The sequence below is a fragment of the Coloeus monedula genome, assembly GCF_965178545.1.
Source record: "Coloeus monedula genome assembly, chromosome: 33".
In the NCBI taxonomy this organism is placed as follows: domain Eukaryota; kingdom Metazoa; phylum Chordata; class Aves; order Passeriformes; family Corvidae; genus Coloeus; species Coloeus monedula.
Genome location: NC_138813.1, coordinates 1838637 through 1977142, shown reverse-complemented (window position 1 = coordinate 1977142; position 138506 = coordinate 1838637). Strand labels below are relative to the sequence as shown.

At 58.4% G+C, this 138506-nt stretch overlaps 6 protein-coding genes across 10 annotated transcripts; 1 reads left to right on the top strand and 5 right to left on the bottom strand.

Moving 5' to 3' along the window:
* Nucleotides 1-870: 870 nt before the first annotated feature.
* On the bottom strand, nt 871-22839 carry TGFB1 (transforming growth factor beta 1). Its single transcript, XM_082299611.1, has 9 exons — nt 21917-22839; nt 20641-20913; nt 19662-20008; nt 17587-17768; nt 16912-17029; nt 13714-13803; nt 10287-10437; nt 6849-7002; nt 871-1040 (listed from the first exon to the last, which is right to left on the bottom strand). Exons 3-9 carry the CDS (start codon nt 19975-19977, stop codon nt 882-884), a joined length of 1170 nt encoding a protein of 389 aa, XP_082155737.1. The 5' UTR covers nt 19978-20008; nt 20641-20913; nt 21917-22839; the 3' UTR covers nt 871-881.
* Nucleotides 22840-24880: 2041 nt separating this feature from the next.
* B9D2 (B9 domain containing 2) lies at nt 24881-29178 on the bottom strand (the record flags this gene model as incomplete). The annotated part of the gene is made up of 3 exons (XM_082299693.1): nt 24881-25208; nt 27881-28006; nt 29091-29178. 3 exons carry the CDS (start codon nt 29176-29178, stop codon nt 24901-24903), a joined length of 522 nt encoding a protein of 173 aa, XP_082155819.1. The 3' UTR covers nt 24881-24900.
* A 4367-nt stretch (nt 29179-33545) lies between these two features.
* DPF1 (double PHD fingers 1) lies at nt 33546-60312 on the bottom strand (the record flags this gene model as incomplete). The annotated part of the gene is made up of 12 exons (XM_082299658.1): nt 33546-33701; nt 35636-35717; nt 37955-38067; nt 40837-40953; nt 45134-45184; nt 46904-47029; nt 49484-49556; nt 51887-51976; nt 54117-54247; nt 54351-54473; nt 56267-56427; nt 60281-60312. 12 exons carry the CDS (start codon nt 60310-60312, stop codon nt 33631-33633), a joined length of 1170 nt encoding a protein of 389 aa, XP_082155784.1. The 3' UTR covers nt 33546-33630.
* A 4979-nt stretch (nt 60313-65291) lies between these two features.
* COQ8B (coenzyme Q8B) lies at nt 65292-95431 on the bottom strand. Of its 3 annotated transcripts, none has more exons than XM_082299696.1 (13): nt 95056-95431; nt 94247-94313; nt 93583-93660; nt 92933-93043; nt 89535-89620; nt 85444-85584; nt 82082-82163; nt 75771-75864; nt 74459-74600; nt 70974-71081; nt 69355-69420; nt 67556-67642; nt 65292-65633 (listed from the first exon to the last, which is right to left on the bottom strand). In XM_082299696.1, exons 1-13 carry the CDS (start codon nt 95275-95277, stop codon nt 65301-65303), a joined length of 1617 nt encoding a protein of 538 aa, XP_082155822.1. In that variant the 5' UTR covers nt 95278-95431; the 3' UTR covers nt 65292-65300. The 3 variants fall into 3 exon arrangements, with proteins under 3 accessions (XP_082155822.1, XP_082155823.1, XP_082155824.1); XM_082299697.1 differs by having other exon boundaries at nt 75777-75864; XM_082299698.1 differs by lacking the exon at nt 85444-85584.
* A 1868-nt stretch (nt 95432-97299) lies between these two features.
* On the bottom strand, nt 97300-113923 carry ACTMAP (actin maturation protease; the record flags this gene model as incomplete). Its single annotated transcript, XM_082299657.1, has 7 exons — nt 113713-113923; nt 112159-112227; nt 106393-106520; nt 104793-104922; nt 102692-102762; nt 98005-98153; nt 97300-97506 (listed from the first exon to the last, which is right to left on the bottom strand). Exons 1-7 carry the CDS (start codon nt 113895-113897, stop codon nt 97300-97302), a joined length of 939 nt encoding a protein of 312 aa, XP_082155783.1. The 5' UTR covers nt 113898-113923.
* Nucleotides 113924-114098: 175 nt separating this feature from the next.
* Nucleotides 114099-136755, top strand: SNRPA (small nuclear ribonucleoprotein polypeptide A). Of its 3 annotated transcripts, none has more exons than XM_082299579.1 (7): nt 114099-114150; nt 115703-115787; nt 117758-117930; nt 121003-121188; nt 126068-126241; nt 128129-128217; nt 134601-136755. In XM_082299579.1, exons 2-7 carry the CDS (start codon nt 115715-115717, stop codon nt 134758-134760), a joined length of 855 nt encoding a protein of 284 aa, XP_082155705.1. In that variant the 5' UTR covers nt 114099-114150; nt 115703-115714; the 3' UTR covers nt 134761-136755. The 3 variants fall into 3 exon arrangements, with proteins under 3 accessions (XP_082155705.1, XP_082155707.1, XP_082155706.1); XM_082299581.1 differs by having other exon boundaries at nt 114129-114150; nt 115706-115787; XM_082299580.1 differs by lacking the exon at nt 114099-114150 and adding an exon at nt 114804-114809.
* The last annotated feature ends 1751 nt before the right edge of the window (nt 136756-138506 follow it).

The window sequence follows — 138506 nt, the reverse complement described above, 5'->3', positions numbered from 1 at the left end:
AATTTGGGTTTTTGGGGGGGGATTTTTGGGTGGATTTGGGGATTTTTCTGGAGGAGTTTTTGGGGGGGGGAGTTTTGGAATTTTTTGGGCAGGGTTTTGGGGGGATTTTGGCTTTTTTGGGTGGATTTTGGGCTTTTTTTTTTTTGAGGGGGATTTTGGGGTGGAACTTGGGGGTTTTGGGGCTGGAATTTGGGGGTGTTTTCGGTGTTTTTTGGTGCTGAGGCCCCAAAAAAATGGAAAAAACCCTAAAATTTAAAGATTTTCATTGCCTGGGTGGGTCTGGGGGGGGATTTGGGGGATTTTTGGGGAGGATTTGGGGGATTTTTGGGGAGGGGGGAGATTTTGAGCTTTGGAGGGGGAGGATTTTGGGGGGGATTTGGGGGGATTTAGGGTGGATTTAGGGTTAATTTTGAGGGGGGTTTGGGGGGATTGTGGTGTTTTGGAGGGGATTTGGGGGGAGGGTTTGGGGGTTTTGGGGGGATTTTGGTTTTTTTGGGGAGGATTTTGGGGTTTGAAATGAAATAACTTCTGTTGGGTGGAGGATTTGGGGTTTTGGGGATTTTGGGGGGGAATTTGGGGGTTTTGGGGTGGAATTTGGGGTTTTTTGGGGGGGACTTTGGAGGTGGATTTGGGGGGATTTTGGAGGTGGATTTTGGGATGATTTGGGGATTTTTTCGGGGTGGACTCTGGGGTTTTTGGGAGACTTTGGGGAGGCTTGGGGGGGGGGGATTCGCCGGCGCTGAGCTCCACAAAAATGGGACGAAAAATAGAAATTAAATAAACTTTTATTGCCGGTTGTGGGCGGAGGGGGGAGCTTGGGTTCGGGGTGGGGTCGGGGTGGGTTGGGCGGATTTTTGGGGTAGATTGGGGGGGGTTTGGGGTCAGCTGCACTTGCAGGCGCTGACCACCATCCCCGAGAGCTGCTCCACGCGCGCCTTGCGCCCCACGTAGTAAATGATGGGGAGGGGCTCCAGGCTCTGGGGGACGCAGCACGGCGCCGCCGAGCCCCCCGGGTTGTGCAGGTTGTACAGGGCCAGCACCTGGGCGGGAAAAAAGGGCAATTCCTGGCCTTAGGGGTGCCCCAAAAGTACCTAAAATCAGGCAAAAACCAGAGCCGGAGTAACGTTGGAAGGATCCCGAAAATGCCAAAGTAGGGCCCGGAAGAAACCCGAAATGAGCTCGAAATGCACTCGGGTCACAGCACAAAGGAACGGGAAGAACGGCCTCCAAATGGAGTCCCCCCGAAATACAGCTCGAGGTGCACCCCAAAATACACCCCAGAACACAGCCAGGACATGCTGCAAAATGGCCCAAAATGGCTGCGAAGTACCCCAAAAATACACCCCAAAATACAGCCAGGACACGCTGAAAAATACCCCAAAATGGCTGCAAAGTACCCCAAAAATACACCCCAAAATACAGCCAGGACATGCTGCAAAATACCCCAAAATGGCTGCAAAGTACCCCAAAAATACACCCCAAAATACAGCCAGGACATGCTGCAAAATGGCCCAAAATGGCTGCGAAGTACCCCAAAAATACACCCCAAAATACAGCCAGGACACGCTGAAAAATACCCCAAAATGGCTGCAAAGTACCCCAAAAATACACCCCAAAATACAGCCAGGACATGCTGAAAAATACCCCAAAATGGCTGCAAAGTACCCCAAAAATACACCCCAAAATACAGCCAGGACATGCTGAAAAATACCCCAAAATGCCTGAAAAATACCCCAAAAATACACCCAGGACACACTTCAAAATAACCCCAAAATGCCTGAAAAATACCCCCAAAATACACCCCAAAATACACCCAGGACACACCGAAAAATAACCCCAAAATGCCTGCAAAATGCCCCAAAATTACACCGCAAAATGCACCCAGGACACACCGAAAAATGGCCCAAAATGCCTGAAAAATACCCCAAAATACACCGCAAAATACACCCAGGACACACTGAAAAATAACCCCAAAATGGCTGCAAAATGCCCCAAAATACACCGCAAAATACACCCAGGACACACCGAAAAATGGCCCAAAATGCCTGAAAAATACCCCAAAATACACCCAGGACACACCGGAAAATAACCCCAAAATGCCTGAAAAATACCCCAAAATACACCCAAAATACACCCAGGACACACCGAAAAATAACCCCAAAATGCCTGAAAAATGCCCCAAAAATGCACCCCAAAATACACCCAGGACACACCGAAAAATGGCCCAAAATGGCTGAAAAATACCCCAAAATACACCCAGGACACGCTGAAAAATAGCCCAAAATGGCTGCGAAGTACCCCAAAAATACACCCCAAAATACAGCCAGGACACGCTGCAAAATGGCCCAAAATGCCTGAAAAATACCCCAAAATACACCCCAAAATACACCCAGGACACACCGAAAAATGGCCCAAAATGCCTGAAAAATGCCCCAAAATACACCCCAAAATACAGCCAGGACACACCGAAAAATGGCCCAAAATGGCTGAAAAATACCCCAAAAATACACCCCAAAATACACCCAGGACACACTGAAAAATACCCCAAAATGCCTGAAAAATACCCCAAAAATACACCCCAAAATACACCCAGGACACACCGAAAAATAACCCCAAAATGCCTCAAAATACACCCCAAAATGCACCCAGGACACACCGAAAAATGGCCCAAAATGCCTGAAAAATACACCCCAAAATACAGCCCAAAATACACCCCAAAATACACCCAGGACACACCGAAAAATGGCCCAAAATGCCTGCAAAATGCCCCAAAATTACACCCCAAAATACAGCCAGGACACACCGAAAAATGGCCCAAAATGGCTGAAAAATACCCCAAAATACACCCCAAAATACACCCAGGACACACCAAAAAATAACCTCAAAATGCCTGCAAAATGCCCCAAAATACACCCCAAAATGCACCCAGGACACACCGAAAAATGGCCCAAAATGGCTGAAAAATACCCCAAAATACACCCAGGACACGCTGAAAAATAGCCCAAAATGGCTGCGAAGTACCCCAAAATACAGCCAGGACACACCGAAAAATAACCTCAAAATGCCTGCAAAATGCCCCAAAATTACACCCCAAAATGCACCCAGGACACACCGAAAAATGGCCCCAAATGGCTGAAAAATACCCCAAAATACACCCCAAAATACACCCAGGACACACCGAAAAATAACCTCAAAATGCCTGCAAAATGCCCCAAAAATGCACCCCAAAATACACCCCAAAATACACCGCAAAATACACCCAGGACACACCGAAAAATGGCCCAAAATGCCTGCAAAATGCCCCAAAATTACACCGCAAAATGCACCCAGGACACACCGAAAAATGGCCCAAAATGGCTGCGAAGTACCCCAAAAATACACCCCAAAATACAGCCAGGACACACCGAAAAATAACCTCAAAATGCCTGCAAAATGCCCCAAAAATGCACCCCAAAATACACCGCAAAATACACCCAGGACACACCGAAAAATGGCCCAAAATGGCTGAAAAATACCCCAAAATACACCCAGGACACGCTGAAAAATAGCCCAAAATGGCTGCGAAGTACCCCAAAAATACACCCCAAAATACAGCCAGGACATGCTGCAAAATGGCCCAAAATGCCTGAAAAATACCCCAAAATACACCCCAAAATACACCCAGGACACACTGAAAAATAACCCCAAAATGCCTGCAAAATGCCCCAAAATTACACCCCAAAATACACCCCAAAATACACCCCAAAATACACCCAGGACACACCGAAAAATGGCCCAAAATGGCTGAAAAATACGCCCAAAATACAGCCAGGACACGCTGAAAAATAGCCCAAAATGGCTGCGAAGTACCCCAAAAATACACCCCAAAATACAGCCAGGACACACCGAAAAATAACCTCAAAATGCCTGCAAAATGCCCCAAAATTACACCCCAAAATGCACCCAGGACACACTGAAAAATGGCCCAAAATGGCTGAAAAATACACCCCAAAATACAGCCAGGACACACCGAAAAATGGCCCAAAATGGCTGAAAAATACCCCAAAATACACCCCAAAATACACCCAGGACACACCGAAAAATAACCCCAAAATGCCTGCAAAATGCCCCAAAAATGCACCCCAAAATACACCCAAAGGGACCCCGAAACGCTACAAACCAGACCCAAAATAACCCCAAATACACCCAAAATACAGAGCTCACGGGGTGGGTGGGAGCCCCCAAAATAATCCCAAATGCCCTTGGAATAGCCCAAAATGCACCTCAAAATACACCCAAAAAGAACCCAAAATATCTCAAAATACACCCCAAAATAACCCCCAAAAAGCACCCAAAATACAACCAAAATAACCCAAAATACCTCAAAGTACACCCAAAATAGCCCAAAATGCGCCCAAAATAACTCAAAATATTTCAAAATACACCCAAAATAGCTCCAAAATAGCCCAAAAAGCACCCAAAATGCAACCAAAATAACCCCAAAAATCTCAGAATACACCCCAAAATAGCCCAAAATAATCCCAAATACACCCCAAAATATCTCAAAGTACTCCACAAAATACACCCAAAATACCCCCGAAATAACCTGAAATATCTCAAAATAGCCCCAAAATAGCCCCAAATGCACCCAAAATACACCCAAAATAACCACAAAATACACCCAAAATAACCACAAAATACACCCAAAATACACCCGAAATACACCCCAGAATAACCCAAAATATCTCAAAATACACCCGAAATACACCCCAGAATAACCCAAAATATCTCAAAATACACCCAAAATAGCCCCAAGTGAACCCAAAATACACCCGAAATACCCCCCAAATAACTGCAAAATACAACCAAAATACACCCGAAATATATCCTAAAATAACCTGAATGATCTCAAAACACACCCCAAAATACTCCAAAATCCACCCAAAATAACCCAAAATACACCCCAAAATATAGCCCAAAGTACACCCAAAATATCCCAAAATATCTCAAAATACACCCCAAAATAACCCAAAATACTCCAAAATACCCCCCAAATACCTGCAAAGTAACCACAAAATACACCCCAAATAGCCCCAAAATACACCCAAAATAGCCCCAAATGCGTCCAATACACCCAAAAATAACCTGAACGATCTCAAAATACACCCAAAATAACCCAAAATACACCCCAAAATAACCCAAAATAACCCAAAATACAACCAAAATAACCCAAAATACACCCCGAAGTACACCCCAAAATACACCCCAAAATAACCCAAAATAACCCAAAATACAACCAAAATAACCCAAAATACACCCCAAAGTACACCCCAAAATATCTCAAAATACACCCCAAAATAACCCAAAATACTCCAAAATAGCCCAAAATGCACCCAAAATACACCCAAAAATAACCTGAATGATCTCAAAATACGCCCCAAAATTCTCCAAAATAACCACAAAATACTCCAAAATACACCCGAAATACACCCAAAATACAGCCCAAAATATCTCAAAATACACCCCAAATAGCCCAAAATGCACCAAAAACTCAGCCTGAGACCCCTCCCCAAATTCCAGAGACCCCCCTGAGACCCCTCCCCAAATCCCGAACTCACCTGAGACCCCTCCCCAAATCCAGGACCCCCCAGGACCCCCCAAATCCCTGAGACCCCTGAGACCCCTCCCCAAATCCCGAACCCCCCTGAGACCCCTCCCCAAATCCCTGAGACCCCTGAGACCCCTCCCCAAATCCCGAACCCCCCTGAGACCCCTCCCCAAATCCCTGAGACCCCTCCCCACATCCCGAACCCCTCCCGGACCCCTCCCCAAATCCCCCCGGCTGTGCTGGGTGCCCCCTGCCCTGCCCCCCCCGAGGGTCGCAACCCCCCCAGGACCCCCCAAGCCCCCCCAAGCCCCCCCAGGACCCCCCAAATCCCCCCCGGCTGTGCTGGGTGCCCCCTGCCCTGCCCCCCCCGAGGGTCCCAACGCCCCCTGAGACCCCTCCCCAAATCCCAGCTCCCCCTGAGACACCCCTGAGACCCCTCCCCACATCCCAACCCCTCCCCGAGACCCCTCCCCAAATCCAGGACCCCCCAGAACCCCCCCAAATCCCCCCCGGCTGTGCTGGGTGCCCCCTGCCCTGCCCCCCTCGAGGGTCCCAACCCCCCCAGGACCCCCCAAGCCCCCCCAAGCCCCCCCAGGACCCCCCAAATCCCCCCGGCTGTGCTGGGTGCCCCCTGCCCTGAGCCCCCCGAGGGTCGCAGCCCCCCCAGGACCCCCCAAGCCCCCCCAAATCCCCCCGGCTGTGCTGGGTGCCCCCTGCCCTGCCCCCCCCGAGGGTCCCAACGCCCCCAGGACCCCCCAAGCCCCCCCAGGACCCCCCAAATCCCCCCCCGGCTGTGCTGGGTGCCCCCTGCCCTGAGCCCCCCGAGGGTCCCAACGCCCCCAAGGGTCCCTGCCCCCCCCGAGGGTCGCAGCCCCCCCAAGCCCCCCCAAGCCCCCCCAAATCCCCCCGGCTGTGGTGGCTGCCCCCTGCCCTGAGCCCCCAGAGGGTCCCAACCCCCCCAGGACCCCCCAAGCCCCCCCAGGACCCCCCAAATCCCCCCGGCTGTGCTGGGTGCCCCCTGCCCTGAGCCCCCCGAGGGTCCCAACGCCCCCCTGAGACCCCTCCCCAAATCCAGGACCCCCCAGAACCCCCCCAAATCCCCCCGGCTGTGCTGGCTGCCCCCTGCCCTGAGCCCCCCGAGGGTCCCAACGCCCCCAGGACCCCCCAAGCCCCCCCAGGACCCCCCAAATCCCCCCCGGCTGTGCTGGCTGCCCCCTGCCCTGCCCCCCCCGAGGGTCGCAGCCCCCCAAGCCCCCCACACCTTGGTGTAGTGGGTGTCGGCGCTCCAGATGTAGGGGCAGGGCCCCCCGCAGAAGTTGGCCATGTAGCCCCGGGGCTCGTGGATCCACTTCCACTGCAGGTCCCGGCGGAAGTCGATGTACAGGGGCCGCACGCAGCAGCTCTGCTCCTCCGACCTGCGGGGTGCGCGCCGTTTGGGGGGGTCCCTGGGGGTCCTGGGGGTCCCTAACCCTGCCTAGAGGGGGAATGGGGGTCCCCAGCGCTCCTCAGGGGGATTTGGGGGGGTCCTGGGGGTCTCTAACCCTGTCTAGAGGGGGAATGGGGGGTCCCCAGCGCTCCTCAGAGGGATTTGGGGGGGTCCTGGGGGTGCTGGGGGTCTCTAACCCTGTCTAGAGGGGGAATTGGGGTCCCCAGCCCCCCTCAGGGGGATTTGGGGGGGTCTCTGGGGGTCCTGGGGGTCCCTAACCCTGTCTAGAGGGGGAATCGGGGTCCCCAGCGCTCCTCAGGGGGATTTGGGGGGGTCCTGGGGGTCTCTAACCCTGTCTAGAGGGGGAATGGGGGGTCCCCAGCGCTCCTCAGGGGGATTTGGGGGGGTCTCTGGGGGTCCCTAACCCTGTCTAGAGGGGGAATTGGGGTTCCCAGCGCTCCTCAGGGGGATTTGGGGGGGTCCTGGGGGTCCCTAACCCTGTCTAGAGGGGGAATTGGGGTCCCCAGCGCTCCTCAGGGGGATTTGGGGGGGTCCTGGGGGTCCCTAACCCTGTCTAGAGGGGGAATTGGGGTCCCCAGCGCTCCTCAGAGGGATTTGGGGGGGTCCTGGGGGTTCTGGGGGTCCCTAACCCTGTCTAGAGGGGGAATTGGGGGTCCCCAGCGCTCCTCAGAGGGATTTGGGGGGGTCCTGGGGGTGCTGGGGGTCTCTAACCCTGTCTAGAGGGGGAATTGGGGTCCCCAGCCCCCCTCAGGGGGATTTGGGGGGGTCCTGGGGGTGCTGGGGGTCCCTAACCCTGTCTAGAGGGGGAATTGGGGTCCCCAGCGCTCCTCAGGGGGATTTGGGGGGGTCCTGGGGGTCTCTAACCCTGCCTAGAGGGGGAATTGGGGGTCCCCAGCCCCCCTCAGGGGGATTTGGGGGGGTCCTGGGGGTCTCTAACCCTGCCTAGAGGGGGAATTGGGGGTCCCCAGCCCCCCTCAGGGGGATTTGGGGGGCTCCTGGGGGTCCCTAAGGCTGTCTAGAGGGGGAATTGGGGTCCCAGCGCTCCTCAGGGGGATTTGGGGGGGTCTCTAACCCTGTCTAGAGGGGGAATGGGGGGTCCCCAGCGCTCCTCAGGGGGATTTGGGGGGGTCCTGGGGGTCTCTAACCCTGTCTAGAGGGGGAATGGGGGGTCCCCAGCGCTCCTCAGGGGGATTTGGGGGGGTCCTGGGGGTCCCTAACCCTGTCTAGAGGGGGAATTGGGGTCCCCAGCCCCCCCTCAGGGGGATTTGGGGGGGTCTCTGGGGGTCTCTAACCCTGTCTAGAGGGGGAATTGGGGTCCCCAGCCCCCCTCAGGGGGATTTGGGGGGGTCCCTGGGGGTCCTGGGGGTCCCTAACCCTGTCTAGAGGGGGAATGGGGGGTCCCCAGCGCTCCTCAGGGGGATTTGGGGGGGTCCTGGGGGTCTCTAACCCTGTCTAGAGGGGGAATCGGGGTCCCAGCCCCCCTCAGGGGGATCTGGGGGGGTCTCTGGGGGTCCTGGGGGTCCCTAACGCTGCCTACAGGATGAGTCGGGGTCCCCAGCCCTCCCTGGGGGATTTGGGGGGGTCCTGGGGGTCCCCAGCCCTCCCTGGGGGATTTGGGGGGGTCCTGGGGGTCCCCAGCCCTCCTTAGGTGGGGTTTGGGGGTCCCTGGGGGTGCCCAGCCCTCCCTGGGGGAGAAATGAGGGTCCCTGGGGGTCCCCAGCCCCCAGTGTCACCCCAGTGTCCCCAGTGTCACCCCAGTGTCCCCCAGTATCCCCAGTATGCCCAGTGTCCCCAGTGTCCCCAGCCCCCAGTGTCACCCCAGTGTCACCCCAGTGTCCCCCAGTATCCCCAGTGTTCCCAGTGTCCCCAGTGGCACGCACCCCCCGCAGTACTGTCCCCAGTGTCCCCAGTGTTCCCAGTGTTCCCAGTGTTCCCAGTGTTCCCAGTACCACGCACCCCCCGCAGTACTGGCCCCAGTGTTCCCAGTGTTCCCAGTGTTCCCAGTGTTCCCAGTACCACGCACCCCCCGCAGTACTGGCCCCAGTGTTCCCAGTGTTCCCAGTACCACGCACCCCCCGCAGTACTGTCCCCAGTGTTCCCAGTGTTCCCAGTGTTCCCAGTACCACGCACCCCCCGCAGTACTGTCCCCAGTGTTCCCAGTGTTCCCAGTAGCACGCACCCCCCGCAGTACTGTCCCCAGTGTTCCCAGTGTTCCCAGTGTTCCCAGTAGCACGCACCCCCCGCAGTACTGTCCCCAGTGTTCCCAGTGTTCCCAGTACCACGCACCCCCCGCAGTACTGTCCCCAGTGTTCCCAGTGTTCCCAGTGTTCCCAGTACCACGCACCCCCCGCAGTACTGTCCCCAGTGTTCCCAGTGTTCCCAGTAGCACGCACCCCCCGCAGTACTGTCCCAGTGTTCCCAGTGTTCCCAGTACCACGCACCCCCCGCAGTACTGGCCCCAGTGTTCCCAGTGTTCCCAGTAGCACGCACCCCCCGCAGTACTGTCCCCAGTGTTCCCAGTGTTCCCAGTAGCACGCACCCCCCGCAGTACTGGCCCCAGTGTTCCCAGTGTTCCCAGTACCACGCACCCCCCGCAGTACTGTCCCCAGTGTTCCCAGTGTTCCCAGTAGCACGCACCCCCCGCAGTACTGTCCCCAGTGTCCCCAGTGTTCCCAGTGTTCCCAGTAGCACGCACCCCCCGCAGTACTGTCCCCAGTGTCCCCAGTGTTCCCAGTGTTCCCAGTAGCACGCACCCCCCGCAGTACTGTCCCCAGTGTCCCCAGTGTTCCCAGTGTTCCCAGTAGCACGCACCCCCCGCAGTACTGTCCCCAGTGTTCCCAGTGTTCCCAGTAGCACGCACCCCCCGCAGTACTGTCCCCAGTGTTCCCAGTGTTCCCAGTAGCACGCACCCCCCGCAGTACTGTCCCCAGTGTTCCCAGTGTTCCCAGTAGCACGCACCCCCCGCAGTACTGTCCCCAGTGTTCCCAGTGTTCCCAGTAGCACGCACCCCCCGCAGTACTGTCCCCAGTGTTCCCAGTGTTCCCAGTAGCACGCACCCCCCGCAGTACTGTCCCCAGTGTTCCCAGTGTTCCCAGTAGCACGCACCCCCCGCAGTACTGTCCCCAGTGTTCCCAGTGTTCCCAGTAGCACGCACCCCCCGCAGTACTGTCCCCAGTGTTCCCAGTGTTCCCAGTAGCACGCACCCCCCGCAGTACTGTCCCCAGTGTTCCCAGTGTTCCCAGTAGCACGCACCCCCCGCAGTACTGGCCGCCCAGGGCGCGGCGCTGCCGGGGGCTGTGCAGGGCCCGGGCTCGCTCGGGCGGCAGAGCCATGGCCAGCACGTGCGGGACGCGGCGGTGCCGGCGCGCGATGCTCTGCATGTCCCCCCGCTGCTGCTCGAAGCCTGCCGGGGTCAGCACCGGGGTCAGCGCCGGGGTCAGCACCGGGGTCACCCGTGGGGTCACCGCCGGGGTCAGCACCGGGGTCACCCGTGGGGTCAGCACCGGGGTCACCCGTGGGGTCACCCGTGGGGTCAGCACCGGGGTCAGCACCGGGGTCACCCGTGGGGTCACCGCCGGGGTCACCCGTGGGGTCATCATCGGGGACACCGCCGGGGTCAGCACCGGGGTCACCCGTGGGGTCAGCACCGGGGTCACCCGTGGGGTCACCGCCGGGGTCACCACCGGGGTCACCCGTGGGGTCAGCACCGGGGTCACCCGTGGGGTCACCGCCGGGGTCAGCACCGGGGTCACCCGTGGGGTCACCGCCGGGGTCAGCACCGGGGTCACCCGTGGGGTCAGCACCGGGGTCACCCGTGGGGTCACCCGTGGGGTCAGCACCGGGGTCACCCGTGGGGTCAGCACCGGGGTCACCGCCGGGGTCACCCGTGGGGTCAGCACCGGGGTCAGCACCGGGGTCACCCGTGGGGTCAGCACCGGGGTCACCACCAGGGTCACCCGTGGGATCATCATCGGGGACACCACCGGGGTCACCGCCGGGGTCACCCGTGGGGTCACCGCCGGGGTCACCGCCGGGGTCACCCGTGGGGTCAGCACCGGGGTCAGCACCGGGGTCACCGCCGGGGTCACCCGTGGGGTCAGCACCGGGGTCACCGCCGGGGTCACCCGTGGGGTCACCGCCGGGGTCACCGCCGGGGTCACCCGTGGGATCATCATCGGGGACACCACCGGGGTCACCACCGGGGTCACCCGTGGGGTCAGCACCGGGGTCACCCGTGGGGTCACCCGTGGGGTCAGCACCGGGGTCACCCGTGGGGTCACCGCCGGGGTCAGCACCGGGGTCACCCGTGGGGTCACCGCCGGGGTCACCCGTGGGGTCACCCGTGGGGTCAGCACCGGGGTCACCCGTGGGGTCACCGCCGGGGTCAGCACCGGGGTCACCCGTGGGATCATCATCGGGGACACCACCGGGGTCACCACCGGGGTCACCCATGGGGTCATCATCGGGGTCACCACCGGGGTCACCACCGGGGTCACCCGTGGGGTCAGCACCGGGGTCACCGCCGGGGTCACCCGTGGGGTCAGCACCGGGGTCACCCGTGGGGTCACCCGTGTGGTCACCCGTGGGGTCACCGCCGGGGTCAGCACCGGGGTCACCCGTGGGGTCAGCACCGGGGTCAGCACCGGGGTCACCCGTGGGGTCACCGCCGTGGTCAGCACCGGGGTCACCCGTGGGGTCAGCACCGGGGTCACCCGTGGGGTCAGCACCGGGGTCAGCACCGGGGTCACCCGTGGGGTCACCGCCGGGGTCACCGCCGGGGTCACCCGTGGGGTCACCGCCGGGGTCACCGCCGGGGTCACCCGTGGGATCATCATCGGGGACACCACCGGGGTCACCACCGGGGTCACCGCCGGGGTCACCCGTGGGGTCACCGCCGGGGTCAGCACCGGGGTCACCCGTGGGGTCAGCACCGGGGTCACCGCCGGGGTCACCCGTGGGGTCAGCACCGGGGTCAGCACCGGGGTCACCCGTGGGGTCAGCACCGGGGTCACCGCCGGGGTCACCCGTGGGGTCATCATCGGGGACACCGCCACGGGCACCAGTGGGGTCAGCTTTGGGGTCACCACCGGGGTCACCCGTGGGGTCACCACCGGGGTCACCCATGAGGTCATCATCGGGGACACCACCGGGGTCACCACCGGGGTCACCCGTGGGGTCATCATCGGGGACACCACCGGGGTCACCACCGGGGTCATCATCGGGGACACTACCGGGGTCACCAATGGGGTCAGCTTTGGGGTCACCCATGGGGTCATCATCAGGGACACCACCACGGTCACCCGTGGGGTCAGCTTTGGGGTCATCATTGGGGTCATCATTGGGGTCACCATTGGGGTCATCAATGGGGTCATCATTGGGGTCATCACTGGGGTCACCAGTGGGGTCATCATTGGGGTCATCAATGGGGTCACCATTGGGGTCACCCGTGGGGTCATCATTGGAGTCACCATTGGGGTCATCACTGGGGTCATCACTGGGGTCACCAGTGGGGTCATCATTGGGGTCATCACTGGGGTCACCATTGGGGTCATCCCTGCTCCCCTCCCAGGGCCACTGCGGCCCCCCCAAGGACATTGGTCACCTCCGCGCCCCCCCAAATCCCCCAAATTCCACCAGAATCACCCCCAAATCCCCACAAAATTCCCCCAAATCCCTGCAAATCATCCCAAATCTCACCCCAAACCCCACAAAATTCCTTTAAAATCCCCCCCAAATCCATTCCTAACACCTCCAAATCCCCCCAAAATCCCTCAAAACCCCCCAAATGCCCCCAAATTCCCCTCAAAATCCTCCAAATCCCCCCCAAAATCCCTAAAAATCCCCCTAAATCTCCCAAAAAACACCCAAATCCCAAAAATCCCCCTAAAACCCCCAAAAAATCCCAAAAAACCACTCCAAATCCCCCAAATCCACCCAAATTCCACCAGAATCACCCCAAAATCCCCACAAAATTCCCCCCAATCCCTCCAAATTATCCCAAATCTCACCCAAAACTCCCAAGACCCCCCCCATTTCTTTAAACCCCCCCCAAAATCCACTCTGAACACCTCCAAATCCCCCCAAAATCCCTCAAAATCCCCCCAAATGCCCCCAAATTCCCTCAAAATCACCAAAATCGACCCAAAACACAAAAAAATCCCCCAAATCCCCCAAAATACCTCCAAATCACCTAAAATTCCCCGAAATCCCTCTAAAATTCCCAAAGTTTCCCTCAGAATAACCCAAAATTCCCTCAAATCCCCTCAACATTCCCTCAAAATCCCCAAATTCCCCCCAAAATCCCTAAAAATCCCCCTAAAACCCCCCAAATCCCAAAAACCCCCACCCAAACGCCCCAAAATTCCCCCAAATTCCTTCAGAATCACCCCCAATTCCCCACGAAATTCCCCCAAATCCCTCCAAATCCCCCCAAATTGCCCCAAATTCCTTCAAAATCCCCCCAAAATCCATTCCAAACCCCCCAAAATCCCGAAAAACCCCCCCAAATCCCCCAAAAAACCCCACCCAGCCCCCCTCAAAATCCCCCAAAAATCGCTGTAAAATCCCCCCAAAATTCCCCAAAACCCACCAAAAAAATTCTAAAAAAATTTTTTTAATCTCCCCAAATCCCCCAAATGCCCCCAAATGCCCCAAAATGCCCCAAAAGGCCCCGAATTACCTTCGATGCTGATTTTCAGGGTGGGGACGTCGCCGGCGCCGCCGGGCTCGCAGGGACAGTGAACGCTGAGCCGGAACACGCCCAGCGCCTCTGCGGGGTTCGGGAATTTCCGGGAATTTTTGGGGCAATTCGGGAATTTCCGGGAATTTGGGGGAATTTTCGGGAATTTTTGGGAATTTTTAGGAATTTTTGGGGATTTTTGGGGGGATTTTTGGGGGGATTCGGGATGATTTTGAGGGATTTTGGGGGGATTTTATGGTGATTGGAGGGGATTTGGGGGGAGATTTTGAAGGGATTTGGGGGAATTTGGGGCAATTTTGGGGATTTTGAGGGGATTTTGGGGTGATTTTGGGGGATTTGGGGGATTTGGGGGGATTTTAGGGGGGATTTAGGGGGAATTTTGGGAGATTCTGGGAGAATTTGGGGGATTTGGGGGGATTTGGGGGAATTTTGGGGGATTTTAGGGGGGATTAGGGAGAATTCTGGGGGGGGTTGGGGGAATTTTGGGGGAATTTTGGGAGATTTTGGGAGATTCTGGGATAATTTGGGGGGGATTTGGGGAATTTTGGGGATTTGGGGGGATTTGGGGGGATTTTGGGGGAATATTGGGGGATTTTAGGGGGGATTTTGGGGGATTTGGGGGATTCTGGGAGAATTTTGGGGGAATTTTGGGAGATTTTGGGAGATTCTGGGATAATTTGGGGGGATTTGGGGAATTTTGGGGGATTCTGGGAGAATTTTGGGGATTTGATGGAGATTTGAGGGGATTTGGGGGGGATTTGGGGGAATTTTGGGGTGATTTTGCGGGGTTTTGGGGGGCATTTTGTTGTATTTTTGGTGGGGGGAGACATTGGGTGATTTTTGTGGAATTTTTTGGGGATTTCTGGGATGATTTTGAGGGATTTTGGGTGGATTTTATGGTGATTTGAGGGAGATTTGAGGGGATTGTGGGGGGATTTTGGAGGGATTTGGGGGAATTCTTGGGAGATCCTGGGAGAATTTTGGGGATTTTGGGGGGATTTGGGGGAATTTTGGGAGATTTCAGGGAGGATTTGGGGGGATTTAAGGGGGGATTTGGGGGAATTCTGGGGGATTTAAGGGGAGATTTTGGGGGATTTTGAGGGGATTTTAGGGGGATTTTGGGAGATTCTGGGAGAATTTTGGGGATTTCGGGGGGATTTGGGGGAATTTTGGGAGATTTCAGAGAGGATTTGAGGGGATTTGGGGGGATTTTGAGGGGATTTTAGGGGGATTTTGGGAGATTCTGGGAGAATTTTGGGGGGATTTGGGGGAATTTTGGGAGATTCTGGGAGAATTTGGGGGGGATTTGCGGATTTTGGGGGATTTGGGGAGATTTTAAGGATTTGAGGGGGATTTGAGGGGATTGGGGGGGGATTTGGGGGAATTTGGGGGGATTCTGGGAGAATTTTGGGGATTTGAGGGAGATTTGAGGGGATTTTGGGGGGATTTTGGGACATTTTGGGAACCGCGGAGCCATTGCGGGACGGGGTCGGATTTTGGGGGAACTTGGGTGGAATTTTGGGGGATTTGGGGGGATTTTGTGTGAAATTTTTCTGGGATTTTGGGGGGGATATTTTGTGGAATTTTGGTGGGATTTTATGGGGGATTTTTGGGGTAATTTTGTGGGGTTTTAGGGGGGATTTTGTTGTACTTTGGGGGGATTTGGGGTGAATTTTTGGGGGAATTTTGGGGGGACTTTGTGGGATTTTGGGGGGAAATTTTGGGGGGATTCTGTGTGGGATTTTATGGACGATTTTAGGGGTAATTTTGTGGGGTTTTAGGGGATTTTGTTGTATTTTGGTGGGATTTGTGGTGGTTTGTGCAGGGTTTGGGGGATTTTGGGGGATTTTAGGGGGGATTTTTGGGGGATTCAGGGGGGAATTTTGGAGAGATTTGGGGGTAATTTTGTGGGGTTTTAGGGGGGTTTTGTTGTATTTTGGGGGATTTTGTGGGATTTTTTGGGGGATTTTTGTGGGATTTTTGTGGACTTTTGGGGGATTTGGGGGGATTTTTTGTGGAATTTTTCTGGGATTTTATGGGGGATTTTTGGGGTATTTTTGTGGGGTTTTAGGGGGGATTTTTGTGGAATTCTGGGGGGATTTGGGGCAATTTGTGTGGGGATTTTGGGGGGGATTTGGGGTGAATTTTTGGGGGATTTTTGGGGGGACTTTGGGGGGATTTTCAGGGAAGTTTTTGGGGGGATTTTGTGTGGAATTTTTGCGGGGGATTTTTGGGGTAATTTTGTGGGGTCTTCGGGGGTTTTTGTTGTATTTTTGTGGGGGTTTGGGTGGTTTGTGTGGGGATTTTTGGGGGGATTTGGGTGAATTTTTGGGGGATTTTGGGGAGCGCGGGGACGGCGCTGTCGCTGCTGGACGGGGTCGGATTTTGGGGGGATTTGGGGGATTTTGGGGGATTTTGGGGAGCACGGGGACGGCGCTGTCGCTGCTGGACGGGGTTGGATTTTGGGGTGATTTGGGGGATTTTGGGGAGCTCGGGGACGGCGCTGTCGCTGCTGGACGGGGTCGGATTTTGGGGGGATTTGGGGGATTTTGGGGGATTTTGGGGAGCGCGGGGACGGCGCTGTCGCTGCTGGACGGGGTCGGATTTTGGGGGGATTTGGGGGATTTTGGGGGATTTTGGGGAGCGCGGGGACGGCGCTGTCGCTGCTGGACGGGGTTGGATTTTGGGGTGATTTGGGGGATTTTGGGGAGCGCGGGGACGGCGCTGTCGCTGCTGGACGGGGTCAGATTTTGGGGGGATTTGGGGGATTTTGGGGGATTTTGGGGAGCGCGGGGATGGCGCTGTCGCTGCTGGACGGGGTCGGATTTTGGGGGGATTTGGGGGATTTTGGGGGATTTTGGGGGATTTTGGGGAGCTCGGGGACGGCGCTGTCGCTGCTGGATGGGGTCGGATTTTGGGGGATTTTGGGGGATTTTGGGGAGCTCGGGGACGGCGCTGTCGCTGCTGGACGGGGTTGGATTTTGGGGTGATTTGGGGGATTTTGGGGAGCTCGGGGACGGCGCTGTCGCTGCTGGACGGGGTTGGATTTTGGGGTGATTTGGGGGATTTTGGGGAGCTCGGGGACGGCGCTGTCGCTGCTGGATGGGGTTGGATTTTGGGGGGATTTGGGGGATTTTGGGGGATTTTGGGGAGCTCGGGGACGGCGCTGTCGCTCACCGGAGCCGCGCAGCCACTGCTGGACGGAGTCGGTGACATCGAACCAGAGCCACTCGTCCTCGGCGGAGGCGCGGACGGAGCGGCCCTGGAGGTACCGCCACGAGGCGTTGCCGTAGCGCTGGGGGACACCGGGGACATTTGGGGACATTTGGGACATTTGGGGACATTTGGGACATTTGGGGAACATTTGGGGACATTTGGGGACATTTGGGGACATTGGGGACATTGGGGACATTTGGGGACATTTGGGACATTTGGGGAACATTTGGGGACATTTGGGGACATTTGGGGACAGCTCCAGAGCCACCCCCACGGAGGCAGAGGGGACCCGCCCAGCGCGGTCATTCGGGGTCCCCAGATTTTGATGTCACGTGGTCCCCGCTGTCCCCAGTGTCCCCCCAGTATCCCCAGTATCCCCAGTGTCCCCAGTATCCCCAGTATCCCCAGTGTCCCCGTGCCCACCTGGTAGAGCTCGATGCGCTGCTCCATGCCCTCCATGCCCGCTGTCCCCAGTATCCCCAGTATCCCCAGTGTCCCCCCAGTATCCCCAGTATCCCCAGTATCCCCAGTATCCCCAGTATCCCCGGTATCCCCGGTGTCCCCAGTGTCCCCAGTATCCCCGGTATCCCCGGTGTCCCCAGTATCCCCAGTATCCCCAGTATCCCCAGTGCCCACCTGGTAGAGCTCGATGCGCTGCTCGGTGCCCTCGGCGCTGCCCGCGCTGCCCGCGCTGCTCTGCCGCAGCATGCGGAGCTCGGCCCGGCTCAGCACGGCCCCGCCCAGCTCGCGCCGCACCCGGGACGCGTTGAACACGAAGAAAAGGCTCTGCGGGGTCGGGCGCCAGCGCTCCAGCTCACCTGAGGGGACGGCGGCGTCACCGCGGGGCCACCGGGGCCGCCCCGGGGCCACCGGGGCCATCCCGGGGCCGCCGGGGCCATCCCGGGGCCGCCAGGGCCATCCCGGGGCCGCCGGGGCCATCCCGGGGCCGCCAGGGCCATCCCGGGGCCGCCAGGGCCATGCCGGGGCCGCCAGGGCCATCCCGGGGCCGCCAGGGCCATGCCGGGGCCACCGGGGCCACCGGGGCCGCGGAGCGGAGCGACGGCCGGGCTCGCGTTCTTTAACCCTCCACGGTCACTCCGGAGTGAACAGATGACCACGGACTGCCCCTTTCCCACCATGGTCACTCCGGAGTGGACAGATGACCACGGACTGCCCCTTTCCCACCATGGTCACTCCGGAGTGGACAGATGACCACGGACTGTCTTTTACCCCCACCACGGTCACTCCGGAGTGGACAGATGACCACGGACTGACCCTTTCCCACCATGGTCACTCAGGAGTGGACAGATGACCACGGACTGCCCCTTTCCCACCATGGTCACTCGGGAGTGGACAGATGACCACGGACTGCCCCTTTCCCACCATGGTCACTCGGGAGTGGACAGATGACCACGGACTGACCCTTTTTTCCCACCATGGTCACTCGGGAGTGGACAGATGACCACGGACTGCCCCTTTCCCACCATGGTCACTCCAGAGTGGACAGATGGCCACGGACTGCCCCTTTCCCACCATGGTCACTCCGGAGTGGACAGATGACCACGGACTGCCCCTTTCCCACCATGGTCACTCCGGAGTGGACAGATGACCACGGACTGTCTTTTACCCCCACCACGGTCACTCCGGAGTGGACAGATGACCACGGACTGCCCCTTTCCCACCATGGTCACTCGGGAGTGGACAGATGACCACGGACTGCCCCTTTCCCACCGCGCTGCCCACCCCGGGCCGTGCCCCTCCCCCTCCCGCCCCCCCCGTGTCCCCCCCGGCTGTCACAGAGGTCCCTCAGAGCCGGGCGTTACTCAGCAAACCACAGCCCCCGCTGGCCCCCCCGTGTCCGCCTGTCCGTCCCCGTGTCCGCCTGTCCCCCCCCCGTGTCCGCCTGTCCGTCCCCGTGTCCGCCTGTCCGTCCCCGTGTCCGCCTGTCCATCCCCGTGTCCACCTGTCCATCCCCCGTGTCCGCCTGTCCGTCCCCGTGTCCGCCTGTCCCCCCCCCGTGTCCGCCTGTCCGTCCCCGTGTCCGCCTGTCCATCCCCCGTGTCCGCCTGACCCCCATGTCCGTCTGTCCCCCATGTCCCGCTGTCCCTCCCCCGTGTCCGCCTGTCCCCCATCTCCCCCTGTCCCCCACTGTCCCCGCTGTCCCCTCCATGTCCCGCTGTCCCCTCGCTGTCCCCGCTGTCCCCCCGCTGTCCCCCCGTGTCCCGCTGTCCCCCCGCTGTCCCCTCCATGTCCCGCTGTCCCCCCGCTGTCCCCGCTGTCCCCGCTGTCCCCCCGCTGTCCCCGCTGTCCCCTCCATGTCCCGCTGTCCTCGCTGTCCCCTCCATGTCCCGCTGTCCCCCCTGTCCCCCCGCTGTCCCCGCTGTCCCCGCTGTCCCCTCGCTGTCCCCTCCATGTCCCGCTGTCCCCCCGCTGTCCCCGCTGTCCCCTCCATGTCCCGCTGTCCCCGCTGTCCCCCCGCTGTCCCCTCCATGTCCCGCTGTCCCCGCTGTCCCCCCGCTGTCCCCTCCATGTCCCGCTGTCCCCGCTGTCCCCGCTGTCCCCTCCATGTCCCGCTGTCCCCGCTGTCCCCTCGCTATCCCCTCCATGTCCCGCTGTCCCCGCTGTCCCCCCGCTGTCCCCGCTGTCCCCGCTGTCCCCGCTGTCCCCTCCATGTCCCGCTGTCCCCCCGCTGTCCCCGCTGTCCCGCTCACCGTCCGCGGGGCTCTCCATGGGGAAGCGCAGCAGCTCCTTGGCGTAGTACTCCTCGGGGTCGTCGGGCGGCCGGAGCAGCGCCCGCTGCCGCAGCAGCTCCTGGGTGCTGTTGTAGAGCGCCCGCACCTCCTCGGGCAGCGCCCGCGCCGGGGCCGGCTCCGGGTCCGGGGGCGGCGCCGGCAGCCGCAGCTTGCTCAGGATCTGGCCCCGCACGGCCTCGATGCGCTTCAGCCGCGCCGCCTCCAGGTCCAGCGTCCGGCAGGTGGACAGCGCTCGGACAGAGCCCAGCACGGCCAGCAGCAGCGGCAGCAGCATCCCGGCACGGAGCGGCACGGAGCGGGAGGGGCTGGGAGGGATGGAGCGGGATGGAACGGGATGGAACGGGATGGAACGGGACAGCGGGCACCGGCACGGAGCGGGAGGGACTGGGAGGGATGGAATGGGATGGAACGGGCACCGGCACGGAGCGGAAGGGACCGGGAGGGACGGAACGGGACAGCGGGCACCGGCACGGAGCGGGAGGGACCGGGAGGGACGGAACGGGACAGCGGGCACCGGGAGGGACCGGGAGGGATGGAACGGGACAGCGGGCACCGGCACGGAGCGGGAGGGACCGGGAGGGACTGGGAGGGATGGAACGGGACAGCGGGCACCGGGAGGGACCGGGAGGGACTGGGAGGGATGGAACGGGCACCGTCACGGAGCGGCGGGGATGGAACGGGACAGCGGGCACCGGGAGGGACCGGGAGGGATGGAGCTGGACAGCGGGGGAGCCCCCGGGGATGGTTCGGGACAGGGGGGACCGGGAGGGACCGGGAGAGACCCCGGAGAGACCCCTCAGGATGGTCCGGGACAGGGAGAGCCCGGGAGAGAACGGGAGGGACCCCTCGGGAACGGGAGAGACCGGGAGAGACCCCTCGGGATGGAGCTGGACCGGGAGGGACCAGGAGGGACCGGGAGGGACCGGGATAAACTCACCGGGACCGGGAAACACCGAGCGGGACCGGGAGAAATCCCCGGGCTGGGTTAAAGGCACCGGGAGCGGGACGGACCCCTCTGGACCGGGATAAAGGCACCGGGAGCGGGACGGACCCCTCTGGACCGGGATAAAGGCACCGGGAGCGGGACGGACCCCTCTGGACCGGGATAAAGGCACCGGGAGCGGGACGGACCCCTCTGGACCGGGATAAAGGCACCGGGAAGGGTGAAACCCCTCGGGAGCGGGAGAAATTCCCCGGGGTGGGATGGACCCTACAGAAACCGGGATAAACACACAGGAAAGGGTTAAACCCCCCCAGAACCGGGATAAACCCCCCAAAACCGGGATAAACCCCTCTAGAACTGGGATAACCTCCGTAAAACCGGGATAAGTCCCCCAGGAACGGGATAACCCCCCTAGAAACGGGATAAATCCCCTAAAACCGGGATAAACCCCCCTAAAACCGGGATAAATCCCCGAGAAACGGGATAATCCCCCTAGAACCGGGATAACCCCCTAGAACCGGGATAACCTCCCCTAAAACCGGGATAAACTCCCCTGGAACCGGGATAATCCCCCAGAACCTGGACACGCCCCCCTAGAACGGGGATAACTCCCCCCCACCCCCAAACCCAGGATTTAACCCCCTAGAACCGGGATAACCGTCCCAAAACCGGGATAAATCCCCCAGGAACGGGACACGCCCCCCTAGAACCGGGATTAACCCCTAGAACCGGGATAAACTCCCCAAAATCGGGATAAATCCCCCCAAAAGCGGGATAACCCCCTGGAACGGGGATAAAACCCCTAGAACCGGGATAGACCCCCCTGGAACGGGGATAAAACCCCTAGAACCGGGATAACCCCCCTGGAACCGGGATAAAGTCCCCTAGAACCGGGATAAACCCCCCTAGAACCGGGATAAACCCCCTGGAACCGGGATAAACCCCCCTGGAACCGGGATAACCTCCCAGGAAAGGGACACGCCCCCCCGGAAACGGGATAAACTCCTCGGGACCGGGATAAACTCCTCGGGACCGGGACACGCCTCCCAGAAACCGGGATAAATCCCCCCGAAAACCGGGATGAACTCCCCTAAAACCGGGACAAATCCCCTGGAACCGGGATAAATCCCCCAGGAACGGGACACGCCCCCCTAGAACCGCAATAAACTCCCCTAGAACCGGGATTAACCCCTAGAACCGGGATAAACTCCCCCAGAGCCGCGATAAACCCTCCTGGAACCGAGATCCACCCCCCAGAACCGGGACTAACCCGGGACAGCCCGCACGGAGCCGGGGAACCCCCCCCGGATTTCCCCTCCCGGTTGTGCCTTCCTGGCCGGTCCCGCTGTCCCGGGCTGGCCCCGCTGGTCCTGGACTGGTCCCGCTGGTCCTGAACTGGTCCCGCTGGTCCTGGACTGGCCCCGCTGGTCCTGGACTGGTCCCGCTGGTCCCGGGCTGGCCCCGCTGGTCCTGGACTGGCCCCGCTGGTCCTGGACTGGTCCCGCTGGTCCTGGACTAGCCCCGCTGCTCCCGGGCTGGCCCCGCTGCTCCCGGGCTGGCCCCGCTGGTCCTGGACTGGCCCCGCTGGTCCTGGACTGGTCCCGCTGGTCCTGGACTGGCCCCGCTGCTCCCGGGCTGGCCCCGTTGGTCCCGGTCCCGCTGTCCCGGTCCCGTTCCTGGCGCTCCCCGCGTGGTCTCGGTTTGTCCCGGCTCCTTCCTGTTTGTCCCGTTAGTCCCGGGTTAGTCCCGTTAGTCCCGGGTTAGTCCCGTTAGTCCTTCCCGCTTATCCCTGGCCGCTCCCGGTTGTCGCCGCCTTGTCCCGGGTGCTCCCGGGTGTCCCTGGCCGCTCCCGGTCCTTCCCGCCGCTGCTCCCGGCTTGTCCCGGCTGCTCCCGGTCCCTCCTGCTTGTCCCGCTGCTCCCGGGTGGTCCCGCTTTATCCCGGCTGCTCCCGGTCCTTCCTCCTTGTCCCGGTTTATCCCGGGTGGTCCCGGTTTATCCCGGGTGGTCCCGGTTGGTCCCGGTTTATCCCGGGTGGTCCCGGCCGGTCCCGGTTTATCCCGGGTGGTCCCGGTTTATCCCGGTTGGTCCCGGTTTATCCCGGTTGGTCCCGGTTTATCCCGGGTGGTCCCGACCGCCCCCGCTCGGTCCCTTTTGCCCGTTCCGGTCCCGTCCGGTCGCTTTTTGCCCGTTTCTGCCGCTTTTGGCCCCGATTCGCGCCGGGCTCGGGGCGGCCCCACCCAGGAAGCGCCGCCGGGGGGGGGGAGGGGGCCGGGGGGGGGAGGGGAAACTGAGTCACGGGGGGGCCCCACCCAGGGCGGGGGGGGAGGGGAGGCGGGGGGGACCCCCCGGGAGGCGCCGCTTCCGCGTCTGGGACATTTCCGGACCCCCCCGGAGCGGGGGGAGGGGCTCGGGACACCCCAAAGTGGGGGAGGGGCGGCCCCGCCAGCGCCCGGACCCCGCCCCCACCCCCCCCCCCCAAAAAAAAAAAAAAAAAATTGGGGGGAGGGGAGTCCCAGGACACCCCCAAATATGGGGGAGGGGCGGCCCCTGGACCCCCCCTGAGGTGGGGGAGGGGTCCCGGGATCCACCCAAAGTGGGAGGGGGGGGGGAGGGGTCCCAGGAGCCCCCAGCCCGAAAATTGGGGAGGGGGTCCTGGGACCGCCCCCCCCTTCCGGAGTGGGGGAGGGGCAGCCTCACCCCCCCCCTGGATCCCCCCCAAAATTGGGGAGGGGTCTCGGGATCCACCCAAATTGGGGGAGGGGTCTCAGGATCCACCCAAAATTGGGGAGGGGTTTCAGGATCCCCTAAAATTGGGGAGGGGTCTCGGGACAGCCCAAATTGGGGGAGGGGTCTCAGGACCCACCCAAAATTGGGGGAGGGGTCTCAGGACAGCCCAAAGTTGGGGAAGGGTCTCAGGACCCCTCCCAAAATTGCCATCCCCCCCTCCCCCCCCCCCCCAAAAGCCGAAGGGAGCCGCACTCGGTGCCAAAATTTATTGGGGACAAAGGGGGGGGGACAAAAGGGGGGCCCGAAGTCACCGGGACCCCAAAGCTGAGCCCAAACCCGAACCCAAACCCGAGCCCAAACCCTGAGCCCAAAGCTGAGCCCAAAGCTGAGCCCAACCCTGAGCCCAAACCCGAGCCCAAACCCTGAGCCCAACCCTGAGCCCAAACCCTGAGCCCAAACCCGAGCCCAAACCCTGAGCCCAAAGCCGAGCCCAAAGCTGAGCCCAAACCCGAGCCCAAATCCGAGCCATGGCACCCCCTGTCCCCATTCCGGTGCCCCCTGTGTCACACGGCCACCGCAGGGTGCCACAGCAGCGCCCCGAGCTGTCCCCAGTGTCCCCCAGTGCCCCCAGTGCCCCCCAGTGTCACAGTGTCACAGTGCCACCAGTGACCCCAATGCCCCCAGTGTCACAGTGTCACAGTGTCACAGTGCCACCAGTGCCCCCAGTGTCCCCAGTGCCCCCCAGTGTCACAGTGTCACAGTGCCACCAGTGCCCCCAGTGTCCCCAGTGCCCCCCAGTGTCACAGTGTCACAGTGCCACCAGTGCCCCCAGTGTCCCCAGTGCCCCCCAGTGTCACAGTGTCACAGTGCCACCAGTGACCCCAATGCCCCCAGTGTCCCCAGCGCCCCCCAGTGCCCCCAGTGCCCCCGATGTCCCCAGTGTCACAGTGACCCCAGTGCCCCCAGTGCCCCCAGTGTCACAGTGTCCCCAGTGCCCCCAGTGCCCCCCAGTGCCCCCAGTGTCACAGTGTCACAGTGCCACCAGTGCCCCCAGTGTCCCCAGTGCCACCAGTGTCCCCAATGCCCCCAGTGCCCCCAATGCCCCCAATGTCCCCAGTGCCCCCGATGTCCCCAGTGCCCCCCAGTGCCCCCAATGCCCCCGATGTCCCCAGTGCCCCCCAGTGCCCCCAGTGCCCCCCAGTGCCCCCAGTGTCACAGTGTCACAGTGCCACCAGTGCCCCCAGTGTCCCCAGTGCCACCAGTGCCCCCAATGTCCCCAGTGCCCCCAGTGTCCCCAGTGCCACCAGTGTCCCCAATGCCCCCAGTGCCCCCAATGTCCCCAGTGCCCCCAGTGTCCCCAGTGCCACCAGTGTCCCCAATGCCCCCAGTGCCCCCAATGTCCCCAGTGACCCCAGTGTCCCCAGTGTCACAGGGCCACCCCGAAGCGGCCCAGGTGCCGCGGCAGCGCCCCGAGCTGTCCCACCCCGTTGTCCCCAGTGTCCCCAGTGTCCCCAGTGTCCCCAGTGTCACAGGGCCACCCCGAAGCGGCCCAGGTGCCGCGGCAGCACGCCGAGCTGCAGCCGCACGGTGCCCGCGGCCTCGGTGCGCAGCCGGAAGCGGTCACCGGCGCCGGCCACGGCGGCCTCGGGCGAGCGCAGCTGCGGCCCCGCCGAGCCCAGCAGGCGCTGGCCCCGCGAGGGCCGCGGGCGCCAGGTGACGCAGGCCAGGCGGTGGCAACCGGGCGCGCTGGGCACGTGGCACACCCCGTAACCCGCCAGGCCACGGCGGCCCCAGGCGTCCACGTGCCACACCTCGAGCAGCAGCTTCGGCCACCCTGCGGACACGGCGGACAACAGGGACAGAGGGGGGACACTGAGGGGACACTGAGGGGTCACTGAGGGGTCACTGAGGGACACTGAGGGGACACTGAGGGGTCACTCAGGGACACTCAAGGGACACTCAGGGACACTCAGGGACACTCAGGGGACACTCAAGGGACACTCAGGGGTCACTCAGGGGTCACTCAAGGGACACTCAGGGGTCACTCAGGGGTCACTCAAGGGACACTCAGGGGACACTCAAGGGACACTCAGGGGTCACTCAAGGGACACTCAGGGGCACTGAGGGGCAACAGGGACAGTCAGGGGACACTGAGGGGACACGGAGGGAACACGGAGGGGACACTGAGGGGTCACTGAGGGGTCACTCAGGGACACCCAGGGACACTCAAGGGACACTCAGGGACACTCAAAGACACTCAGGGGACACTCGGGGACACTCGGGGACACTCAGGGGACACTCAGGGACACTCAGGGGACACTCAGGGGACACTCAGGGACACTCAGGGGACACTCAGGGGACACTCAGGGGACACTCAGGGACAGAGGGGACACTCAGGGGTCACTCAAGGGACACCCAGGGACACTCAGGGGACACTCAGGGGACACTCAGGGACACTCAGGGGACACTCAGGGACACCCAGGGACACTCAAGGGACACTCAGGGACACTCAGGGGACACTCAGGGACACTCAAGGGACACTCAAGGGACACTCAGGGACACTCAAGGGACACTCAGGGGACACTCAGGGACACTCAAGGGACACTCAGGGACACTCAGGGACACTCAAGGGACACTCAGGGGACACTCAGGGACACTCAAGGGACACTCAGGGACACTCAGGGGACATTCAGGGACACTCAGGGACACTCAGGGACACTCAGGGACACTCAGGGGACACTCAGGGACACTCGGGGGACACTCAGGGACACTCAAGGGACACTCAGGGGACACCCAGGGACACTCAGGGACACTCGGGGGTCACTCAGGGGACACTCAAGGGACACTCAGGGGACACTCAGGGGACACTCAGGGGACACTCAGGGACACTCAGGGACACTCAAGGGACACTCAGGGGACACTCAGGGGACACTCAGGGACACTCAGGGACACTCAAGGGACACTCAGGGGACACTCAGGGGACATTCAGGGACACTCAGGGACACTCAGGGGACACTCAGGGACACTCAGGGGACACTCAGGGGACACTCAGGGGACATTCAGGGACACTCAGGGACACTCAGGGGACACTCAGGGGACACTCAGGGGCACTCAAGGGACACTCAGGGGCACTCAGGGGACACTCGGGGACACTCGGGGACACTCGTGGGACACTCAGGGACACTCAGGGGACACTCAGGGACACTCAAGGGACACTCAGGGGACACTCAGGGACACTCGGGGACACTCAAGGGACACTCGGGGACACTCGGGGACACCTAGGGACACCTAGGGACACTCAAGGACACTCAGAGGACACTCGGGGACACTCAGGGACACCCAGGGACACTCAAGGGACACTCAGGGACACTCAGGGGCACTCAAGGGACACTCAAGGGACACTCAGGGACACTCAGGGACACTCGGGGACACTCAGGGACACTCAAGGGACACTCAAGGGACACTCAGGGAACACTCAGGGGTCACTCAGGGGACACTCAAGGGACAGTCAGGGACACTCAGGGGCACTCAAGGGACACTCAAGGGACACTCAGGGACACTCAGGGACACTCGGGGACACTCAGGGACACTCAAGGGACACTCAAGGGACACTCAGGGAACACTCAGGGGTCACTCAGGGGACACTCAAGGGACAGTCAGGGACACTCAGGGATATTCAGGGACAGTCAGGGACACTCAGGGACACTCAGGGACACTCAGGGGACACTCAGGGACACTCAGGGACACTCAAGGGACACTCAGGGGACACTCAGGGACACTCAAGGGACACTCAGGGACACTCAGGGGACATTCAGGGACACTCAGGGACACTCAGGGACACTCAGGGACACTCAGGGGACACTCAGGGACACTCGGGGGACACTCAGGGACACTCAAGGGACACTCAGGGGACACCCAGGGACACTCAGGGACACTCGGGGGTCACTCAGGGGACACTCAAGGGACACTCAGGGGACACTCAGGGGACACTCAGGGACACTCAAGGGACACTCAGGGGACACTCAGGGGACATTCAGGGACACTCAGGGACACTCAGGGGACACTCAGGGGACACTCAGGGACACTCAGGGACACTCAGGGACACTCAAGGGACACTCAAGGGCACTCAGGGACACTCAGGGACACTCAGGGACACCCAGGGACACTCAGGGGACACTCAGGGGACACTCAGGGACACTCAGGGACACTCAAGGGACACTCAGGGACATTCAGGGACACTCAGGGACACTCAGGGACACTCAAGGGACACTCAGGGGACACTCAGGGACACTCAGGGACACCGAGGGGGCTGCCCAGGCCCTGGGGGTGTCCCCGGGGTGCCATGTGCAGCATCCCAGGGTGTCTCCAATGTCCCCAAAGTGTCCTCAGGGTGTCCCCAAGGTGTCCCCAAGGTGTCCGCACTGTTCCCAGGTTGTCCCCAGGGTGTCCCCAGGGTGTCCCTGCTGTCCCCAGGTGGCCCCAGGGTGTCCCCAGGTGGCCCCGTACCTTGCAGGCCCTTGGTGGCCAGGTGCATGTCCAGGGGGTGGCCCCAATGGGCCTCATCGTCCACCTGGGGGTCATCGAGCTGCGTCTGCCCCGCCCCCGCCCCGGCCAGCAGCGTCCAGGCCCGGCCTGGGGGGACAGCGGATGGAGGGACCCCAAAATCCACCCTGAGACCCCAAAATCCACCCGTGGGACCCCAAAATCCACCCTGGGACCCCAAAATCACCCCAAAATCCACCCTGGGACCCCAAAATCCTCCCTGGGACCCCAAAATCCACCCCTGGGACCCCAAAATCCTCCCTGGGACCCCAAAATCCACCCTGGGACCCCCAAAATCACCCCAAAATCCTCCCTGGGACCCCAAAATCCACCCTGGGACCCCAAAATCCTCCCTGGGACCCCAAAATCCACCCCAAAATCCACCCCTGGGACCCCAAAATCACCCCAAAATCCTCCCTGGGACCCCAAAATCCACCCGTGGGACCCCCAAATCCACCCTGGGACCCCAAAATTCACCCCAAAATCCACCCCTGGGACCCCAAAATCCTCCCTGGGACCCCAAAATCCACCCCTGGGACCCCAAAATCACCCCAAAATCCACCCCTGGGACCCCAAAATCCACCCCTGGGACCCCAAAATCACCCCTGGGACCCCCAAAATCCTCCCTGAGACCCCAAAGTCCACCCTGGGACCCCAAAATCCTCCCTGAGACCCCCAAAATCCTCCCTGAGACCACCAAAATCCACCCTGGGACCCCCAAAATCCTCCCAGAGACCCCCAAAATCCACCCTGGGACCCCCAAAATCCTCCCTGAGATCCCCAAAATCCACCCGTGGGACCCCCAAAATCCACCCTGAAACCCCAAAGTCCACCCTGGGACCCCCAAAATCCACCCTGGGATCCCCCAAACCCCTCCCAGGACCCCCCAAATTCCCCTGGGACGCCCCAAATCCCTTCTGGAACCCCCCAGTTCCCCCCCAGGACCCCCCAAATCCCCCCTGGGACCCCCCAAATTCCCCCTGGTACCCCCCAAATCCCCCCCAGAACGCCCCAAATTCCCCTGGGACCCCCCAAATCCCCCCTGGGACCCCCCAGATTCCCCCGGTACCCCTTAAACTCCCCCCCGATCCCCCCTGGGACCCCCCAAATCCCCCCCAGGACCCCCCAGTTCCCCCTGGGACCCCCAAATGCCCCCAACCCCCCGGCCCCTCACCCGTGTGCAGCCCCCACTTGCAGAAGAGGCGGCGCTGGGGGAACCCGGAGCCCCCCTCGATCTGCCCGAAGAGGTGCAGCTCTGCCATGGGGCTGGGGGAGCCCAAAAGCCCCCGAAATCACCCCAAAAATCAGCTCAGGGAACCCCAAAAGGCCCCCGGGTTTTAACCCTCAAATCCCCCCATTATCCCCCGTTATTCGCTCCCGTTATTCCCTCCCGCCACTCCCACCCAGCCCCCCCTTATCTCCCCTATCCCCCCATCCCCCACCGCCCCCCCCATCGCCCCCAAAATCCTCCGAATTCCCCCCAAAATTCCCTCAAATTCCCCCCAAAATCCCCCCGGGCTCTCACCCGCCCCCAGCCTGCGCCGCCACTGCGCATGCGCGTCCCGCGCTTCCGCATTCCCGTTGCCACAGCAACGCGTGGCCCCGCCCTGCGCCGCTGCTCATTGGTTGAGACCGCTCAGGCCACGCCCAGGAGGGGGCAGAGGTATCACTGCGCATGCGCATAGGCGCCATCTTGGGTGGGAGGGCGCCGCCATCTTGAATGTACCGGCGCGCCTGTGGCGCCATTTTGAGTGTCCCAGTGAGGGCGGGCGCCATCTTTGGTGCGCCGCCGCCATCTTGTGTGTACCGCCGCCATCTTGTGTGTACCGCCGCCATCTTGTGTGTACGGCCGCCATCTTGTGTGTGTCGCCGCCATCTTGTGTGTGCCGCCGCCATCTTGTGTGTGCCGCCGCCATCTTGGCTGCACCCGCGTGTGCCCCAAAATGGGGGAAAAAACCCCAAAATTTAGGAATTCGCAACCCCCCGATCCCCCCCCGACCACCTCAGGGTGGGGCGGGACCCTTCGAGCCACCCCCGGTGCCTAAAGCGCCCCTTGGAGCTGCCGGAACTGTGTAAAATCATCTCAAACGCTGCTTTTCCCCAAATCCTGGGGCTTTTCCCCCAAATTTCACCCCAGAATGAACCATTTTGCCCAGCATTGCCCCACTTGGCCCCAAAATGAACCATTTCAACCAATCTTGACCCAAAACCGAGCCACTGCACCCAATCCGGGCCATAAATGGGCCTTTTTGCCAAATCTTGACCGTTTTCCCCCAAAATGAACCATTTCTCCCAGTTTTCACCCCAAAATGCCCCATTTCCCCAACCTGGGGCACTTTTGCCCCCAGATCAGCCACTTTGCCCATTTTTGACCCAAAAAGGAGCCGTTTTGCCCAATCTTGCCTTGGTTTGGCCAAAATTGACTCTTTTTTGCCCTGTTCGGAGCAGTTTGGCCCCAAAATGACCCCGAATCACCCCAAAATGACCCCAAATCACCCAAAATGACCCTTTTCACCCCAAAATGACCCTTTTGGCCCCAAAATGACCCTTTTCCCCCAAAATGACCCCAAATCACCCCAAAAAGACCCTTTCCCCCCCAAAATGACCCTTTTCTCCCCAAAATGACCATTTTCACCCCAAAATGACCCCAAATCACCCAAAATGACCCTTTTCCCCCCAAAATGAACCTTTTTCCCCCAAAATGACCCCAAATCCCCCCAAAATGACCCTTTTCCCCCCAAAATGAACCTTTTTCCCCCAAAATGACCCCAAATCCCCCCAAAATGACCCTTTTCCCCCCAAAATGAATATTTTTCCCCCCAACCTTCCCCCCTTTTGCCCAAAACGGGGCCGTTTCACCCCAAAATGACCCCAAATGAGCCGTTTTGCCCAATCTTGACCCTTTTTCCCCCAAAACCAACCCCTCCCCCAATCCTCTCCCGTTTCAGCTGAAACGGAACCATTTTCGCCCCATCTTGCCCCAAAATCGCCGCTTTTTGCCCCAAAACTGAGCCCTTCCTCCCGCCCCGCCCCAAATCGCCGCTTTTTGCCCCATTTTGCCCAATTTCAGCTTTTTTCACCCCATTTCGAGGCTCCCCCTTCGCCTCCTTTCCCCTCCCCCATTTCCCCCTTTCCCCCTCCCCAATTTTTGGGTTTTTCCCCCCAAATTTCCGCCTCTCCCCCCCCCAAATTCAGCCCCCCCCCCCCCAATTTTGAGGTTCACCCCCCCCAAAAATTCCCGGTTTTCCCCCAAAATTTCGAGCCCAAAATCGCCCCAAATTTCAGGTTTCAGCCCCAAATTTCAGCTCCCCCTCCCAAATTTTGGGGTTCCCCCCCCCATTTTTGGGTTCCCCTCCCCCAATTTTGGGGCCCTTCCCCGCCCCCCCCCCCCAAATTCCCACCTCCCCAAATTTCGAGGTTTTTCCCCCAAAATTTTGGGCCCCCCCTCCCCAAATTTCCAGTTCCCCCTCCCCAAAATTCCCCTTTTTCCCCCCAAATTTCTCAAACCCCCCAATTTTGGGGTCCCCCCCCAAATTCCGAGTTTCTGCCCCCAATTTTTGGGCTTTTCCCCCCAAATTTCGATTCCCCCCTCCCCCAATTTTGGGGGTTCCCTTCACCCCAAAATTCCCCTTTTCCCCCAAATTTCAGGCGCCCCCCCCAGTTCCCCCCAAATTCCCATTTCCCCCCAGATTTTGGGGTTTCCCCCCCCAAAATTTCCATTCCCATTTTCCCCAATTTTCAAGTTCCTCCCCCCAATTTCAGGCTCCCCCCCAAAATTTCCACTCCCCCCCCAAATTCCAGTTGCCCCCCCCCCCCCAATTTTTGGGGTTTTCCCCCCAAATTCGGGTCCTCCCCCAGTTCCAGGCGCCCCCTCCCCAAATTCCCATTTTCCCCCCCAAATTCAGGTTCCCCCCCCAATTTTAGGGTCCCCCCCAAATTCCGAGTTTCTGCCCCAATTTTTGGAGCTTTTCCCCCCAAATTTCGGTTCCCTCCCTCCCCCAGTTTTGGGGGTTCCCTTCACCCCAAAATTCCCCTTTTCCCCCCAAATTTCGGTTCCCCCCTCCCCCAATTTCGGGGTTTCCCTTCACCCCAAAATTCTCGGGTTTTCCCCCCAAATTTCAGCTGCACCCCCCCCCCACTTCCCCCCGAATTTCTCGACCCCCCAAATTCCAGGCGCCCCCTCCCCAAATTCCCATTTTCCCCCCAAATTTTGGGATTTCCCCCCACCCCAAATTCCCATCCCCCCCCCCCCCCGATTTCGGGGTCCCCCCCCCCAAATTTCCACTCTCCCCCCCCAAATTCCAGTTCCCCCTCCGCAATTTTGGGGTTTCCCCTCAATTTTTGGGCTTTTCTCCCCAAATTTTGGGTTCCCACCCCCCCCCAAATTCGGGTCCCCCCCAAATTCCAGGTGCCCCCACCCCAAATTCCCATTTCCCCCCCAATTTTGGGGGTTTCCCTTCACCCCAAAATTCCCCTTTTCCCCCCCAAATTTCAGCTGCGCCCCCCCAATTCCCCCCAAATTTCTCGACTCCCCAAATTCCAGGCGCCCCCTCCCCAAATTCCCATTTTCCCCCCCAAATTCTGCTCCCCCCCCCCCGATTTTGGGGTCCCCCCCCCCAATTCCCATTTCCCCCCCAGTTCCGAGTTTCTGCCCCCAATTTTTGGGGTTTTCCCCCCAAATTTCGGTTCCCCCCCTCCCCCAATTTCCAGCCCCTCCCCCAATTTTGGGCTTTCCCTTCACCCCAAAATTCCCGGTTTCCCCCCAATTCCCCCCAAATTTCTCAACCACCCCCCCCCAAATTCCAGGCGCCCCCTCCCCAAATTTCCAATTCACCCTCAAATTTTGGGATTTTCCCCCCAAAATTTCGGGCTCCCGCCCCCCCCAAATTCCGGTCCCCCCCCAATTCCAGCTCCCCCTCCCCAAATTTCCGCCCCACCCCCCCCAATTTCAGACCCCCCCCAAAAAATTCCAGCCGCCCCCCCCTCCAATTTTCAATTCCCCCCCCCCCAATTTTTGGGGTTTCTCCCCCATTTTTGGAGCTTCTCCCCCCAAATTTCGACGCTCCCCCCCCCCCCCCAAATTCCCCACTCCCCCCTCCCCAATTTTGGGGGTCTCACACCGAGCCGGGGGGGTCCGGGGGGGGGGGGGGCACCCCCAAATTTACTGCACGGACACCACAGCACAGAACCGACCACGACACCACGGGGGGGCCCCAAAATTGGGGGGGGGGGCGGGGCGGGGAGGGGGGGGGGAACCCCCCAAAAAATCCCCCCCAAAAAATCCCCCCCCCAAAAAATCCCCCCCCCAAAAAATCCCCCCCGCGGGGAGAGGGGAGGGGGGGATGGGCACAGACCCCTCCCCCCCCGCGACCCCCCCTTGACAACACCACGACCCCCCCTCCCCCCCCCCCAAAATCCCCGCCCCCCCCCAAAATAACCCCGGGGAGGGGGGGGAGGGGCGCGGGGGGGGGGAGGGGCCCCCCTTTTTCCCATCATGCAACACTTCCCCCCCCCCCCCCCCAAATTTTCCGGCTCCCTCCCCAAAATTCCGAATTTCCCCTCCCCCCCCCCCCAGCTCTGTTATGGCTTTTGAAGGATTTTGGGGGGTTTTGGGGGGGTTTTTGGGGGGTTTTTGGGGGGTTTTGGGGTTTTTTGGGGTTTTGGGGGGTTTTGGGGGTTTTTTTTGGGGGGGGTTTTTGGGGTTTTGGGCCCCCCTAAGTGAGGGTGATGAAGGCCGAGGCCTTTTCCTTCAGCTGCCTCAGGCACAGGTGGCAGCTCCAGCTCCCTGCGGGGACACCCAAAAAGCCGGGATTTCACCCCAAAATCAGCGGGGAAGGGAAAAGCCCCAAATCCCCACAAATCTACGCCAAAATCCACCCCAAATCCCCCCAAAATCCACCCAAATCCACCCCAAATCCCCTCAAATCCACACAAAACCCCTCCAAAATCCACCAAAATTCCCCTAAATTCTCTTCCTACATTCCCAAATCTCCCCAAATCTCCCCCAAATCCCCCCAAACTCCCCAAAATCCCCCCAATTCCCCCCAACCTCCCCCCAAACCACCCCAAATCCCCCAAAATCCCCAACCCCCCCAAATTCCCTTCCTACATTCCCAAATCCCCCCAAATCCCCCAAAACCCCACAAAATCCCCCCAAATCCCCCTAAAATCCTCCCAAAATCCACCAAAAATCCCCCGAAAATCCCCCCAAATCCCGCCAAAATCCCCCAAAATCCCCCAAATCTTCTCAAAATCCCCCCAAATTCCCCCCAATCCCCCCCAAATCCACCCAAAGTCCCCCCAAATCCCCCAAAAATCCCCCCAAAACCCCTCAAAATCCCCCTAAAATCCCCCAAATCTCCTCAAAATTCCCCCAAATCGCCCCAAATCCCCCAAATCCCCCCAAATCCCCCTAAAATTCCCGCAAATCCCCCCCAATCCCCCCAAATTCCACCTAAAATCCCCCAAATTCCCCAAATCCCCTCCAAATCCCCCCAAAATCCACCTAAAATTCCTCGAAAATCCCCCCCAAATCCTCCCAAATCTCCTCAAAATCCCCCCCAATCCCACCTCAAATTCCCCAAATCCCCCAAAAATTCCCCCAAATCCCCCCAACCCCTCAAAATGCCCCTAAAATTCCCCTAAAATCCCCCAAATCTTCTCAAAATCCCCCCAAACCGCCCCAAATCCCTCCAAATCCCCACAAACTCCCCCGAAATCCCCCACAACCCCTCCAAATCCCCCAAATCCCCCCAAATCCCCCCAAATCCCCCAAATCCCCCAAATCCCCAAATCCCCCCAAATCCCCCAAATCCCCCAAATCCCCCCAAACCCCCCAAACCCCCCAAATCCCCCCAATCTCCCCCAAATCCTCAAATCCCCCCAAATCCCCAAATCCCCCAAATCCCCCCAAATCCCCCAAATCCCCCAAATCCCCCCAAGCCCCCAAATCCCCCAAATCCCCCCAAATCCCCAAATCCTCCAAATCCCCAAATCCCCCAAATCTTCCCAAATCCCCAAATCCCCCAAATCCCCCAAATCCCCCAAATCCCCCCAAATCCCCAAATCCTCCAAATCCCCAAATCCCCCAAATCTTCCCAAATCCCCAAATCCCCCAAATCCCCCAAATCCCCCCAAATCCCCCCAAATCCCCCCAAATCCCCCAAATCCCCCAAATCCGCAAATCCCCCAAATCCCCCAAATCCCCCAAATCCCCCAAATCCCCAAATCCCCCCAAATCCCCAAATCCCCAAATCCCCCAAATCCCCCAAATCCCCCAAATCCCCAAATCCCCCAAATCCCCCCAAATCCCCCAAATCCCCCAAATCCCCCAAATCCCCCAAATCCCCAAATCCCCCAAATCCCCCCAAATCCCCCAAATCCCCCAAATCCCCAAATCCCCCAAATCCCCCAAATCCCCCAAATCCCCAAATCCCCAAATCCCCCCAAATCCCCCAAATCCCCCCAAATCCCCAAATCCCCCCAAATCCCCCAAATCCCCCCAAATCCCCCAAATCCCCCAAATCCCCAAATCCCCCAAATGCCCCCAAATCCCCAAATCCCCAAATCCCCCAAATTCCCCCAAATCCCCCAAATCCCCAAATCCCCCCAAATCCCCAAATCCCCCCAATCCCCCCAAATCCCCCAAATCCCCCAAATCCCCAAATCCCCAAATCCCCAAATCCCCAACCCCCCAGCCCCGGCCCGGGCCCGCGGTACCCTCGGGGGGCTCGCCCATGGGCGGGCTCAGGCAGTACATGTGGTAGCCACGGTCGCAGTCGTCACAGAACAGCAGCTGGTCCTGGGGGGCACGGGGACACCCCAAAAATGCACTTTGGGGGGATTTGGGGGGATTTGGGGGATTTGGGGGATTTGGGGGGATTTGGGGGATTTGGGGAATTTGGGGATTTGGGGGATTTGGGGATTTGGGGATTTGGGGGATTTGGGGGATTTGGGGATTTGGGGGATTTGGGGGATTTGGGGGATTTGGGGGATTTGGGGATTTGGGGGATTTGGGGATTTGGGGGATTGGGGGATTTGGGGGATTTGGGGGGATTTGGGGGATTTGGGGGGATTTGGGGGGATTTGGGGAATTTGGGGATTTGGGGGATTTGGGGATTTGGGGATTTGGGGGATTTGGGGGATTTGGGGATTTGGGGGATTTGGGGGATTTGGGGGGATTTGGGGGATTTGGGGGATTTGGGGATTTGGGGGATTTGGGGGATTTGGGGGGATTTGGGGGGATTTGGGGATTTGGGGGGATTTGGGGGGATTTGGGGGATTTGGGGGGATTTGGGGGATTTGGGGATTTGGGGGATTTGGGGATTTGGGGGATTTGGGGGGATTTGGGGAATTTGGGGATTTGGGGGATTTGGGGATTTGGGGGATTTGGGGGATTTGGGGGGATTTGGGGGGATTTGGGGATTTGTGGGGATTTGGGGGATTTGGGGGGATTTGGGGGATTTGGGGGATTTGGGGGGATTTGGGGGATTTGGGGGATTTGGGGATTTGGGGATTTGGGGGATTTGGGGGATTTGGGGGGATTTGGGGGATTTGGGGGATTTGGGGATTTGGGGGATTTGGGGATTTGGGGGGATTTGGGGGATTTGGGGGATTTTGGGGGGATTTGGGGATTTGGGGATTTGGGGGATTTGGGGGATTTGGGGATTTGGGGGGATTTGGGGATTTGGGGATTTGGGGGGATTTGGGAATTTGGGGGATTTGGGGGATTTGAGGGGGATTTGGGGATTTGGGGGGATTTGGGGGATTTGGGAATTTTGGGGGGATTTGGGGGATTTGGGGGGATTTGGGGGGATTTGGGGGATTTGGGGGATTTGGGGATTTGGGGGATTTGGGGGATTTGGGGGGATGTGGGGGGATTTGGGGGATTTGGGGAGATTTGGGGGATTTGGGGGATTTGGGGGATTTGGGGATTTGGGGGGATTTGGGGGGATTTGGGGGATTTGGGGGATTTGGGGGATTTGGGGGGATGTGGGGGGATTTGGGGGATTTGGGGGGATGTGGGGGGATTTGGGGGATTTGGGGGATTTGGGGAGATTTGGTGGGATTTGGGGGATTTGGGGGGATTTGGGGGATTTGGGGGATTTGGGGATTTGGGGGATTTGGGGGATTTGGGGGGATTTGGGGAAGATTTGGGGGATTTTAGGGGAATTGGGGGCATTTTGAGGGGTTGGAGGGATTTGGGGGAATTTTTGGGGGATTTGGGGGATTTTAGGTGGGATTGGGGGGATTTGGGGGGGATTTGGGGGATTTGGGGATCCTCGAGAGGTTTGGGGGCGTCCCAGGGAGGTTTGGAGGGGATTTGGGGGGATTTGGGGTGGATTTGGGGAATTTGGGGGATTTGGGGGATTGGGGGGGATTGGGGGGGGATTTTTTTGGGGATTTGGGGTATTTTGGGGTGGTTTGGGGGTATTTTGGGCTGTATTTGGGTTGTTTTGGGGTGGATTTGGGGTATTTTGGGGCGGATTTGGGATATTTTGGAGTATTTTGGGGTGGATTTGGGGTATTTTTTCAGTGGATTTGGGGTATTTTGGGTGGATTTCTGGGGTTCATTATCCGGGGAATTTCGGGGGCATTTCGAGGCTGCTTTTGGGGTGCCTTTTGGGGTGGATTTGGGGTATTTTGGGGTGGTTTGGGTATTTGGGGTGGATTTGGGCTATTTTGGAGTATTTTGGAGTGGATTTGAGGTATTTTGGGGTTGGTTTGGGGTGGTTTGGGGTATTTTTGGGGTGGTTTGGGGTATTTTGGGGGGATTTGGGGAGTATTTTGGGGTGGATTTGGGCTGTTTTGGGGTGAATTTGGAGTGGACTTGGGGTATTTGGGGTGGATTTGGGGTGGTTTGGGTGTTTGGGGTGGATTTGGGGTGTTTTTTCGGTGGATTTGGGGTATTTTGGGTGGATTTCCGGGGTTCATTATCCGGGGAATTTCGGGGGCATTTCGAAGCTGCTTTTGGGGCGCCTTTTGGGGCGGGTTTGGGCTATTTTGGGGCGGGCCCGGGGCTGTCGGGGGGTCTCTCACGTCGTTCTCGGCGGTGCCGCAGAGGCTGCAGGATTTGCACTCGATGCACTGCCAGCGGTAGGAGCGCGCGGCCGCCGCCATGGCCAGCGAGAACTGCAGGCACGACGGGTGCCCTGGGGGCCCAAAACCCCATAAAAACCCCAAAAATACCCCAAAAACACCCCAAAAACACCCCCAAAACACCCCTGAAAACCCCACACCCCAAAAACCGCCCAAAACACCCCAAAATCCCCCCATGGCCAGCGAGAGCTGCCGGCACGACGGGTGCCCTGGGGGCCGAAAATCCCATAAAAACCCCAAAAATACCCCAAAACCACCCCAACCCCCCCCCCCCCCCAAAACCCCCCAAAACTCCACACCCCAAAACTGCCCAAAACCGCCCAAAACACCCCAAAATCCCCCAAAATCCCCCCATGGCCAGCGAGAGCTGCCGGCACGAGGGGTGCCCTGGGGGCTGAAAACCCCATAAAAACCCCAAAAATACCCCAAAAACACCCCAAAAACCCCCCCAAACCCCCCCAAAACCCCACACCCCAAAACCGCCCAAAACACCCCAAAATCCCCCCCATGGCCAGCGAGAGCTGCCGGCACGAGGGGTGCCCTGGGGGCTGAAAACCCCATAAAAACCCCAAAAATACCCCAAAAACACCCCCAAAACCCCCCCAAACCCCCCAAAACCCCACACCCCAAAACCGCCCATAACACCCCAAAATCCCCCCCCAAAATCCCCCCATGGCCAGCGAGAGCTGCCGGCACGACGGGAGCCCTGGGGGCTGAAAACCCCATAAAAACCCCCAAAATACCCCAAAACCCCCCCCAAACCCCCCCAAAACCCCAAAACCGCCCAAAACACCCCAAAATCCCCCCATGGCCAGCGAGAGCTGCCGGCACGAGGGGTGCCCTGGGGGCCGAAAACCCCACATTTACCCCAAATTTACCCCAAAAACACCCCAAAAACCCCCCCCAAAACCCCCCTGAAAACCTCACACCCCAAAACCGCCCAAAACACCCCAAAATCCCCCCCCAAAACCCCCCCATGGCCAGCGAGAGCTGCCGGCACGAGGGGTGCCCTGGGGGCCAAAAACCCCATAAATCCCCATAAAAACCCCAAAAATACCCCAAAACACCCTAAAAAGCCGCCCAAACCCCATAAAAAAACCACAAAAAACCCTCCCAAAACCCCACACCCCAAAAACCCCATAAAAACCCCAACTCCCCCCAAAAATACCCTAAAAAAAACCCCAAAGCCCCCCAATTTACCCCAAAAATACCCCAAAAACCCCATACAAACCCCAAAACCACCCCAAAATACCCTAAAATCCCCCCAACCCCCCCCCAAACCCCACACCCCAAAAACCCCAAAAACACCCCCAAAACACCCTAAAAACCCCATAAAACCCCCCAAAAAACCCTAAACCTGCCCCATTCCCCACCCCCCAAAAACCGCACACCCCAAAAACCCCACAGAAACACCCCAAACACCCCAAAAATACCCCAAAAAACCCCAAAACCCCCAAAGTCCCCCAAAAACCCGCCATGGCCAGCGAGAGCCGCAGGCACGAGGGGAGCCCTGGGGGCCGAAACCCCCAAATTTACCCCAAAAATACCCCAAAAATACCCTAAACCCCCCCAAAACCACCCAAAACCACCCCAAAAATACCCCAAAACCCCCCAGAAACCCCCCAAAATCACCCCAAAAATACCCTAAACCCCCCCAAAATCACCCCAAAAACCAACCCGGACCCACAGGGATCCCAAAACCCCCCCAAAAATCCCCAAATAAACCCCCACAACCCCCCCAGCCCCAAAACCCCCCAAATCCCCCCAAAATGCCCCAAATCCCTGAACCCCAAACGCAGCCAGACCCCGATGTCCTCCATGTCTTCCCAGTATCCCCAGTGTCCCCCAGTGCCCCCAGTTCCCCCAGTGCCCCCCAGTGCCCCCAGTGCCCCCCAGTGTCCCCCAGTGCCCCCCAGTTCCCCCAGTTCCCCCCAGTGCCCCCCCAGTTCCCCCAGTGCCCCCCAGTTCCCCCAGTTCCCCCAGTGCCCCCCAGTATCCCCAGTGCCCCCAGTGTCCCCCAGTGTCCCCCAGTGCCCCCAGTTCCCCCAGTTCCCCCAGTGCCCCCCAGTTCCCCCAGTGCCCCCCAGTGCCCCCAGTCCCAGTCCCAGTACCCCCCAGTGCCCCCCAGTGCCCCCAGTGCCCCCAGTGCCCCCAGTGCCCCCCAGTATCCCCAGTGCCCCCAGTGCCCCCCAGTGCCCCCCAGTATCCCCCAGTATCCCCAGTTCCCCCAATGCCCCCAATGCCCCCCAGTGCCCCCAGTGCCCCCAATGCCCCCCAGTGCCCCCCAGTATCCCCAGTGCCCCCAGTGCCCTCCCAATGCCCCCCAGTGCCCCCCAGTGCCCCCAGTTCCCCCAGTGCCCCCCAGTGCCCCCAATGCCCCCAGTGCCCCCAGTATCCCCAGTATCCCCAGTGCCCCTTCAATGCCCCCGATGTCCCCAATGGTGTCCCCAGTGATGTCCCCAATCCCCCCAGGTGTCCCCTCAGTGTCCCCAATGTTCCCCCGATGTCCCCAATCCCCCCAATCCCCCCAATCCCCCTCACTGTCCCCCCTCTGTCCCCTCTGTCCCCGCTGTCCCCGCTGTCCCCTCTGTCCCCCCGCTGTCCCCTCACTGTCCCCCCGCTGTCCCCGCTGTCCCCTCACTGTCCCCTCACTGTCCCCCCGCTGTCCCCGCTGTCCCCGCTGTCCCCTCTGTCCCCTCTGTCCCCTCTGTCCCCGCTGTCCCCGCTGTCCCCGCTGTCCCCGCTGTCCCCTCACTGTCCCCCCTCTGTCCCCGCTGTCCCCGCTGTCCCCTCTGTCCCCGCTGTCCCCGCTGTCCCCGCACCGGCGCGGCCGCAGTCGGCGCAGGCGATCAGCTGCTCCTCGGCCCCCCGGGCCCGGGCTCCGCCGGCGCAGAAGTCGCAGGGACCCTCGGGGGGGGGCCCGGGGGGGGCGGGGCGGCCTGGGGGGGACCCCCAAAATGTGGGGGGAGGGACCCCAAAAACCCCCACCCCAAAAGCTCTGAGCGCCCCCCCCAAAAAAAAACAGAGACCCCCCCCCAAGAAACAGCCCCCAAAAAAGAGCCCCCCCAGATCCGAAATCCTCCAAAAGACCCCAAAACCCCCCAGAGCCCCCCCAAAAATCCCCCCAGGGACCCCCTGAACCTCCCCCAGAGCCCCCCAAAATCCCCCCAGGGACCCCCTGAACCTCCCCCGGATCCCCCCAAAATCCCCCCAGGGACCCCCTGAACCTCCCCCAGAGCCCCCCAAAATCCCCCCAGGGACCCCCTGAACCTCCCCAGAGCCCCCCCAAAATCCCCCCAGGGACCCCCTGAACCTCCCCCAGAGCCCCCCAAAATCCCCCCAGGGACCCCCTGAACCTCCCCCAGAGCCCCCCAAAATCCCCCCAGGGACCCCCTGAACCTCCCCCAGAGCCCCCCCAAAATCCCCCCAGGGACCCCCTGAACCTCCCCAGAGCCCCCCCAAAATCCCCCCAGGGACCCCCTGAACCTCCCCCGGAGACCCCCAAAAGATCCCCAAAAAGATCCCCCCAAACCCCCCCAGAAACCCCCAAAATCCGCCCCCCAAAAAACCCCAAGACCCCCAAAACTCCCAGAGCCCCCCAAAAATCCCCCCAGGGACCCCCAGAACCCCCCCGGAGACCCCCAAAAGATCCCTCCCCCAAAGACCCCCCAAAAAAGACCCCCCCAGAGCCCCAAATTCCCCCCAAATTCCCCCCGAACATCCCCCAAATCCCCCAAAGACCTCCAAAAACCCCCAAACCCCCCAAAAAATCCCCCCAGGGACCCCCTGAACCCCCCCAGAGACCCCCAAAAGATTCCCCCCAAAAACCTCCCAAAACCCCCCCAGAAACCCCCAAAATCCCCCTGAACATCCCCAAAACCCCCCCAGAGACCCCCAAACCCCCCCGACACCCCCAAAAATCCCCCAAAAGACCCCCTGAACCCCCCCAAAATCCCCCCAAAATCCCCCCAGGGACCCCCTGAATCTCCCCGGAGACCCCCAAACGCCCCTCCCCAAAACAACCCCCCCAGAAACCCCCAAAATCCCCCAAAAGATCCCCCCAAGACCCTCCAAAACCCCCAGAGCCCCCCCAAAAAATCCCCCCAGAGACCCCCCCAGACTCCCCAAAGACCCCCCCAAAAAACGACCCCCCCAGAAACCCCCAAAATCCCCTGAGACCCCCAAAATCCCCCCAAAATCCCCCCTGAACATCCCCCAACCCCCCCAGAGACCCCCCCAGACCCCCCAAATCCCCCAAAAGATCCCCCAAAACCCCCAGAGCCCCCCAAAAATCCCCCCAAAGACCCCCTGAACCCCCCCAGACCCCCCAAAATCCCCCAAAAATCCCCCCAAAGACCCCCTGAGCCCCCCCAGACCCCCCAAAATCCCCCAAAAATCCCCCCAAAGACCCCCTGAACCCCCCAGACCCCCCAAAATCCCCCCAAAACCCCCCCCAAAGACCCCCTGAACCCCCCCAGACCCCCCAAAATCCCCCCAAAAATCCCCCCAAAGACCCCCTGAGCCCCCCCAGACCCCCCAAAATCCCCCCAAAACCCCCCCAAAGACCCCCTGAGCCCCCCCAGACCCCCCAAAATCCCCCAAAACCCCCCCAAAGACCCCCTGAGCCCCCCCAGACCCCCCAAAATCCCCCAAAATCCCCCCAAAGACCCCCTGAACCCCCCAGACCCCCCAAAATCCCCCCAAAACCCCCCCAAAGACCCCCTGAACCCCCCAGACCCCCCAAAATCCCCCAAAAATCCCCCCAAAGACCCCTGAACCCCCCCAGACCCCCCAAAATCCCCCCAAAAATCCCCCCAAAGACCCCCTGAGCCCCCCCAGACCCCCCAAAATCCCCCAAAACCCCCCCAGACCCCCCAAAATCCCCCAAAACCCCCCCAAAGACCCCTGAACCCCCCCAGACCCCCCAAAATCCCCCAAAATCCCCCCAAAGACCCCCTGAACCCCCCCAGACCCCCCAAAATCCCCCCAAAATCCCCCCAAAGACCCCCTGAGCCCCCCCAGACCCCCCAAAATCCCCCAAAATCCCCCCAAAGACCCCCTGAACCCCCCCCAGACCCCCCAAAATCCCCCCAAAATCCCCCCAAAGACCCCCTGAGCCCCCCCAGACCCCCCAAAATCCCCCCAAAATCCCCCCAAAGACCCCCTGAGCCCCCCCAGACCCCCCAAAATCCCCCCAAAACCCCCCCAAAGACCCCCTGAGCCCCCCCAGACCCCCCAAAATCCCCCAAAATCCCCCCAAAGACCCCTGAACCCCCCCCAGACCCCCCAAAATCCCCCCAAAATCCCCCCAAAGACCCCCTGAGCCCCCCCAGACCCCCCAAAATCCCCCCAAAATCCCCCCAAAGACCCCCTGAGCCCCCCCAGACCCCCCAAAATCCCCCAAAAATCCCCCCAAAGACCCCCTGAACCCCCCCAAAATCCCCCCAAAATCCCCCAAAATCCCCCCAAAAACCCCAACCCCCCCCGAGCCCCCCCAGTTCTTGGGGTGTTTGAGGGGGGTCGGGGTCGGTTTTGGGGTGAATTTGGGGCAGTTTGGGGTTGGGTTTTAGGGCTTGGGGGGGGTTTAGGGCTGGTTTTGGGGTGGTTTGGGTGTTTGGGGTGATTTTAGGATGTTTTGGGGGTATTTTGGGGTGTTTGGGGGATATTTTGGGCTCTGGGGGCATTTTGGGGGGTTTTGGGGGTATTTTGGGTGATTTTGGTGGTGTTTTGGGGGTGATTTGGGGGTGTTTTGGGGCGTTTTTCGTGTGGGTTTGGGGTGTTTAAGGGTGATTTTGGGTTGTTTTGGGGAATTTGGAGGATTTGGGGATATTTAGGGGAGTTTCAGGGTGGTTTGGGGAAGGTTTTGGGGGATTTTGGGGTGGTTTGGAGTATTTTGGGGGTGATTTTGGGGTGATTTTGTGTGATTTTGGGTGGTTTTGTGGTGTTTTGGGGTGATTTAGGGGATGTTTTGGGGTCTTTTGGGACATTTTAAGGTGTTTTGGGGGTGATTTTGGGCGATTTGGGGTGTTTTGGGGGTCATTCGGGGGTGATTTGTGGTGGTTTTCGTGTGGTTTTGGGGTGTTTAAGGGTGATTTGGGGGTGTTTTGGGGCATTTTTTGGGGTGTTTTGGGGATATTTAGGGGAGTTTCAGGGTGGTTTGGGGCAGGCTTTGGGGGATTTTGGGGTGGTTTGGAGTATTTTTGGGGTGATTTTGGGGTGATTTTGTGTGATTTTGGGTGGGTTTGGGGTGTTTTGGGGTGATTTAGGGGATGTTTTGGGGTCTTTTGGGACATTTTAAGGTGTTTTGGGGGTGATTTTGGGTGGGGTGTTCTGGGGTGTTCTGGGGTGCTTTGGGCGTGATTTTGGGGTGTTTTGTGGGCATTTTGGGTGATTTGGGGTGTTTTGGGGTGTTTTGGGGGTCATTCGGAGGTGTTTTGGGGCGTTTTTCGTGTGGTTTTGGGGTGTTTAAGGGTGATTTGGGGGTGTTTGGGGGAATTTGGAGGATTTGGGGATATTTAGGGGAGTTTTAGGGTGGTTTGGGGCAGGTTTCGGGGGATTTTGGGGTGGTTTGGAGTATTTTTGGGGTGATTTTGGGGTATTTGGGGTGATTTTGGGGTGATTTTGTGTGATTTGGGTGGTTTGAGGGTGTTTTGGGGTGGTTTTGGGGTGGTTTTTTGTGATTTTGGGGTCATTTTGGGGGTGTTTTGGGTTGTTTTGGGGTGATTTAGGGGTGATTTGGGTTGGTTTGGGTTGTTTTGGGGTGATTTGGGGGTGTTTTGGGGGGATTTTGGGGGTGATTTGGGGGTGTTTGGGGGTATTTGGGGTGATTTGGGGGTGATTCTGTGTGATTTGGGTGGTCTGGGGGTGTTTTGGGTTCTTTTGGGTTGTTTTGGGGTGATTTTGGGTTGATTTTGGGTTGATTTGGGGTGATTTGGGGTGATTTGGGGTGATTTGGGGGTGATTTTGGGTTGTTTTGGGGTGATTTTGGGTGATTTTGGGGTGTTTTGGGGTGATTTTGGGGTGTTTTGGGTTGTTTTGGGGTGATTTGGGGTGATTTGGGGGTGATTTTGGGGTTGTTTTGGGGTGATTTTGGGGTGTTTTGGGGGGATTTTGGGGTACCTGTGTTCCTGCGCTGGTTTTCGGGGACCCAGTTTAACTCTTTGTAAAACTCTGAGGAGGCAGAGGCACAAAAAGGGGGTGAGACCCCCCCAAAATCCCCCCCCCAAATATTCGGGATGGGGTCCGAGACCTTCAGGGACCCCAATTGGGGACAGGGACCCCCCCCCTCCCCAAAGAACCCACGGGACCCCCCAAAAAATGGGGCAGGGACCCCCAGGGCCCCCCAAAAATGGGACAAGGACCCCTAAAAATCTCCCGAAAACGGCCCAAGACCCCTCCCCACCCCTTCTAACCCCCCCAAAAGGGGTCCCAGCCCCCCCCGAACCCCTCAAAACCGCCCCAAGACCCCTCCCCATCCCCCAAACCACCCCAGGACCCCCCCAAAATGCGGTCCAGGCCCCCAAAAACGGCACAAGGATCCCCAAAACCTTCCCAAAACCCCTCCCCACCCCCTCTAACCCCCCCTGACCACCCCAGAACCCCCCAAAAATGCGCTCAACCCCCCAAAAAACGGCACAGGGACGCCCCAAAACCCCCCAAGACCCCTCCCCAAATCCCCCCCAAACCTCCCCAAAATCTCCCCAAGACCCCTCCCCACCTCCCCAACCCCCCAAACCACCCCAGGACCTCCCAAAACGGCACAGGAACCCCGAAACTGCCCCAAAACCCCCCCAAGACCCCTCCCCACCCCCTTAAGCCCCTCCAACCCCCCCAAAAATGCGCTCAACCCCCCAAAAAACGGCCTCAAGCCGCCCCAAAAACGGCACAGGGACCCCCAAACCTCCCCAAGACCCCCCAAAACCCCTCCCCACCCCCTCAACCCCCCACTACCCACCCCAGGACCCCCCAAAACAGCACAGGAACCCCAAAACTTCCTGAACCCCCCCCAAGACCCCTCCCCACCCCCTCAACTCCCCCCCAAACCACCCCAGAACTCCCCCAAAATGCGCTCAACCCCCCAAAAAACGGCCTCAAACCGCCCCAAAAACGGCACAGGGAACCCCAAACCCGCCCCAAAATCTCCCCAAGACCCCTCCCCACCCCCTCAACCCCCCCAAACCACCCCAGGACTCCCAAAAATGCGCTCAACTTCCCAAAAAACGGCCCAAAACCGCCCCAAAAACGGCACAGGGAACCCCAAACCCGCCCCAAAATCTCCCCAAGACCCCTCCCCACCCCCTCAACCCCCCCAAACCACCCCAAGACCCCCAAAAATGCGCTCAACCCCCCAAAAAACGGCCCCAAACTGCCCCAAAAACGGCACAGGGACCCCCAAACCGCCCCCAAACCCCCCAAGACCCCTCCCCACCTCCCCAACCCCCCCCCAAACCACCCCAGGACCCCCCAAAACAGCACAGGAACCCCAAGACCCCCCCCCAAAACCCCCCCAAGACCCCTCCCCACCCCCTTAAGCCCCCCTAAACCACCCCAAAATCCCCCCCAGACCCCTCCCCACCTCCCCAACCCCCCCCGAACCACCCCAGAACCCCCCAAAATGCTCCAGGACCCCCTAAAAACGGCACAGGGGCCCCCAAAACCGCCCTGAAAATGGTACAAAGAGCCCCAAAACCACCCCGAAATCCCCCCCAGACCCCTCCCCAACCACCCCAGAACCCCCCAAAATGCTCCAGGACCCCCTAAAAACGGCACAGGGGCCCCCAAAACCGGCACAGGGACCCCCCCAACCCACCCCAAGCCCCCCCAAAAGGGGTCCCCAAAGGCCCAAGCCCCCCCAAAAGGGGTCCCCGAAGGCCCAAGCCCCCCCCTCACGCTTGTGGTGGTTCCTGCGGGGGGGTCCCGCGCCCCCCCCCGGCTCCTCGCCCTCCTCCTCGGCCAGGTGGGTGTGGGTGTAGTGGTAGCTCAGCCCCGGGCGGTTCTTGTAGCGCTTCCCGCAGACTGGACAGCGCAGCGGTCACTCAGCGGTCACTCAGCGGTCACTCAGCGGTCACTCAGCGGCTGAGCGGTCACTCAGCGGCCACTCAGTGGTCACTCGGGGGGAGAGGGGTTGGGGGGAAAAGGAGCCCCTCGATTTCCCCCCAAAATCCCCCCCCCCAGAGACCCCCCTGAACATCTCCCGAACCCCCCAGAGAGACCCCCAAAATCCCCGGACTTCACCCCAAAAATACCCCCAGAGACCCCCCCCCAAAGACCCCCCCAAAGCGACCCCCCCAGACCCCCCTGAACATCCCCTGAACCCCCCAGAGAGACCCCAAAAAACCCCAAAATCCCCAGACTTCACCCCAAAAATACCCCCAGAGACCGCCTCAAAGACCCCCCCAAAACGACCCCCAAAATCCCCGGACCCCCCCAAAAAATACCCCCAGAGACCCCCTGAACACCCCCAGAGACCCCCCAAAGACCCCCCCCGAATCCCCAGAGAGACCCCCAAAATCCCCGGACTTCACCCCAAAAATATCCCCAGAGACCCCTCAAAGACCCCCCCAAAACGGCCCCCAAAATCCCCGGACTTCACCCCAAAAATACCCCCAGAGACCCCTCAAAGACCCCCCCAAAACGGCCCCCAAAATCCCCGGACTTCACCCCAAAAATACCCCCAGAGACCCCTCAAAGACCCCCCCAAAACGGCCCCCAAAATCCCCGGACTTCACCCCAAAAATACCCCCAGAGACCCCTCAAAGACCCCCCCAAAACGACCCCCCCAGACCCCCAAAATCCCCCCAAAAATCCCCAAAACCCCAAAAATCCCCTCCCCCCCCACTGGACCAGAGGCCATCAGAAAATGGGACCAAGGCCACCCAAAACCCCCCAAAAATGGGGCAGAGACCCCAAAAATCCCCCCAAAAATGGGACAGGGACCCCAAAAATCCCCCCAGAATGGGTCAGGGACCCCAAAACTGCTCCCAAAACGGGACAAGACCCCTCCCCACCCCCTCTGGACCCCCTAAGCCACCCCAGAGCCCCCCAGAAATGGGGCAGGGACCCCCAAAACCCCCCCAAAACAGCCCAAGACCCCCCAAACCCCCTCTGGATCCCCAAAACCAGCCCAGAACCCCCCAAAATGGGGCCAAACTCCCCCAGAATGGCCCAGAGACCCCAAAACTCCCCCAAAATGGGACAGGGAGCCCTGAACCCCCCCAAAATGGGGCCAACCCCCCCAAAAAGGGACAGGAACCCCAAATTCCCCCCAAAATGGGGCCAAACTCCCCCAGAATGGGACAGGAACCCCAAATTCCCCCCAAAATGGGGCCAAAACCCCAAATTCCCCCCAAAATGGGGCCAAAATCCCCCAGAATGGGACAGGGAGCCCCGAACCCCCCAAAAATGGGGCCCAAACCCCCCAAAATGGGACAAGGACCCTCAAATTCCCCTCAGAATGGCACAGAGACCCCAAAACTCCCCCAAAATGGGACCAAAACCCCCCGAAATGGGGCCAACCCCCCCAAAATGGAACAGGGACCCCCAAATTCCCCCAAAATGGCACAGGGACCCCTGAAACTCCCTAAAAATGGGGCCAAACCCCCCCAAATGGGACAGGGACCCCCCAGAACCCCTCCAGAATGGCACAGGGTCCCCCCAAAATGGGACAGGGACCCCCCAGGTCTCCCCAAAAATGGCTCAGGGACCCCCCCAAACGGAACCAGATCCCCCCAAACGGAACCAGAACCCCCCAAAAATGGGGCCAGACCCCCCCAAACGGGACCAGAACCCCCCAAAAATGGGACCAGACCCCCCCAAACGGGACCAGACCCCCCCAAAAATGGGACCAGACCCCCCCAAACGGGACCAGACCCCCCCAAAAATGCAGCCAAAATCCCCCCAAACCAGACCCCCCCCCCAAACCGGAGCAGCCCCCCCCCAAACGGGACCAGAAGCCCCAAAAATGGGACCAGACCCTCACAAAAATGAGGCCAAAACCCCCAAAAACGGGACCAGACCCCCCAAACGGGACCAGAACCCCCCAAAAATGGGGCCAAACCCCCCCAAACCGGAGCCCCAACCAAAACTGGACCATCCCCCCCAAATGGGACCAGACCCCCCCAAAAATGAGGCCAAAACCCCCAAAAGGAGACCAGACCCCCCAAACCGGGACCAGATCCCCCAAACTGGACCAGCCCCCCAAAAATGAGGCCAAAACCCCCAAACCGGACCAGCCCCCCCAAACTGGGACCATCCCCCCCAAACCGGCCCAGCCCCCCCAAACCGGCCCAGCCCCCCCCAAAACGGGACCAGAGCTCCCAAACTGGGACCATCCCCCCCCAAACCGGACCCCCCAAACTGGACCAGCTCCCCCCAAACCGGCCCCCCCCAAACTGGGACCATCCCCCCCAAACTGGGACCATCCCCCCCAAACCGGCCCAGCCCCCCCACACCGGCCCCCCCCGCACTGACTGTCGCACACGTAGGGTTTGTCGCGCTCCTCCAGGACAGCGTCCACCCTCCTCTTCATCACCAGCCCGTAGGCCTGCGGGCAGCGGGCAGCGGGCAGTGAGGGCAGTGGGCAGTGAGGGCAGTGAGGGCAGTGAGGGCAGTGGGCAGTGTGGGCAGTGAGGGCAGTGAGGGCAGTGAGGGCAGTGTGGGCAGTGTGGGCAGTGAGGGCAGTGGGCAGTGAGGGCAGTGTGGGCAGTGAGGGCAGTGAGGGCAGTGGGCAGTGTGGGCAGTGAGGGCAGTGGGCAGTGTGGGCAGTGAGGGCAGTGAGGGCAGTGAGGGCAGTGGGCAGTGTGGGCAGTGAGGGCAGAGGTCAGTGTGGGCAGTGAGGGCAGTGTGGGCAGTGGGCAGTGAGGGCAGTGAGGGCAGTGAGGGCAGTGTGGGCAGTGGGCAGTGTGGGCAGTGAGGGCAGTGTGGGCAGTGGGCAGTGAGGGCAGTGAGGGCAGTGAGGGCAGTGGGCAGTGTGGGCAGTGAGGGCAGTGAGGGCAGTGAGGGCAGTGGGCAGTGTGGGCAGTGAGGGCAGTGAGGGCAGTGAGGGCAGTGAGGGCAGTGGGCAGTGTGGGCAGTGAGGGCAGTGAGGGCAGTGAGGGCAGTGTGGGCAGTGAGGGCAGTGAGGGCAGTGAGGGCAGTGAGGGCAGTGGGCAGTGAGGGCAGTGGGCAGTGTGGGCAGTGGGCAGTGAGGGCAGTGAGGGCAGTGTGGGCAGTGAGGGCAGTGAGGGCAGTGAGGGCAGTGTGGGCAGTGAGGGCAGTGAGGGCAGTGAGGGCAGTGAGGGCAGTGTGGGCAGTGTGGGCAGTGAGGGCAGTGGGCAGTGAGGGCAGTGTGGGCAGTGAGGGCAGTGAGGGCAGTGAGGGCAGTGAGGGCAGTGAGGGCAGTGGGCAGTGAGGGCAGTGAGGGCAGTGAGGGCAGTGTGGGCAGTGAGGGCAGTGAGGGCAGTGAGGGCAGTGTGGGCAGTGAGGGCAGTGAGGGCAGTGAGGGCAGTGGGCAGTGTGGGCAGTGTGGGCAGTGTGGGCAGTGTGGGCAGTGAGGGCAGTGAGGGCAGTGAGGGCAGTGTGGGCAGTGAGGGCAGTGAGGGCAGTGAGGGCAGTGAGGGCAGTGTGGGCAGTGTGGGCAGTGAGGGCAGTGAGGGCAGTGAGGGCAGTGTGGGCAGTGAGGGCAGTGGGCAGTGAGGGCAGTGTGGGCAGTGAGGGCAGTGAGGGCAGTGAGGGCAGTGAGGGCAGTGTGGGCAGTGAGGGCAGTGAGGGCAGTGTGGGCAGTGTGGGCAGTGAGGGCAGTGAGGGCAGTGTGGGCAGTGAGGGCAGTGAGGGCAGTGAGGGCAGTGTGGGCAGTGAGGGCAGTGAGGGCAGTGAGGGCAGTGGGCAGTGTGGGCAGTGTGGGCAGTGTGGGCAGTGTGGGCAGTGAGGGCAGTGAGGGCAGTGAGGGCAGTGTGGGCAGTGGGCAGTGTGGGCAGTGAGGGCAGTGTGGGCAGTGGGCAGTGAGGGCAGTGAGGGCAGTGAGGGCAGTGGGCAGTGTGGGCAGTGGGCAGTGAGGGCAGTGAGGGCAGTGTGGGCAGTGAGGGCAGTGAGGGCAGTGAGGGCAGTGTGGGCAGTGTGGGCAGTGAGGGCAGCGGGCAGTGAGGGCAGTGTGGGCAGTGAGGGCAGTGAGGGCAGTGGGCAGTGAGGGCAGTGTGGGCAGTGAGGGCAGTGTGGGCAGTGAGGGCAGTGAGGGCAGTGTGGGCAGTGTGGGCAGTGTGGGCAGTGTGGGCAGTGAGGGCAGTGTGGGCAGTGGGCAGTGAGGGCAGTGAGGGCAGTGAGGGCAGTGGGCAGTGAGGGCAGTGAGGGCAGTGTGGGCAGTGTGGGCAGTGAGGGCAGTGAGGGCAGTGTGGGCAGTGTGGGCAGTGTGGGCAGTGGGCAGTGAGGGCAGTGAGGGCAGTGAGGGCAGTGAGGGCAGTGAGGGCAGTGTGGGCAGTGGGCAGTGAGGGCAGTGAGGGCAGTGAGGGCAGTGAGGGCAGTGTGGGCAGTGAGGGCAGTGAGGGCAGTGAGGGCAGTGGGCAGTGAGGGCAGTGTGGGCAGTGAGGGCAGTGGGCAGTGTGGGCAGTGAGGGCAGTGAGGGCAGTGAGGGCAGTGAGGGCAGAGGTCAGTGTGGCTGGACAGTGCTTGGGACCCCCCCTGCTCTCCGGCCACTGCTCAGGCCCCCCCGCTGTCCGGCCACCGCTCAGGCCCCCCCGCTCTCCGGCCACCGCTCAGGCCACCCCGCTGTCCGGCCACCGCTCAGGCCCCCCCGCTCTCCGGCCACTGCTCAGGCCCCCCCGCTCTCCGGCCACTGCTCAGGCCCCCCCGCTCTCCGGCCACCGCTCAGGCCCCCCCGCTGTCCGGGTGGCCACCGCTGACCTTGCCCTTGGCCTTGTTCTTGCGCCGGGGGGGGTCATCGTCCAGCTCGTCGCCGTCGGGGTCGTGCGGGAAGTCGGGCGGGGGAGGCTTCTGAGGGGAATTGGGGGGAAAAAGGGAAAATTGGGGATCGGGGGGAATTCGGGGTGGGGGAGGGGAGGGACGGACGGGTGGACAGGGGATGGATGGACAAGGGATGGACAATGGATGGATGGACAAGGGATGGACAGCTGGACACACAGCTGGGCACTCAGATGCACAGACAGACGGACAGCGGGATGGACACTTGGACAGACGGACAGATGGACACGTGGACAGATGGACAGTGGGGTGGACACTCCGGCACTCGGACGCACAGACAGATGGACAGGTGGACAGGGGGATGGACACTCGGACACATGGACAGACAGATGGACAGCAGGACAGACACTTGGACACTCGGACAGATGGACAAAGGGATGGACACTCGGACGCTCGGACACTCGGACACACAGATGGACAGATGGACACCCGGACAGATGGACAGTGGGATGGACACTTGGACACTCAGACAGATGGACAGAAGGACACGTGGACAGATGGACAGTGGGGTGGACACTCAGACACTCGGATGCAGACAGATGGACACATGGACGGGGGGACGGACACTCGGACACTCAGGTGAATAGATGGACAGCGGGATGGACACTTGGACAGACGGACAGAAGGACAGCGGGGTGGACACTCGGACAGACGGACGGCAGGATGGACACTCGGACGCATGGGCAGATGGACAGCGGGATGGACACTCAGACACTCGGACAGACAGACAGTGGGGTGGACACTCGGACACTTGGACAGATGGACAGATGGACAGCAGGATGGACACTTGGACAGATGGGCAGACGGACAGCGGGACAGATGCTCGGACAGATGGACAGCGGGGTGGACACTCAGACAGACAGTGGGGTGGACACGGACACTCGGACAGACGGACAGCGGGGTGGACACATGGACACTCGGAGAGATGGACAGTGGGATGGATGCTTGGACACTTGGACAGACGGACAGATGGACAGACACTCGGGCAGATGGACGGACGGACAGACGGACAGGGGGCTGGACTCTCAGACACTCGGACACTCGGACAGACGGACAGTGGGGTGGACACTTGGACAGATGGACAGCCGGACAGCTGGACAGATGGACAGCAGGATGGACACTCAGACACTCGGACAGATGGACAGACAGACACCGGTACGGACAGATGGACAGACGGACAGCGGGATGGACACTCGGACACTTGGACAGATGGACAGACGGACAGATGAACAGATGGACAGCGGGGTGGACACTCGGACAGACGGACAGCAGAATGGACACTCGGACACTCGGATGCTCGGACAGATGGACAGACGAACAGACAGACGGATGGTGGGACGGACACTTGGACAGATGGACAGATGGACAGCGGGACAGATGCTTGGACAGATGGACAGCTGGACAGCAGGATGGACACTCGGACAGACGGACAGACAGATGGACAGATGGACAGTGGGATGGACACTTGGACACTCGGCCGCTCGGACAGACAGACAGCAGGATGGACGCTCGGATGCTCAGACACACAGACGGACAGATGGACAGCAGGTGGACACTCGGACAGACAGACAGATGGACACTCGGCCAGATGGACAGCGGGACAGATGCTCGGACAGACAGACAGACAGCGGGATGGACACTTGCACACTCGGACGGATGGACAGCAGGATGGACACTCGGACAGACGGACAGCAGGATGGACACTCGGACACTCGGACAGATGGTCAGCGGGATGGACACTCGCACATTCGGACACTCAGACACTCGGACACACAGGCGGACACTCGGACACACAGATGGACAGATGGAGACTCGGGCACTCGGACAGATGGACACTTGGACAGACAGACGGACACTCGGACAGACGGACACTTGGACAGACAGACGGACACTCGGACACTCAGACAGACGGACAGACGGACACTTGGACAGACAGATGGGCAGATGGACACTCGCACACTCGGACAGACGGACACTTGGACAGACAGACGGACACTCGCACACTCGGACAGACAGACACTCGGACACTCGGACAGACAGACGGACACTCGGACAGACAGACGGACACTCGGACACTCGGACAGACAGACGGACACTCGGACAGACACTCGGACACTCGGACACTCGGCCTCGGGCTGTGTCCGGCGCTGACCGTGCCCTCGAGCGCGGCCTCCTCGTCCTTGGCGTCGCCGCCGCGGCGCTCGGGGGTCTCCGCGCAGAGCAGCGCCTCCAGCACCGGCCCCTCGGGCAGCGCCCCCTCCTTCTTCAGCGGCGCCTCGCAGTCTGCGGGCACAGCGCCGGCCGGAGGTCAGCGCGGAGGTCAGCGCGGAGGTCAGCGCGGCCACTCCGGCCGGAGGTCAGCGCGGCCGCTCCGGCCGCCCCCGGCCCACCCCCCCCCCCCCCCCCCGGCGCTCACAGGGCCGCAGCCGCGGGGCCTCCAGGATGTTCAGGCGCCGCTTCTTGCGCCAGCAGCGGGCGGGGTACGAGTAGATCTGACCCGGGGACAGGCCTGGGGGCACGGCCGGACAGTCAGTGACCCCCCCCGGACGGTCAGTGACCCCCCCCGGACTGACCACAGCACCCCCTGAGTGACCCCGAGAACCCCTGAGTGACCCTGACCCGGAGTGACCCCACGGGGTACGAGTAGATCTGACCCGGGGATGGGCCTGGGGGCACGGCCGGACGGTCAGTGATCCCCCCGGATGGTCAGTGACCCCCCCGGATGGTCAGTGACACCCCCGGACGGTCAGTGACCCCCCCGGATGGTCAGTGACACCCCCGGATGGTCAGTGACCCCCCCGGACGGTCAGTGACACCCCCGGATGGTCAGTGACCCCCCCGGATGGTCAGTGACACCCCCGGATGGTCAGTGACCCCCCCCGGACGGTCAGTGACCCCCCCGGATGGTCAGTGACCCCCCCGGACGGTCAGTGATCCCCCCGGACGGTCAGTGACCCCCCCGGATGGTCAGTGACACCCCCGGACGGTCAGTGACCCCCCCGGATGGTCAGTGACCCCCCCGGATGGTCAGTGACACCCCGGACTGACCACAGCATCCCCTGAGTGACCCCGATGACCCCCAGAGTGACCCCAACACCCCTAAACTGACCCTGACCCCCCTGAGCTGACCCCGACCCCACCCCCCGAGTGACCCCAACACCCCCAGAGTGACCCCGACCCCCCCAAACTGACCCCACTGACCCCAAACTGACCCCGATGACCCCAGACTGACCCCGACCCCCCAGACTGACCCTGACCCCAAAGTGACCCCGATGACCCCAGACTGACCCTGACCCCCCAGACTGACCCTGACCCCAAAATGACCCCGATGACCCCAGACTGACCCCGAGCCCCCCAGACTGACCCTGACCCCCCAGACTGACCCCGATAACCCCAACTCCAAACTGACCCCGACCCCCCAGACTGACCCTGACCCCAAAGTGACCCCGATGACCCCCACTCGGGGGGGGTCAGGATGGGGGAGGGGCCCAAGGGGGGGTCCAGGTGTGGGGGTCCCTCGGGGGGCTCGGGGTGCCGGGGGGGCTGCAGGGGAGCCGGGGGGGTCGGGGCGCTGCGGGAGGAGGTTTGGGGGGGGTCTCCCTGTCCCGGGGGTCCCTCCCAATCCCGGGGGTCCCTCCCCATTCCCGGGGGTCCCTCCCCATTCCCGGGGGTCTCTCCCTTATCCCGGGGGTCCCTCCCAATCCCGGGGGTCCCTCCCCATTCCCGGGGGTCCCTCCCCATTCCCGGGGGTCTCTCCCTTATCCCGGGGGTCCCTCCCAATCCCGGGGGTCCCTCCCCAACCCGAGGGTCCCTCCCCAATCCCGGGGGTCCCTCCCAATTCCGGGGGTCTCTCCCCAATTCCGGGGGTCTCTCCCCACTCCAGGGGTCTCTCCCCGATCCTGGGGGTCCCTCCCCAACCCGAGGGTCCCTCCCCATTCCCGGGGGTCCCTCCCAATCCCGGGGGTCCCTCCCAATTCCGGGGGTCCCTCCCAATTCCGGGGGTCCCTCCCCATTCCCGGGGGTCCCTCCCCACCCTGGGGGTCTCTCCCCATCCCGGGGGTCCCTCCCCATTCCCGGGGGTCCCTCCTAGCCCCGAGGGTCCCTCCCCATTCCCGAGGGTCTCTCCCCGATCCGGGGGGTCCCTCCCAGCCCCGGGGGTCCCTCCCCATTCCCGAGGGTCCCTCCCCGCCCCGGGGGTCCCTCCCCATTCCCGAGGGTCTCTCCCCGATCCCGGGTGTCCCTCCCTTATCCCGGGGGTCTCTCCCCATTCCCGGGGGTCTCTCCCCACCCCGGGGGTCTCACCGGGCCGCCGGTGCGCCCTCTCCATCCAGATGTAGGAGTTGCTCTGGGCCACGCCGGTCTGCGCGTCCAGGAAGGGCAGGCGGAGGCTGCGCTCGGCGCAGAGCCGGGCGTTGTAGCTGCGGCAGTGCTCCAGCGCCTCGCGGTAGAACTCCTCCCCCAGGCTGCGGGGGGACCCCAAAATCTGCCCCGGCACCGCCGCCCCCAGCGCGGCCCCGAGGCTGCGGGGGGACCCCAAAATCTGCCCCGGCACCGCCGCCCCCAGCGCGGCCCCGAGGCTGCGGGGGGACCCCAAAATCTGCCCCGGCACCGCCGCCCCGAGGCTCCCCGGCGGCTCCTCCCGGCCCAGGCTGCGGGGGGACCCCCGCCCCGAACCCCAAAATCCGCCCCGGGACCGCCGAGCCCGGCCCCGAACCCAGGGACCCCCGCCCCGAATTCAGGGACCCCCGCCCTGAACCCAGGGACCCCCGCCCCGAGCCCAGGGACCCCCGCCCCAACCTCAGGGACCCCCGACCCGAACTCAGGGACCCCCGCCCAGAGCGTCCCCGAGGGTCCCGGGGTGCCCCAGGCACAGCTCCTGCCCCAGGCTGCGGGGAGACCCCTCTGAACCCAAAAATCCTCCCCGGGACCCGTGACCCCCGCCCCGAAATCAGGGACCCCCGCCCAGCCCCGTTCCGAGTTCAGGGACCCCCGCCCCGAATTCAGGGACCCCCGCCCGGAGCGTCCCCGAGGGTCCCGGCGTGTCCCGGAGCGGCCCCGGGGGGTCCCAGCCCCGTTTTCTCCGTTTCTCAACCCAAAACACCGCCGTGGGGTCCAGGGTGACCCCAGATCTCTAGACCCCACCCCAGCTGCACCCCAAGAATCCACCAGGACCCCCCCAAATCATCGTTGACCCCAAAAAACTCCCCCCCAAAATCCCAGCCCGGTTTTCTTCGTTTCTCACCCCAAATCACCGCCGTGGGGTCCAGGGGTTACCCCAAATTTTGGGCCCTCCCCAAAACCCCCCCCAGGACCCCCTCGCGAACCCCAAATGTCCCCCCCCCCCAAGAACAGCACCCCAAGACCCCCCCCCAAAAGGATGCGGAGCGGGAGGAGCCCAAATCTGGGGAGCCAAAACCCCAAAGTTCGACCCCAAAACCTCCCCGGGACATCGCGGCCCCTTTCGGGGGGGGTCAGGGTGAGACCCCCCCCTTCCAATTTGGGGACCCCCAAAACCTTCGTGACCCCCCCCAAAAAAACCATCACGACCCCATTTTTGGGGGGTCCCAAAAGCTCCCGGAGCCCCCCGAAACAGGGGGGGCAGTCCCAGGTGAGACCCCTCCCCACAAACCCCATAAAGCCCCCCAGGACCCCCTTAAACCCCCAGGGATCCCCCAAAATCTCCCCAAAACTCCCCTGGGGACCCCCCCAAAATTCCCCAAAACTCCCCTGGCGATCCCAAATCCCCCCCAGGTCCCCCGAACCCCTTCCCGGGACACCCCAAAATTCCCCAAAACTTCCTCAGGGACCCCCAAAATCTCCCAAAGCTCCTCCGGGGGTCCCCAAAATCCCCCCAAACCCTCCTGGAGATCCCCCCAAAAACTCCCCCGGGACCCCCCAAAATCCCCAAAACTCCCCCGGGAGCCCCCGAATTTCCCCCCCCCCGGACCCCAATTTCCCGCCAGGACCCCCCAAAATCCCCCAAAACCGCCCGGGCCGGAGCGGGGGCGGCACCGAGACCGGGACCGGGACTGGGACCGGGATCAGGACCGGGATCGGGGTCGGGACCACAACCGGGACTGGGACCAGGACTGGGACGGGGATTGGGATCAGAACCGGGACTGGGACCGGGATTGGGATCAGAACCGGGACTGGGACCGGGATTGGGACCGGGATCGGGATCAGGACCGGGACGGGTTCGGGGCCGCGATTGGAACCAGGACTGGGACAGGGACTGGGACCGGGACCGGGTCAGAACCGGGACTGGGATGGGGATCAGGACCGGGATGGGGACCGGGATGGGGTCGGAACCGGGACCGGGATGGGGATCAGGACCGGGATGGGTTCAGGGCCGCGATTGGAACTGGGGCTGGGACAGGGACTGGGATGGGGACCGGGATGGGGTCGGAACCGGGACTGGGACAGGGATGGGGTCGGAACCGGCACCTGGACAGGGATTGGGACCAGGGCAGGGACCGGGATGGGGCTGGGACCGGGATTGGGACCAAGATCGGGACCGGGACTGGGACCAGTACGCGGCTGGGACGGGGATCGGGACTGGAAAGGGGCCGGGGCTCGTACCAGGACCGGGATTGGGACCGGGACCGGAATCGGGACCAGGATGGGGCCGGCATCGGGACCGGGATGGGGCCGGGGCCGGGGCCGGGGCCGGGACCGGGACCGGGATGGGATCAGAACCGAGACTGGGAAGGGTCAGGACCGGGACCGGGGCCGGGACCGGGATGGGATCAGAACCGAGACTGGGAAGGGTCAGGACCGGGATTGGGACCGGGACCGGGATGGGGACCAGCACCTGGACCGGGATCAGAACGGAGACTGGGAAGGGTCGGGACCGGGAGATCGGGACCGGGATTGGGACCGGGATCGGCAGAGGGGACGGTGCCGGGATTGGGACCGGGACGGGGGTGGGACCGGGAGGTTGGGATTGGGACTGGGATTGGGTCGGAACCGGCACCGGCAGCGGGATGGAGTCAGGACCGGGATCGGGGCCTCATCCCCGCCGGTACCGGGGGTTCCCCCAGGTAAATCCCCCCCGCCAGTGCCGGGACCTCCCTCCCCGGGATCTCCATCCCTGCCGGTACCGGGACCCCCATCCCCGGGATCTTCGTCCCCGCCAGTACCGGGACCCCCAATCCCGGCACCTCCATCCCTGCCGGTACCGGGACCCCCAACCCCGGGATCTCCGTCCCCGCCCAGTCCATGCCCCGGTACCGGAGCTCCATCCCCGCCGGCTCCATGCCCCGGTACCGGAGCTCCATCCCCGCCGGCTCCATCCCCCCGGTACCGGCGGTTCGGCTCCGGGTGAGTCCCTCCCCAGCAAAGCCGCGGCTCCGTTTCCGCCGGTACCGGAGGCTCCGTCCCCGCCCGAACCGGGGCCTCGTCCCCAGCGGTACCGGGGGCTCCCTCCCTGCCGGTACCGGGGGTTCCATCCCCACCGGGTCCCTCCCTGCCGGTACCGGCGCCTCGGCTCCAGGTGCGTCCCTGCCGCCGGTACCGGCACCTCCATCCCCGCCGGTACCACCGGCTCCATCCTCACCGGCTGCAACCCCGCCGGTACCGGGGGTCCCTCCCGCCGGTACCGGCGCCTCCATCCCCGCCGGTACCGGGGGTTTCCATCCCCAGCGGCTCCATCCCCGCCGGTACCGGGTGCTCGGCTCCCGGTAGGTGCCTCCCGCCGGTACCGGCACCTCCATCCCCGCCGACACCGGGCGGGCCCTCCCGGAGCCTCCATCCCCGCCGGTACCGGCACCTCCATCCCCGCCGGTACCACCGGCTCCATCCTCACCGGCTCCAGCCCCGCCGGTACCCGGGGTCCCTCCCACTGGTACCGGCGCCTCCATCCCCGCCGGTACCACCGGCTCCATCCTCACCGGCTCCATCCCCGCCGGTACCACCGGCTCCATCCTCACCGGCTCCATCCCCGCCGGTACCGGGCGGGCCCTCCCGGTGCCCTCACGCCCCTGCAGTACCGGCACCTCCATCCCCGCCGGTACCGGGGGTTTCCATCCCCAGCGGCTCCATCCCTGCCGGTACCGGCGCTGGGCTCCCGGTAGGTCCCTCCCGCCGGTACCGGAGCCTCCATCGCTGCCGGTGCCGCTCCCGGAGCCTCCCTCCCCGCCGGTACCGGGGGTTCCCATCCCCACCGGTCCCTCCCCGCCGGTGCCGGTACCGGAGCGTCCGTGCCGTGCCCCCGCCGGAGCGGTGCCGGCTCGGGGGGCTGCGCTCGCCCCGGGGCGGCTCGGGCCGGTGCCGGGGCGGTCCCGGCGCGGTCCCGGAGCCCCCGCGCCCCCCACTCACCATTTGAGGGGTTTGTGCAGAGCCGTGGCCATTTTGCGCCGCCGGGGCCGCTCCGCGCTCGGGGAGGGGGCGGCGGGGTTCAGCCCCCCCCTCCCCTCCCCCCCTCCCCCGAAACCCCCCCCGGGGGTCGCTCCCGAGCCCGGCGGGACCCCCGCGCCCCCCGCCCGCCCCTCCCCCCCCGCCCCGCCCGCTCCCGGTGCCCCCCGGGCCCCGCCGGTACCGGGGAGGGGGGAGGGGAGGGGAAGGGGGGGGGGGCGGGATGGGGGGGAAGGGGCGGGACTACAACTCCCGGCATGCCCCGCCCCGCCGCGGATTGGGCGGGGGAGCTGTCAATCATCCGCAGGGGGCGGGGTTAAGGCGGGCGGGCCCCCTCCCCCTCCTGTCAGCGCTATTCTGGGGGGGGGGGGGGATGGACCAGGGACCCCCCAAAATTCCCCCAAAATCACCCCAAAATCCCCCCAGAACCTCAGGAGGGACCCCCGAGAGGTCAGAGCCCCCCGAGATCCCCAAATCTCCCCAAAATGCCCCCAAAATCCGCCCCCCGAGATCCCCAAATCCCCCCAAAATGCCCCCAAAATCCCCCCCCGAGATCCCCAAATCCCCCCAAAATCCCCCCAAAATCCCCCCCCGAGATCCCCAAATCCCCCCTAGACCCCCCCAGACACCCCAGATCCCCAAATTCCCCCAAAATCCCCCCAAATTCCCCCTAAAATTCCCCGAATTCCCCCTCGAGATCCCCAGATTCTCCCCGACATCCCCAAATTCCCCCCAAATGCCCCCAAATTCCGCCCCCGAGATCCCCGAATCCCCCAAAAATCCCCCAAATCCTCCCCGAGATCCCCAAATTACCCCCAAAATCCCCCCAAACTCCCCCCATAGACCCCCCAGACATCCCCAGATCCCCAATTTCCCCCAAATTCCCCCAAATTCCCACCCCGAGATCCCCCAATCCCCCCAAAATGCCCCCAAAATCCCCCCACAGACCCCCTCAGACGCCCCAAAACCGCCCCAAAACCACCCCAAAGACCCCCCAGACATCCCCAGATCCCCAAATCCCCCCCAAATCCCCCCAAAATCCCCCCCTGGACCCCCCAGAAGCCCCCAAACCCCTCCCAACCTCCCCCAAAATCCCCTCCTAGACCCACCCAGGACCCCCAAAATCCCCCCAGCCCCCTCCCCAGATTGCCCAAATCCCCCCAAACCTCCCCCAAATCCCCTCACAGACCCCCCCAAACCCCCCAAATCTCCCCCAGATCCCCCAAAATCTCCCCAAAATCCCCCCATAAACCCCCCACAGACCCCCCAAATTCCCCCCAAAGCCCCCCCAGCACCCCCAAATCCTCCCAAATCCCCTCAAATCCCCCAAAAATCCCCCCCTAGACCCCCCCAGGTGCCCCAAAATCCCCCCCGGACCCCCAAAGTCCCCCCCAAACCCTCTCAGATTCCCCAAATTCCCCCCAAATCCTCCCATAAACCCCCAGAACCCCCCAAAATCCCCCGAAATTCCACAAAATCCCCCCAGAGACCCCCCCAAAATCGCCCCAAATCGCCCCAAAATCCCCCCCAGCCCCCCCTCCCCTCCCCCGGCAGCCGCGGCCCCTTTAAGGGGGGGGGCGCGGTTTCCATGGCAACGCCGGGGCTGTGATGGGGGGGGGGAACGGCCCCGCCCGGCCCGGGAAAAACGGGGAAAAAACGGGGGAATTTGGGCAAAAGCGGCGGAAAATGGGGGGGAAATGGGGGGGGGGGGGGGGGGGGGGGGAAAGTGGGGGGAAAACGGGGAAATTTGGGAAAAAAACGGGGAGAAAAAAGGGGGGAAAATGGGGGAAATGGGGAAAGAACGGGGGAATTTGGGCAAAAGCGGCGGAAAATGGGGGGGGAAATGGGGGAATTTGGGAAAAAATAGGGAGAAAAAAGGGGGGAAATGGGGGAAATGGGGGAAAATGGGGAAAGAACGGGGGAAAATGGGAAAAATTGGGAAAAATGGGGGGAAATGAGGAAAAATTGGGGGAAACGGGAAAAACAGGAAAGAAATGGGAAAATGGGGGGAAATGGGAGTAAAAGGGGGGAAAATGGGGAAAAATATGCAGGAAAATGGGGGAGTGTGGGGAAAAAAACCGGGAGAAAATGGGAAAAAATGGGGAAAAGTGGGAGGGAAATGGGGGAAAATGGGGGAAAAATGGGGAAAATGGGGAAAACCGGTGGAAGATGGGGGAAAAAGCAGAGGGAATGGGGGAAAATGGGGAAAAACCAGGGGAGAAATGGGGAAAAACCACAGAAAAATGGGGAAAAAGGGGGAAAATGGGGGGGAAACGGGAAAAACCGGGGCAAAAAGGGGGAAAATGGAGATAAAATGGGGGGGAAATGGGGGAAATGGGGAAAAATGGGGGAAGAAATGGAAAATGGGGGGAAATGGGAAAAAATAGGGGAAAATGGGGGAAAAAATGGGGGGAAAATGGGGGGAAAAGGGAGAAAATGGGGAAAACGGGGGAAAATTGGGGAAAACTGGGGAAAGAACGGGGGGAAAATGGGGAAAACTGGGGGAAAAAATGGAAAATGGGGGGAAATTGGGGAAAAAATGAGAAAAAATGAGGGAAGATGGGGAAAACTGGGGGAAAACTGGGGGGAAACGGGTGACAATGGGAAAAATTGAGAAAAAATGGGGGAAAATGAGGAAAAATTGTGGAAAACTGGGGGGAAATTGGAAAGAAATGTGGGGAAAATGGGGAAAAATGGGAAAAATGGGGGGAAATGGGGAAAATGGGGGAAAAATGGGGGAAATGGGAGATCCCCCCCCGGCGATGCCGTTTTTGATCAATTTTCGCTTTTTATGGAATTATTTTTTATTCAATTCCAGGAAAATCTCGAACTCGGTGAAAAAGAACTAAAAACGCCCAAAACCCCAAAAAAGGGAAAATTTGGGGGTTCCCTCTCCCATCCCCCAAACCCTGACCCCAAACCCTCCCGGACAGGGACTGGGGGGCACTGGGGGGGCACTGGGGGGGGCACTGGGGACACTGGGGGAACTGGGGGGGAACTGGGGGGCACTGGGGGCACTGGGGGGCACTGGGGGGCACTGGGGGGCACTGGGGGGGCACTGGGGACACTGGGAGGGCACTGGGGGGGCACTGGGGGCACTGGGGGCGCACTGGGGGCACTGGGAGCACTGGGGGACACTGGGGGGCACTGGGGGGCACTGGGGGGGCACTGGGGGGCACTGGGGGCACTGGGGGGGAACTGGGGGGAACTGGGGACTGGGGGGCACTGGGGGGCACTGGGGGCACTGGGGGGCACTGGGGGGCACTGGGGCAACTGGGGGGAACTGGGGCAACTGGGGGGAACTGGGGGGGCACTGGGGGAACTGGGGGGCACTGGGGGGGCACTGGGGGGCACTGGGGCAACTGGGGGGGCACTGGGGGAACTGGGGGGCACTGGGGGAACTGGGGGGGCACTGGGGGGGCGGATCGGGCTCTGTAGCCCCCCCTCCGCCCCGCGATGACCCCGCCCCTTCATGAATATGCAAATTAAACCATCAACCCCCGCCCAGCGCGGCCCCGCAGCCATTGGCTGCCGGCCTCATGAATATGCAGATGAGCCCCCCCCCGCTGTCTCCGCCCCCTAAACCGGAGACCCCCTCCCCCCCTCCCCCCCCAACCCGGAATCCCCAAAACGCCGGGACCCCCCCCAAAATAATCCCCGGAACCCGCGATTGACCCCAAAATCACCACGGAGCCCAAACCGGGACCCCCCAAACCGGGACCCCCCCAAAACCGGGACCCCCCCAAAACCGGGATCCCCCCGAAATGAACTCCAAAGCCCCCAAAATCAAGGATTCCCCCCAAAACCGGGATCCCTCATCCCAAATTAACCCAACCCTCCCCCTCCCCCAAACCAGGAACCCCCAAATCCTAAAGCCCCCTCCCCAAATTAACCCAAATCCCCCCAAATCTCCCCCTCCCCCAAACCCAGGACCCCCAAAATCGGGACCCCCAAACCCCAGAAGCCCCCACCCCAAATCCCCCCTCCCCCAACCCAGGACCCCCCAAAACCACGACCCCAGCCCCAAATTTTGGGGTCACTCCCGTCTTTACTGGGGAGGGGGCGGCCCCCCCCCCTCACTGGGGGGCTCCCCGGGGTTTTTGGGGCGCTTTTTGGGGTTTTTGGGGCCGGGGGGGTCCCGGTGTTTAGGACCCCTCCCCAAATTAACCCAACCCCCAAAAATCTCCCCCTCCCCAATCCAGGACTCCCAAAAACCGGGACCCCCAAAAACCCAGAAGCCCCCTCCCCAAATTAACCCAAATCCCCCCAAATCTCCCCCTCCTCCAATCCAGGACCCCCAAAACCGGGACCCTCACCCCAAATTAACCCAAATCCCCCCAAATCTCCCCCTCCTCCAATCCAGGACCCCTCAAACCACTCCCAAAATCAGGACCCCCCCCCCTACCCCAAATTAACCCACATCCCCCCCAAATCCCCCCTCCCCAAATCCCAAGACCCCCAAAACCGGGACCCCCCACCCCAAATTAACCCAAATGCCCCCAAATCTCCCCCTCCTCCAAAACCAGGACCCCCCTCCCCAAATTAACCCAAATCTCCTCCAACCCAAAACCCCCCAAAACCACGACCCCCTCCCCAAATTCCGGGCTCGCTCCCGTCTTTATTGAACCCCCTTTTCTGGGGGCACCCCGCGGGGATTTTGGGGCGCTTTTTGGGGTTTTTGGGGCCGGGGGGGTCCCGGTGTTTAGGACCCCTCCCCAAATTAACCAAAATCTCCCCAAATCCCCCCTCCCCCAAAACCGGGACCCCTCCCCAAATTAACCCAAATCTCCCCCTCCTCCAACCCAGGACCCCCCAAAATCCAGGACCCCCACCCCAAATTAACCCAAATCCCCCAAATCTCCCCATCCCCAATCCAGGACCGCCAAAACCAGGACCCCCCTCCTCAAATTAACCCAAATCTCCTCCAACCCAAAACCCCCCAAAACCACGACCCCCTCCCCAAATTCCGGGCTCGCTCCCATCTTTATTGAACCCCCTTTTCTGGGGGCACCCCGCGGGGATTTTGGGGCGCTTTTTGGGGTTTTTGGGGCTGCCAGTAGCGGCCGTAGGCCTCCTCGAAGAGCTCCCTGCAGGCCACGCGCCCCCCGAGGTGGGCGCAGGCCAGGAAGACCCCCCCCAATTTGCGGTGCAGGGCGTAGCTGGGCTCGGGGGGCGGCACCAGGCGGCCCCGCAGCAGCTGCGGGAGCAGCGCCCGCACCCCCCGCGCCGTGCCCTGAACCCCGAAATCGAAGGGCTGAGCCCCCCAGAAGGGCTCCCCCAGCAGCAGCACCGCCCGCACGTGCAGCGCCTCGGCCGCCTGCGGTTTGGGGAGAAAAAGGGGGAAATTGGGGCAGCGGGGAATTGGGGTGAGAAACCCCAAAATTGGGGCACGGCGGAATTGGGGAGGGGTTGGAAATTGGGGGGGGGGAGCCTGGAATTGGGGTGGGGGAGGAGGGAATTGGGGGTGAGGGGTTCCAGGGCCTGGGTTTGGGGAGAAAAACCCCGGATTTGGGTCAGTGGGGAGGAGGGAATTGGGGTGGGGAAGGCAGAAATTGGGGCAACCCCGGAATTGGGGAGGGGTCTGAAATTGGGGTGGGGGAGCCCCGAATTGGGGTGGGGGGTCTGAAATTGGGGTGAGAGGTTCCAGGGCCTGGGTTTGGGGGGAAAAAAGGGGGATTTGGGTCAGGAGGGAGGTGGGAATTGGGGTGGGAAAGAACCCAAAACTGGGGGGAAAGGGCCTAAAATTGGGATGGGAAAGAGGCCAAAATTGGGGGAGCAGGAGAGTCCAAAACTGGGGGGGAAAGAGGCCAAAATTGGGGGAAAAGAGCCCAAAATTGGGGATGGGGAAGAGCCCAAAATTCGGGGGAAAGAGCCCAAAATTGGGGTGGGGAAGCCCAAAATTGGGGTGAGGGGTTTCAGGGCCTGGGTTTGGGGGCAAAAAAGGGGGATTTGGGTCAGGGGGGAGGTGGGAATTGGGGTGGGAAAGAACCCAAAACTGGGGGGAAAGGGCCTAAAATTGGGGTGAAGGAGCCCAAAATTGGGGGAAAAGAGGCCAAAATTGGGGAAAGAGCCCAAAATTGGGGTGGGGGGTCTGAAATTGGGTGAGGGGTTCCAGGGCCTGGGTTTGGGGGCAAAAAGGGCGGATTTGGGTCAGCCCTGCAGCCCGAAATGGAAGGGCTGAGCCCCCCAGAAGGGCTCCCCCAGCAGCAGCAGCGCCCGCACGTGCAGCGCCTCGGCCGCCTGCGGTTTGGGGAGAAAAAGGGGGAAATTGGGGCAGCGGGGAATTGGGGGGAAAAGTGTGAAATTAGGGGCGGGAGGGAATTGGGGAGGGGTTGGAAATTGGGGTGGGGGAGCCTGGAATTGGGGTGGGGGAGGAGGGAATTGGGGGTGAGGGGTTCCAGGGCCTGGGTTTGGGGGGAAAAAGGTGGGATTTGGGTCAGGGAAGGCAGAAATTGGGGTGAGAAACCCCAAAATTGGGGCACGGCGGAATTGGGGAGGGGTCGGAAATTGGGGTGGGGGAGCCCGGAATTGGGGTGGGGGAGCCCAAAGTTGGGGTGGGGGAGGAGGGATTTGGGGGTGAGGGGTTCCAGGGCCTGGGTTTGAGGAGAAAAACCCCAAAATTTGGGTCGAGGAGAGGCGGGAATTGGAGTGGGGGAGGAGGGAATTGGGGTGAGAAACCCCAAAATTGGGGCACGCTGGAATTGGGGAGGGGTCGGAAATTGGGGTGGGGGAGGCAGAAATTGGGGTGAGAAACCCCGAAGTTGGGGTGGGGGGGGGGTCTGAAATTGGGGTGAGGGGTCCCAGGGCCTGGGTTTGGGGAGAAAACCCCAAAATTTGGGTCGAGGAGAGGCGGGAATTGGGGTGAGGGAGCCCCGAGTTGGGGTGGGGGGTCTGAAATTGGGGTGAGGGGTTCCAGGGCCTGGGTTTGGGGGGAAAAAAGGGGGATTTGGGTCAGGAGGGAGGTGGGAATTGGGGTGGGAAAGAACCCAAAACTGGGGTGAAAGGGCCTAAAATTGGGGTGAAGGAGCCCAAAATTGGGATGGGAAAGAGGCCAAAATTGGGGGGGGGGGGGGGGGGAAGAGCCCAAAATTGGGGCGGAAAATTCCCGAATTGGGGCGGAAAATCCCCAAATTGGGGTGGAAAATCCCAAAATTGGGGTGGAAAATCCCCGAATTGGGGCGGAAAATCCCAAAATTGGGGTGGAAAATCCCCGAATTGGGGTTCCTGCCCCGCTCCCACCTGGGACTCGAAGCCCGTCAGGAATTTCAGGTCCCGGGATTTGCGCAGCACCTTCCCCTCGTCCCGGTCGGCCGCAGCCCGGAGCACCTGGGCGGCCCCAAATTCCCCATTTTCCACCCCAAATTCCCCCTTTTCCACTCCAAATTCCCCCTTTTCACCCCAAATTCCCGATTTTCACCCCAAATTCCTGCTTTTCCCCCCAAATTCCCCATTTTCCACCCCAAATTCCCCCTTTTCCCCCCAAATTCCTGCTTTTCCCACCAAATTCCTGATTTTCACCCCAAATTCCCAATTTTCACCCCAAATTCCTGCTTTTCCACCCCAAATTCCTGATTTTTCATCCCAAATTCCCCCTTTTCACCCCAAATTCCCACTTTTCCACCCCAAATTCCTGATTTTTCACCCCGAATTCCCCCTTTCCACCCCAAATTCCCACTTTTCACCACCAAATTCCCGATTTTCACCCCAAATTCCCAATTTTCACCCCAAATTCCCACTTTTCACCCCAAATTCCAGCTTGTCACCCCAAATTCCTGATTTTTCATCCCAAGTTCCCAATTTTCACCCCAAATTCCCAATTTTCACCCCCAAATTCCCAATTTTCACCCCAAATTCCCACTTTTCCCCCAAATTCCTGATTTTCCACCCCAAATTCCCCCTTTTCACCCCAAATTCCCCCTTTTCACCCCCAATTTCCCCATTTTCACCCCAAATTCCTCATTTTCACCAAGTTCCCAATTTTCACCCCAAATTCCTGATTTTCCACCCCAAATTCCCCCTTTTAACCCCAAATTCCCCCTTTTCACCCCAAATTCCCAATTTTCCACCCCAAATTCCCCTTTTCACCCCAAATTCCCACTTTTTCCGCCAAATTCCTGCTTTTTAACCCCAAATTCCTGCTTTTTCACCCCACATTGCCGCTTTTCACCCCAAATTCCTGCTTTTCACCCCAAATTCCGGCTTTTCACCCCCAAATTCCAAATCCGCCCTAAATCCCCCCAAAATTTCCCCCAAATCCCCAAAAGTGTTCTCAAATTTCCCAAATTCCCCTCAAATCCCCCCAAATCCCCCCAAATCCCTCAAATCCCGCAAAATCACCACAAAATCCTCCCCAGATCCTCTCAAAATCCCCCAAATCCTCAAAACTCCCCCAAAATCCCCCCAAATCTTCCCAAAATCCCCCAAATTTCCTCAAAAATCCCCTGAAATCCCCCAAATCTTCTCAAAATCCCCCAAAATCTCCCCCAAATCCCCAAAACTGTTCTCAAAATCCTCCAAAATGCCCCAAATCCCCAAAATTCCCCCCAAAATCCCCCCAAAATCCCCAAATCTTCTCAAAATCCCCCAAATCCGCCCTAAAGCCCCCCAAAATTTCCCCCAAATCCCCAAAAAAGTTCTCAAAATCCTCCAGAATCCCCCCAACCCCCCCCAATCCCCCAAATCTTCCCAAAATCTCTCAAAATCCCCCCAAAATTTCCCCCCAAATCCCCAAAAATCTTCCCAAATTCCCCCTCAATGCCCCTGAATCCCCCCAAATTTCCCCCAAATCTCTCAAGTTCCCCCAAATCCCCAAAATCCACCCAAAAATCCCCCAAATCTTCTCAAAATCCCCCCAAATCCCCCCCAAATCTCCCCAAAATCCCCCCACCCCCCCCAAATCTTTTCAAAATCTCTCAAAATCCCCCCCAAATTTCCCCCCAAATCCCCAAAAATCTTCCCAAATCCCCCCCAAATCCCCCCAAATCCCCCCAACCCCCCACTTTTGCCCGTTTCCGGCCGTTCTGGCCCCGTTTCCGCACCTCGATGTAATGGTCGGTGAATTCCTGCTCGAAGGAGCGGCTGGCCCCGAAATCCAGCAGCGTCAGCTGGGGGGGACCCCAAAACCCCCCAGGGACAAAAGTTGGGATTTGGGGAGGGGGGGTTGGGGTCTGCCCCAAAATCCCACAAAAATCCCACAAAAATCCCCAAAAATCCCACGAAAATCCCATAAAAATCCCACGAAAATCCCATAAAAATCCCCAAAAATCCCACGAAAATCCCACAAAAATCCCATAAAAATCCCATAAAAATCCCACAAAAATCCCACAAAATCCCCATAAAAATCCCACGAAAATCCCACAAAAATCCCATAAAAATCCCACAAAATCCCACAAAAATCCCACAAAAATCCCACAAAAATCCCCCGAAAATCCCATGAAAATCCCACAAAAATCCCACAAAATCCCATAAAAACCCCACGAAAATCCCACAAAAATCCCATAAAAATCCCACAAAAATCCCCAAAAATCCCACAAAAATCCCCATAAAAATCCCACAAAATCCCCATAAAAATCCCATAAAAATCCCATAAAAATCCCACAAAAATCCCACAAAATCCCACAAAAATCCCACAAAAATCCCACAAAAATCCCATAAAAATCCCATAAAAATCCCACAAAAATCCCCCAAAAATCCCCAAAAATCCCACAAAAATCCCACAAAAATCCCACGAAATTCCTCAACCCCCCCAAAAAATCACCACGAAAGTCCCACAAAATTCCGCAAACTGCACAAAAATCCCAGAAAAATCCCCAAAATTCCTCAAATCCCAGAAAAATCCCAGAGAAATCCCACAAAGTTCCTCAAATCCCACAAAAATCCCCCCAAAATTCCCCCAAATCCCCCCCAAATCCCCGTTTTTGGGGCTCACCCGGTGCTTTTCGGGGTCATACAGGAAGTTGGCCCAGTTGGGGTCGGTGCAGGGACCCCAAAATCCCTCCAAAAATCCCCAAAATCCACAAAAATACCTCAAATCCTCCAAAAATCCTCCAAAAATCCCACAAAATCATCCAAAAAACCCCTCAAAATCCCCCCAGATCCCTCCAAAAATCCCCCAAAATCCCTCAAATAATCCACAAAAATCCCCCAAAATCTCCACAAAAATCCCACAAAATCATCCAAAAAACCCCTCAAAATCCCCCCAGATCCCTCCAAAAATCCCCCAAAATCCCTCAAATAATCCACAAAAATCCCCCAAAATCTCCACAAAAATCCCTCAAAATCACCCAAAAAATCCCTCAAAATCCACAAAAATCCCCCCCCAAATCCCCCAACATCCACAAAAATCCCTCAAATCCTCCCAAAATCCTCGAAAAATCCTATAAAATCTCCACAAAATCCCACAAAATTCACCCAAAATCTTCCAAAAATGCCCCAAATTCCCGTTTTGGGGCTCACCTGGTGCTTTTCGGGGTCGTACAGGAAGTTGGCCCAGTTGGGGTCGGTGCAGAGACCCCAAATCCCCCCGATTTCCCCCAAATTCCCATTTTGGGGCTCACCCGGTGCTTTTCGGGGTCGTACAGGAAGTTGGCCCAGTTGGGGTTGGTGCAGAGACCCCAAATCCCCCCGATTTCCCCCAAATTCCCATTTTGGGGCTCACCCGGTGCTTTTCGGGGTCGTAGAGGAAGTTGGCCCAGTTGGGGTCGCTCTGCATGAAGCGGAACTGGAAGAGCTCCAGGAGGCAGAGCCGGAGCAGCTGCGAGCAGAGCTGGGCACGGGGCAGGGACCCCAAATCCACACAAATCAGCCCAAATCGGCCCAAATCGGCCCCAAATCCACACAAATCAGCCGAAATCAGCCAAAATCAGCCCAAAATCAGCCCAAATCAGCTGAAATCAGCCAAAATCAGCCCAAATCAGCCCCAAATCCACACATAATCAGCCCAAAATCAGCCAAAATCAGCCCAAAATCAGCCCAAATCAGCTGAAATCAGCCAAAATCAGCCCAAATCAGCCCCAAATCCACACAAAATCAGCCGAAATCAGCCAAAATCAGCCCAAATCAGCTGAAATCAGCCCAAATCGGCCCAAATCAGCCCCAAATCCACACAAATCAGCCGAAATCAGCCAAAATCAGCCCAAATCAGCCGAAATCAGCCCCAAATCCACACATAATCAGCCCAAATCAGCCGAAATCAGCCAAAATCAGCCCAAAATCAGCCCCAAATCCACACAAAATCAGCCCAAATCAGCCGAAATCAGCCCAAAATCAGCCCAAATCAGCTGAAATCAGCCCAAATCAGCCCCAAATACACACAAAATCAGCCGAAATCAGCCGAAATCAGCCCCAAATCAGCCCAAATCAGCCCAAATCGGCCCAAATCGGCCAAAATCAGCCCAAATCGGCCCAAATCGGCCAAAATCCACACAAATCAGCCAAAATCAGCCAAAATCAGCCCCAAATCCACACAAAATCAGCCAAAATCAGCCAAAATCAGCCCCAAATCCACACAAAATCAGCCCCAAATCAGCCCCGAATCAGCCCAAATCAGCCAAAATCAGCCCAAATCAGCCCCAAATCAGCCCAAATCATCCCCCAAACAGCCCCAAATCAGCCGAAATCAGCCAAAATCAGCCCCAAATCAGCCCAAATCCACCCAAATCAGCCCAAAATCATCCCCAAATCAGCCGAAATCAGCCCAACTCCACCCCGAAATCAGCCCAAAATCAGCCCAAATCAGCCCAAAATCCACCCCGAAATCAGCCCAAATCAGCCCCAAATCCCCCCAAATCCATCAAAATCTCCAAAAAATCCCCAAAATGAAAAACAAAATCCCCCAAACCCCTTCAAAATCCCACAGAATCCCTCAAAATCCCCCCAAATTGGCTCAAATCTCCACAAAATCCCCAAAATCCCCCAAAATTCCCTCCAAATCCCTCAGAATCCAAACCCCCCCCCCCCCAAACACCCTCAAATCCCCAAAAATCCCCTGAAATCCCTCAAAAAGCCCCCAAATCCCCCCAAAATCCGGCAGAACCCTCCCCAAATCCCCCCCAACCCCCCCAAAACCCCCACGGCCCCCCCAAAAACAAGACCCCCCCCAAATTAGGACCCCCCCCGCAAATTAACCCCAAACCCCCCAAAAATGGGGACCCTCCCCCAAAACCGGGACCCCCCCCCAACCTGGGACTCCCCAAAATTGGGACCCACCCCCAAACTGCAGCCCCCCCCCCCCAAAAACCGGGATCCCCCCAAATCTGGGACCCCCCTCTAAACTGTGACCCCCCCCCCCAAAATCGGGACCCCCCAAAAAACTGGGACCCCCCAAAATAGGGACGATCCCCCCAAACCTGAGACCCCCCCCCCAAAAACCGGGACCCCCCAAAAACTGAGATCCCACCCCAAAATCGGGACCCCCCAAAATCTGCACCCCCCCCCCAAAAACCGGGACCCCCCAAAACTGGAACCCCCAGCCAAAATCGGGACCCCCCCCAAACCTGCAGCCCCCCAAAAACTGGGACCCCCCAAAATCAGGACCCCCCCAAAACTGAGACCCCCCCTCAAAATGGGGACCTCCCCCCAAATCTGGGACCCCCCCCAAAATCATGACCCCCCCTAAAATCAGGACCCCCCCCAAAACTGAGACCCCCCCAAAATCGGGATCCCCAAAACCGGAACCTCCCCAAATCTGCGACCCCCCCCAAAATCGGGACCCCCCAAAAACCAGGACCCCGCCCCCAAATCTGGGACTCCCCAAATCTGGGACCCCCCCCCAAAATCGGGATCCCCAAAACCGGAGCCCCCCCCCCCCCCAAATCTGGGACCCCCCCTGAACTGGGACCCCCCCCAAAATCTGCCTTTTTTGGGGTTCCCCGATTTTTTGGGGGGGGTTCTGGATTTTTTAGGGGTTCCCAGGGTTTTTTTGGGGGTTCCCCAATTTTTTGGGGGACTCCCCGATTTTTTTGGGAGTTCCCCGATTTTTTTGAGGGTTCCCCGATTTTTTGGGGGTTCCCCGATTTTTTTGGGAGTTCCCCGATTTTTTTGAGGGTTCCCCGATTTTTTTGGGAGTTCCCCGATTTTTTTGAGGGTTCCCCGACTTTTTTTGGGGGGGTTCTGGATTTTTTGGGGGGTTCCCAGGGGTTATTTGGAGGTTCCCGGATTTTTTTGGGGGGTCCCCGATTTTTTGGGGGGTTCCCCGATTTTTTTGGGGGTTCCCCAATTTTTGGGGGGGGGTTCCCCGACTTTTTTAGGGGTTCCCCAATTTTTTTGGGGGGGGTTCCGGTGTTTTTGGGGGTTTTTTGGATTTTTCAGGGGTTCCCAGGGGTTTTTTTTCGGGGGTTCCCTCATTTTTTTGGGATTCCCCAATTTTTTGGGGGTTTCCCGATTCTTTTTTGGGATTCCTCGATTTTCTGGGGGGGTTCCCTGCTTTTCTGGGGGTTCCCCGATTTTTTGGGGGGTTCCCCAATATTTTTGGGGGTTCCCCACTTTTTTTGGGCGGTTCCCCGATTTTTTTTTTGGGTTCCCCGATTTTTTTGGGGACTCCCCGATTTTTGGGGGGGTTCCCCGATTTTTTGGGGGGTTCCCCGATTTTTTTGGGGATTTCCCGTTTATTTGGGAGGGTTCTGGGTTTTTTAGGTGTTCCCAGGTTTTTTTGGGGGTTCCCCGATTTTTTGGGGGTTCCCCGAGTTTTTTTGAAGGTTCCCGGATTTTTGGGGGGTTCCCCGACGTTTTTTGCGGGTTTCCCGATTTTTTTGGGGTTCTCCGATTTTTTTGGGAGGGGTTCCCCGATTTTTTGGGGGTTCCCCGATTTTTTTGAAGGTTCCCGGATTTTTTGGGGGGTTCCCCGATTTTTTGGGGGGGTTCTGGATTTTTTAGGGTTTCCCAGGGTTTTTTGGGGGGGTTCCCCGAGTTTTTGGGGGTTCCCCGATTTTTTGGGGTTCCCCGATTCTTTTTTGGGATTCTCCGATTTTTTGGGGGTTCCCCGATTCTTTTTTGGGATTCTCCGATTTTTTGGGGGTTCCCCGATTCTTTTTTGGGATTCCTCGATTTTTGGGGGGGGTTCCCCTATTTTTTTGGAGCTTCCCCGATTTTTCTGGGATTCCCCGATTTTTTGGGGGGGTTTCCCCGATTTTTTGGGGTCCCCACCTGGTCCCGGCGCTCTTGGGGGAGGCCCCGGCAGCGCTCGAGGGGCTCCCCCCGGCCCCACTCGGTGCAGAGCACCCGGAGCGAGCTCAGCTCCGGCACCACCCTGGGCACGTGGAAAAAGGGCTCGTCCTTCAGGAGAAGCCTGGAAAGGACCCCAAAACCCTCAAAATCCGCCCCAAAAACCCCCAAAGCCCAAAAATCCCCTCCAAAATCCACCCAGAAACGGCCCCCCCCCAAAAAAACCCCACAAGAAAAACCAAAGCCCCACAAACGGCGGAAATCCTCCCCCAAAATCCCCTAAAACTCCCCCGAAATGGCCCCAAAATGCCACAAAATGCCACAAAATGCCCCAAAACTCCACAAAACTTCCCCGAAATGGCCCCAAAAACGCCCCGAAACTCCTCAAAACCCCAAAATTGCCCCCAAAACCACCCCAAAACTCCTCAAAACCCCAAAATGGCCCCAAAAAAGCCCCAAAGTTCCTCAAAAACCCCAAATTACCCCCAAACACCCCCAAACTCCTCAAAACCCCAAAATGGCCCCCAAAAAGCCTCAAAACGCCTAAAAATCCCAAGAAACCCCCAAATCATTCCCCAAAACCACTCAAACCACCCCAAAATCCCCCCAGCCCCGCCAAATCCCCTAAAAACCACCCAAAAATGGCCCCAAATCCCCAAATTCCTCCAAAAAACCCTCCAAACATCCCTTAAATCCCCCCCAATCCCCTAAAAATGCCCCAAAACCTTCCAAAATCCCCCCAAATTCCCCCTAAAAAACCCCAAATCCCCCAAAATTCCCCCAAATCCTCTAAAATTCCCCCCAAACCCCTAAAACCCCTCTAAAAACTCCCAAACCCACCAAAATCCCACCAAAATCCACCCAAAATCCACCCAAACCCCCCGAATCCCCCCAAAATCCTCCTCAAATCCCCCAAAATGCCCCCAAAATCCCTCGAATCCCCTCACACCCCCCAAATCCTCCCAACTTCCCCCAAGATCCCCCCCAAATCCCCTAAAATCCCTCTAAATCCTCCCAAAATCCCCCAAATCCCCCCCAAAACCCCAAAAATCCCCCAACCCCCCCCAAAAATCCCCCAACCCCCCCCAAATCCTCCCCAAATCCCCCCCAAAATCCTTCCAATCCCCTCAAAACCCCCCCAAATCTCCTCGAAAATCCCCCCAAATTTCCCCCAAAATCCCCCCAAATCCATCTCAAACCTCCCAAATCATCCCCCCAAAATCCCCAAATCCCCCCAAAACGCCCCAAAACGCCCCAAAATGCCCCAAAATGCCCCAAATCCCCGACCCCGCACCGGAACCTCCGCGCCGCCGCCGCCTCCCGGCCGTAGTCGCACTCGAGCTCCAGCTCCGCCCGCAGCGCCCGCAGCGACTGCGCCGCGAAGAGCCCTGGATTTGGGGTGAAAAACGGCGATTTTGGGGCTCGGGGGACAATGGAGATTTTGGGGGGTTTTTTGGGATTTTTTGGGATTTTTTTGGGATTTTTTTGGGATTTTTTTGGATTTTTGGGGGTTTTTTTGGGGATTTTAAAGGGATTTTTATGGGATATTTTTGGGAATTGATTCGCTAAAAGTCCTGGATTTGGGGTGAAAAACGGCGATTTTGGGGCTCGGGGGGAAATGGGGATTTTGGGGGGAATTTGGGGATTTTTTGGGATTTTTTTGGGGATTTTTTGGGTTTTTTTTGGGGGATTCTTAAGGGATTTTTAAGGGATGTTTTTGGGAATTGATTCGCTAAAAGTCCTGGATTTGGGGTGAAAAACGGCGATTTTGGGGTTTGGGGGGAAAATGGGGTTTTTTTGGGATTTTTTGGGGGATTTTTTGGGGATTTTTGGGGTTTTTTTTGGGGATTTTAAAGGGATTTTTATGGGATATTTTTGGGAATTGATTCACTAAAAGTCCTGGATTTGGGGTGAAAAACGGCGATTTTGGGGCTCGGGGGAAAATGGGGATTTTGGGGGGTTTTTTTGGGGATTTTTTGGGATTTTTTGGGGATTTTTTTTTGATTTTTGGGGATTTTAAAGGGATTTTTATGGGATATTTTTGGGAATTGATTCGCTAAAAGTCCTGGATTTGGGGTGAAAAACTGGGATTTTGGGGCTCGGGGGGAAATGGGGATTTTTGGGGGTTTTTTGGGATTTTTTGGGATTTTTTTGGGATTTTTGGGGGTTTTTTTGGGGATTTTAAAGGGATTTTTATGGGATATTTTTGGGAATTGATTCGCTAAAAGTCCTGGATTTGGGGTGAAAAACCGGGATTTTGGGGCTTTGAGGGGAAAATGGGGATTTTGGGGGAGTTTTTGGGATTTTTTGGGATTTTTTTGGGGATTTTTGGGGATTTTTTGGGGTTTTTTTGGGGGATTCTTAAGGGATTTTTAAGGGATGTTTTTGGGAATTGATTCGCTAAAAGTCCTGGATTTGGGGTGAAAAACGGCGATTTTGGGGTTTGGGGGGAAAATGGGGATTTTGGGGGAATTTTGGGGATTTTTTGGGGATTTTTTTGGGATTTTTTTGGATTTTTTGGGGGTTTTTCGGGGATTTTAAAGGGATTTTTATGGGATATTTTTGGGAATTGATTCACTAAAAGTCCTGGATTTGGGGTGAAAAACGGCGATTTTGGGGCTCGGGGGGAAATGGGGATTTTGGGGGTTTTTTTGGGATTTTTGGGGATTTTTTTGGGATTTTTTTGGGATTTTTTTGGATTTTTGGGGGTTTTTTTGGGGATTTTAAAGGGATTTTTATGGGATATTTTTGGGAATTGATTCGCTAAAAGTCCTGGATTTGGGGTGAAAAACGGCGATTTTGGGGCTTTGAGGGGAAAATGGGGATTTTGGGGGAGTTTTTGGGATTTTTTGGGATTTTTTTGGGGATTTGTTTGGGTTTTTTTGGGGGATTCTTAAGGGATTTTTAAGGGATGTTTTTGGGAATTGATTCACTAAACGTCCTGGATTTGGGGTGAAAAACGGGGATTTTGGGGCTTTGAGGGGAAAATGGGGATTTTGGGGGAGTTTTGGGGATTTTTTGGGGGATTTTTTTTTGATTTTTGGGGGTTTTTTTGGGGATTTTAAAGGGATTTTTATGGGATATTTTTGGGAATTGATTCGCTAAAAGTCCTGGATTTGGGGTGAAAAACGGCGATTTTGGGGCTCGGGGGAAAATGGGGATTTTGGGGGGATTTTGGGGATTTTTTGGGATTTTTTTGGGATTTTTTTTGGATTTTTGGGGTTTTTTTTGGGGATTTTAAAGGGATTTTTATGGGATATTTTTGGGAATTGATTCGCTAAAAGTCCTGGATTTGGGGTGAAAAACGGCGATTTTGGGGCTCGGGGGGAAATGGGGATTTTGGGGGTTTTTTTGGGATTTTTGGGGATTTTTTGGGATTTTTTTGGGATTTTTGGGGGTTTTTTTGGGGATTTTTGGGGATTTTTTGGGGTTTTTTTGGGGGATTCTTAAGGGATTTTTAAGGGATGTTTTTGGGAATTGATTCGCTAAAAGTCCTGGATTTGGGGTGAAAAACCGGGATTTTGGGGTTTGGGGGGAAAATGGGGATTTTGGGGGGTTTTTTGGGATTTTTTGGGATTTTTTTGGGATTTTTGGGGGTTTTTTTGGGGGTTTTAAAGGGATTTTTAAGGGATATTTTTGGGAATTGATTCGCTAAAAGTCCTGGATTTGGGGTGAAAAACAGCGATTTTGGGGCTTTGAGGGGAAAATGGGGATTTTGGGGGAGTTTTTGGGATTTTTTGGGATTTTTTTGGGGATTTTTGGGGATTTTTTGGGGTTTTTTTGGGGGATTCTTAAGGGATTTTTAAGGGATGTTTTTGGGAATTGATTTGCTAAAAGTCCTGGATTTGGGGTGAAAAACGGCGATTTTGGGGCTCAGGGGGAAATGGGGATTTTGGGGGTTTTTTTGGGATTTTTGGGGATTTTTTGGGATTTTTTTGGGATTTTTGGGGTTTTTTTGGGGGATTTTAAAGGGATTTTTATGGGATATTTTTGGGAATTGATTCACTAAAAGTCCTGGATTTGGGGTGAAAAACAGCGATTTTGGGGCTTTGAGGGGAAAATGGGGATTTTGGGGGAGTTTTGGGGATTTTTTGGGATTTTTTTGGGGATTTTTGGGGATTTTTTGGGGTTTTTTTGGGGGATTCTTAAGGGATGTTTTTGGGAATTGATCCACTAAAAGTCCTAGATTTGGGGTGAAAAACGGCGATTTTGGGGCTCGGGGGAAAATGGGGATTTTTGGGGAATTTTGGGGATTTTTTGGGGATTTTTTGGGATTTTTTTGGATTTTTTGGGGGTTTTTAGGGGATTCTTAAGGGATTTTTAAGAGATATTTTTGGGAATTGATTCGCTAAAAGTCCTGGATTTGGGGTGAAAAACGGCGATTTTGGGGCTCGGGGGGGAAATGGGGATTTTGGGGGAGTTTTTGGGATTTTTTGGGATTTTTTGGGGATTTTTTTTGGATTTTTGAGGGGTTTTTTGGGGATTTTAAAGGGATTTTTATGGGATATTTTTGGGAATTGATTCGCTAAAAGTCCTGGATTTGGGGTGAAAAACCGGGATTTTGGGGCTTGGGGGAAAATGGGGATTTTGGGGGAGTTTTTGGGATTTTTTGGGATTTTTTTGGGGATTTTTGGGGATTTTTTGGGGTTTTTTTGGGGGATTCTTAAGGAATTTTTAAGGGATATTTTTGGGAATTGATTCACTAAAAGTCCTGGATTTGGGGTGAAAAACGGCGATTTTGGGGCTCGGGGGAAAATGGGGATTTTGGGGGTTTTTTGGGGATTTTTGGGGATTTTTTTGGGATTTTTTTGGGATTTTTGGGGTTTTTTTGGGGATTTTAAAGGGATTTTTATGGGATATTTTTGGGAATTGATTCGCTAAAAGTCCTGGATTTGGGGTGAAAAACGGCGATTTTGGGGCTCGGGGGGAAATGGGGATTTTGGGGGGTTTTTTGGGATTTTTTGGGATTTTTTTGGGGATTTTAAAGGGATTTTTATGGGATATTTTTGGGAATTGATTCGCTAAAAGTCCTGGATTTGGGGTGAAAAACGGGATTTTGGGGCTTGGGGGGAAAGAAATGGGATTTTGAGGGATTTTGGCCGTTTTTGGGTGGATTTTGAGCTTTCTCAAGGGGATTTTGTGATTTTCTGTGGGATTGGGGTTTTTAGAGCAGATTTTGGGGTTTTCTGTGGGGATTTTGGGGTATTTTATGGGATTTTGGGGTTTTCTGTGGGGATTTTGGGGTATTTTGAGGGGATTTTGGGGGTTTTCTGTGGGGATTTTAGGGTATTTTGAGGAGATTTTGGGGTTTTTCTGTGGGATTTTGGGGAATTTTAAGGGAATTTCTGGGATTTTGGGGTTTTCTGTGGGATTTTGTGGTTTTCCTGTGGGATTTTGGGGTGTTTTGAGGGGATCTGGGGGTTTTCTGTGGAATTTTGGGGTATTTATGGCATTCTGGGGTTTCCCGTGGGATTTGGGGGGATTTTCTGGGATTTTGTGGTTTCCTGTGGGATTCTGGGGTGTTTCCTGGGATTTTGGGGTTTTCCTGTGGGATTTTGGGGGGATTTTCTGGGATTTTGGGGTTTCCTGTGGGATTTTGGGGGGATTTTCTGGGATTTTGGGGTTTTCCCGTGGGATTTTGGGGGATTTTCTGGGATTTTGGGGTTTCCCGTGGGATTTGGGGGGGATTTTCTGGGATTTGGGGGTTTCCTGGGGGATTTTTGGGGGATTTTCTGGGATTTTGGGGTTTCCTGGGGGATTTTGGGGTGTTTCCTGGGATTTTGGGGTTTTCCTGTGGGATTTGGGGGTATTTTCTGGGATTTTGGGGTTTTCCTGTGGGATTTTGGGGGATTTTCTGGGATTTTGGGGTTTCCCGTGGGATTTTGGGGGATTTTCTGGGATTTGGGGGTTTCCTGGGGGAGTTGGGGGTATTTTCTGGGATTTTGGGGTTTTCCTGTGGGATTTGGGGGGATTTTCTGGGATTTTGGGGTTTCCTGTGGGATTTGGGGGGATTTTCTGGGATTCTGGGGATTTCCTGTGGGATTTGGGGGGATTTTCTGGGATTTTGGGGTTTTCCTGTGGGATTTGGGGGGGATTTTCTGGGATTTTGGGGTTTCCCGTGGGATTTTGGGGGATTTTCTGGGATTCTGGGGATTTCCTGTGGGATTTGGGGGGATTTTCTGGGATTTTGGGGTTTTCCTGTGGGATTTTGGGGGGATTTTCTGGGATTTTGGGGTTTCCTGTGGGATTTGGGGGGATTTTCTGGGATTTTGCGGTTTTCCTGTGGGATTTTGGGGGTATTTTCTGGGATTTTGGGGTTTTCCTGTGGGATTTTGGGGGATTTTCTGGGATTTTGGGGTTTCCCGTGGGATTTGGGGGGGATTTTCTGGGATTTGGGGGTTTCCTGGGGGATTTTTGGGGGATTTTCTGGGATTTTGGGGTTTCCTGGGGGATTTTGGGGTATTTTCTGGGATTTTGTGGTTTCCTGTGGGATTCTGGGGTGTTTCCTGGGATTTTGGGGTTTTCCTGTGGGATTTTGGGGGATTTTCTGGGATTTTGGGGTTTCCTGTGGGATTTGGGGGGATTTTCTGGGATTTTGTGGTTTCCTGTGGGATTTTGGGGGGATTTTCTGGGATTTCGGGGTTTCCTGTGGGATTTGGGGGGATTTTCTGGGATTTTGGGGATTTCCTGTGGGATTTGGGGGGATTTTCTGGGATTTGGGGGTTTCCTGGGGGAGTTGGGGGTATTTTCTGGGATTTTGGGGTTTTCCTGTGGGATTTGGGGGGATTTTCTGGGATTTTGGGGTTTTCCTGTGGGATTTTGGGGGGATTTTCTGGGATTTTGGGGTTTCCTGTGGGATTTGGGGGGATTTTCTGGGATTTTGGGGTTTTCCTGTGGGATTTTGGGGGTATTTTCTGGGATTTTGGGGTTTTCCTGTGGGATTTTGGGGGATTTTCTGGGATTTTGGGGTTTCCCGTGGGATTTGGGGGGGATTTTCTGGGATTTGGGGGTTTCCTGGGGGATTTTTGGGGGATTTTCTGGGATTTTGGGGTTTCCTGGGGGATTTTGGGGTATTTTCTGGGATTTTGTGGTTTCCTGTGGGATTCTGGGGTGTTTCCTGGGATTTTGGGGTTTTCCTGTGGGATTTGGGGGTATTTTCTGGGATTTTGGGGTTTTCCTGTGGGATTTTGGGGGTATTTTCTGGGATTTTGGGGTTTTCCTGTGGGATTTTGGGGGATTTTCTGGGATTTTGGGGTTTCCCGTGGGATTTGGGGGGGATTTTCTGGGATTTGGGGGTTTCCTGGGGGATTTTTGGGGGATTTTCTGGGATTTTGGGGTTTCCTGGGGGATTTTGGGGTGTTTCCTGGGATTTTGGGGTTTTCCTGTGGGATTTGGGGGTATTTTCTGGGATTTTGGGGTTTTCCTGTGGGATTTTGGGGGATTTTCTGGGATTTTGGGGTTTTCCTGTGGGATTTTGGGGGATTTTCTGGGATTTTGGGGTTTTCCTGTGGGATTTTGGGGGATTTTCTGGGATTTTGGGGTTTTCCTGTGGGATTTGGGGGTATTTTCTGGGATTTTGGGGTTTCCTGGGGGATTTGGGGTCACCTTTGGGCAGCCCGGGGCTGAGGCTCAGCAGGGTCAGGAGGTTCTCGATGTCGCTGCCGATGCTGCGGGCGATGCCGGGGTACTGCGGGCACCCCAAAACCGGCCCTGAACCCCCAATTCCGGCCCCAAAACCGGCCCTGAACCCCCAATTCCGGCCCCAAAACCCGCCCTGAACCCCCAATTCCGGCCCCAAAACCCGCCCTGAACCCCCAATTCCAGCCCCAAAACCCGCCCTGAGCCCCCAATTCCAGCCCCAAAACCCGCCCTGAGCCCCCAATTCCGGCCCTGAACCCCCAATTCCGGCCCCAAAACCCGCCCTGAACCCCAAATTCCTGCCCTGAACCCCCAATTCCAGCCCCAATTCCGGCCCTGAACCTCAAATTCCAGCCCCAAAACCCGCCCTGAACCCCCAATTCCAGCCCTGAGCCCCCAATTCCAGCCCCAATTCCGGCCCTGAACCCCCAATTCCAGCCCCAAAACCGGCCCTGAACCCCCAATTCCGGCCCCAAAACCGGCCCTGAACCCCCAATTCCGGCCCCAAAACCCGCCCTGAACCCCCAATTCTGGCCCCAAAACCCACCCTGAGCCCCCAATTCCGGCCCTGAACCCCCAATTCTGGCCCCAAAACCCACCCTGAGCCCCCAATTCCGGCCCTGAACCCCAAATTCCGGCCCCAATTCCGGCCCTGAACCTCAAATTCCAGCCCCAAAACCCGCCCTGAACCCCAAATTCCTGCCCTGAACCCCCAATTCCAGCCCTGAGCCCCCAATTCCAGCCCCAATTCCGGCCCTGAACCCCCAATTCCAGCCCCAAAACCCGCCCTGAACCCCAAATTCCTGCCCTGAGCCCCCAATTCCAGCCCTGAACCCCAAATTCCTGCCCTGAGCCCCCAATTCCAGCCCTGAACCCCCAATTCCAGCCCCAAAACCCACCCTGAGCCCCAATTCCAGCCCTGAGCCCCCAATTCCAGCCCCAAAACCTGCCCTGAACCCCAAATTCCAGCCCTGAACCCCAAATTCCAGCCCTGAACCCCCAATTCTGGCCCCAATTCCAGCCCTGAACCCCAAATTCCCAAATCCTGCCCCAAATTCCCCAAATTCCTCCCTGAATTCCCCAAATCCCGCCCTGAATTTCCAAATTCCTCCCCGAATCCCCAAATCCTGCCCCGAATTCCCCCAAATCCCAGCTGGAATTCCCCAAATCCCGCCCCAAATTCCCCAACCCCGCCCACAATTCCCGGTTTCCAGCCCCAGTTCCAGCCCTGAATCCCAAAATTCCCACCCTTGTATCCCAAATTCCCCAAATTCCCCCCAAATCCCGCCCCAAATTCCCCAAATTCCTCCCTGAATTCCCCAAATCCCGCCCCAAATTCCCCAAATTCCCAAATCCCGCCCCGAATTCCCAAATCCAGCCCCGGTTCCAGCTCCAAACCCCCAATTCCAGCCCCGAATCCCCAAATTCCCCAAATTCCCACCCAGAACCCCAAATCCCCCAAATTCCACCCCAAATTCCCACCTCCCATATCCCAAATTCCATCCCAAATTCCCCAAATTCCCACCCCTCGTATCCCAAATTCCTCAAATTCCTTCCAAATTCCCCCCAAATTCCCACCCCCCAAATTCCCAGCCCTGAATCCCAAATCCCACCCCCAAATTCCCAAATCCCACCCTGAATTCCCCAAATCCCACCCCGAATTCCCAAATTCCACCACAAATTCCCAAATTCCTGAATTTCCCACCCTTGTATCCCAAATTCCACCCCAAATTCCCCCCAAATTCCAACCCTGAACCCCAAATCCCCCAAATTGCCCATTGTATCCCGAATTCCCAAATCCCGCCCCAAATTCCCCAAATTCCTCCCCGAATTCCCCAAATCCCGCCCAGAATTCCCGCTTTCCAGCCCCAATTCCAGCCCCAAATCCCCAGTTCCAGCCCTGAATCCCAAAATTCCCACCCGAGTATCCCAAATTCCCCAAATTCCCCCCAAATTCTCCCCCTTGTATCCCAAATTCCACCCCAAATTCCCAAACTCCCAAAATTCCCACCCTTGTGTCCCAAATTCCCCAAATTCCCCCCAAATCCCGCCCCGAATCCCCAAATCCCGCCCTGAATTTCCAAATTCCTCCCCAAATTCTGTCCCGAATTCCCCAAATCCCGCCCCAAATTCCCCAAATCGCGCCCAGAATTCCCGGTTTCCAGCCCCAATTCCAGCCCCAAATCCCCAGTTCCAGCCCTGAATCCCAAAATTCCCACCCGAGTATCCCAAATTCCACCCCAAATTCCCCCTCGTATCCCAAATTCCACCCCAAATTCCCAAACTCCCAAAATTCCCACCCTTGTGTCCCAAATTCCCCAAATTCCCCCCAAATCCCGCCCCAAATTCCCCCAAATCCCGCCCCGAATTCCCCAAATTCCTCCCCAAATTCACCAAATTCCCAAATCCCGCCCCGAATTCCCCAATCCCGCCCACAATTCCCGCTTTCCAGCCCCAATTCCAGCCCCGAATCCCCAAATTCCCACCCGAGTATCCCAAATTCCCCAAATTCCCCCCAAATTCCTCCCCGAATTCCCAAATCCCGCCCGGAATTCCCCAAATCCCGGCTGGAATTCCGTGAATTCCTCCCCTAAATCCCCAAATCCCTCCCCAAATTCCCCCCAAATCCTGCCCCGAATTCCCCAAATCCGGCCCTAAATCCCCAAATTCCTCCCCGAATTCCCCAAATCCGGCCCTAAATCCCCAAATCCTGCCCTGAATTCCCCAAATTCCTCCCCGAATTCCCCAAATCCCTCCCCAAATTCCCCCCAAATCCCGCCCCGAATCCCCAAATCCTGCCCTGAATTCCCAAATTCCTCCCCGAATTCCCCAAATTCCTCCCCGAATTCCCCAAATCCGGCCCTAAATCCCCAAATCCTGCCCTGAATTCCCCAAATTCCTCCCCGAATTCCCCAAATTCCTCCCCGAATTCCCCAAATATGGCCCTAAATCCCTAAATCCTGCCCTGAATTCCCCAAATTCCTCCCCGAATTCCCCAAATCCGGCCCTAAATCCCCAAATCCGGCCCTAAATCCCCAAATCCTGCCCCGAATTCCCCAAATCCCTCCCCAAATTCCCCCCAAATCCCACCCCGAATCCCCAAATCCTGCCCTGAATTCCCAAATTCCTCCCCGAATTCCCCAAATCCGGCCCTAAATCCCTAAATCATGCCCTGAATTCCCCAAATTCCTCCCCGAATTCCCCAAATCCGGCCCTAAATCCCCAAATCCGGCCCTAAATCCCCAAATCCCGCCCCAAATTCCCCGGATCCCGCCCCGAATCCCCGGATCCCGGTCGGAATTCCGGCATTCCCCATTCCGGGGCCGCACCTGGACCTTGAGGGCGACGTCGGCGCCGCGGCGGAGCCGCCCCCGGTGCACCTGCCCGATGGAGGCGGCGGCCACCGGCTCCTCCTGGAATTCCCGGAGCCGCCGGCGCCAGCCCCGGCCCAGCTCCGCGTCCAGAACTTCCTGCGGGGCCCCAAAACCTCACGCGGCCGGAAAAATCCCCCCAAATCCCGGAAAATCCCCCAAAATCTGACCCCAATCCCAGAAAATCTGACCCCAATCCCCCAAAACCGCAGCCGGCCGGAAAAATCCCCCCAAATCCCGGAAAATCCCCCAAAATCTGACCCCAATCCCAGAAAATCTGACCCCAATCCCCCAAAACCTCACCCGGCCAGAAAAATCCCCAAAATCCCGGAAAATCCCCGAAAATCTGACCCCAATCCCCCAAAATCTCACCCAGCCGGAAAAATGCCCAAAAATCCCCCAAAATCCCCCAAAATCTGACCCCAATCCCAGAAAATCTGACCCCAATCCCAGAAAATCCGACCCCAATCCCCCAAAATCTCACCCAGCCGGAAAAATCCCCCAAATCCCCCAAAATCCCCGAAAATCTGACCCCAATCCCCAAAAATCTGACCCCAATCCCCCAAAATCTCACCCAGCCGGAAAAATGCCCCAAAATCCCCCAAAATCTGACCCCAATCCCCCAAAACCTCACCCGGCCAGAAAAATCCCCCAAAATCCCCCCAAATCCCCCAAAATCTGACCCCAATCCCCCAAAATCTCACCCAGCCGGAAAAATGCCCCAAAATCCCCCAAAATCCCCAAAAATCTGACCTCAATCCCCCAAAATCTCACCCAGCTGGAAAAATGCCCAAAAATCCCCCAAAATCCCCCAAAATCTGACCCCAATCCCCCAAAATCTCACCCAGCCGGAAAAATGCCCAAAAATCCCCCAAAATCCCCCAAAATCTGAACCCAATCCCCCAAAATCTCACCCAGCTGGAAAAATGCCCAAAAATCCCAGAAAATCCCCGAAAATCTGACCCCAATCCCCCAAAATCTCACCCAGCTGGAAAAATGCCCAAAAATCCCCCAAAATCTGAACCCAATCCCAGAAAATCTGACCCCGATCCCAGAAAATCTCACCCAGCTGGAAAAATCCCCCAAATCCCCCAAAATCCCGGAAAATCCCCCAAAATCTGACCCCAATCCCCCAAAATCTCACCCAGCTGGAAAAATCCCCCAAATCCCCCAAAATCCCGGAAAATCCCCCAAAATCTGACCCCAATCCCCCAAAATCTCACCCAGCCGGAAAAATGCCCAAAAATCCCTGAAAATCCCCCAAAATCTGACCCCAATCCCAGAAAATCTGACCCCAATCCCCCAAAATCTCACCCAGCTGGAAAAATCCCCAAAATCCCCCAAAATCCCTGAAAATCCCCGAAAATCTGACCCCAATCCCCAAAAATCTGACCCCAATCCCCCAAAACCTCACCCAGCCGGAAAAATCCCCGAAAATCCCCCAAAATCCCGGAAAATCCCCGAAAATCTGACCCAAATCCCCGAAAATCTGACCCCAAACCCCCAAAATCTCACCCGGCCGGAAAAATCCCCCAAATCCCCCAAAATCCCGGAAAATCCCCGAAAATCTGACCCAAATCCCCGAAAATCTGACCCCAATCCCCCAAAATCTCACCCAGCCGGAAAAATGCCCAAAAATCCCCCAAAATCCCCAAAATCTGACCCCAATCCCCCAAAACCTCACCCAGCCGGAAAAATGCCCAAAAATCCCCCAAAATCCCCCAAAATCTGACCCCAATCCCCCAAAATCTCACCCAGCTGGAAAAATGCCCAAAAATCCCCCAAAATTCCCCCAAAATCTGAACCCAATCCCAGAAAATCTGACCCCGATCTCAGAAAATCTCACCCAGCCGGAAAAATCCCCGAAAATCCCCCAAAATCCCAGAAAATCCCCGAAAATCTGACCCCAATCCCCGAAAATCTGACCCCAATCCCAGAAAATCTGACCCCGATCCCAGAAAATCTCACCCAGCTGGAAAAATCCCCGAAAATCCCCGAAAATCTGACCCCAATCCCAGAAAATCTGACCCCAATCCCCCAAAATCTCACCCAGCCGGAAAAATGCCCAAAAATCCCTGAAAATCCCCCAAAATCTGACCCCAATCCCAGAAAATCTGACCCCGATCCCAGAAAATCTCACCCAGCCGGAAAAATCCCCGAAAATCCCCCAAAATCCCAGAAAATCCCCGAAAATCTGACCCCAATCCCCGAAAATCTGACCCCAATCCCAGAAAATCTGACCCCAATCCCCCAAAATCTCACCCAGCCGGAAAAATGCCCAAAAATCCCTGAAAATCCCCCAAAATCTGACCCCAATCCCAGAAAATCTGACCCCAATCCCCCAAAATCTCACCCAGCTGGAAAAATGCCCAAAAATCCCCCAAAATCCCCGAAAATCTGACCCCGATCCCAGAAAATCTCACCCAGCTGGAAAAATCTCCGAAAATTCCCGAAAATCCCCGAAAATCTGACCCCAAATCCCAGAAAATCTGACCCCGATCCCAGAAAATCTCACCCAGCTGGAAAAATCCCCGAAAATTCCCGAAAATCCCCGAAAATCTGACCCCAAATCCCAGAAAATCTGACCCAAATCGCCAAAAATCCCACAAAATCCCAGAAAATCTGACCCAAACCCCCTCAAATTCCCACAAATCCCACAAAATGCCCCCAAATCCCCCCAATCCCATAAAATCCCACAAAATGCCCCTACATCCCAAAAAATCCCACAAAATCTGACCCAAATCCCAGAAAATTCCCAGCAAATTCCACCCGAATCCCAGAAAATTCCCCAAAATCCAACAAAAATCCACCCTAACCCTGAAAAATCCTCCCCAAATTCCCCCAATTGGCCCCGATCTGCCCCAAATGGCCCCAAATCCGCCCCAAATGGCCCCAAATCCACCCGAAACGGCCCCAAATCCCCCCCAAACGGCCCCAAATCCGCCCCAAATGGCCCCAAATCCACCCAAAACGGCCCCAAATCCACCCAAAACGGCCCCAAATCCGCCCCAAATGGCCCCAAATCCGCCCCAAATGGCCCCAAATCCGCCCCAAATCCACCCGAAACGGCCCCAAATCCGCCCCAAATCCGCCCCAAACGGCCCCAAATCCGCCCCAAATCCACCCGAAACGGCCCCAAATCCGCCCCAAATCCGCCCCAAACGGCCCCAAATCCGCCCCAAATCCACCCGAAACGGCCCCAAATCCACCCGAAACGGCCCCAAATCCGCCCCAAACGGCCCCAAATCCGCCCCAAATCCACCCGAAACGGCCCCAAATCCGCCCCAAATGGCCCCAAATCCGCCCCAAATCCACCCGAAACGGCCCCAAATCCCCCCCAAATCCGCCCCAAACGGCCCCAAATCCGCCCCAAACGGCCCCAAATCCCCCCCAAATCCGCCCCAAACGGCCCCAAATCCGCCCCAAATCCACCCAAAACGGCCCCAAATCCACCCAAAACGGCCCCAAATCCGCCCCAAATGGCCCCAAATCCGCTCCAAACGGCCCCAAATCCGCCCCAAACGGCCCCAAATCTGCCCCAAATGGCCCCAAACGGCCCCAACTGGCCCCAAATAACCCCAAATGGCCCCGATCCACCCCAAACGGCCCCAAATGGCCCCAAATCCCCCTCAGATGGCCCCAAACAGCCCCAATCGGCCCCAAACGGCCCCAAATCCACCCCAATCCGCCCCAAAAGGCCCCAAATGGCCCCAAATCTGCTCCAAACAGACCCAATCAGGCCCAATCGGCCCCAAACAGCCCCAATCCACCCCAAATGGCCCCAATCAATCCCAAATGGGCCCAAAGGGCCCTGATCGGCCCCAGTTGGCCCCAATCCGCCCCAGTTGGCCTCAATCCCCCCCAGTTGGCCCCAGTTGGCCCCGATCAGCCCCAGTTGGCCCCGCTGGCCCCAATCCCCCCCAGCTGGCCCCAGCTGGCCCCAATCCCCCCCAGCTGGCCCCAATCCCCCCCAATCCACCCCAGCTGGCCCCACTGGCCCCAATCCGCCCCAGCTGGCCCAGCTGGCCGCGCTGGCCGCGGGCACTCACGGCGCTCTGCCAGGCCGGCATCGGCTCAGCGCCGCTGCGGAGCCGCGCCAGGAGCTGCTGCAGCTGCGGCGGCACCAGCGCCGGGTCTGGGGATTTGGGGCATTTTAGGGGATTCGGGGCATTTTGGGGGATTTGGGGCATTTTAGGGGATTTGGGGCATTTTAGGGGATTTGGGGCATTTTAGGGGATTTGAGGGGATTTTGGGGGATTCGGGGCATTTTGGGGGATTCGGGGCATTTTGGGGGATTTGGGGGGATTTTAGGGGATTTTTGGAGGGATTTTGGGGGTGATTTGGGGGATTTTGGGGAAATTTTGGGGGATTTTATGGGATCTTGGGGGGGATTTGGGGGAGATTTTATGGGATTTCAGGGGATTTTATGGGATTTTGGGAGAATTTGGGGGGATTTTGGGGGATTTGGGGGCATTTTAGGGGATTTTGGGGGATTTATGGGATTTTAGGGGATTTTCGGGGGATTTGGGGCAGAATTTATGGGATTTGAGGAGATTTTGGAGGGATTTGAGGGGATTTTGGGGAGATTTGGGGGCTTTGATGGGATTTTATGGGACTTAGGGGATTTCGGGGGGATTTTTGGGGAATTTTTGGGGAATTTCTGAGATTTTGGGGGATTTTATGGGATTTTGGGGGGATTTGGGGGGGATTTTAGGGGATTTCAGGGGACTTCTGTGGGATTTGGGGAGATTTTGGGGGAATTGATGGGATTTTAGGGGATTTATGGGATTTTGGGGGGATTTGGGGGGATTTATGCGATTTTAGGGGATTTTTGGGGGGATTTTGGGGGGATTTGGGGCAGAATTTATGGGGTTTTGCGGGATTTTTGGAGGAATTGTGTGGGATTTTGCAGGATTTTGGGGGAATTTATGGGATTTTTGGAGCTATTTGGGGGGCTTGGGGAGATTTTGGGGGAATTGATGGGATTTTAGGGGATTTTCGGGGGATTTGAGGGGATTTTGGGGAGATTTGGGGGCTTTGATGGGATTTTAGGGGATTATTGGGGGATTTGGGGTGGAATTTCTGAGATTTTAGGAGATTTTTGGAGGGATTGTGTGGGATTTTGGGGGATTTTAGGGGATTTTGGGGGGATTTTATGGGATTTGGGGAGATTTGGGGGGGATTTTGTGGGATTTGGGGGGATTTGGGGGAATTAATGGGTTTTTAAGGGATTTTTTGGAGGGATTTGGGGGGATTTGGTGGGATTTTGGGGGATTTCATGAGATTTTATGGGATTTTTGGAGGCATTTTGTGGGATTTGGGGGATTTTTTGGAGGGATTTGGGGATATTTTGTGGGATTTTCTGGGATTTTAGGGGATTTTGGAGGGATTTGAGGGGATTTTGCGGAGATTTAGGGGCTTTGATGGGATTTTCTGGATTATCGGGGGAATTTGGGGAGATTTTGGGGGATTTTTCAGGGGATTTTCTGGGATTTGGGGGAATTTTGGGGGAATTTATGGGATTTTTAGAGGGACTTGGGGGGACTTGGGGAGATTTTGGGGGAATTTATGGAATTTTAGGGGATTTTTGGAGGGATTTTGGTGGGATTTTGTGGAATTTTCTGGGATTTGAGGGGATTTTGGGGAGATTTGGGGGCTTCGATGGGATTTTATGGGATTTTAGGGGATTATTGGGGGAATTTGGGGGATTTTGCAGGATGTGGGGGATTTGAGGATATTTTGGGGGATTTTGTGGGATTTTTGGAGGGATTTTGTGGGATTTTAGGGGGCTTGGGGGGATTTTGTGGGATCTTGAGGGGATTTTGGGGGATTGGAGGGATTTTGAGGGGATTTGATGAGATTTTATGGGATTTTGGGGTGGATTTGGGGTGGATTTGGGAATGTAGGAAGGGATTTGGGGGGAATTTTGGGGAAATTTATGGGCTTTTTGAGGGATTTTGGGGGGACTTGGGGGCATTTTGGGAGAATTTATGGGATTTTTGGAGGGATTTTCTGGGATTTGGGGGGATTTTATGGGACTTTGGGGGGATTTTGGGGGGTTTGGGGGGATTTAGGGAGATTTTGGGGGAATTTATGGGATTTTAGAGGATATTTGGAGGGATTTTGGGGGATATTGGGGGACTTTATGGGATTTTAGGAGGGATTTGGGGGGGATTTGTGGGGATTTGGGGGCATTTTGGGGGATTCTATGAGATTTTATGGGATTTTTGTGGGGATTTTGTGGGATTTGGGGGGATTTTTGGGGAATTTATGGGATTTTTGGAGGGATTTTGTGGGATTTGGGGGGATTTTTGGGGAATTATGGGATTTTATGGGATTTGGGGGCATTTGAGAGGATTTTGGGGAGATTTGGGGGCTTTGATGGGATTTTATGGGATTTTGTGGGATTTTAGGGGATTTTGGGGGAATTTTTGGGATTTGATGGGATTTTTGGGGGCATTTGGGGGGTTTTGTGGGATTTTAAGAGGGAATTTGTGGGGTATTGAGGGATTTGGGGGGATTTTATGGGATTTTGGGGGATTTGGGGGGGTTGGAGGGTTTAGGAGGTTTTGGGGGGATTTTCCAGGGATTTGGGGGGATTTTGGAGGGATTTGGGGTGGTTTGGGGGATTTTGTGCGATTTTGGGGGATTTTAGGCAATTTTGTGGGGTGTGGGAGGATTTGGGGGGATTTTCTGGGGTTTTGGGGGCATTTTGAGGTTTTGGGGTGGTGTTTAGGGGATTTTGGGGTGGTTTCTGAGGGTTTTGGGGTGGTTTTGGGGTGGTTTTTGAGGTTTTTGGGGTGGTTTTTGGGGTTTTGGGGTTCCTCCTGCCCTGCTGAGCAGCTGTCCCAGCTTTAGGGGATATTTGGGGTGGTTTGTGAGGTTTTTGGGGTGGTTTTGGGGCATTTTGGGGTGACTTCAAGGGGCTTTTGGGGTGGTTTTTAGGATTTCTGAGGTGGCTTTTAAGGTCTTTTGGGGTGGTTTTGAGGTTTTTAGGGTGGTTTTTGGGGTGGTTTTTGGGGTTTTGGGGTATTTTGGGGTGGTTTTTGAGGTTTTTGGGGTGGTTTCTGAGGGTTTTGAGGTGGTTTTTGAGGTTTTTGGGGTGGTTTTTGAGGTTTTTGGGGTGGTTTTGGGGTCCCACCTGCCCTGCTGAGCAGCTGTCCCAGCTTTAGGGGATTTTTGGGGTGGTTTTTGGTGTGGTTTTGGGGGATTTTAGGGTGACTTTTGGGGAGGTTTTTGCGGCAGTTTTTAGGGTATTTGGGGTGGTTTTTGGGGTTTCTGGGGTGGTTTTGGGGTGGTTTTGGGGGTTTCTGGGGTGATTTTGGGGTGGTTTTTGGGGTTTCGGGGTCCCACCTGCCATGCTGAGCAGCTGTCCCAGCTTTAGGGGATTTTTTGGGGTGGTTTTTGGGGTGGTTTTGGGGTGGTTTTTGGGGTTTTGGGGTCCCACCTGCCATGCTGAGCAGCTGTCCCAGCTTCAGGGCCGCCCCCCGGGCCCGGCTCAGCGCGGCCACCAAACGCTCGGCCGTGGCTTCCGACAAGAGAGGGCCCGAGCCCGAACCTGGGGGGGAGAAAAGGGGGGGTGAGACCCCAAAAATGGGGGGGGAGACCCCAAAAATTGGGCTGGGGACCCCAAAAACAGGGGGAGAGACCCCAAAAATGGGGCTGGGGGGAATTTGGGATGAGTGGAACTCCCCAAAATGGGGAACAGGAGGGAAATGAGACCCCAAAAATGGATCTGGGGAGGGGGGGGGGTGAGAGACCCCAAAATGGGTCTGGGGGGGATTTGGGGTGGGTGAGACCCCAGAGCTGGGGAACAGGGAGGGGAGGAGACCCCAAAATGGGTCTGGGGGTGAAATGAGACCCCAAAAACGGGGCTGGGGTCAGGGAGACCCCAAAAGGGTCTGGGGGGAGCAGGGGGGGGAATGAGACCCCAAAATGGGTCTGGGGGGAATGAGGGACCCCAAAATGGGTCTGGGGGGGAGCAGGGGGGGAATGAGACCCCAAATGGGTCTGGGGGGAGCAGGGGGGGAATGAGACCCCAAATGGGTCTGGGGGTTTCAGAGAGCCCGAAAGGCTCGGGGGGGGTCCCGCACTCACCCCGGGGCCGCTCCTGCCCCCGCAGCCGCGTCCGGGCGGCCTCGGCCAAAGCCCCCAGCCCCAATTCCAGCGCCAGCCCTGGGGGACCCCAGAGAGCCCCAGTGACCCCAAAGCCCCCAGAGCCCCCAAAGCCCCCAAAGCCCCCAGCCCCAATTCCAGCGCCAGCCCTGGGGGACCCCAAATAACCCCAGTGACCCCAAAGCCCCCAGAGCCCCCAAAGCCCCCAGAGCCCCCAGCCCCAATTCCAGCGCCAGCCCTGGGGGGGGCACCCTGAATGTGGGGGCGCCCCAAACCCCCCCAGTGCCCCCAGTGCCCCCAGTCCCCATTCCCAGTGCCCCCAGTGCCCCCAGTCCCCATTCCCAGTGTCCCCAGTCCCCATTCCCAGTGCCCCCAGTCCCCCATTCCCCATTCCCAGTCCCTCCCCGTCCCTCCCAGTCCTCCCCAGTCCTCCATTCCCAGTCCCCCATTCCCAGTCCCTCCCACTCCCCCATTCCCCATTCCCAGTCCCTCCCACTCCCCCCATTCCCATTCCCAGTCCCTCCCAGTCCCTTCCAGTTCCCCCCAGTCCCCCATTCCCAGTCCCCCATTCCCCATTCCCAGTCCCTCCCAGTCCCCCATTCCCATTCCCATTCCCATTCCCAGTCTCTCCCAGTTGCCCCAGTACCTCCGAGGGCGGCGGCCCTGCTCACTCTGCTCACGGGCACCGGGCGGCCCCGGCCCCGCACGGCGCCCTGGGGGGGGGGGGCAGCGTGAGGGGACCCCCCCAAAACACACCGGGACCCCCCCCAAAATACACCGGGACCCCCCCAAAACACACCGGGACCCCCCCCAAATCACACCGGGACCCCCCCCAAATCACACCGGGACCCCCCCAGACACACCGGGACCCCTCCCAAAATACACCGGGACCCCCCCAAACACCGGGACCCCCCCCCAAAACACACCGGGACCCCCCCCAAATCACACCGGGACCCCCCCCCAAATACCGGGACCCCCCCCCAAAACACACCGGGACCCCCCCCCAAAATACACCGGGACCCCCCCCAAAACACACCGGGACCCCCCCCCAAAACACACCGGGACCCCCCCCAAAACACACCGGGACCCCCCCCAAATCACACCGGGACCCCCCCCAAAACACACCGGGACCCCCCCCCAAATACCGGGACCCCCCCCCCAAATACCGGGACCCCCCCCCAAATCACACCGGGACCCCCCCCAAAATACACCGGGACCCCTCCCAAAATACACCGGGACCCCCCCCAAATCACACCGGGACCCCCCCCAAAACACACCGGGACCCCCCCCCCCAAAATACACCGGGACCCCCCCCCAAAATACACCGGGACCCCCCCCAAAACACACCGGGACCCCCCCCCAAACACCGGGACCCCCCCCCAAAATACACCGGGACCCCCCCCAAACACCGGGACCCCCCCCCAAAACACACCGGGACCCCCCCCAATCACTGACCTGGTCCCGGGGGGGGTCCCGGGGGGGGTCCCGCGCCCCCTCGGCCTCGTCAGGGCTGAGACCCCTCAGGGACCCCCCCGAGAGGTGAAACCCCCTGAGGGACCCCCCCGGGAATGGGAGACCCCCCAGGGACCCCCCCGGGAATGGGAGACCCCCCAGGGACCCCCCCGGGGGGCGGAGACCCCGCAGGGACCCCCAAAAGCCCCCGGCCCGCGCCGCCATTTTGAGGGGGGGAAGGACACGGGGGGGTCACAGGGACCGGGGGGGTCTCGGGGGGTTTTGGGGGGGTTTTGGGAGACCTCGGGGGGGATTTTGGGGAGATCTCGAGGGGGTCTCCAGGGGGGTTCTAAGGGAGGATTTTGGGGGGCCCCAGGGGGGTCTCTGGGGGGATTTTTGGGGGTCTCCGGGAGGGTTTCGGGGGGGATTTTTGGGGAGGGGTCCCGGGGAGGATTTCGGGAGCTCCCGGAAGGGGTCTCGGGGGACGGTTTTTAGGGGGCTCCGGGGTATTTTTGGGGGGATTTTGGGGGGGATCAGGGGGGTTCCGGGGGGTTTTTGGGGGGGGTCTCGGGGGTCTCCGCTCGGCTCCGCTCCCGCGCTCCCCGCGCGCCGCTTCCGGGATGAAGCCACGCCCCCTTTAGCCCCGCCCCCTCCCCAGCAGCCAATCAGAGCCGGGCTGCCGCGCAGGCCACGCCCACGCCGGTGCGCCACGGCGCCCCCTGGCGGATCCGCCGCTCCCAGAGAGACGCGCGGGAACCCCCCCCGGGACCCCCCCCCCAAAATGGGGGGCCTGGACCCCCACAGCACCCCCCCACTGACCCCGGGACCCCCCCACTGACCCCCGGGGCCCCCCCACTGACCCCTGGGGCCCACGGGACCCCCCCACTGACCCCGGGACCCCCCCACTGACCCCCGGGAGCCCGGACACCCGCACTGACCCCCGGACACCCCCGGACACCCCCACTGACCCCCGGACACCCCGGGACCCCTGGGACCCCCCACTGACCCCCGGGACCCCCCCAGAGAAACGGGGACCCCCCTGAGCCCCCCAATGTCCCCCCGAGCCCCCCCGCACAGGCGGCACTGCCCCCCCCCCAAAAACCCCTCCGGGACCCCCCCCACTGCCCCCCTCCGGGACCCCCCCTCCCCGAGACCCCCAACCCCCCCAAAATCACCCCAAAAATCCCCGAAATGGCGCCAGGAGCCCCCCCTGAGCCGCCGCTTTTATTGGGGGGGGGTCCAGGGGCTGCAGCAGCACGGAACCCCCCCCCCAAAACCCTCCCGGGGGGGCACCGCGATGGACCCCCACCCTAAACCACCCCAAATCCCCACTGAGACCCCAAAACCCCCCCAAATCCCCACTGAGACCCCCAAAACCCCCCAAATCACCCCAAATCCCCACTGAGACCCCCAAATCCCCCCCAAATCACCCCAAATCCCCACTGAGACCCCCAAAACTCCCCCAAATGACCCCAAATCCCCACTGAGATCCCCAAAACCCCTCAAACCATCCCAAATCCCCACTGAGACCCCAAAACCCCCCAAATCACCCCAAATCCCCACTGAGACCCCCAAAACTCCCCCAAATGACCCCAAATCCCCACTGAGAGCCCCAAAACCCCCCAAACCACCCCAAATCCCCACTGAGACCCCCAAATCCCCACTGAGACCCCCAAAACCCCCCAAACCACCCCAAATCCCCTCTGAGACCCCCCCAAATCCCCACTGAGACCCCCAAATCCCCCCAAATCACCCCAGAACCCCTCTGAGACCCCCCAAATCCCCCTAAATGCCCACTAAGACCTCCCCCAAATCACCCCAAAACCCCCACTGAGACCTCCAAAACCCCCCCAAATCACCCCAAAACCCTCCCAATCCCCCCCCCCCAATCCCCCCCGAGACCCCCCAAGAAAAGCACCCGAGCACCGCAGCAGCGCTGGAGCCCCCCGGGTTTATTGGGGAGGGGTCTCGGGGCTGCAGCAGCGCTGGAACCCCCCGGGTTTATTGGGGAGGGGTCTCGGGGGTGCAGCAGCGCTGGAACCCCCGGGGTTATTGGGGAGGGGTCTCCGGGGGTGCAGCAGCGCTGGAACCCCCCGGGTTTATTGGGGAGGGGTCTCGGGGGTGCAGCAGCCCCTGGAACCCCCGGGGTTATTGGGGAGGGGTCTCGGGGGTGCAGCAGCCCCTGGAACCCCCCGGGTTTATTGGGGAGGGGTCTCGGGGGTGCAGCAGCGCTGGAGCCCCCCGGATTTATTTGGGGAGGGGTCTCCAGGCCGGGTTATTTGGGGAGGGGTCCCGGGGGTGCAGCAGCACGGCGCGGCCCCGCAGCCCCCCCGCCAGCCCCCCGGGGGGCAGCACGAAGCCCCCTCCCCAGCGGCGCGGGCTCAGCTCGCTCAGCTGCGCGTTGCTGGCGTGGAGCCCCCGCAGCCCCCAGAGCTGCGGCCGGGGGCTCTTCCCCTGCAGGGCCAGCACCAGGACCCCCGCCCCAAAACGGGACCCCTCCCCAAATAGGGAACCCCCCCCGCAACCTCCAGAGCTCCGCTGAGCCCCCCCTGAGCCCCCCAAAAAGGACCCCCCTCCCCCCGCTCCTGGAGCAGCCCCGGAGCTCTCTGGAGCCCCCAAACGGGACCCCCCCTCACCCGGAGACCCCTCCTCAAATAGGGACCCCCCCTCACCCAAAAGCGACCCCCCCTCACCCGGAGACCCCTCCTCAAATACGGACCCCCCCACGGGATCCCCCGACTCCTCCTGAGCCCCCCCTGAGCCCTCCGAACCCCCTAAAAAGGACCCCCCCTCCCCAAAAAGCGACCCCCCCTCACCCAGAGCCCCCTCCTCAAATAGGGACCCCCCCACGGAACCCCCCGCCCCCTCCTGAGCCCCCCCAGACCCCTCTGGACCCCCTAAAAAGGACCCCCCCTCCCCAAAAAGCGGCTCCCCCCCCCCAAAAAGAGACGCCCCCTCCCCAAAAAGCGGCTCCCCCTCCCCAAAAAGCGGCTCCCCCTCCCCAAAAAGCGCCCCCCCCCCGTGGAACAGGTTCGGGATCTCGGGGTCCCTCCGGAATCGGGGTCCCAGCGGCTCCTGGGGGGGGACACCGAGCACCACCCCTGGGGGGGCGGGGGGGGTCAGGGGGTCCAGGGGGGCTCGGGGACCCCCCCGGCTGCTCCAGCGCCCCCCTCTGACCCCCCCCCAGCCCCCAAATCCCCCCGAACGGCCCCAAATCCCCCCAAACTGCCCCAAAACGTCCCAACCCCCCCCGAACACCCCCAAATCCCCCCGAACGGCCCCAAATCCCCCAAACTGCCCCAAAATGTCCCAACCCTCCCCGAACACCCCCAAATCCCCCCGAACGGCCCCAAATCCCCCCAAACTGCCCCAAAATGTCCCAACCCCCCCGAACGGCCCCAAATCCCCCCGAACACCCCCGATTCCCCCCAAATCTGCCCCAAAACGTCCCAACCGCCCCCCGAACACCCCCAAATTCCCCCCAAACTGCCCCAAAATGTCCCAACCCCCCTCAAACCCCCCCGAATGCCCCCAAATCCCTCCCAAATCTGCCCCAAAATGTCCCCAACCCCCCCCGAATGCCCCCAAATCCCCCCGAACGCCCCCAAATCCCCCCCAAACTGCCCCAAAATGTCCCAACCCCCCTCAAACCCCCCCAATGGCGCCAAATCCACCTCAAAACATCTCCACACCCCCAAATCCCCCCGAAACTGCCCCAAAACGGCTCCAACCCCCCCAAACGCCCCCAAGTCCCCCCAAAACTGCCCCAAAATGTCCCAACCCCCCTCAAACCCCCCCCAATGGCGCCAAATCCACCTCAAAACATCTCCACACCCCCAAATTCCCCCAAATCCCCCCGAAACTGCCCCAAAACGGCTCCAACCCCCCCGAATGCCCCCGAACGCCCCCAAATCCCCCCAAATCTGCCCCAAAATGTCCCAACCCCCCTCAAACCCCCCCCGAACGCCCCCAAATCCACCCCAAAACATCTCCAACCCCCCCAAATCCCCCCAAATCTCCCCAAATCTGCCCCAAAATGTCTCCAACGCCCCCAAAACGACCCCAAATCCCCCCAAACTGCCCCAAAACGTCTCCAGCCCCCCCAATGCCCCCAAAACATCCCGTACACCCCCAAATTCCCCCGAAATCCCCCCAAAACGTCTCCAACCCCCCTGAACGTCCCCAAATCCTCACTAAATCCCCCCCAAATCCCCTGAACACCCCAAAACACCTCCCAAAAAACCCCAAAATTCCCCTAAAACTCCCCCAACATCCTCTGAACCCCCCCAAATCCCCTGAACGCCCCCAAAAAACCCCAAAATCCCCTCAAAGCCCCCAAAACGCCCCCCGAGCCCCCCCCGAACCTCCCCAGGATCCCCCAACCCCCCCAAATGCCTCTGAGTGCCCCAAATCCCCCTGAACCCCAAAACGGCCCCCAAAACCTCCCAAAGTCCCCCAAACTGCCCCAAATCCCCCCAAAACCTCCCAAAGTCCCCCAAACTGCCCCAAATCCCCCCAAAACCTCCCAAAGTCCCCAAAACTCCCCAAATCCCCCCAAAACCTCCCAAAGTCCCCAAAACTCCCCAAACCACCCCAAATCCCCCAAAACCTCCCCCGGCCCCCCAAACTGCCCCAAATTCCCCCCAAAACCTCCCAAAACTCCCCCAAAACTCCCCAAACAACCCCAAACCTCCCTCGACCCCCCCAAACGACCCCAAATCTCCCCAAAACCTCCCCAAATCCCCCCAAAACCTCCCAAAACTCCCCCAAATGCCCCCAAAACCTCCCCTGCCCCCCCCAAACGGCCCCAAATCCCCCAAAACTCCCCAAACCACCCCAAATCCCCCAAATCCCCCAAAACTCCCCAAATGACCCCAAACCACCCGAAATCCCCCAAAACTGCCCCAAATGACCCCAAACCCGCCCCCCTTGAGCACCTCGGGAATTTAGGGGGGATTTGGGGGAGTTTGGGGGGATTTGGGGGCATTGGGGGGGTGGGAATGTTTTGAGGAATTTGGGGGAAATTTGGGGGGATTGGAGACTCGGGGGGTTTTGGGGTTCAGGGGCTGTTTTGGGGGGTTTTGGGGGGATTCAGGGGGGTTTTGGGGTTCAGGGGCTGTTTTGGGGGGTTTTGGGGGGATTCAGGGGGGTTTTGGGGGGTTTTGGGGTTCAGGGGATATTTGGGGGTGTTTTGGGGCCGTTCCGGGGGGTTTTGGGGGTGTTCACGGGGTGTTCAGGGGGTGTTTTGGGGCCATTCAGGGGTGTTTTGGGGTTCAGGGGTGTTTTGGGGAGTTTTGGGGCCGTTCCGGGGGGTTTGGGGGTTCAGAGGGTGTTTTGGGGTTTTGGGGGTGTTCAGGGGGTGTTTTGGGGCCATTCTGGGTGTTTTGGGGTTCAGGGGATATTTTGGGTGTTTTGGGGGTGTTTTGGGGGGGTTCAGGGGGGTTTTGGGGTTCAGGGAATATTTTGGGGAGTTTTGGGGCCGTTCTGGGGGGTTTTGGGGTTCAGAGGGTGTTTTGGGGTTTTGGGGGTGTTTTGGGGGTGTTCAGGGGATATTTTGGGGTGTTTTGGGGCTGTTCCGGGGGTTTTGGGGTTCAGAGGGTGTTTTGGGGGTGCTTTGGGGGTGTTTGGGGGGTGTTTTGGGGTTTTGGGGGTGTTCAGGGGGTGTTCAGGAGGTGTTTTGGGGTGTTTTGGGGCCGTTCTGGGGGGTTTTGGGGGTGTTCACCGGGTGTTCAGGGGGTGTTTTGGGGCCATTCAGGGGTGTTTTGGGGTTCAGGAGTGTTTTGGGGTGTTTTGGGGCCGTTCCGGGGGGTTTGGGGGTTCAGAGGGTGTTTTGGGGTTTTGGGGGTGTTTGGGGGGAGTTTTGGGGCCGTTCTGGGGGTTTTGGGGTTCAGGGTCTGTTTTGGGGGGTTTTGGGGGGGTTCAGGGGGGTTTTGGGGTTCAGAGGGGTTTGGGGGGTTTTGGGGCCGTTCTGGGGGGTTTTGGGGTTCAGGGAATATTTTGGGGAGTTTTGGGGCCGTTCCGGGGTGTTTTGGGGTTCAGAGGGTGCTTTGGGGGTGTTTGGGGGGTGTTTTGAGGTTTTGGGGGTGTTCAGGGGGTGTTTTGGGGCCGTTCCGGGGGTTTTGGGGTTCAGGAGGGTTTGAGGGGTTGGGGGGGGGTTCAGGGGTGTTTTGGGGTTTTGGGGGTGTTCAGGGGGTGTTTTGGGGCTGTTCCGGGGGGTTTTGGGGTTCAGGGGATATTTTGGGTGTTTTGGGGGAGTTTTGGGGCTGTTCAGGGGTGTTTTGGGGTTCAGAGGGTGTTTTGGGGGTGCTTTGGGGGTGTTTGGGGGATGTTCCGGGGGTTTTGGGGTTCAGGGGTGCTTTGGGGTGTTTTGGGGCCGTTCCGGGGGTTTTGGGGTTCAGGGGGTGTTCAGGGGGTGTTTTGGGGCCATTTTGGGGCCGTTCCGGGGGTTTTGGGGCCATTCTGGGGGTTTTGGGGTGTTTTGGGGCCGTTTTGGGGCCATTCCGGGGGTTTCAGGGGTGTTTTGAGGCTGTTTTGGGGCCATTCCGGGGGTTTCAGGGGTGTTTTGAGGCCGTTTTGGGGCCGTTCCAGGGGTTTTGGGGCCGTTTTGGGGCTGTTTTGGGGCCGTTCCGGGTGTTTTGGGGCTGTTCCGGGGGTTTTGGGGGTGCTTTGGGGGTGTTTTGGGGCCGTTCCGGGGCTTTTGGGGGTGTTTTTGGCCGTTCCGGGGTGTTTTGGGGCCGTTCCGGGTGTTTTGGGGCTGTTCCGGGGGTTTTGGGGGTGCTTTGGGGGTGTTTTTGGCCGTTCCGGGGTGTTTTGGCGGTGCTTTGGGGGTGTTTTGGGGCCGTTTTGGGGCCGTTCCGGGGGTTTCAGAGGGTGTTTCGGGGGTGTTTTAGGGGTGCTTTGGGGCCGTTTTGGGGCTGTTCCGGGGGTTTTGAGGCTGTTTTGGGGCCGTTTTGGGACCATTCCGGGGGTTTTGGGGCCATTTTGGGGCTGTTCCGGGGGTTTTGGGGTGCTTTGGGGGTGTTTTGGGGCCGTTCCGGGGGTTTTGGGGCTGTTTTGGGGCCGTTTTGGGGCCATTCCAGGCGTTTTGGGGCCATTTTGGGGCCGTTCCGGGGGCTTTGGGGGTGCTTTGGGGGTGTTTTGGGGCCGTTTTGGGGCCATTCCGGGTGTTTTGGGGCCGTTTTGGGGCCATTCCGGGGGTTTTGGGGCCATTTCGGGGGTTTTGGGGCCGTTTCGGGGCCATTCCGGGGGTTTTGGGGTGTTTTGGGGCCGTTTTGGGGCTGTTCCGGGGGTTTTGGGGCTGTTTTGGGGCCATTTTGGGGCCATTCCGGGGGTTTTGGGGCCGTTTTGGGGCCGTTCCGGGGGTTTTGGGGTGCTTTGGGGGTGTTTTGGGGCCGTTCCGGGGGTTTTGGGGTGCTTTGGGGGTGTTTTGGGGCCGTTCCGGGGGTTTTGGGGTGCTTTGGGGGTGTTTTGGGGCCGTTCCGGGGGTTTTGGGGTGCTTTGGGGCCGTTTTGGGGCCGTTCTGGGGGTTTTGGGGTGCTTTGGGGGTGTTTTGGGGCCGTTCCGGGGGTTTTGGGGTGCTTTGGGGGTGTTTTGGGGCCGTTCCGGGGGTTTCAGGGGGTGTTTTGGGGTCCCCGCTCACCGTTGATGAGGGCCCAGTGCGCTTTGTGGCCGCGGCGGCAGCAGGGGCCGTGGTTGCTGTCCTCGTCATAGCTGGGAACGCTCAGGGAAACAACCGGAACGGCGGCGGGAATGGCGGGAATAACGGCGGGAATGGCGGGAATAACGGCGGGAATGGGAACGGCGGGAATGGGAACGGTGGGAATAACGGCGGGAATGGCGGTGGGAATAACGGCGGGAATAGCAGCGGGAATAACGGGAGTGAGGGGAATGACGGGAATAATGGCGGGAACGACGGGAGTGAGGGGAATAATGGGAATGGCAGGAATGACAGGAATGACGGGAACAGCGGGATGGGAACGGGGTGGGAACGGGATGGGAACAGCGGGAACAGCGGGAACGGTGGGAACAGCGGGAGTGACAGGAATGGGATGGGAACGGTGGGAACAGTGGGAATGATGGGAATGGGATGGGAACGGCAGGAACGGGATGGGAATGGGATGGGAAGGGCGGGAATGGCAGGAATGGGATGGGAATGGGATGGGAACGGGATGGGAACGGGATGGGAACGGGATGGGAACGGCAGGAACGGGATGGGAATGGCAGGAACGGGATGGGAATGGGATGGGAAGGGCAGGAATGGCAGGAATGGGAATGCCGGGAATGATGGGAATGGCAGGAAAAACGGGAACAACGGGAACAACGGGAACGATGGGAATGACAAAAATAACAGTAATGATGGGAATGACAGAAACAGGAATGACGGGAACGATGGGAACAGGAATGATAGGAATGGGAATGACAGGAGTACCGGGAACGGCGGGAGTAACGGGAATGGGAATGATGGGAATGGGAATGACAAGAATGACGGGAATGATAGGAGTGACTGGAACAGCGGGAACAGCAGGAATAACGGGATGGGAACAGGAATGGGAACGGGAATGACGGGAACAACGGGAACAGGACGGGAATGGGAACAACGGGAATGGGAACAGGAATGGGAATGGGAACAGGAACAACGGGAATAACGGGATGGGAACAGGAATGGGGATGGGAATGATGGGAACAACAGGAACAGGACGGGAATGGGAACAACGGGAATGGGAATGGGAACGGGAACAACGGGAATAACGGGAACGGCGGGAACAGCGGGAATAACGGGAACAACAAGAACAATGGGAACAACGGGAATGGGAACGGGAAGGGTGGGAATAACGGGAATTACAGGGATGGAATGATGGGAATGACAGAAACAACAGGAATAACGGGAACGGAACGGGAACGGAACGGGAATGATAGGAATAACGGGAATAATGGGAACGGAATGGGAATGAGGGGAATAATGGGAATGGGAATGATGGAAATAACAGAAACAACAGGAATAACAGGAATGGAACGGGAATGATGGGAACGGAATGGGAATGAGGGGAATAACGGGAACGAGATGGGAATAACGGGAATGGGAATGAGAACGACAGGAGTAACGGGAATAATGGGAATAACGGGAACGAGATGGGAACGGAACGGGAATGAGAGGAATAACGGGAATGATGGGAACTGGAATAATGGGAATAATGGGAATGGGACCTTCTCAGGGGACACAGAGCCCCCAACCCCCAAATCCCAAATAATCCCGAACCCCAAATCCCAAAGGATACGGGACGAGCATGGGGAGCCCCCCCAGGACCCCAAACACCCCAAATAACCCCAAATATCCCAAATAACCCCAAATATCCCAAAAATCCCAAAGGATACGGGACGAGCATGGGGAGCCCCCCCAGGACCCCAAACACCCCAAATAACCCCAAATATCCCAAATAACCCCAAATATCCCAAAAATCCCAAAGGATACGGGACGAGCAGCGGGAGCCCCCCCAGGACCCCAAACACCCCAAATATCCCAAATATCCCAAATAACCCCAAATGATCCCAAACAACCCCAAATCCCAAAGGATACGGGACGAGCATGGGGAGCCCCCCCAGGACCCCAAACACCCCAAATATCCCAAATATTCCAAAAATCCCAAAGGATACGGGACGAGCATGGGGAGCCCCCCCAGCACCCCAAACACCCCAAATAACCCCAAATAACCCCAAATAACCCCAAAAATCCCAAAGGATACGGGACGAGCATGGGGAGCCCCCCCAGGAGGTGCCGCAGGACCCGGCCCCGGTTGGGCCCCTCGAGGCCGCCCCGGAGCAGCTCGGCCCGGCACGGGAGCAGCTCCTGCGCCAGCGCCGCCATCTGCGCCGCTGCGAGCCCAAAACCGCCCGGAGTCAGCCCAAAACGAACCCAGAGTCACCCCAAAACCCCAGAGTCACCCCAAAAACCAACCCCGGGAGCCCAAACACCCCCCGGAGTCAGCCCAAAATGAACTCAGTCACCCCAAAAACCCCAGAGTCACCCCAAAAACCCAGAGTCACCCCAAAACCACCCAGAGTCACCCCAAAATGAACCCAGAGTCACCCCAAAATCCCCAGAGTCACCCCAAAAACCCCAGAGTCACCCCAAAAACCAAATCTGGGAGCCCAAAACCCCCCGGAGTCAGCCCAAAATGAACCCAGAGTCACCCCAAAAACCCCCTGAGTCACCCCAAAATGAACCCAGAGTCACCCCAAAAACACAGAGTCACCCCAATATCCCCAGAGTCACCCCAAAAACCAACCCCAGGAGCCCAAAACCCCCCCGGAGTCAGCCCAAAATGAACCCAGAGTCACCCCAAAACCACCCAGAGTCACCCCAAAATGAACCCAGAGTCACCCCAAAATCCCCAGAGTCACCCCAAAAACCCCAGAGTCACCCCAAAAACCAACCCCGGGAGCCCAAAACCCCCCGGAGTCAGCCCAAAGCGAACCCAGAGTCACCCCAAAACCCCAGAGTCACCCCAAAAACCCCCGAGTCACCCCAAAATGAACCCCGAGTCACCCCAAAATCCCCAGGGTCACCCCAAAACCACCCAGAGTCACCCCAAAAACCAACCCCGGGAGCCAAAAAACCCCAAATCCCCCCCAATCTCCCCCAAATCCCCCCCGGACCCCCCAAAATGCCCCAAATCCCCCCCAAAGCCCCCCCAGTCCCTCCCAGTGCCCCCCCAGTGCCCCCCAGTGCCCCCAGTGTCCCCCAGTGTCCCCAGTGCCCCCAGTACCCCCCAGTTCCCCCAGTGCCCCCCCAGTGTCCCCAGTGTCCCCAGTGCCCCCCAGTCCCCCCAGTTCCCCCAGTTCCCCCCAGTTCCCCCAGTTTCCCCAGTTCCCCCAGTCCCCCCAGTGCCCCCAGTTCCCCCAGTGTCCCCCAGTGCCCCCAGTTCCCAGTATCCCCAGTTCCCAGTTCCCCCAGTTTCCCCAGTATCCCCCAGTGCCCCCAGTTCCCAGTTCCCAGTGCCCCCAGTTCCCAGTATCCCCAGTTCCCAATGCCCCCAGTTCCCAGTTCCCCCAGTGCCCCCAGTCCCCCCAGTTCCCAGTGCCCCCAGTTCCCCCGGTTCCCAGTCCCCCCAGTGCCCCCCAGTGCCCCCCCAGTTCCCCCAGTGCCCCCAGTCCCCCCAGTTCCCCCAGTCCCCCCAGTTCCCCCAGTGCCCCCAGTTCCCCCAGTATCCCCAGTATCCCCAGTTCCCAGTTCCCAGTCCCCCCAGTTCCCAGTATCCCCAGTGCCCCCAGTCCCCCCAGTTCCCAGTTCCCAGTGCCCCCAGTCCCCCCAGTTCCCCCAGTATCCCCAGTTCGCAGGCTCACCGCAGAAGATCTCCCCGTGCCGGCTGTAGCCGCGGCTCCGCGCTCTCTCCAGCAGCGCCGCCAGCGGCACCCGCGGCCCGGGGGGGCTCAGCAGCGCCCCCGCCATGGCCAGGGCCACCAGCCCGCACCTGCGGCGGCGGGAACGGCGGGAATGGCGGGAGAACGGCGGGAATGGCGGGAGAACGGCGGGAATAGCGGGAATAGCGGGAGAACGGCGGGAATGGCGGGAGAACAACGGCGGGAATAGCGGGAGAACGGCGGGAATGGCGGGAATGGCGGGAGAACAACGGCGGGAATAGCGGGAGATCGGCGGGAATAGCGGGAGAACGGCGGGAATGGCGGGAGAACGGCGGGAGAACGGCGGGAATACCGGGAGAACAACAACGGGAGAACGGGAATGGCAGGATAAGGGGAACAGCGGGAGAACGGGAATGGCAGGAACGGCGGGAACGGCGGGGGAACGGCGGGAATAGCGGGAGAACAACGGCGGGAATACCGGGAGAACGGCGGGAGAACGGCGGGAATAGCGGGAATAGCGGGAGAACGGCGGGAATGGCGGGAGAACGGCGGGAATAGCGGGAATACCGGGAGAACAACGGCGGGAATAGCGGGAGAACAACGGCGGGAATAGTGGGAGAACGGCGGGAGAACGGCGGGAGAACGGCGGGAATAGCGGGAATAGCGGGAGAACGGCGGGAATGGCGGGAGAACGGCGGGAATAGCGGGAATACCGGGAGAACAACGGCGGGAATAGCGGGAGAACAACGGCGGGAATAGCGGGAGAACGGTGGGAGAACGGCGGGAATGGCGGGAGAACGGCGGGAATGGCGGGAGAACGGCGGGAATAGCGGGAGAACGGCGAGAATAGCGGGAGAACAACGGCGGGAGAACGGGAATGGCAGGATAAGGGGAACAGCGGGAGAACGGGAATGGCAGGAACGGCGGGAACGGCAGGGGAACGGCGGGAGAACAACGGCGGGAACGGCGGGATAACAGGATAACGGGAGAACAGCGGGAGAACGGCGGGATAACAGCGAGAATGGCGGGATAACGGGAATGGCGGGAGAACGGGATAATGGGAATGGCGGGAGAACGGCGGGATAACGGGATAACGGGAATGGTGGGATAACGGCGGGAGAACGGGAACGGCGGGAATGGCCGGGATAACGGGAACGGCGGGATAATGGGAATGGTGGGAACGGCCGGGAATGGCAGGATACCAGGAATGGCGGGAATGGCGGGATAACGGGAATGGCGGGAATGGCGGGATACAGGGAACACCGGGAATACCGGGAATGGCCGGGAATGGCCAGGAATGGCGGGAAGGGCCGGGAATACCGGGATATCGGGAATGGCCGGGAATGGCGGGATACCAGGAATGGCGGGAAGGGCTGGGAATGGCCGGGAATGGTGGGAATGGCCGGGAATGGTGGGAATGGCCGGGAACACCGGGAATACCGGGAATGGCCAGGATTAGTGGGAGTTAGTGGGAATTAGGAACCAGGAATTGGGAACCGGGAATTCAGGGGGTTATCGGGAATCTGGGGGTTAGCGGGAATTAGCAGGAATCGGGAACCGGGAATTCGGGAATCCGGGAATCCAGGAATTCAGGGGGTTATCGGGAATTCGGGAACTGGAAATTCGGGAACTGGGAATGGGGAATCCGGGAATCTGGAAATCGGGAACCGGGAATCTGGGCTTTATCGGGAATCCAGGAATCCGGGAATTCGGGAATTGGGAATTCAGGGATGTTATCGGGAATTCGGGAATCCGGGGGGTTACCAGGAATTCGGGAACCGGGAATTGGGAATCTGGGCTTTATCGGGAATTCGGGAATTCAGGAACCGGGAATTCGGGAATCCGGGGGGTTACCAGGAATTCGGGAACCGGGAATTGGGAATTCAGGGGGGTTATCGGGAATTCGGGAATTGGGAATTCAGGGGGGATATTGGGAATTCGGGAATCCGGGAATTCGGGGGGGGGTTATGGGGAATTTGAGGGGTTTTACCGGGAATTCAGGGGGTTATCGGGAATTTGGGAATTCAAGGGGGGGGTATCGGGAATTCGGAAGGGGTCACCGGGAATTCGGGGGGGTTATTGCGAGTTTGAGGGGTTTATGGGGAATTTGGGGGAATTATTGGGAATTCCGGGGGTTTATGGGGAATTTGGGAATTCGGGAACCGGGAATTCTGGAATTCGGGAATTCAGGGGGGGCTTACCGGGACTTTGAGGGGTTTTATCGGGAATTCGGGGGATTTTTTGGGAATTCGGGGGGTTGACCAGGAATTTGGGCGGTTTATGGGGAATTCGGGGGGATGATCGGGAATTTGGGGGTTTACCAGGAATTCGGGAATACGGGGGGGTTTACCGGGAATTGGGGGGGGGTTATTGGGAATTTGGGGCGTTTATTGGGAATTTGAGGGGTTTTGTTGGGAATTCTGGGGGTTATCGGGAATTCAGGGGGTCAATGGGGAATTCGGGGGATTTTTTGGGAATTTGGGGGGGTTTATCAGGAACTCAGGGGTTTATCGGGAATTTCAGGGGTTTTATCGGGATTTTATTGGGATTTTGGGGAATTTTACTGGGATTTCGGGGGGTCTTGGGGGGGTTATTGGGGTTTCGATGGATTTTTGGGGGGGTTGTTGGGATTTTGGGGATTTTATTGGGATTTTGGGGATTTTATTGGGATTTTAGGGGGCTTTATTGGGATTTTAGGGGGCTTTATTGGGATTTTGGGGGTTTTATTGGGATTTTTAGGGGCTTTATTGGGATTTTGGGGGGGTTTTATTGGGATTTTGGGGGGTTTTCTTGGAGTTTTGAGAGATTTTGGGGGATTTTGATGGGATTTGGAAGGTTTTTTGGGGGTTTTTATTGGGATTTTGGGACTTTTTAGGGGTTGTATTGGGGTTTTAGGGGGGTTTATTGGGATTTTGGGAGGTTTTTGGGGGTTTTATTGTGATTTTATTGGGATTTTTGGCCGGTTTCAATGGATTTGGGGGGGTTTATTGGGATTTTGAGAGGTCTTATTGGGATTTTATGGGGTTTTTTTGAGTTTTGAGAGATTTTGGGGGGTTTTGATGGGATTTCGGGGATTTTATTGGGATTTTGGGAGTTATTGAGAAGTTTTATTGGGATTTTGGGAATTTTTTGGGTTTTATTGGGGTTTTAGGGGTTTTATTGGGAGTTTGGGAGTTTTGGGGGGTTTTCTTGGGATTTTGCAGGATTTTGGGGCGGTTTTAATGGAATTTTGAGGTTTTATTGGGATTTTGAGGGGTTTTATTGGGATTTTGGGGGGTTTAATTGGGATTTTAGGGGGGGTTTTTTGAGTTTTGAGGGATTTTTTAGGGTTTTGTTGGAACTTTGGGGATTTTATTGGGATTTGGGGGTTTTCTTGGGATTTTGGGGATTTTGAGGGGTTTTGTTGGGATTTCAGAGGAGTTTATTGGGATTTTGGGGAGTTTATTGGGATTTTGGGGATTTTATTGGGATTTTGGGGGGTTTTCTTGGGATTTTGTGGGGCTTCTTGGGGTTTCATTGGGGTTTTGGGGATTTCATTGGGAATTTGGGAATTTTTAGGGGGTTTGTTGGGATTTTGGGGAATTTTTAGGGGTTTTATCGGGATTTCAAGAAGTTTTCTTGGGATTTTTAAGGTTTTTATTGGACTTTTCAGGGATTTTGGGGGGTTTTGTTGGGACTTTGGGGATTTTATTGGGATTTTGGGAGGGTTTGGGGGGTTTTATTGGGGTTTTGGGGGGGTTTATTGGGATTGGGGGGGTTGGGGGACTTTATTGGCATTTTGGGGATTTTTATTGGGATTTGGGGGATTTTTGTGGGGTTTTATTGGGATTTTGGGGGATTTTATTGAGATTTTATGGGGGGTTGGGGGGCTTTATTGGGATTTGGGGGGGGTTGGGAGGTTTTATTGAGATCTTGGGGATTTTATTGGGATTTTGGGGAATTTTGAGGGGTTTTATTGGGATTTGGAGGGGAGTTGATGGGTTTTATTGGGATTTTAGGGATTTCATTGGGATTTTGGGGGATTTTATTGAGATTTGGGGGGGTTGGGGGGGTTTTATTGGGATTTTGGGGATTTTTGTGGGGTTTTATTGGGATTTTATTGGGATTTTCAGGAGTTTTGTGCTGTTTTATTGGGATTTTGGAGAATTTTATTGCGATTTGGGGGTTTGGGGCGGTTTTAATGGAATTTTGGGGGGGTTTATTGGGATTTTGGGGGGTTTTATTGGGATTTTGGGGGGTTTTATTGGGATTTTGGGGGGGTTTTTTGAGTTTTGAGAGATTTTTTTAGGGTTTTGTTGGAACTTTGGGGATTTTATTGGGATTTTGGGAGGTTTTGGGGGGGTTTATTGGGATTGCGGGAGATTTTGGAGGATTTTATTGGGATTTGGGGGTTTTCTTGGGATTTTGGGGATGTCTGAGGGGTTTTGTTGGGATTTCAGGGGAGTTTATCGGGATTTTGGGGGATTTTAATGGGATTTTGGGGGATTTTAATGGGATTTTGGGGAGTTTCATTGGGATTCTGAGGAGTTTTATTGGGATTTTTGGGGGGGTTTATTGGGATTTTGGGGAGTTTTCTTGGGGTTTTGTCGGGATTTTGGGGATTTTGAGGGGTTTTGCTGGGATTTTGGGGGCTTTATCAGGAGTTTGGGAGGTTTTGGGGTGTTTTTTGGGATTTGGGGGGATTTTACTGAGATTTGGGCGGGTTGGGGGGTTTTATTGGGATTTTATTGGGATTTTATTGGGATTTTGGTGGGGTTTCACTGGGGCTTTGTGGGATTTTATTGCGATTTGGGGGCTTTGGGGGGGTTTGTTGGGATTTTTATTGGCATTTTTGGGATTTTTATGGGGTTTTATTGGGATTTTGGAGGATTTTATTGAAATTTGGGGGGGTTGAGGGCTTTATTGGGATTGTATTGGGATTTTGGGGATTTCTGTGGGGTTTTATTGAGATTTTGGGGGATTTTATTGGGATTTCACTGGGGTTTGGAGCATTTTTCTGTTTTTTGGGGGATTTTGGAGGATTTTATTGCGATTTGGGGATTTTGGGGGGGTTTATTGGGATTGTATTGGGATTTGGGGGACTTCTGGGGGGTTTTATTGGGATTTTATTGGCGTTTTGGGGATTTTTGTGGGATTTTATTGGGATTTTGAGGAGTTTTGTGCTGTTTTATTGGGATTTTGGGGGATTTCATTGGGATTTGGGGGATTTGTGGGGGGCTTTATTGGGATTTTAGAGGATTTTATTGAGGTTTGGGGGCTTTGGGGGGCTTTATTGGGATTTTATTGGGATTTTGGGGATTTCTGTGGTGGTTTTTGGGATTTTGGGGATTTTATTGGGATTTGGGGGGTTGGGGGGTTTTATTGGGATTGTATCGGGATTTGGGGGATTTCTGTGGGGTTTTATTGGGATTTTGGAGTATTTTACTGGGATTTTGAGGATTTTTGTAGGGTTTTATTGGGATTTTGTGGGATTTTATTGCGATTTGGGGGCTTTGGGGGGGATTATTGAAATTTTATGGGCATTTTATTGAGATTTGGGGAGGTTGGGGGGCTTTATTGGGATTTTTGTGGGTTTTATTGGGATTTGGGGATTTTTGAAGGGTTTTATTGGCATTTTATTGAGATTTTGGGGATTTCTGGGGGATTTTATTGGGATTTTGTGGGATTTTATGGGGATTTTTATGGGGATCTGACCCCACCCCACCCCCTCAGACCCCCCCGAGCCCCCCCAGACCCCCCCAGACTCACTGGGGCCCGTCCTGGATCAGGGGGGGCACCGGGCGGTGGAACAGGAGCCACTTCAGGGGGCCCTCGAAGCTTTTTGGGGAGGGGTCCAGCATGGGAGACCCCCCCCAAAAAATGGGGGGACTCCCCCCAAAAACCCCCCAGGACCCCCAAAACCTCCCCAGAAGCCCCAAAACCCCCACAGGAGCCCCCAAACCCCCCCCCCAGGACCCCCCAGACCCAGCCCAGGACCCCCCAAACTCCCCCCGGACCCCCCCAGACCCAGCCCAGGACCCCCCAAACCCCCCCAGGGCCAGGCTCTGGCCCAGCCCAGGACCCCCAAAACCCCCTCAGGAGCCCCAAAACCTCCCCAGGACCCCCCCAGACCCAGCCCAGGACCCCCCAAAACCCCCCCGACCCCAGCTCAGGATGGGCCCAGGACCCCCCCAGGACCCCCAAAATCCCCCCAGACTCCCCCAGGATCCCCAGACCCTCTCAGGACCCCCCAAACCCCCCCCAGACCCCCTCAGGACCCCCAAACCCCCCCAGACCCACCCAGGACCCCCAAAACCGCCCCAGGACCTCCCCTCCAGGACCCCCAACCCCCCCCCGAGACCCTCCCAGGATCCCCAAAACCCCCTCAGACCCCGCCTTCGACCCCCTAAACCCCCCCAGGAGCCCCAAAACCCCCCCAGAATGTCCCAGGACCCCCCAAAACCCCCCCCAGACCCCCCCAGGACCCCCAAAACCTCCCCAGGACCCCCCAAACCCCAGCTCAGGATGAGGTCAGGACCCCCCTATGACCTCCAAAATCCCCCAGGACCCCCCCGGACCCCCAAAGGCCCCCCAGACCCTCCCAGGACCCCCCAAAGTCCCCAGACTCCCCCAGGACCCCCAGACCCCTCCAAGACCCACCCAGACCCCTCCGGACCCCACCCAAGACCCTCCAAGACCCCTCCCCAAACGCTCCGAGGACCACCCAGACCCCTCCCAAGACCCCCAGAACCCCCAGACCCTTACAAGACTCCCCCAAACCCCTCCAGACCCCTCCCAAAACTCAGCCCAGGACCCCCAGACCCCTCCCCAGACCCCCAGGACCCCTCCCCAAACTCCCCGAGGACGCCCCAGACCCCCAGACCCCTCCAAGATCCCCCAGACCCCTCCGGACCCCTCCCCAAAATCCCCCCCAGACCCCCCAGGACCCCTCCCAGACTCCTCTCGGACCCCACCCAAGACCCCTCCAGACCCCTCCCCAAAATCCCCCCCAGACCCCTCCCCAAACCCAGCCCAGGACCCCCCAGACCCCTCCCCAAACCCAGCCCAGGACCCCCCAGACCCCTCTCGGACCCCCCAGACCCCTCCCAAAACTCAGCCCAGGACCCCCAGACCCCCAGGACCCCTCCAACACCCCCCAGGACCCCTCCCCAAACCCAGCCCAGGACCCCCCAGACCCCTCCAACACCCCCCAAGACCCCTCCCCAAACCCAGCCCAGGACCCCCCACCCCCCTCCCATTCCCCCCCCACCTCCCCCAGCCCCCGCCCCCCCCACGACCCCCGTGCCCCCGCCCCTCCCCCACCTGTCCCTCCGCCGCCTCAGCAGCTCCCGGAGCCCTCCGTCCTCTCCCAGCGCCTGCCCCGCTCGCTCCAGCGCCTCCCGCAGGACCCGGCTCAGCCCGGGGGGGGTCCCGGGGGGGGTCCCGGGGGTCCCGGGGGGCGGCGGGGGAGGGGGCGGGGGTGGGGGAGGGGGCGGCGGCCGCTCCATGCCCGGCCCCGGGCGGAAGCGCGGCCTCGGCGGGGTCAGCGCGCGCCACTTCCGGCTCGCCTCTGATTGGGTGGAGCGGGCGCGGGAGGCGGGCGCTGCTGAGGGGAGCCGCGCTCCGATTGGTTGGTTCGGGGAGGCGCCGCGCGGTGATTGGCTGGATGGAGGAGAGGCGATTGGCTGGGCGGGGCCCGCGCACGCGGGTGAGGCGGCGGCGGGAGAGCGTGAGGGAAGAGCGGCTGAGGGGGGAGCTGAGGTGGGTCCGGTGCGGGTTTGGAGGGGTCTGAGGGGAAATCGGGGGGTCTGAGGTGGGTCCGGTGCGGGTTTGGAGGGGTCTGAGGGGAAATCGGGGGAGCTGAGGTGGGTCCGGTGCGGGTTTGGGGGGTCTGAGGGGAAATCGGGGGAGCTGAGGTGGGTCCGGTGCGGGTTTGGGGGGTCTGAGGGGAAATCGGGGGAGCTGAGGTGGGTCCGGTGCGGGTTTGGAGGGGTCTGAGGGGAAATCGGGGGAGCTGAGGTGGGTCCGGTGCGGGTTTGGAGGGGTCTGAGAGGAAATCGGGGGAGCTGAGGTGGGTCCAGTGCGGGTTTGGGGGGTCTGAGGGGAAATCGGGGGAGCTGAGGTGGGACCGGGGGGGATTTGGGGGGGTCTGAGGGGAAATCGGGGGAGCTGAGGTGGGTCCGGGGGGATTTCGGCGGAATTGGGCGAGTTTGGAGGGGTCTGAGGGGAAATCGGGGGAGCTGAGGTGGGTCCGGGAGGGATTTGGGGGGGTCTGAGAGGAAATCGGGGGAGCTGAGGTGGGACCGGTGCGGGTTTGGAGGGTCTGAGGGGAAATCGGGGGAGCTGAGGTGGGTCCGGAGGGGATTTCGGCGGAATTGGGCGGGTTTGAGCTGGGTGTGAGGGGAATCGGGGGAGCTGAGGTGGCTCTGGGTGATAATGGGGGGGATTTGGGGGTGTCTGAGGAGAAATGGAGGGAATCTGTAGAGCTCTGAGGGGTCTGAGGAGCAGCTGGGAGGAATTCGGGGGGATTTGAGGGTTTTTTGCGGAGTCTGAGGTGGGTTTGGGGTGGATTTGAGTGGAATTAGGAGGAGTTTGAGGCGTTTTTGCAGGGTCTGAGGTGGGTTTGGGGTGGATTTGAGTGGAATTAGGAAGAGTTTGAGGCGTTTTTGCAGGGTCTGAGGTGGGTTTGGGGTGGATTTGAGTGGAATTAGGAGGAGTTTGAGGCGTTTTTGCAGGGTCTGAGGTGGGTTTGGGGTGAAGCGGGGGGGGGTTGAGGTGGATTTGGGGGGATTTGAGGGGTCTGAGAAGGATCTGGGGAGAGTTTGGGGGCATTTGGGGAGGTCTGAGGGGATTTGGGGGGATTGGGAGAGGAACCGGGGGGATCTGAGGGGAACTGGGGAGGGTCTGGGGGGTTCTGAAAGGAGCTGGGGGGGTCTGAAGGGGGTCTGGGGGGATTTAATGGGGTCAGGGCGGATTGAGGGGTCTGAGGGGGGGATTTGGGGGGAAATGGGGGGGGATTGAGGGGTCTGAGGGGGGGATTTGGGGGGAAATGGGGGGGATTGAGGGGTTTTGGGGGGGTCCGAGGTGGCTCTGGGGACAATTGTGGGAAATGGGGGGGGGGTTCTGAGGAGCTTTTGGGGGGAAATGGAGGGTAATTGCAAGGGGGGTCTGGAGGGGATTTGGGGGTCTGGGGGTATCTGAGGGGGGGTCCCAGATGGGGGTTAAGGGGACAAAACCTCCCCCAAACACCGGCTGTCCCCACAGAGGGGGGGTTAAGGGGTCACAGCCCCCCTAAATCCCCCTGTCCCCACAGAAGGTCGCAGCCATGGCCGTGCAGGACCCCCGCCCCAACCACACCATCTACATCAACAACCTCAACGAGAAGATCAAGAAGGATGGTGAGGGGGGGCTGGAGGGGTTTGGGGGTTCCTGAGGGGGTTTGGGGGTTCCCGAGGGGGTTTGGGGGTTCCCGTGGGGGTTTGGGGGTTCCCGAGGGGGTTTGGGGTTCCCGAGGGGCTCTGGGGGTGGCACGCTGTGCCGGGGTCCGCGGGTGTCCCCCAGGGCTCGGCCTGTCCCGGTGCCACCTGCCCCAGCCAGAGGTGGGCCCGTCCCCGCTGCCACCTCTGTCCCTGTCACTGGCCCCTCTGTCCCTGTCACTGGCCCCTCTGTGCCTGTCACTGGCCCCTCTGTGCCTGTCACTGGCCTTTGTGTCCCTGAGTGTCTGAGTGTCCCCTGAGTGTCCCTGAGTGACCCCTCAGTGACCCCTCAGTGTCCCCTCAGCATCCCTGAGTGTCCCCTCTGTCCCTGAGTGTCCCCTCAGTCCCTGAGTGTCCCCTCTGTCCCTGAGTGTCCCCTCTGTGTCCCCTGTGTCCCCTCTGCCCCCTGAGTGTCCCCTCTGCCCCCTGAGTGTCCCTTCTGTCCCTGAGTGTCCCCTCTGTCCCCTGAGTGTCCCCTCAGTCCCTGAGTGTCCCCTCTGTCCCTGAGTGTCCCCTCTGCCCCCTGAGTGTCCCCTCTGTCCCTGAGTGTCCCCTCAGTCCCTGAGTGTCCCCTCTGCCCCCTGAGTGTCCCCCCTGTGTCCCCTGTGTCCCCTCAGTCCCTGAGTGTCCCCTCTGTCCCTGAGTGTCCCCTCAGTCCCTGAGTGTCCCCTCTGTCCCCTGAGTGTCCCCCCTGTGTCCCCTGTGTCCCCTCAGTCCCTGAGTGTCCCCTCTGCCCCCTGAGTGTCCTCTCAGTCCCTGAGTGTCCCCTCTGTCCCTGAGTGTCCCCTCTGTGTCCCCTGTGTCCCCTCTGCCCCCTGAGTGTCCCCTCTGCCCCCTGAGTGTCCCTTCTGTCCCTGAGTGTCCCCTCTGTCCCCTGAGTGTCCCCTCAGTCCCTGAGTGTCCCCTCTGTCCCTGAGTGTCCCCTCTGCCCCCTGAGTGTCCCCTCTGTCCCTGAGTGTCCCCTCAGTCCCTGAGTGTCCCCTCTGCCCCCTGAGTGTCCCCCCTGTGTCCCCTGTGTCCCCTCAGTCCCTGAGTGTCCCCTCTGTCCCTGAGTGTCCCCTCAGTCCCTGAGTGTCCCCTCTGTCCCCTGAGTGTCCCCCCTGTGTCCCCTGTGTCCCCTCAGTCCCTGAGTGTCCCCTCTGCCCCCTGAGTGTCCTCTCAGTCCCTGAGTGTCCCCTCTGTCCCTGAGTGTCCCCTCTGTGTCCCCTGTGTCCCCTCTGCCCCCTGAGTGTCCCCTCTGCCCCCTGAGTGTCCTCTCAGTCCCTGAGTGTCCCCTCTGTCCCCTGAGTGTCCCTTCTGTCCCTGAGTGTCCCCTCTGCCCCCTGAGTGTCCCCTCTGCCCCCTGAGTGTCCTCTCAGTCCCTGAGTGTCCCCTCTGTCCCCTGAGTGTCCCTTCTGTCCCTGAGTGTCCCCTCTGCCCCCTGAGTGTCCCTTCTGTCCCTGAGTGTCCCCTCTGCCCCCTGAGTGTCCCCTCTGTCCCCTGAGTGTCCCCTCAGTCCCTGAGTGTCCCCTCTGTCCCTGAGTGTCCCCTCTGCCCCCTGAGTGTCCCCTCAGTCCCCTGAGTGTCCCCTCAGTCCCTGAGTGTCCCCTCTGTCCCTGAGTGTCCCCTCTGCCCCCTGAGTGTCCCTTCTGTCCCTGAGTGTCCCCTCTGTCCCCTGAGTGTCCCCTCAGTCCCTGAGTGTCCCCTCAGTCCCTGAGTGTCCCCTCTGCCCCCTGAGTGTCCCCTCAGTCCCTGAGTGTCCCCTCTGCCCCCTGAGTGTCCCCTCAGTCCCTGAGTGTCCCCTCAGTCCCTGAGTGTCCCCTCTGCCCCCTGAGTGTCCCCTCAGTCCCTGAGTGTCCCCTCTGCCCCCTGAGTGTCCCCTCAGTCCCTGAGTGTCCCCTCTGTCCCCCCAGAGCTGAAGAAGTCTCTCTACGCCATCTTCTCGCAGTTTGGGCAGATTTTGGACATCCTGGTGTCGCGCAGCCTGCGCATGCGGGGCCAGGCCTTCGTCATCTTCAAGGAGATGAGCAGCGCCACCAACGCGCTGCGCTCCATGCAGGGCTTCCCCTTCTACGACAAGCCCATGGTGAGAGCCAGATCGGGGCGAAATCCTGGGAATTTGGGAAAAATATGGAAATGGAGAGAAAAAGCCTGAAATTGTGGGAAAAAACCCAAAATCCGGCCTCAAACATCCCTGAAATCCTCTGGGAACAGCCCCAAATCCAACCAGGAACCCCCCAAAGCTTCCCCTTCTACAACAAGGCCATGGTGAGAGCCAGATCGGGGGGAAATCCTGGGAATTTGGGAAAAAACATGGAAATGGAGAGAAAAATCCTAAACCCCCAAAATCCGGCCTCAAACATCCCCGAAATCTTCTGGGAACAGCCTCAAATCCAACCAGGAGCCCCCCAAAACTTCCCCTTCTACGACAAGCCCATGGTGAGAGCCAGATCGGGGGGAAATCCTGGGAATTTGGGAAAAAACATGGAAATGGAGAGAAAAATCCTGAAATTGTGGGAAAAAACCCCAAAATCCGGCCTCAAACATCCCCAAAATCCTCTGGGAACAGCCTCAAATCCAACCAGGAACCCCCCAAAGCTTCCCCTTCTACGACAAGGCCATGGTGAGAGCCAGATCGGGGGGAAATCCTGGGAATTTGGGAAAAATATGGAAATGGAGAGAAAAATCCTAAAAAACCCCAAAATCCGGCCTCAAACATCCCCAAAATCCCCTGGGAACGGCCTCAAATCCAACCAGGAGCCCCCCAAAGGTTTCCCTTCTACAACAAGCCCATGGTGAGAGCCAGATCGGGGGGAAATCCTGGGAATTTGGGGAAAATCCTGAAATTGTGGGAAAAATCCTGAAAAAATGTCAAAATCTGGTCTCAAACATCCCCAAAATCCCCTGGGAATGGCCCCAAATCCAACCAGGAACCCCCCAAAGGTTTCACTTCCATGGCAAACCCGTGGTGAGAGCCGAGATCCTGGGGAAAAATCCTGGGAATTTGGGAAAAAACTAGAAATTGTGGGAAAAATCCTGAAATCGTGGGAAAAAACGCCAAATGCAGCTGGGAATCCACCCCAAATCCAACCCAAACACCCCAAAATCCTCCATGGGATCCCCCAAAATCCACCTTGAGCATTCCAGAGCTTCCCCTCCTGCAAGAAACCCGTGGGGAGAGCCCAAAATCCTGGGAAAAAAACCCAAAATCCTGGGAAAAAACCTGAAATCCTGGGAAAAAACCCAAAATCCTGGGAAAAAACCCAAAATCCTGGGGAAAACCCCAAAATTCTGGGGAAAATCCCAAAATCCTGGGAAAAAAATCCCAAAATCCTGGGGAAAACCCCAAAATTCTGGGGAAAATCCCAAAACCCTAGGAAAATAATCCCAAAATTCTGGGGAAAATCCCAAAATCCTGGGAAAAAACCTGAAATCCTGGGAAAAAATCCCAAAATCTTGGGAAAAATGCCAAAATCCTGGGAAAAACCCCAAAATTCTGGGAAAATCCCAAAATCCTGGGGAAAACCCCAAAATTCTGGGGAAAACCCCGAAATCCTAGGAAACATCCCAAAATCCTGGGGAAAAAACCCCAAAATCCCTCGGAATCCCCCAAACCCCCCCCAAACTCCTCAGAAATTCCCAAATTCCTCCCAGGCCTGCCCCAAATTCCTCCAAAATCCCCAAATCCCTCGTGGAACTGCCCCAAACCCCTCTGAATTCCCCCCAGATCCCTCAGAAATTCCCAAATCCCCTCTGGAACCTCTCCCAAAACCCCTCAGAACCCCCCAAAATTCCTTGGAAAACCCCAAAATCCCTCCTGGACCCTCAAATCCCTCATGGAGTTCTCCAAAATCCCTTCTGGAACCTCCCCAAATCCCTCAGAAACCCCAAATCCCCCCCAAAATCCCTCCTGGAAATCCCAAATCTCTTCTGGAAACCCCAAATCCCTCAAAAAACCCAAATCCTCCCCGAAATCCCTCAGATCCCTCTTGGAACTGCCCCAAATCCCTCCTGGCAATCCCAAATCCCTCCTGGCAATCCCAAACCCTCCTGGCAATCCCAAATCCCCCCCTGGCCATCCCAAATCCCCCCCTGGCCATCCCAAATCCCTCCTGGCCACCCCAAATCCCCCTGGCCATCCCAAACCCCTCCTGGCCATCCCAAATCCCCCTCTGGCCATCCCAAATCCCTCCTGGCCATCCCAAACCCCTCCTGGCCATCCCAAACCCCTCCTGGCCATCCCAAATCCCCCTCTGGCCATCCCAAATCCCTCCTGGCCACCCCAAACCCCTCCTGGCCATCCCAAACCCCTCCTGGCCATCCCAAATCCCCCTCTGGCCATCCCAAACCCCTCCTGGCCATCCCAAATCCCCCCCTGGCCATCCCAAATCCCCCTCTGGCCATCCCAAACCCCCCCGTGGCCATCCCAAATCCCCCCTGGCCATCCCAAACCCCCCAAACCCCTCCTGGCCATCCCAAACCCCTCCTGGCCATCCCAAACCCCCCTGGCCATCCCAAACCCCCCAAACCCCCCTGGCCATCCCAAATCCCCCTCTGGCCATCCCAAACCCCTCCTGGCCATCCCAAATCCCTCCTGGCCATCCCAAATCCCCCCTGGCCACCCCAAACCCCTCCTGGCCATCCCAAATCCCCCCCTGGCCATCCCAAATCCCTCCTGGCCACCCCAAATGCCCCCATGCCATCCCAAATCCCTCTTGGCCATCCCAAATCCCCCCCAACCCCCCCAAATCCCTCCTGGAAATCCCACATCCCCCAAATCCCTCCTGGCCATCCCAAATCCTTCCTGGCCATCCCAACCCCCCCCCCCCGGCCATCCCAAATCCCTCCTGGCCACCCCAAACTCCCCCTGGCCACCCCAAACCCCTCCTGGCAATTCCAAATCCCGCTGGCCACCCCAAATCCCCCCTGGCCATCCCAACCCCCCTCCAAACCCCCCTGGCCACCCCAAACCCCTCCCTGGCCATCCCAACCTCCCCGAGCCATCCCAAATCCCTCCTGGAAATCCCAACCCCCCCCAAATCCCGCTGGCCACCCCAAACCCCTCCCTGGCCATCCCAAATCCCCCCCTGGCCACCCCAAACCCCTGCTGGCCACCCCAACGCCGCCGTGGCCACCGCAAGCGCCGCTGGCCCCGCAGCGCATCCAGTACGCCAAGACGGACTCGGACATCATCGCCAAGATGAAGGGAACGTTCGTGGAGCGCGAGCGGGACCGGGAGCGGGACCGGGAGCGGCGGCGGGACAAGCGCAAGGGCAAGGGCGGCGACGGGCCCGGCCCCAAAAAGAGCGGGGCCAGCGCGGCCACGGCGCAGGGAGCCGTGCCCGTGAGTGACCACGGGGTGTGGGGCCAGCTATGGGGTCAGCTATGGGGTCAGCTATGGGGTCAGTTATGGGGTCAGTTATGGGGTCAGTTATGGGGCCAGCGCGGCCACGGCGCAGGGAGCCGTGCCCGTGAGTGACCACGGGGTGTGGGGCCAGTTATAGGGTCAGTTATGGGGTCAGCTATGGGGTCAGTTATGGGGTCAGTTATAGGGTCAGTTATGGGGTCAGCTATAGGGTCAGTTATGGGGTCAGTTATGGGGCCAGCGCGGCCACGGCGCAGGGAGCCGTGCCCGTGAGTGACCACTGCGTGTGGGGCCAGCTATGGGGTCAGCTATGGGGTCAGTTATGGGGCCAGCTATGGGGTCAGTTATGGGGTCAGTTATGGGGTCAGTTATAGGGTCAGCTATGGGGTCAGTTATAGGGTCAGCTATAGGGCCAGTGCGGCCACAGCGCAGGGAGCCGTGCCCGTGAGTGACCACGGGGTGTGGGGCCAGCTATGGGGTCAGTTATGGGGTCAGTTATGGGGCCAGTGCGGCCACGGCGCAGGGAGCCGTGCCCGTGAGTGACCACGGGGTGTGGGGCCAGTTATAGGGTCAGTTATGGGGTCAGTTATGGGGCCAGCTATGGGGCCAGCTATGGGGCCAGTGCGGCCACGGCACAGGGAGCCGTGCCCGTGAGTGACCACGGGGTGTGGGGTCAGCTATGGGGTCAGCTATGGGGCCAGCTATGGGGCCAGCTATGGGGTCAGTTATGGGGCCAGCTATGGGGCCAGCTATGGGGCCAGTGCGGCCACGGCGCAGGGAGCCGTGCCTGTGAGTGACCACGGGGTGTGGGGCCAGTTATAGGATCAGTTATAGGGTCAGCTATGGGGCCAGCTATGGGGTCAGTTACGGGGCCAGCTATGAGGCCAGCGCGGCCACAGCGCAGGGAGCCGTGCCCATGAGTGACCACTGCGTGTGGGGTCAGTTATGGGGTGTGGGGTCAGTTATGGGGTCAGTTATGGGGTTTGGGGTCAGCTATGGGGTTTGGGGTCAGTTATGGGGTTTGGGGTCGGTTATGGGGTTTGGGGTCAGTTATGGGGTTTGGGGTCGGTTATGGGGTTTGGGGTCAGTTATGGGGTTTGGGGTCAGTTATGGGGTCGGTTATGGGGTTTGGGGTCAGTTATGGGGTGTGGGGTCAGTTATGGGGTTTGGGGTCAGTTATGGGGTCGGTTATGGGGTTTGGGGTCAGTTATGGGGTGTGGGGTCAGTTATGGGGTTTGGGGTCAGTTATGGGGTCGGTTATGGGGTCGGTTATGGGGTTTGGGGTCGGTTATGGGGTGTGGGGTCAGTTATGGGGTTTGGGGTCAGTTATGGGGTTTGGGGTCAGTTATGGGGTCGGTTATGGGGTCGGTTATGGGGTTTGGGGTCGGTTATGGGGTTTGGGGTCGGTTATGGGGTCAGTTATAGGGTCAGTTATGGGGTCGGTTATGGGGTTTGGGGTCGGTTATGGGGTCAGTTATAGGGTCAGTTATGGGGTCGGTTATGGGGTTTGGGGTCAGTTATGGGGTCGGTTATGGGGTCAGTTATAGGGTCAGTTATGGGGTTGGTTATGGGGTCGGTTATGGGGTTTGGGGTCGGTTATGGGGTCAGTTATAGGGTCAGTTATGGGGTCAGTTATGGGGTTTGGGGTCAGTTATGGGGTGTGGGGTCAGTTATGGGGTGTGGGGTCAGTTATGGGGTCAGTTATGGGGTTTGGAGTCAGTTATGGGGTTTGGGGTCGGTTATGGGGTTTGGGGTCAGCTATGGGGTCAGCTATGGGGTCAGTTATGGGGTTTGGGGTCGGTTATGGGGTTTGGGGTCAGTTATAGGGTCAGTTATAGGGTCAGTTATGGGGTCGGTTATGGGGTTTGGGGTCGGTTATGGGGTTAGGGGTCAGGTATGGGGTTTGGGATTGCTCCCAAGGGATTTGGGATGGGTTTGTGGGATTTGGGATCCTTCCCGGGGATTTGGGGGATTTTGGAAGGATTTGGGGGTATTTGGGATCATTCCTGAGGAATTTGGGGTCATTCCAGGGTTTTTGGGATCGTTCCTGGGGATTTGGGGGCATTTGGGATTTTGGGGTTCCTGAGGTGGCTTTGGGTTCTTTGGGTGCGTTTGGGGTTCCCTGGGGCTCCTCGGCTTTGGGGTTTTTGGGATAACCCCAGGGTTTTTGGGATAATCCCAGGGTTTTTGGGATAATCCCGGGGTTTTTGGGATAATCCCGGGGTTTTAGGGATAGCTCCAGGGATTTTGGGATAACCCTGGGGTTTTTGGGATAACCTCGGGGATTTTGGGATAGCTCCAGGGTTTTTGGGATAACCCCGGGGATTTTGGGATCACTGTGGGGTTTTTGGGATAACCCCGGGGATTTTGGGATCACTGTGGGGTTTTTTGGGATCACTCTGGGGTTTTTTGGGATCACTGTGGGGATTTTGGGATCACTGGGGATTTTGGGATCACTGTGGGGTTTTTGGGATCACTGTGGGGATTTTGGGATCACTGGGGATTTTGGGATCACTGTGGGGTTTTTGGGATCACTGTGGGGATTTTGGGATCACTGGGGATTTTGGGATCACTGTGGGGTTTTTGGGATCACTGTGGGGATTTTGGGATCACTGTGGGGATTTTGGGATCACTCTGGGGTTTTTGGAATCATCGTGGGGATTTTTGGGATCACTGTGGGGATTTTTGGGATCACTGTGGGGTTTTTGGGATCACTGTGGGGATTTTGGGATCACTCTGGGGTTTTTTGGGATCACTCTGGGGTTTTTTGGGATCACTGTGGGGATTTTTGGGATCACTGGGGATTTTGGGATCACTGTGGGGTTTTTGGGATCACTGTGGGGATTTTGGGATCACTCTGGGGTGTTTGGGATCACTCTGGGGATTTTGGGATCACTCTGGGGTTTTTGGGATCATCGTGGGGATTTTTGGGATCACTGTGGGGATTTTTGGGATCACTGTGGGGTTTTTGGGATCACTGGGGATTTTGGGATCACTCTGGGGATTTTGGGATCACTGTGGGGTTTTTGGGATCATCGTGGGGATTTTTGGGATCACTCTGGGGTGTTTGGGATCACTCTGGGGATTTTGGGATCACTGTGGGGATTTTTGGGATCACTGTGGGGTTTTTGGGATCACTCTGGGGTGTTTGGGATCACTCTGGGGTTTTTTGGGATCACTCTGGGGTTTTTTGTGATCACTGTGGGGATTTTTGGGGTCACTGTGGGGATTTTGGGATCACTGTGGGGATTTTTGGGATCACCGTGGGGTGTTTGGGATCACTGTGGGGTTTTTTGGGATCACTCTGGGGTTTTTGGGATCACTCTGGGGTGTTTGGGATCACTCTGGGGTTTTTTGGGATCACTCTGGGGTTTTTTGGGATCACTGTGGGGATTTTTGGGATCACTGGGGATTTTGGGATCACTGTGGGGTGTTTGGGATCACCGTGGGGTGTTTGGGATCACTGTGGGGTTTTTTGGGATCACTGTGGGGTTTTTGGGATCACTGTGGGGATTTTGGGATCACTCTGGGGATTTTGGGATCACTGTGGGGTTTTTGGGATCATCGTGGGGATTTTTGGGATCACTCTGGGGTTTTTTGGGATCACTCTGGGGTTTTTGGGATCATCGTGGGGATTTTTGGGATCACTCTGGGGTGTTTGGGATCACTCTGGGGATTTTGGGATCACTGTGGGGATTTTGGGATCACTCTGGGGTGTTTGGGATCACCGTGGGTTTTTTGGGATCACTCTGGGGTGTTTGGGATCACTGTGGGGTTTTTTGGGATCACTGTGGGGTTTTTGGGATCACTCTGGGGTTTTTTGGGATCACTCTGGGGTTTTTGGGATCACTGTGGGGTTTTTTGGGATCACTGTGGGGTTTTTGGGATCACTCTGGGGTGTTTGGGATCACTCTGGGGTGTTTGGGATCACCGTGGGGATTTTGGGATCACTCTGGGGTGTTTGGGATCACTCTGGTGTTTTTTGTGATCACTGTGGGGATTTTTGGGGTCACTGTGGGGATTTTGGGGTCACTGTGGGGATTTTTGGGATCACCGTGGGGTGTTTGGGATCACTGTGGGGTTCTTTGGGCTCCCGCAGGGGTTTTTGGGCTGTGGGTGTTTGGGGCTAACCCCGGGGTTCTTTGGGCTACCCGTGGGTGCCTTTGGCTGCCCGTGGGTGCCTTTGGCTGCCCGTGGGTGCCTTTGGCTACCTGTGGGTGCCTTTGGCTGCCCGTGGGTGCCTTTGGCTGCCCGTGGGTGCTTTGGGCTACCCGTGGGTGCCTTTGGCTGCCCGTGGGTGCCTTTGGCTGCCCGTGGGTGCTTTGGGCTACCCGTGGGTGCCTTTGGCTGCCCGTGGGTGCCTTTGGCTACCCGTGGGTGCCTTTGGCTGCCCGTGGGTGCCTTTGGGCTGCCCGTGGGTGCTTTTGGCTGCCCGTGGGTGGTTTGGGCTACCCGTGGGTGCCTTTGGCTGCCCGTGGGTGCCTTTGGGCTGCCCGTGGGTGGTTTGGGCTACCCGTGGGTGCCTTTGGCTACCCGTGGATGCCTTTGGCTGCCTGTGGGTGCCTTTGGCTGCCCGTGGGTGGTTTGGGCTGCCCGTGGATGCCTTTGGCTACCCGTGGATGCCTTTGGCTGCCCGTGGGTGCCTTTGGCTGCCCGTGGGTGCCTTTGGCTACCCGTGGGTGCCTTTGGCTGCCCGTGGGTGCCTTTGGGCTACCCGTGGGTGCCTTTGGGCTGCCCGTGGGTGGTTTTGGCTGCCCGTGGGTGCCTTTGGCTGCCCGTGGGTGCTTTTGGCTGCCCGTGGGTGCCTTTGGCTGCCCGTGGGTGCCTTTGGCTACCCGTGGGTGCTTTTGGCTCGCAGGGGATGCCGCCGCTGGCGCAGCCGCCGCGGTTGCTGCCGCACCTGCCGGGGCAGCCGCCGTACCTGCCGCCGCCGGGGCTGATGCCGCCGCCGGGAATGGCGCCGCAGGCCGCGATCCCGCCGGGAATGGCGCCGCAGGCCGGGATGGCGCCCATGGGTGCCCCGCAGCCGCCCGTGAGTGCCGCCCGCGGGCCGGGTCTGGGGGCTCGGGGGGCTCGGGGGGGTTCCCAGGGGCTCTTTGCAGCACTTTGGTGGGATTTTGGTGGGATTTTCCCGGGATTTGGTGGGATTCCCATGGGTTCTTTGGTGGGATTTTGGTGGGATTTTCCCAGGATTTGGTGGGATTCCCGTGGGTTCTTTGCAGGATTTTGGTGGGATTTTCCCAGGATTTTTTGGGATTCCCGTGGGTTCTTTGCAGCAGTTTGGGGATTTTTGTGGGATTTTTCCCAGGATTTGATGGGATTCCCATGGGTGCTTTTCAGGATTTTGGTGGGATTTTGGTGGGATTTTCCCAGGATTTTTTGGGATTCCCATGGGTGCTTTTCAGGATTTTGGTGGGATTTTCCCAGGATTTTATGGGATTCCCATGGGTTCTTTTCATGATTTTTGTGGGATTTTCCTGGGATTTGATGGGATTCCCATGGGTTCTTTGGTGGGATTTTTTGTGGGATTTTCCCAGGATTTGATGGGATTCCCATGGGTTCTTTTCAAGATTTTCGTGGGATTTTGGTGGGATTTTTTTCAGGATTTTGTGGGATTCTTGTGGGTTCTTTGCAGGATTTTTTCCCAGGATTTGATGGGATTTCCATGGGTTCTTTGCAGCGTTTTTGGTGGGATTTTTGTGGGATTTTCCCCAGCATTTTAGTGGGATTTCCATGGGTTCTTTTCAGTATTTTAGTGGGATTTTTTGTTTATTTTTTTCAGGATTTTTGTGGGATTTTTTGCCTGGATTTTGTAGGATTTTTGTGGGATATTCCCATGGGTTCTTTTCAGAATTTTGGTGGGATTTTCCCAGGATTTTATGGGATTTCCATGGGTTCTTTTCAGCATTTTTGGTGCTATTTTCATGGGATTTTCCCAGGATTTGATGGGATTCCCATGGGTTCTTTTCAGAATTTTCGTGGGATTTTCCCAGGATTTGATGGGATTCCCATGGGTTCTTTTCAAGATTTTCGTGGGATTTTGGTGGGATTTTTTTCAGGATTTTGTGGGATTCTCGTGGGTTCTTTCCAGGATTTTTTCCCAGGATTTTATGGGATTTCCGTGGGTTCTTTTCAGCATTTTTGGTGCTATTTTCATGGGATTTTCCCAGGATTTGATGGGATTCCCATGGGTTCTTTGGTGGGATTTTGGTGGGATTTTTTGGGATTCCCAGGGGTTCTTTTCAGGATTTTTGGTGGGATTTTCCCAGGATTTTTTGGGATTCCCAGGGGTTCTTTGCAGCATTTTTGGTGCTATTTTCCCAGGATTTTTTGGGATTCCCAGGGGTTCTTTGCAGCATTTTTGGTGGCATTTTCCCAGGATTTTTTGGGATTCCCATGGGTTCTTTGGTGGGATTTTGGTGGGATTTTTTGGGATTCCCAGGGGTTCTTTGCAGCATTTTTGGTGGGATTTTCCCAGGATTTTTTGGGATTCCCAGGGGTTCTTTGCAGGATTTTGGTGGGGTTTTCCTGGGATTTGATGGGATTCCCAGGGGTTCTTTGCAGCATTTTTGGTGGCATTTTCCCAGGATTTTTTGGGATTCCCATGGGTTCTTTGGTGGGATTTTGGTGGGATTTTCCCAGGATTTTATGGGATTCCCATGGGTTCTTTTCATGATTTTTGTGGGATTTTCCTGGGATTTTTTGGGATTCCCATGGGTTCTTTGGTGGGATTTTTTGTGGGATTTTCCCAGGATTTGATGGGATTCCCAGGGGTTCTTTGCAGCATTTTTGGTGGCATTTTCCTGCCCCTTTCTCCTGTGCCTCCCGTGGCCTTTGGGCTCTGTTTCGGGCGCATCCGGGGGCATTTTGGGGAGGATTTTGGGCATCTTTGGGATTTTGAGCCCCCTTTTCCCCGCAGCTCTCGGAGAACCCCCCGAACCACATCCTGTTCCTGACCAACCTCCCCGAGGAGACCAACGAGCTCATGCTCTCCATGCTCTTCAACCAGTGAGAGCCTCGGGAACTCGGGAATTGGGGCAATTCCGGCCAATTCCGGCCAATTCCGGCCAATTCCGGCCAATTCCGGGAATTTCGGGCAATTCCAGGGCTGGGGGGTTGGAGATTGGGGGATTTTGGGGGGGTTTGAGAGGATTTCCCTGGGATTCGGGGCGGATTTTTTTTGGGGGTGTTTTGGGATTTTCTGGGAATGTTCCGGGATTTTTTGGGAATGTTTCTGGAATTTTGGGGGACGTGGGATTTTTTGGGGAGTTGCCCAATTTTTACAGGGTTTTAAGAGCGCTTCAGTGGGATTTTGGGGGATATTGCTGCGCTTTTGGGATTCTTGGGAATATTCTGGGATTTTGAGGCCGTTTCCAGAGCGGTTCTGGCAGATTTTGGGGGCAATTTCCCGGTTTTTGAGGCTCCCCTGGATTTCTCGGGGATTTGGGGGATTTGGGGCTCCCCCTGAGCCCCCCCCATCCCAGATCCCCGCCTGGGCCCTTTGGGGCCGTTTTGGGGGATTTGGGGAGGGCTCAGGTGGAGCTTGGGGTTGGAGTTTTGGGGAACATTCCTGGATTTTTTTGGGAACATTCCCGGATTTTTGGGGAGCATTTCTGAATTTTTTGGGGAACGTTCCCAGATTTTTTAGGGAGCGTTTCTGGATTTTTTGGGGAACATCTCTGAATGTTTTGGGAAACATTTCCGGATTTTTGTGGGAACATCTCCGGATTTTTTGGAGGAACAGTTCTGGATTTTTTGGGGAACATTCCCGGATTTTTGGGGAACATTTCCCAGATTTTTTCGGGAACATTCCCAGATTTTTTCGGGAACATTTCCGGATTTTTTGGGGAGCAGTTCCGGATTTTTTGGGGGAACATTCCCAGATTTTTGGGGAACAGTTCTGGATTTTTGGGTACCGTTTCCAGATTTTTTGTGGGAATGTTTCTGGATTCTTTCGGGAGCATTTCTGGGTTTTTTGGGAGCATCTTGGAATTTCTGGGGAACATTTCCGGGTTTTCTGGGGAACATTCCCAGACTTTTTGTGGGAACATTCCCAGATTTTTTGGGAAGCACCTCTGCATTTTCCGGGGAACATTCCCAGATTTTTTGGGGGGGAACACCTGTGAAGTTTTGGGAAACATTTCTGGATTTTTGGGGAAAAGTTTCTGGATTTTTGGGAAAATATTTCCGGATTTTTTGGGGAACATTCCCAGATTTTTTAGGGAGCATTTCTGGGTTTTTTTGGGGCACATTTCTGAATTTTTTGGGAAACATTTCCAGATTTTTGGGGAACATTCCCGGATTTTTTGGGGAACATCTCTGAAGTTTTGGGGAACATCTCTGAATTTTATGGGAACATTTCTGCATTTTTGTGGGAACATTCCCGGATTTTTTATGGGGACATTTCTGGGGTTTTTGGGGAACATTCCCAGATTTTTTCGGGAGCATTTCTGGGTGTTTTGGGGAACATCTCTGAATTTTTTGGGAAACATTTCCAGATTTTTGGGGAACATTCCCAGATTTTTTGGGGAACATTTCTGCATTTTTATGGGAACATTCCCGGATTTTTTACGAGACCATTTCTGGATTTTTTGGGGAACATTCCCAGATTGTTTAGGGACCATCTCTGCATTTTTTGGGGAACATTTCTGCATTTCTGGGAACATTTCTGCATTTTGGGGAGAAGCTTCCCGGGTCTCAGCGGGGCCGTCCCTGCACTCCCAGGGCCCTTCCCGCGTTTGCCCAGGAGCCCTCCCCGTTCGCCTGCGGAGCACCCGGGGCCTTCTGCGAGCAGCCCCGGGCGGTTTGGGGCGGTTTGGGGCGGTTTGGGGTGGTTTGGGGCGGTTTGGGGTGCCCTGAGGCTGTTCCATGGGAGCAGCTCTGGGTGCTTTTGGGGTGTTTCTGGGGTGTTTCTGGGGTGCTTTCGGGGTGCCCTGAGGCAGTTCCCTCCTGTGGGAGCAGCTCTGGGTGGTTTTGGGGTGTTTTGGGGTGGTTTTGGGGTGCTTGAGGCCGTTCCCTCCCGTGGGAGCAGCCCCGGGTGGTTTTGGGGTGGTTTTGGGGTGTTTCCGGGGTGTTTTGGGAGTGTTTTTGGGGTGTTTCTGGGGTGTTTTGGGGTGTTTCTGGGGTGCTTTCGGGATGCCCTGAGGCCGTTCCCTCCCGTGGGAGCAGCTCTGGGTGCTTTTGGGGTGTTTTTGGGGTGTTTCCGGGGTGTTTTTGGGGTGGTTTTGGGGTGTTTTCGGGGTGCCTGAGGCCGTTCCCTCCCATGGGAGCAGCCCTGGGTGTTTCCGGGGTGTTTTTGGGGTGTTTTTGGGGTGCTTTCGGGATGCCCTGAGGCTGTTCCCTCCCGTGGGAGCAGCTCTGGGTGTTTTTGGGGTGTTTTCAGGGTGCTTTTGGGGTGGTTTTGGGGTGGTTTTGGGGTGGTTTTGGGGTGCTTGAGGCCGTTCCCTCCCGTGGGAGCAGCCCCGGGTGTTTCTGGGGTGTTTTGGGGTGTTTTCGGGTGTTTCTGGGGTGCTTTCAGGATGCCCTGAGGCTGTTCCCTCCCGTGGGAGCAGCTCTGGGTGCTTTTGGGGTGTTTTTGGGGTGCTTTTGGGGTGCTTTTGGGGTGTTTCTGGGGTGCTTTTGGGGTGGTTTTGGGGTGGTTTTGGGGTGCTTGAGGCCGTTCCCTCCCGTGGGAGCAGCTCTGGGTATTTTTGGGGTGTTTTTGGGGTGTTTTGGGGTGGTTTTGGGGTGTTTTGGGGTGGTTTTGGGGTGGTTTTGGGGTGTTTTGGGGTGTTTTGGGGTGTTTTTGGGGTGTTTCTGGGGTGCTTTCGGGATGCCCTGAGGCTGTTCCCTCCCGTGGGAGCAGCTCTGGGTGTTTTTGGGGTGTTTTCAGGGTGCTTTTGGGGTGGTTTTGGGGTGGTTTTGGGGTGCTTGAGGCCGTTCCCTCCCGTGGGAGCAGCCCCGGGTGTTTCCGGGGTGTTTTGGGAGTGTTTTTGGGGTGTTTCTGGGGTGTTTTGGGGTGTTTCTGGGGTGTTTTTGGGGTGTTTTCAGGGTGTTTTGGGGCGTTTCTGGGGTGCTTCTGAGGTGCTTTCGGGGTGCCCTGAGGCAGTTCCCTCCTGTGGGAGCAGCTCTGGGTGGTTTTGGGGTGTTTTTGGGGTGTTTCTGGGGTGTTTCTGGGGTGTTTCTGGGGTGCTTTTGGGGTGGTTTTGGGGTGTTTTGGGGGTGTTTCCGGGGTGTTTTGGGAGTGTTTCTGGGGTGTTTTTGGGGTGTTTTGGGGTGTTTTCGGGTGTTTCTGGGGTGCTTTCAGGATGCCCTGAGGCTGTTCCCTCCCGTGGGAGCAGCTCTGGGTGTTTCTGGGGTGTTTTTGGGGTGTTTCCGGGGTGTTTTTGGGGTGTTTCTGGGGTGTTTTCGGGGTGCCTGAGGCCGTTCCCTCCCATGGGAGCAGCCCCGGGTGTTTCCGGGGTGTTTTTGGGGTGTTTTGGGGGTGTTTCCGGGGTGTTTTGGGAGTGTTTTTGGGGTGTTTCGGGGTGTTTTTGGGGTGCTTTTGGGGTGTTTTGGGGTGTTTTTGGGGTGCTTTTGGGGTGTTTCTGGGGTGCTTTCGGGATGCCCTGAGGCTGTTCCCTCCCGTGGGAGCAGCTCTGGGTGTTTTTGGGGTGTTTTCAGGGTGCTTTTGGGGTGTTTTTGGGGTGTTTTTGGGGTGTTTTCGGGGTGCCTGTGGCCGTTCCCTCCCATGGGAGCAGCCCTGGGTGTTTCCGGGGTGTTTTTGGGGTGTTTTGGGGTGCTTTTGGGGTGTTTTTGGGGTGCTTTTGGGGTGTTTTTGGGGTGCTTTTGGGGTGTTTCTGGGGTGCTTTCGGGATGCCCTGAGGCTGTTCCCTCCCGTGGGAGCAGCTCTGGGTGCTTTTGGGGTGTTTTTGGGGTGTTTTTGGGGTGGTTTTGGGGTGCTTGAGGCCGTTCCCTCCCGTGGGAGCAGCCCCGGGTGGTTTTGGGGTGGTTTTGGGGTGTTTCTGGGGTGTTTCTGGGGTGTTTTGGGGTGTTTTTGGGGTGTTTCCGGGGTGTTTCCAGGGTTTTTTTGGGGTGTTTCTGGGGTGTTTTGGGGTGTTTCTGGGGTGTTTTTGGGGTGTTTTCAGGGTGTTTTGGGGTGTTTCTGGGGTGCTTTCGGGGTGCCCTGAGGCAGTTCCCTCCTGTGGGAGCAGCTCTGGGTGCTTTTGGGGTGTTTTTGGGGTGTTTTGGGGGTGTTTCCGGGGTGTTTTGGGAGTGTTTTTGGGGTGTTTTTGGGGTGTTTTGGGGTGTTTTCGGGTGTTTCTGGGGTGCTTTCGGGATGCCCTGAGGCTGTTCCCTCCCGTGGGAGCAGCTCTGGGTGCTTTTGGGGTGGTTTTGGGGTGTTTTCGGGGTGCCTGAGGCCGTTCCCTCCCATGGGAGCAGCCCCGGGTGTTTCCGGGGTGTTTTTGGGGTGTTTTGGGGGTGTTTCCGGGGTGTTTTGGGAGTGTTTTTGGGGTGTTTCGGGGTGTTTTTGGGGTGCTTTTGGGGTGTTTTGGGGTGTTTTGGGGTGTTTTTGGGGTGTTTCTGGGGTGCTTTCGGGATGCCCTGAGGCTGTTCCCTCCCGTGGGAGCAGCTCTGGGTGCTTTTGGGGTGTTTTCAGGGTGCTTTTGGGGTGTTTTTGGGGTGGTTTTGGGGTGCTTGAGGCCATTCCCTCCCGTGGGAGCAGCCCCGGGTGTTTCCGGGGTGTTTTGGGAGTGTTTTTGGGGTGTTTCTGGGGTGTTTTTGGGATGTTTCGGGGTGGTTTTGGGGTGTTTCTGGGGTGTTTTGGGGTGTTTTGGGGGTGTTTCTGGGGTGCTTTCGGGATGCCCTGAGGCTGTTCCCTCCCGTGGGAGCAGCTCTGGGTGCTTTTGGGGTGTTTTTGGGGTGGTTTTGGGGTGTTTTTAGGGTGTTTTTGGGGTGTTTTTGGGGTGGTTTTGGGGTGTTTTTGGGGTGTTTTTGGGGTGTTTTTGGGGTGGTTTTGGGGTGTTTCTGGGGTGTTTCTGGGGTGCTTTTGGGGTGGTTTTGGGGTGGTTTTGGGGTGGTTTTGGGGTGCTTGAGGCCGTTCCCTACCGTGGGAGCAGCCCCGGGTGTTTCCGGGGTGTTTTGGGAGTGTTTTTGGCGTGTTTCTGGGGTGTTTCTGGGGTGTTTTTGGGGTGTTTCTGGGGTGCTTTCAGGGTGTTTTCAGGGTGTTTCTGGGTGTTTTGGGGTGTTTTCGGGGTGTTTTTGGGGTGTTTCTGGGGTGCTTTCGGGGTGCCCTGAGGCAGTTCCCTCCCATGGGAGCAGCTCTGGGTGCTTTTGGGGTGTTTCTGGGGTGTTTTGGGAGTGTTTTTGGGGTGTTTCCGGGGTGTTTCTGGGGTGTTTTTGGGGTGTTTTCAGGGTGTTTTGGGGTGTTTCTGGGGTGTTTTCAGGGTGTTTTGGGGTGTTTCTGGGGTGCTTCTGGGGTGCTTTCGGGGTGCCCTGAGGCAGTTCCCTCCTGTGGGAGCAGCTCTGGGTGGTTTTGGGGTGGTTTTGGGGTGTTTTGGGAGTGTTTTTGGGGTGTTTCTGGGGTGTTTTTGGGGTATTTTGGGGTGTTTCTGGGGTGCTTTCAGGATGCCCTGAGGCCGTTCCCTCCCATGGGAGCAGCCCCGGGTGTTTCCGGGGTGTTTTTGGGGTGTTTTTGGGGTGTTTTGGGGGTGTTTTGGGGGTGTTTCCGGGGTGTTTTGGGAGTGTTTTTGGGGTGTTTTTGGGGTGCTTTTGGGGTGTTTTGGGGTGTTTTTTGGGTGCTTGTTGGGTGTTTCTGGGGTGCTTTCGGGATGCCCTGAGGCTGTTCCCTCCCGTGGGAGCAGCTCTGGGTGTTTTTGGGGTGTTTTTGGGGTGTTTTTGGGGTGCTTGAGGCCGTTCCCTCCCGTGGGAGCAGCCCCGGGTGTTTCCGGGGTGTTTTGGGAGTGTCTTGGGGTGTTTCTGGGGTGTTTTGGGGTGTTTTTGGGGTGTTTCTGGGGTGCTTTTGGGATGCCCTGAGGCTGTTCCCTCCCATGGGAGCAGCTCTGGGTGCTTTTGGGGTGTTTTTGGGGTGTTTCTGGGGTGCTTTTGGGGTGGTTTTGGGGTGCTTTTGGGATGCCCTGAGGCTGTTCCCTCCCGTGGCAGCAGCCCCGGGTGTTTTTGGGGTGTTTTTGTGGTGTTTCTGGGGTGTTTCTGGGGTGTTTCCGGGGTGTTTCTGGGGTGCTTTCGGGATGCCCTGAGGCCGTTCCCTCCCATGGGAGCAGCCCCAGGTGTTTCCGGGGTGTTTCTGGGGTGTTTTGGGGGTGTTTCCGGGGTGTTTCCAGGGTGTTTTTGGGGTGTTTGGGGGTGTTTCCGGGGTGTTTTGGGGCTGTTTCCGGGTGTTTTCGGGGTGCCTGAGGCTGCTCCCTCCCGCGCAGGTTCCCGGGCTTCAAGGAGGTTCGCCTGGTGCCCGGGCGCCACGACATCGCCTTCGTGGAGTTCGACACCGAGGTGCAGGCGGGCGCTGCCCGCGAGGCCCTGCAGGGCTTCAAGATCACCCAGAGCAACGCCATGAAGATCTCCTTCGCCAAGAAGTGAGCCCTGCACCGGGACAGGGGCCCTGGGCAGCGCCAGAGCCCCGAAAACCGACCCGAAATACCCCAAAACCACCTCAGAGTACCCCAGATCCTCAAAAACCGCCCCAAAATACCCCCTGGGCAGTGCCAGAGCCCCGAAAACCGACCCGAAATACCCCAAAACCACCCCAGAGTACCCCAGATCCTCAAAAACCACCCCAAAATACCCCCTGGGCAGTGCCAGAGCCCCGAAAACCGACCCAAAATACCCCAAAACCACCCCAGAGTACCCCAGATCCTCAAAAACTGACCCGAAATACCCCCTGGGCAGTGCCAGAGCCCCGAAAACCGACCCGAAATACCCCAGATGCTCAAAAACTGACCCAAAATACCCCAGATCCTCAAAAGCCACCCCAAAATACCCCCTGGGCAGCGCCAGAGCCCTGAAAATTGACCCAACTTACCCCAGATCCTCAAAAACCACCCCAAAGTACCCCAAATCCCCAAAAACTGCCCCTAAATACCCCAAATCCCCAAAACCCGCCCCTAAATACCCCCTGGGCAGCGCCAGAGCCCCAAAAATCCATCCTAAATACCCCAGATCCTCAAAAACCACCCAAAGTACCCCAAAACCACCCCAAAGTACCCCAGATCCTCAAAAACCACCCCTAAATACCCCAGATCCTCAAAAACCACCCCAAAATTCCCCCTGGGCAGCGCCACAGCCCCGAAAACCGCCCCAAAGTACCCCAGATCCCAGAAAAACACCCCAAAGTACCCCAAATCCCATAAACACACCCCCAAATCCCATAAAAATACCCCTAAATCCCACCAAACCACCCCAAAACATCCCAAATCCCATAAGCACACCCCAAAATCCCATAAAAACTGCTCCCAAATCTGATAAAACCACCCCAAAACACCCCAGATCCCATAAAAATACCCATAAATCACATAAAATCACCCTGAAATCCTACAAAATCGCCCCAGAACACCCTAAATCCCATGAAAAATACCCCCAAATCCCAAAAGCTGCTCTAAACCACCCCAAATCCCATGAAAAACGCCCCCAAATCCCCCCCATCCCCAGGTAAGTTCAGCTCATCCCAAATCCTCCTTTTTCCATCCCAGATTTTGCTTTTTTGACCCCAAATCTCCTTTGGTCACCCCAAATTCCCCAATCCCCACCCCAAATCCCCTTTTCCCACCCCAAATCCCCTTCCCAAATCCCCCTTGGGGTTTTTGAGGTTCCCTGAGGGGTTTTTGGGGTTCCCTGAGGAGTTTTTGGGGTTCCCTGAGGGGTTTTTGGGGTCACTGCCCCTACCCCAATCCCCCATCCCCGCCCCAAATCCCCAAATCCCACCCCAAATCCCCTTCCCAATCCCCCCCTCAGGGGTTTTTGGGGTTCCCTCAGGGGTTTTGGGGTTCCCAAGGGGTTTTTGGGGTTCCTGAGGGGTTTTTGGGGTTTTTCCTCTCCCCCAGCATTGTACCCAGGGTCTCACTGCAGACATTGCACCTGGAGCTGCCCCAAATCCCCAAATCCCCACCCCAATTCCCCTTTTCCCACCCCAAATCTCCCTTTCCCATCCCGAATCCCCCAATTCCGACCCCAAATCCCCTTTTCTCACCCCAAATCCCGCCGGGGTTTTTGAGGTTCCCTGAGGAGTTTTTGGGGTCACTGCCCCCACCCCAATCCCCCATGCCCACCCCAAATCCCCAAATCCCCCTCCCAATTCCCCCCAAGGGGTTTTTGGGGTTCCCTCAGGGGTTTTTGGGGTTTTTCCCCTCCCCCAGCATTGTACCCAGGGTCTCACTGCAGACATTGCACCTGGAGCTGCCCCAAATCCCCACCCCAAATCCCCTTTCCCAGCCCCTCAGGGATTTTTGGGGTTCCCAAGGGGTTTTTGGGGTTTCCTGAGGGGTTTTTGGGGTTTTTCCCTCCCTCAGCATTGTACCCAGGGTCTCACTGCAGACATTGCACCTGGAGCTGCCCCAAATCCCCAAATCCCCACCCCAAATAAACCCCCCTGTGCCCCCCCAGGGCTGCCGTGGTTTTTTTGGGGCCGATTTGGGGTCCTGGGGGGTTGGATGGGGGTTGGGGTTTTTGGGGTTTGACCCCAAAGTTTGGGGACTGGGGAGAGTTGAGCCTAAAATTTGAGATTTGGGGGGGGGGGGGGGTTGACACCCCAGGCTTTGGGGTTTTTGGGGTTTGGGGTTTTTGGGGTTTGGGGGGTTTTGATGCCTTTTCCTGGTGTTAAAATCAGGAGTCAAACGCGGTTAAGGGGAAAAGGGATTTTATTTGGGATTTGTTTGAGGGGTCCTCAGGTGCGCCATGTCCAGGTCATTGCACCGAGGTGCACCCCACAAAGTGCACCCCAAAAATGCACCCCACAAAGTGCACCCCAAAAGTGCACCCCACAAAGTGCCAACCCCAAAAATGCACCCCACAAAGTGCACCCCACAAAATGCCACCCCACAAAGTGCCAACCCCAAAAATGCACCCCACAAAGTGCACCCCACAAAATGCCACCCCACAAAGTGCCAACCCCAAAAATGCACCCCACAAAGTGCACCCCACAAAATGCCAACCCCACAAAGTGCACCCCATAACCTCGGGGATGTCATCCGAGGTGTTACTAATTAGCAGATCTATCAAAGATTCCCCAATGAGAGGCTCAAGTGAGTCCCCCTCCCCAAGGAACCTTCCCTAGATGGTTCTATCTTGGTTTACAGAATGTGTTCTGGAGAGAACCTTGGGCTCTGGGGCACACTGATCCCTAGCTACGAAGCTTCTGAAATGTTGAGTCTCTTAGCTTGACAAACAAGTCCAAGAATGTAGGCAAAAAGCACTGAGAATACAGAAATTGTAAAAAGGTCTAACAGAGGTATAAAAGAAAAGGGCAAAGAATCTTCATGGCATCACACCCTCCCCGTGAGAACCATCTGTACCGGAATCATCACGTTCACTTTTAATTGAAATTGCTTCATTAGTTTTAAAGATTGTTCCAGCCAAACATTGATCAGGAACTGCCTCGCTCTTTGCGGCAATGGAGGGGTAGGGAGGCAGGGGCTGCAAGCAGCTTCTCCCGTCCCTGACTCTGCAAGAGCCGCCTGGGTCGGGGCCATCCCGTCTGCCCTCAGCTTTAACACTGCCTGTGCCGCAGGGTGGGGAGAGCGAGCGGCTCCTCCTGTCTCTGGCTCAGAAACTTGCGGTTCTCTGTATTGGGGAATGCCGCCGCAATTGCCCGTGTCCATTCCTGCCTTCGCTTCCGTGTTCGGGGTACTTGGGGAAAGGTGGCCAGCCTGCCCCTTCCCCTCCCCCTTCCCCGTCTCTGCCTCTGGAAAAGTCAGTGGGGGGTGGCCAGTCCACCCCGTCTCTGCCTCTGGACCGGTCAGGGGGTGGTGGCCAGTCTGCACCTTCTCTGCCTCTGGGGTGGTCAGGGGGCAGTGGCCAATCCACCCCTTCTCCGTCTCTGGAAAAGTCAGGGGGCGGTGGCCAGTCCACCCCGTCTCTGCCTCTGGGAAAGTAAGGGGGTGGTGGCCAGTCTGCACCTTCTCTGCCTCTGGGGTGGTCAGGGGATGGTGGCACACATGCCCCTTCTCTGCCTCTGGGGTGGTCAGGGGGTGGTGGCACACCCCGATCTCTCCCACCTCCGTGCCCGCCCTCCACCCCTGACGAGGCTGTGGGGGGGAGGCCCCGCGCTGCTCCGCTGGCTTGGAGCCGGCCGCTCGCCCCCTCCCCTGCCCCGCTCCCGCTCCCGCTCGGAC

Bases quoted from the DNA above. Each gene is read 5' to 3' on its own strand.
- TGFB1 (XM_082299611.1), bottom strand. From the start codon at position 19,977: ATGCTGCTGCCGCTGCTGCTGGCCGTGCTGGGCTCTGTCCGAGCGCTG. The intron at 17,769-19,661 runs GTGAGCGGGACA...CCGTCCCCTCAG, and splicing joins CATGGAGAGCCCCGCGGACG to GTGAGCTGGAGCGCTGGCGC. The intron at 7,003-10,286 runs GTGCGTGCTACT...CGCACCCCGCAG, and splicing joins GGCGGCCAGTACTGCGGGGG to GTCGGAGGAGCAGAGCTGCT.
- COQ8B (XM_082299696.1), bottom strand. From the start codon at position 95,277: ATGGCGGCGCGGGCCGGGGGCTTTTGGGGGTCCCTGCGGGGTCTCCGC. The intron at 89,621-92,932 runs GTGGGACCCCAA...CCAAATCCCCAG, and splicing joins ACAGCTGCTCAGCATGGCAG to ACCCGGCGCTGGTGCCGCCG. The intron at 85,585-89,534 runs GTGAGTGCCCGC...GGGGCCCCGCAG, and splicing joins TGCCGGCCTGGCAGAGCGCC to GAAGTTCTGGACGCGGAGCT.
- SNRPA (XM_082299579.1), top strand. From the start codon at position 115,715: ATGGCCGTGCAGGACCCCCGCCCCAACCACACCATCTACATCAACAAC. The intron at 121,189-126,067 runs GTGAGTGACCAC...TTTGGCTCGCAG, and splicing joins CGGCGCAGGGAGCCGTGCCC to GGGATGCCGCCGCTGGCGCA. The intron at 126,242-128,128 runs GTGAGTGCCGCC...TTTTCCCCGCAG, and splicing joins TGGGTGCCCCGCAGCCGCCC to CTCTCGGAGAACCCCCCGAA.